General features: G+C 38.3%; 6 protein-coding genes across 6 annotated transcripts; all 6 read left to right on the top strand.

The window, feature by feature from the left end:
- The first annotated feature begins 49,816 nt into the window (after nucleotides 1–49,816).
- On the top strand, nucleotides 49,817–92,861 carry LOC108696900 (gamma-crystallin-2). The gene is made up of 3 exons (XM_041584594.1): nucleotides 49,817–49,981; nucleotides 91,151–91,393; nucleotides 92,575–92,861. The coding sequence occupies exons 1-3, from the start codon at nucleotides 49,817–49,819 to the stop codon at nucleotides 92,848–92,850; spliced, it is 684 nt and encodes a 227-aa protein (XP_041440528.1). The 3' UTR covers nucleotides 92,851–92,861.
- A 4,846-nt stretch (nucleotides 92,862–97,707) lies between these two features.
- LOC108695452 (gamma-crystallin-2) lies at nucleotides 97,708–99,605 on the top strand. Its single transcript, XM_041585894.1, has 3 exons — nucleotides 97,708–97,760; nucleotides 98,659–98,901; nucleotides 99,262–99,605. Exons 1-3 carry the CDS (start codon nucleotides 97,752–97,754, stop codon nucleotides 99,535–99,537), a joined length of 528 nt encoding a protein of 175 aa, XP_041441828.1. The 5' UTR covers nucleotides 97,708–97,751; the 3' UTR covers nucleotides 99,538–99,605.
- A 4,812-nt stretch (nucleotides 99,606–104,417) lies between these two features.
- Nucleotides 104,418–108,531, top strand: LOC108695447 (gamma-crystallin-2). The gene is made up of 4 exons (XM_018223967.2): nucleotides 104,418–104,469; nucleotides 106,350–106,489; nucleotides 107,639–107,881; nucleotides 108,252–108,531. The coding sequence occupies exons 1-4, from the start codon at nucleotides 104,418–104,420 to the stop codon at nucleotides 108,525–108,527; spliced, it is 711 nt and encodes a 236-aa protein (XP_018079456.1). The 3' UTR covers nucleotides 108,528–108,531.
- A 6,503-nt stretch (nucleotides 108,532–115,034) lies between these two features.
- LOC108696894 (gamma-crystallin-2-like) lies at nucleotides 115,035–117,741 on the top strand. Its single transcript, XM_018226596.2, has 3 exons — nucleotides 115,035–115,115; nucleotides 116,810–117,052; nucleotides 117,391–117,741. The coding sequence occupies exons 1-3, from the start codon at nucleotides 115,107–115,109 to the stop codon at nucleotides 117,664–117,666; spliced, it is 528 nt and encodes a 175-aa protein (XP_018082085.1). The 5' UTR covers nucleotides 115,035–115,106; the 3' UTR covers nucleotides 117,667–117,741.
- A 13,868-nt stretch (nucleotides 117,742–131,609) lies between these two features.
- LOC108696887 (gamma-crystallin-2) lies at nucleotides 131,610–133,375 on the top strand. Its single transcript, XM_018226583.1, has 3 exons — nucleotides 131,610–131,708; nucleotides 132,510–132,752; nucleotides 133,040–133,375. The coding sequence occupies exons 1-3, from the start codon at nucleotides 131,700–131,702 to the stop codon at nucleotides 133,313–133,315; spliced, it is 528 nt and encodes a 175-aa protein (XP_018082072.1). The 5' UTR covers nucleotides 131,610–131,699; the 3' UTR covers nucleotides 133,316–133,375.
- A 5,379-nt stretch (nucleotides 133,376–138,754) lies between these two features.
- LOC495995 (uncharacterized) lies at nucleotides 138,755–141,223 on the top strand. Its single transcript, NM_001095262.1, is given in 3 exon segments — nucleotides 138,755–138,966; nucleotides 139,960–140,202; nucleotides 140,879–141,223. Coding segments are annotated over 3 exon segments (528 nt in total). The 5' UTR covers nucleotides 138,755–138,957; the 3' UTR covers nucleotides 141,155–141,223.
- The last annotated feature ends 2,956 nt before the right edge of the window (nucleotides 141,224–144,179 follow it).

The raw sequence follows: 144,179 nt of genomic DNA, 5'->3' as shown, positions 1-144,179 counted from the left end.
TAAAAGCTACCGAAGTCAATGTTAGCCTATGGGGAAGGTCCCCATAGACTTTCCAAGTTTTTTCTGATAGAAGGATAATCCTTCGATCGATGGATTAAAATCCTTCGAATCCTTCAATCGTTTGATCGAACGAATTGCGCAAAATCCTTCAACTTCGATATTCGAAGTCGAAGGATTTTAATTCGCCAGTCGAATATCGAGGGTTAATTAACCCTCGATATTCGACCCTTAATACATCTGCCCCTTAGCGTTGTCTGAGTGAATTGCGAGCATAGCGATGGGTGCGAAGTGGTCGCTGATGACTTTACACTGTTTAGTGAATCTGCCCCTATGCATCTAAGCAATAATACCTCCTGTAAAGTTTCTTTTATTCAAAAAACTCCATTCAACCACCATATATATCCAACATTATGTCCCCATATGTCTCTGGGTGTTTTACCAGAATGTTGTCTACCCCCACACTGAATCTTCAACCATGTGCCTCTGAAAGCCATTCTCTTTGCTCCTACATCAATATCCTGCCTCATCCACCAAAATGCTAGTGATTACAACACTAATGCTCAACCTTTACAAATATCCCTCACAAACATTTCCTCCATTACATGGATGGGTTCACAGTTATCAATGGCTTCCAGGAGATACAGATAGAAGGAGGCCAGGAAATCTAGGGTTAATACATATAATACAGAAACATGCACTACACATTATTATAAACTATAAAATGATTATAAAAATATTTGTAGTGTATAATCGACTCATAAACAATGGGATTCTATACAATAACAAATAGCAAATTTCATGTGTAGATTTTTTTCAGACCTGCAGAAAACAGCACAGTGTCACAATGTATTAAAAAAAGGTTTTTTATTGTCTCCTGACTTAAACCACATTTAATCTTCAGCAATTGTTTTAACACCATGGAAACTGCTGTCTTCTTCCAGGAATGATGGATGTCGATACAGTCACTGAGCAGAAGCTGCAGAAGCCATTTTTCAGAATTTCCATACAAAAGTCTAGGTTTCATATGCACAATCAGGCATAATAAAGGACTCTGATGTCCTTGCAAATACAATGCTTTCATATTTTCTCAACAAGATACCTTGGATTTAGCTCTATGTTGGTAAGAAATAGAAATACAGCAAAATTAAAAATAGGATATTAAAAGTAATTTCTTCATCTAGGTTACAACAATGTAATTAATTATATTACTAATTGTCATCCTCATTGAAGATGATTGAAACAACATGATACTCATTTGTGTGCAAATTTTTATTCTGTTACAAGTCTATTCTTTACGAGTTTTTTCGTAAATAAGGTAGAACTCAATTAAAAAAGCCTGACCGAGGAAAAGAAGGTGTGCACACTCTGGCACATTTTTTTCTCAACTTAAAAAATGTGTAAATTAACCTCTGTGTCAATGATTGGTGATTAGCACTGATTAGGGATTGTTCTTGAGATTTATGACAGATTTGTCGATCAGTCTTTCGCCATTCAAGTTTTTATTCCCCAATCATGATGTTTTTAAAATTTCACAATTAATTATCTCAGATCATTGCAGGACTTTCAAGATTTCCTCAAACTCGACTTTAATGGATTTTTTATCTCTCTAACTCGTTTGAAATACAATTGAAATCAATGTAATTGATATTTGGGTTTTCTCTTATTTTCATGAAATCTCAAGTTTTCTCAATTAATGGGAGACATTACCATTTGATTTGAAACTCTTCAAATGTGTAGACACTTTATGGAATGATGGGAAAATGCCAACAACACAATTATTTACTTTTTTTTCTCTGTTTCAGCATGGAGTTTGACAATATTTCTAGCTGGACACCAGGGTGCTCCTTTGACTGATACCTGTCTGCTACATTCTATGGATTATAGATTCAGCAGGATCTTAACTCAAGTTGTAAGGGTGCTACTGACACGTTCTTTGAGAATCTTTCCTTCTTATCAACCAAGGTTGAACAACATGAAGCAGGGTTTAATCCATTGGCATTTTCCAAACTGCCAGGGGGCCATTAACTTCTGTTCAACTGATACAGCCTTGAAATGGATAGTTACAAATGGACACATTCCATCAGTGTCCAGGTGGTGTGGGTTTCCCACCAAGGGACCATGAGTGTCTGCTCAGACTTCTCCAAAAGTATGTCTACAACCTCATCAGTCAATAAAAAACATTATTGTGAAGAAAGGGGGCATAGGAGAGGAGAAAGTAATGTTAAAATGGAACAGGCAGAGAATGAACTTGTAACCATATGTAAAGCAAGTATATTAGCAGAGAAGCAGACACAGCTGAAGCAAGAGGCATATTGTAGCAAGGTGTAGAACATGTAGAAGTCAGGGGAAAATAGCACATTTAGGAAGAGCTCTGCTATATCGTTAAGAAACTAAGGGGGATACATAAAACAGAGGCAAACAAACATGCTAAGAAAAGTATTCAGCCAGTCATCTCATTTTTTTGTATGTTTGCATGTATAAGCAAATCATTGTTGGGCTTGGATATCACTGTTACTTTGAAAGCAACTGCCCCAGCTTCAATGTGTTTATATTGAAAAATGATGGGCTGATTCCATAAGAGGTTTTAATGTATCAGATTGCAGGATAAGATCCAGTGTGACTAAACATGAGCTGATATTGCATTATTTTCAGTGCATCAAAACACTTTCCTGAAAGCCTTCACTTACTTGGATGTGTCATTTAGTAACTGGATCAGAAAAGTCTTCTGATAAAAGGGTCTTGTAGCTGTTTTCAAAGTGAGGAAATAACAGGTTTCATAGTAATGAGACTGCTGTTCAGCCAGGTTTATATTATTCAGCTTGACTGTTTTAATAGCATATATAAAAAAGTGCCCTATATACAGCAGAATAATATAGCATTTGGTAAATTTTGCTCTTTGGAAATGTGTATTCCTTGATAACTCTAGGCTATAACTGTGCCTGTAGCAAATAATTTTTGTTGGAGACTAAATTCCATATACTAACATTTTCTTTTCCAAAGTAAGCCATAAATAGTATTAAAAAGGTTAAAAGGAAAAAAAGGGCTTCACATTTTCAGTACTTGCTTGACTGGTTTCTAGAGCCCTAAGACAAGCAGGTAATGGTACCATGGTAAAACTGTCAAAACAAAAGAGCATCAAATAGCTATCAGGTAAGCAAATTGCAAATGATAATAGGCAGCTGCTGCAGTCATCTAATTCACAGAAGATGATGTGTAAGAACTCAATAATAAGAACAAGTATTAAATGATTTATTTTTAGCTTTTTTCCCAATAAGATACAGATCTATCTCACCTGTTGACCTTTTTAAAAATCAGGGCACACACCAGTGAAAATGACAGTAAGATTTCAGATATTTGTATGTGTGTAAATATTACTTTCATAACAATTATGCCAAAAACAATAAAAAGACTGATGCATGAAATAATATTCCCCTGGCTACCAGGGCTGGAACTAGGGGAAGGCAGAAGAGGCAACTGCCTTGGACGCAAAGCTTGGGGGGGCCTGGCGCGTACCTCACATGCAGCCTACCCCTAGTCTGGCAATTGTTACCTCAATGAAAAGTCGATGCGCTCTCTGAAGTAAAGTGCTTTGCGTACAATGGCTCTCGGCTCTACTTGGTTGCGCACGGTTACGCACACGCGTACTTGATTGCGCACGGTTACGCACGCGCGTACTTGATTGCGCATGGTTACGCACGTACTTGATTGCGCATGGTTACGCACGTACTTGATTGCGCACGGTTACGCACACGTGTTTTTGATTGCGCATGGTTACGCACGCCCGAACTTGGATGCGCACTGCTGTTGGGGGCCGAAATGGCCGGCCGGGTTGCCTAGAGTGCCCGGCGCTGCTGGCTACACAGCTTCAGTATTTATGTACAGTGACATATGTGTTCTTTTTTTAGCAACACTTAGAGGCTTGGTGCATTTCAGGGTTTTTTCTGAGTTCATGGGAGCTGTAATAAATGATGGTAAGACTCTTGACTCTTTACTGGTGCGTCTGCTTTTTTTGAGTGACATGCCTTTGCTGCAATCAACCTATTAATTTGGTCTGATGGGGAAATGCACAACGGAAACCTTTTGTAAAGGCATGACATTTATTTCAAGGATCCCAATAAAATACTGATTAATCCCCTTTCAATGGCAGGACCTTACAACTCAGAAAGACCCACTGGCCCAGACTTTTTTCTTGTCCCAAGATCCTGAGGGACAAGCCAGAATATCCTTTTTTTACAGTTATGTTATGAGTCTGGTGCAGAAGTAGGTCCCAGTAGGTGTAGAGTGTTAGAAGTTTTGTATTAGCTCACACTAGGAGTGAGAGGCAGGATCAGGGTAATTAGTAGGTCAGCAAGAGACTCCAATGAGGGGGCTAATAAGGTAAGTACACAGTAGTGACAAGGCTGCCAGTATAGGAAATCAAGCAGTTAGGCTAGGGATAGAGAGATCCTTGGATAGTGCTGCCACTGTGAGTTTCACCTAGCTCTGGGAACTGTTTTACCAAGGCAATGAGTATTGCCTCTGGGGTGCTGTAAACACTACAGCTGAAAGTTAAGAGTACCATCCATGGGATGAAAGTGTTTGAAGTAACTGTGAAGGTGTTTGTGCCATTGGATCAACGCCAGCCAAAGAACATTGCAAAGCTATTCCATTAATAAAGGGTTTTCATTTGTTTTAAGAACCAATTGCTACCAAATTATTAGTGAAATCATGTTTTATGCATGTATCCAGTGTGATTAACCCTTCTTCCAACAGTACAGGTAGGCCCGCCTGAGATGAAGGAGAAGTCCATGTAATCCATGTGCTACCAGAAATTGTAGTTCGCCTGGCCAGAATTAAAGTGGACCTGTCACCCAGACACAAAAATCTGTATAATAAAAGTCCTGTTCAAATTAAACATGAAATTCAATTTCTATTTTTTATTAAAGCATTCATAGCTGTTGTAAGTTCATTTAAAAATCTCAACTGTCAATCAAATATTGTCTGCCCCTCCTCTATGCCAGTGGCATAGAGGCGGGGCAGACAATTACTTTCACTTTCCATTCAGCACTTCCTAGATGTCACTGCTCTCCACACATTCCCCTGTTCTCTTTACCATTTAATTGTGTAGCCAGGGCATGGGGATGGACATCGGGTCCCCCATTCTGGTGCACAAACAAGATTCTGAGATGATACAAGGCTTGTCTTAATAACAGTGTCCACAAAATGGCTGCTGCCTGCTAGCTATAATTTTGAAATCCCAGACTGAAGGAAGCAAGATTCAAATAATTTATATAGTATAATTAAAGTTTATTTTGCTTGACTAATGTGATAAAATAGGATTTTGAATAATTTTTTTGGGTGACGGGTCCCCTTTAAGGAAATTCATCTGGGGTGATTCAGAGCATTACATGCCACATTTCCTAAATAGTGTTATTGGTTGTATTCATTTTTTTCACATCTTTTATCTCAGCTCCTCAGTGAAACTAAAAGTCACAACAATAAGGATATATTATTCTCTAAGCAGTAATAAGCACTGAGATCACTAAAGTTTATTTTTTATACATGTAGAAGCAGAGTTTATACTCTTTCCATTTTTTAAATTTGCATTTAGCAGCAAAGGGTTAAATGTGAACAATCCCAAAATCAATGCCCGGGTGAAACACAAATGGCATAAAATCATGTGACATGCAATGCTTTTTCCAAAAATTAAGTAGGAAAAGGTGACCTTGATAGAACAGAAGTCAGAATATTTTGCTTTGGTATTTTCAGGAGTGAAACAAACTCTGACAGATAGGCATACCAAAGCTCTAGCAGATTTGTAACAATTTCAGGCATAACTTTGGGTGGCTGAATGGAATGTGTTACGCCACAGAAATTACTGCTGTATACTTAACATTTAAATTTATTGGCTGACAAACACTTTTTTGTACCATCTGCTGCACAATGTTAAACCTCCTGTAACTAAAGATGTCAAAGCCCAGGAGGATTTGCATTAACTCAAATTCATTTGATATTATTGAACATAATTGCACATGCAATGTTCAACATAATATTATTTAGCAGATGTACAAATAATAGAATACTCATTCTAAATAAACCACATGTGGCAAGCTATTCACTGCTGAGTGTGGTTTCAAAGCAGCAATGATTCCGCAATGCTGCATACATCAGATGTGCTAAAACAAATGAGGTGTCTTTAGTGGGAGTTGCTCCTCACATTAATGGAATATGAAATGTTCAGGGATTAACAGTACCATGCGGTATTCTGTTGTATCAAAGCTAAAGTGAAGAAAAACAATGATAGCGTAATCATTTATTATCCTGGAGATTTCACCTTATATAGTGAAACATTCTAATTCATTATGCACAGGGCACCAGCTTTTACCCTTCTTGTTGGCATCTTTTCCCAGCAACTTCTGGGGCTCACTGCAGTTCACTGAAACATGTATAGTAATTAAATGAACTAATCCCTACAATTACAGAGCACTGTAGTGGCCAAAAACTATATTTTAAAAATACTACTGTAGTTCCCATGCAGAACCACCTCACTAATGTAGTTATGGAATGAAATAATCTGGGCAAATTTGCACCAAACAGTATTGAAGTATACCAATCAGTTTTTGTAGCTACAGCTGACTGAAAAAAGCTTTTCGCTGATTGGTTGCTGTGGGTTACTACCAACGTGGCCAATGTTGACCTGGTTTGCCCATGTGCAGTAACCAATAGGAGTCAATTGATCCCCAGGTATCAATTACCTGTCACCTAGTAGCAAATAACTTGTTTTGCTATGGGTTCCTTGGAATCTGGCCAAGACAGTTTGTATTTATATCAATATAATGTGCATGGAACAGAGAGAAAGCAGGAAACTCCATATCAGGCAGGTTTTACCACTGTTATTTACATAGAATGTAATGCTGTGCTGTTATTAAAAGTGCTTTATTATTCTTTAGTATGGCTCTGCTCTGCAATTTTTTGTTTAGCAATACAGCTGCAGGATAAATTGATAATATTTTCATAAAAGCAAATTCCTAAAATAAAAAAAGATATGTGTGACTAGAGATAGCAAAGTTGTTTCCGAAATCCATTTTCTATAATGCAGGGCATGTTCATAGATAAGAAAACTTATAAACAAAAATGTGATAGTTTTGAGCAATGTTTATTAAATATGGACTATCATACAAAGCCAAGATAAAGTTCCAGCATGCATGCCTTTCCTTTTACTGAGCTTAAAGGGAAATTATTGCTGAAATAAAAAATAAAAGCCCCAGCCCTTAACTATCCAAGTCTGTTTGTCTGAAACAATGTGCTCTGCAAAATACTTAGGGGTCCGTTTACTAAAGTGCGTTAAAAATATTCGCACAATATATAGACAGAATTTTCGCCAAATATGTTATCGCCAGTTTACTAACCTGCGGTAAATATAAATTTGCGAATTTTCTTGCGCAAGAATAATTGTTCGCCAGTTATCGCATTTGCTGAACATAACGCTACGTACACATTAACGCATGGTTTACTAAACAGCGAAATGTGCTAAAGACAAAATTAACGCCAGAATATTCGCAAACTTTTACCGCCACATATGAAGTGGCGTAAAAGTATTTTTTTCTGCCAGAAAATTCTCAAGGGGCAGGAAATATCCCATAATAATGTTTTTTTTTACCCATCATTCTTTGCTGACAGGAGAGAGATCTGTAGCTATTGCTGACAGGATGTTTTGGCTTCTGCTTCTATCTGGTGCAACAGCAGCAGTTTCAGCTCAGAGTCGTATTATTGGCAGTGGCATCACAGTCCAAGGATTCGTCAGCCTCTACACTTTTTGGTTTCATTGGGATTGGCTACATTAAACTGTGCATTTCTATGAAGCAAAGAGATTGACTGGTATCATTTCCTATGATTCTATTGGCAGAAGAGTTTATATGATGCAGACATGTTTGATTGGTATTACTCTGGTGATGTTGTTGGATGGTATAATCATCAGTCAATAAAGTTTATAAGTTTTGAAGATGCATTTCTGGCCATAAATGTCACAGTAAAAATTGCCATAATAACCGCCATAAAACAAGACTATTTTATAGCATAAATATTCGCAAAAACGTAATTTTTCGCCAGAAAATTCGCAACTCGCTAAAATTACCGCTAACGTAAGCTGGTTCCTTAACGTAGTTACCGCAAGTGATCGCAATGACTTCTGAGCGCATCGCTGTTTAGTAAACTTAGTCGCTGCGAATAATCTGGCGTAAAAATATTCTCAGCGATAACATGCGGAAACTTAAAGTCAGATTTACCGCACTTTAGTAAACGGACCCCTTATATTCTCCATCAGTGCTGTAAATCCTATCTACCTAAAAAGACTCACTTTCTGTCAGTCTGTGACATCAACATTTCTATCTAAAATTACTGGTCACAATTCTGACTAATCTCAATGGCTGATGTTGCAGGGATATAGAGAAAACAAGACAGAATATTTAATGAATAAGAGAAATAAAAAATCAATTGTCTCAGATTCCTACCTGAATTTGTAAAGTGTGGTTCGTGCAGAGATTAAAATAAACCTGACCTTCCAGGTGATAACTAGTGATGTGTGGGTTGACTGGAAGCCCACGGTGTCCCACGAGTTGACATCATTTGGGTGGGTTTGGGTTGAAATTTGGCCCACCAATGCTGGTTAGGGTTGGGTCAGACTGGGCAAGTACACTCTTCCACTGCCCCTGAAGATTCCCTGTCTTGGAAGCAGAGATGCACTCAGAAGTAACGCACAGACCAAGAAAACGTTGGTACTGGTTGGGTGTGGATCCTACATGTAAACGTTTAAGGTTAAGGTTTTGTGGGTTAGGGCTGGGTGTGGGTTGAATTTTCCTGACCTGCAAATCTATAGTGGTGACACCCATAAATAATTTGTGAACATGCATAAGTGAAGTCACTTACCAATTATAAGTAGTGTATGTGAACGTAGCTACCATGTAGTAAAGGATATTGTATTGATATAGTTTGTCTTTAAACAATGAATATTAAGGCAAAAAGGGGCAAATTTAATAACAAATGTTTGAATAGTGCAAAAATGTCAATCCACCATTGTTATGCTCTTTGCACACTCCCTTCCTGCTCCTTCCTCTGCTTTGGCAGGAGGAATGTAAGCCTCCAGTTCTCTTCCCATTCAGTCACGCAAGTTAGGGGTAGCGGCAGACATGCTACAGGGCACGGATGGCCATGTGTTCCCATTCTACATCTTGTGCTGGATTTTTTTATCCAGCCTTTGGTGCAGAAACCAGCCAGACCAGGGAGGGAAGAGCTCCCTGAATGAACACTAAGGGACATGATATTGTGATTGTTAGTGCACTTCCACTACTGCCCTAGGTCTTGGTAAATGACCAGTTGTGAGGTTTCAGCGCGCACGCCAAGATGAACGCCGACGCAGACGCATGTACGTCATCTTACGTTGCGCACCGAAACGGACGCGGGCGCAAAAACGCCTGCTAACGTGAACGTGCGCGGCGTGATTAAGCAGGACGCAGGCGTCATTACGATTGGCGCCAAAATACCTCTTTAAAAGGACGCTCAAGGAAAGGCTCTGTGCTTGTTGATAAAATAACCTGCTCATGTACCTTTTGGAACCCTGACTAATTGATTCTGGTTTTGACTTCGGCTTTGGATATCGACTTACGACTGAACTCCGCCTGCATCTGACCCCAGACTGTTTATCCGTTACGACTGAACTCTGCCTGCATTCGACCTCGGCCTGCTTTCCCGATTACGACTGAACTCCGCCTGCACCGACCCCGGCTTGCCTTCCGACTACTCTTCTGCCTACTCCATCTGATTACTATTGTCTGCCACAGCTTGTGATTCTTCTGATGGTCCTCATCTCCTCACATCTGGACTCTGGACAGGTGAGGCCTGACACCAGTATATATTTTACACCAGCTTGTCCAAATATATATTGTATGGAAATCGCATTACTGATACACACAAACATCTTTCTGTGCTTTAAACCAGCTTTATAATAACTACAAAATGGTGTTCAAGATTCATGCTTTGTACCTTTTATATTCATACACTTTTACAGCTACAGTACCAAGATCCAAACCTCATAAATGGCTTTAGCCCGAGCAGCTAAACAGAACATTTCTTGAGCAGTAATTGTCTGTACTCTCTAGCAATGTATTTTACATAATTGTTTTTAATTTTATTTCCGGCACATGTTGTACACTAACCACACTTTAAAACAAGACTGTGTTCTGCTTACAAAACTATGGCAACTCACTGGGGCAAATTCACTATTTTTGCCAACAACCGCTTTGCACACTCTGCGCCACTTAGCCAGGTGAAAATTTGTTATCACTACGCTAATTCACTAAAATGTTGCAAAGTTGTTTCCTGGGTGCCGAACGCTGGTGACTTTTCACTAGCATTACTTCGGCAGTGCGAGCATTTCAAATCGAAATTACGCTAGTGATTGTTTCTGCTAAGAGAAACTTCGTAAGTCCTCTTATGCTTAGGTCAATTTGAATAGGGCGGGTACATTAAAGTCGTATGGACGTCTTTATAAAGATGTTGGTGCAAATGCTTGAAGTGGCCACTTTTTATTACAAATGTCCAAGGAACCTGAACAAAGACATAAGAGATCTTTAATGCCCTACACTTGAGCCCACCCTAAAACAAATGTTCCATGCCCCTCAAATGTCTGGGGAAAAATGTTAACACAAAAAAGTTTATTAGTTAGGACTTTTACAGGCAATCCCACTTAAAAAAAGTCGCCAGCGTTGTTTACTTGTCCTTTTACTGTGGTGTAAAATGATCTTTACTTTTAAAACAATCTATATACTATGTTGTCGTTTTAATGGCGGGAAGGGTTGCATGCCATTGTATGTTTAACTGCCATGTTAACAGGACTACAAAAAAAAGACAGCAAAAGAGTGGAATTTTATTTATACTTCAACAGAATAACAAATGTGATACTGTACTGTAGCATATTAGCCTTACACTAAAAACCCCATATCCATAATATTTTTGACTTGCCAACCCATAAACAGGTGATAAATTGAATGTGTGTCATATGCAAATCAGTGGCAAGTGAATAAAAAGCACACGGTTTGCAATAATGGCAATACTTCAGTACATCAACATTTTGGATCTATTAACCCTCTAACCCTCAGGCTGATATCAGAGCTACTCATTTACACTCACATAATTAATCTTTCATTTAGAGGGTTATTTACTAAAACTCAAATTTTTCTGGTCGGGCTTTTTGGGGCAAAAACGTTTTATGTGGAAGAAAAAAATTTAGAATTTTTCAAGATTTAGTAAACCCCGATGCTGCAAAAAGCCCAGATCCGAAAATCCACCATCTCAGACCTGTCAAGGTCATGTATAAGTCAATGGGAGATGTCCCTATCCCAATTTGAAGAAGTTATGGTTTGAGCAGGGTTTAGCCCAATAATCCAAAAAATGCAAGGGTTTTCAGGAGAAAAGTAAAAAAAATGTACGATTCAGAATTTTTAAAATTTTTTTACCGATCCGATTTGAGTTATTTTATTAATAAATAAGGCAAAATCTGGAATGGGAGTTGGGTTGAGCTTTTTTTTATTGAAACAATGAGATAAAATCAAGTTTTAGTAAATAACCCCCTTAATCTGACCAATCATAAAATAAATGCATTTTGTTTATAACGCCAAGAGATGCTCATACAGGCTGTTTTGTTTATTAGTAAATACGTTTGAATGTGAATGTACAGGTAATGAGACACAAACATAGCATAAACTGAGATTTGTTGCTTCTGCAAGGTAAAGATGCACTTTCTTTTTTTATTTCTATGTTTTAAAAAAGGAAAAACCAATATGTTTTGCTCGTTAAAGTTCAGAACTGGACATGGAAGAGTTGCTGTTGCTAAAATCATCTGAAATCTCTGTTTATGCATACCCTGCAACTTTTTAATGTGTTATTGTCCATATACAACTTTTTTTTTTATTATTTTGAAATTACACTGGCCATCAGCAGATGGCAGTTGCAGGGATTAATCCCCAGGCAGATGACCACTCTAATTTGTCTTGAATTTTATTCACTCTATCTGGCTTGAACTCTAATCTGTCTTGAATTTTATCCATTCCTGGGTGCTGGGGATTTAACACATTTTGGGGCCACAGTCCCTGGGCCAATTTGTTTCTTTCAGCAGTCCCCAGCATGCAAATAAAGCCATAGGGATAAAATGCATTAAAAGTCACAAAGAGAAAAATAAATTGCACAAATAAGAATAACATTTCTAATTGTTAATTAATATGCTGTTTTTGTGAATCTTAATTCTGCTTTTGCATACTTTTAGGGCATACTTGAAGGTGGTGTAACAATCTTACGGAGGAAACATAACTTTTTCAGTAAGACATTTCATTATAAAACTGCACACTGGCATAAACAAGAGGACTATGTACAGGCCTCCACTACAAGGCGGCCTGGGTTTACCTAATTTATTGTTGTACTATAAGGCTGCGAGGATCTCCCAGACCACAAAATGGCATCTACCGCCTCATGAGAATAGATGGGTCCAGTTAGAGACACTTTTAGCACATCCCACGGACCTGTCATTTTATTTATGGGCAGATAAAACACAAATTAGAGTCTGTCCCCGTGATTAGCTCTGTGCTGCAACACACCATTAGGACATGGCATGACAGCCGAGGGAAATTCCAACCGGCCGGATCTCATAGTATCCTCGCTCCGTTACACAATAACCCGCTTTTTCTCCCTGGCTATGCTACTCCGGCGTTTCAATGGTGGAAAGCAAATGGCATCAATAGGATACAAGATATGTTACTGACTATGGGTATTAAATCATTTCAGTATTTACAATTTGTAAAATCTATGCCAGAGAGCGAAACTTATAGATATTCACAGTTACTGCACTTCATTCGTTCTGTTGACCCCTCCTTCAAGTCTAGACCTCCAACTCTGTTGGAAACCTGCTCTCAACGAGCTGGGAAACTGCAAGGTACTATTTCTTTACTATATAAATATTTAGTCTCCACAGATGTGGAAAAGCCCCTTAAATATATGCTAGATTGGGAGAAAGATTTGGGGCGTTCTATATCTCAACAAGAATGGTCACTAATCTGGAATACTGTTTCCAAAATATCCCCTAATACTGCCATTAAAGAATCTACATATAAAGTACTGATGCGTTGGCACCTCACACCGGCAAGGAAACATCGCTTTGATCCTTCCGCTCCCGATTCTTGCTTCAGGGGCTGTACAGCAGTTGGGGATTATCTACATATCTGGTGGACATGTCCTGTGGCAAAGCAATATTGGGCAGAGGTTTATAGCTTACTCGAGCGAGTATTTCATACACGTATAGTCCCTGAGGCCACTACGACTCTTTTAGCCTGCCCATCCAAAGTCCTCATGAAGCTCCAGAATACCTTGATGGGTCAAATCTTAGCTGCCGCACTAACCAATTTAGCGAAACACTGGCTACAGCACACTATAGATGTTCATACCGTAATTGAAAAAATTACCGTAATTGAAAAAATTACCGTAATTGAAAAAATTACACAGAATCTGTTGTATTTAACGGCTTTATTAGCAGACAGGGTGGAGAAACATACACAAATTTGGGCCCCATTGAATGTGTTTCTACAACTTTGAGTGAGACAATACTTTTGATGTATGTTGTACTGATGTGAACCAGTTGAAATGTTCTGTACTGAAAATGATATTTGCATTATTCTCTGTCTATGCATCTAATTTTGAAAAATAAAAGAGATTATAAAAAAAAAAAAAACTTGCACACTGGCACCAACTATAAGATTTTATTAAATTATCTACATTTATACTGGCATTATGTTCTGGGGCATTAAACAATGATTTCTCTGCATTCATAATGGCTATATGTTTTGGGACAATGAACATTAAGTTTGTTGTACATTTCTACTTCTATGGTCTTATGGGGCATTACACATGAAATTTGCATTTATACTGGATATATGTTCTGGGGCATTTAGGTTGAGGTTGCTCTGCATTTATACTGGCATATTGTTCTAAGACATTAAACATGAAGGTTGCACTACTGCACTACTTTTATACTAGCTTTATTAAATATACCCCCTACTAACCCTTTTTTACTCAAGCTCTTTTAGCTGGGTTTATGTAAAAATTGTGCTTTACACCTGAACTGAACTTCAAAAGAAATATATATGCTGTGTTGACATACTACTCCAAGGCAGCATTTGCTTTTTCAAATTTTTTTAAATATTACTCTAATGTGCACCCACAAGTGTATGGTAGGGATGTTGGCGAATGTTGAGAAAAATGGCAGCACAGCACTCTTCACTGAGTAAAACCTTAGCAAATGGATTCACTGTGGGAGCATATTGCACTCTCCAGTAAATCCAGCTTTCCTTTTTTTTAAGGTGTGTTTGTGCAATTTACAGGACCATTAGTACAGGGACAAAGCTTTAGGGGTTGCAGTCATCCCAGAGAACTGTTAATATGATTTCTCACAATAGATTTTACATACAATGCCTCATGCAAGTAGATGAAGAATGCAATATACTGTATAGAGGGTATGATATTAAAATGGTGCTGATTAGTAAAGTACCTGTATTTACTATAATTCAGTATATTATTTTTTCTGTTAAAGTGTTTACCCTGTTGTCACCACAAAAACAAAAATGTCTGCAATTTACTATTTTTTACTGTAATTTACCAACCTGCTAGTTTTCCTAGTCTCATAAATATATTTTCCTAGTCATAAATATTCCATAGACTACCGTCTTATGAAAAATAACATCACATAAATGGAAAAATAAACATTTCAGGAGAAACTTATTCCTTATAAAACAAATATATGGTCCACCTTTAAGTAACTATATATATATATATATATATATATATATATATATATATATATATATATATATATATATATGGAAGTGACGTCACACCGTCTCACCCAACTACAGGGAAATCACAAAGGGAAACATACCCGCCTGCAGGATCCATTCATAGGAGTACTCAACTTGGGATACTTCGGTACTCAATGTTCGTCTTGTGAGTATGAATTTTAGCTAAAGGTGGTGGCAATTGCTTGGAGGTGAAGAAATAACTGCATGTAATCCACCACAAACAGAAATTTTAAAGGGGAAGTACACCTGAAAAAAATATTATCCAGCACCGGGTGCTTTCGCAATATTCTAACTTGCTGCACAATTTTTTGGTTTCTGCTTTCTCTGTTGACATAGGCGCTGATCTACATACAATTTTCTGGATACTTTTGGATGCAGCTGAGAGACTGTGGGAAGATCAGCAAGAGAGTAAAACTAAAGGACTGACTTTTTTCCTAAAAAATAACTTTCTTTTAATTGGATATACAGTATACAACATAACTAATGTACATGCAAGCGTCTTCTTACTTAGAGATGTGGATTTTGCTTTCTGCTGCATCACAGTCCCTTATCTATTGTATTGTAATCCTTCACATCCTTAAGAAATGACATTTTGAAATATCCATAACCACAAAAAGACTTTGCTAGCAGCTATTATATTGATCAGAGACACTGGGTCATTTCTTGTCAATGATATCTCTACTTCTCTTAATATGCGTTAAGCCTGCATATATTAAATCAAATTAATTGATATGTAACAGAAGTGAAGGGTGCACGAATATGATGGTTTTACCATTTGCAATTGCATTTTATAGAGCAAATGAATGGTGAAATAGGATATTATGTTAAATGACAGAATTGACTGGAAAACATAGTAGCTTGGTAACCTTCTGCAATTATATTCTGCATATGTTACATTTTGTTAATTGTGACTTTTGCCCTAGACAGCTGTGTTCAACGGTGTCCTAATGAGACCTGTATAGTTTGAGTACCTACCACCGCCAGCAATGTGATATATTTTGAGTTCTTAGATGAGTATATTTCTAGGCATGGTTCTAAATACCTCCTCTACAGTAACACTGAAGTTCCATGCAAGAGTCTAATTTAAAATGACATGCCTAATGGAAATTTCCCCAAGTGTACTAAATGGTGGATTACTTCATTTACTTTGAGCCTGCAAAGGTGAAGAGGCCTCTGAATGCAATCGTAAAATTACAAGGGAAAATACAGTCCCGTCTATGGGGTCATACCATACGTTGTTTTTCCATTCATTTGTTTAATTGATATTGACAATAGGTTAATGCAGTTTACAGATGCAACCAGATGGAACCTCAAAGGCAAATAATAGGGCTATGCCTAAACAGCAAATGGTAGCTCAGCAAGATAAGGGTGATACTTAAATGTTTCAGAGATCAGCCTATACCAGCATCTGCTGTTATGCATGTATAACAATAAATGTACAGATTGCAAGAACTTTGTGCTCATAACTTCTAACTTCCTTCCCATGTAATCATCTGTTAGAGTGTGAATATTACTGTCACTTTCTAACCAGCTTAGATCAAGCTTAGGATATACTGTATGAGATCTTTTTAACATATGTATGTATGTGTATATATATATATAGTCTTACATATGCTGATTATTCCATTGGTATAAGTAGAGACTCACTCTAGTTATATCTTATTCTAGTAGTGAGTCAACGGTATGGTAAATAGCAAGAACAGTTCTCCAGAATTGTTACCTGGCATGATTCCCCCAGGCAAACCACAAACCCCCTTTCCCCTGAGTAGGAACTTCAGTTAGGGCATCTGGGGAAGGGGCAATTCCCTTTGAGTCACTAACCTGAGGACTGGTACCCTGGGGCTGGAAACATAACATTTATTGTAATTGTGTTTGTATGTACTACAAAGATATATACTGTGTATTAACCACAACTACCTTTCTTGGACAGCAATAATAATGCAATAATAATAATAATGCATATGATTTCAGGAAACAATGGCACCCTATGATACTGAGTACTGTAGAGAGTGTGTTTGATGATTTGTTTGGAAAACCAGTGTAGCATGTGGTCAGAGCAGCAAGTAAGCCCCAATACAAGAATTACCTAAACATATTTGGGTTTTATTAATTTTATTTCAGTGTCTTAAATTTATATACCTGAAAAATGGAATTCAGAAACAGCATCTGGCTGCTTGATCTTAAATAATTATATCTGTTCCCCTTACTCTAGATATCTGCAGTGCTCAGATAAATTATTATTAGGCTTCAAAGTAGGATCTGGCAAAATATGTAACTTTATATAAATCTTTAAGTTGGACATGCATTTTTTATCTACTAATATGGCTGTACATAGGGAAATATAAGCTTACCTAGGAACTTTCTAAATAAGCTGACCACAACTTCTATAAATAAAAAAACAGCCTAACATTAATATGGCATGACACAGCACCACATATTAAGAGAAGATGAGCAAATATTTTTAGTAGGACTAATATCTGATAATAGGACTAATATAGAGAATTTTACTTACCTACTTGACGTAAATTCCTTTTCTTCTAGTCCCGACATGTCAGTACACATGGGCATTGCCCCTCCCAGACCTGGAGGTAGGACCTATAACATAGCCAATCAAAATGAATCATGACCTATAAGACCACATGACTTCCTCCTCACCACAGTTATACTTTTGCCATAGCAGTACAGTAACCAAAATAAATAATTGGGATGGGAAACCCTGTACTGACATGTCGGGACTAGAAGAAAAGGAATTTACGTCAAGTAGGTAAGTAAAATTCTCTATTTCTTCTACGTCCCTCCATGTCAGTACACATGGGATCTACCAAGCCATGCACCGAAAACAAGGGGTGGGAATAACCAACATAATGCAAAAACCAAACTGATGCTAAGGAGGCCCTGAGAAAAGGCCAGCATCACATCCATCCAACAGGGGAGCTGATAAAATGTATATCTCCTGAAAAGGGTAGATAAAAGGCACAAGAACATGTCCTAGGACATGGTAAACGATTAACAAGAGCTACAAAATCAACCACAAAATTACAGAGACCGGTACTTGAGGATCAAGCATTGCAGATTAAGAATAAACATATTCTGTTTAAAAAGGTTCCCTCAGTGACTAGAGGGATACCTGCAATATGGTTATCTGACAAAACCCCACCTTGGGAAGAACAAAAATCCTGCAACTGTTAAAACAAAAAAAGTGCCTTAGGACAAAACCAGAATGATGGCAATAGCCTTCTCAGAACTAAAACACCCTAGAAACCACCAGGAAATCAATTAGATCAGAAACTAAACACAACTTGAATGCATCTATCACCAGTGCTGGAGAAACACACGATCCTCAGCAATAGCAAGTGGCCCTAAAAAGACTTGGCCCACATTAGCCTGGTCCTGCATCTTAATGGAAGCAGCTCAAACCAGTGCTGACCGGAGTCACCTCTACACCAGAGATCAGTCCAAGATCCACTAACTCCAGGCTAATAATACCTAATGAAGACTTAACTAAATGAACACCAACTCTGGGTTATCATAAATCAGCATATCATTGTAACCATTGTAGAGCCATGCTGGTACAGCCCAGTAGCTCCACCAACCACCAAATCTAAACTGGGTATACAACAGCACAAGGATAAGCTGCTGAACCAACCAATGTGACTTAAAGCCATCTACCAGTAAGCTATGCTGTTGCCCCAGCCAACTGCTACACAAGCAAGCAATGGGACCCAAGCCAATTACAGTTCTAGAAAACACCCACAAAAGCAGAGGCCACTACAGCTCAAGCTGCACAATGCTACAGTTTATGCAAAAACTGAACCAAACCTGTGACCATACATAGAAGCTACTGAACCAGCCAACAGCTGGGATCACAATCCAAAATCAGGCATGCCAGAAGCTTATAGAAAATATTTTCAAATGGAGGGCACTCTAGTATAAGATATATACAATATAGTTAGCATATGGGTGCAAACAAAGCCCTTACAAGGCCCCCATATAAGGCCAAACACAGAACAATGTTAACCAAAAAGGGCCTGCACACCAAATAAACAGCAAGACCAGGTGGTATTTGAATAGTCATATTTAGATATATTTAAAAAGAAAAGAATGTACATACATAATACAGGGCAAAAAAAATATGTCAAAAGATATCACAAGAGATCAATTATACATACCACTTAAATATGGTCAAACAGCAATAGGAGCTTATAGCCTACAAAAACTGGTACCAACCAGCAATGATGCACAATCCACTGGCAGAGAGCCAGCCACCATACATGCAACCAGTGGTGGACCAGCCAGCTATTATGTATTCCAACATAGATGTGCAAGGCCATTGTCACACTAGCAGGCCAAGATGCCCGTCAGCTGAAGTGTTTGCAAAAAACCAGAGTGGAATTCGAATACACAAGCAATAGTAAATAAGCCAGCTATTGTTAATGCCACCCTTAGGGACAAGGTAACCAACTGCACTGGCACCTGACACAAAAGTCAATTTCCATACATGCAACAACGGAGCACGTCAGTTGTTGACTTGCAAAACCCTGGTCCACAAGCCAGCCTTATTGATAACAAGCAGTGGCATACAAGACCAAAAACAATGCATGTAAGGCAGAAGAAAAGGTTAGCTGTAAGCCAACATATGAACAACATCAGCTGCTGAATACCAATCAGCAACAAAATTAGCTATGGGCTGTGAAACTCAGAGCAAACACCAGCTGATGGTACAACCCATGCTAGATCCAACCAAATAGTCAATCATGCCTACTGCTGGTGTAACCAGAACCATACCTGCAAGGATTGCAGACAAGACAAAACCAATGGCTGTTGTCCTGCCAAGGATTGCCGCAAGGCAAACAGACATGCCCACCAAGGGCCACAGCAAGAATAGTAACCATGCCTATCAGCCGCCACAGCCTGGCTGGTGACCTATGCACCATAGGTCACAGCCAAGACTGGCAGCCACAAGCCCACAAGGACTATAATAAAAACTAGCGGCCACCTTAGCCAGGGGCCACAGAAAAGGCCAACAGCCCAAGAACCCTGGTAAAAGGCAAGCAAGCACCTAAGTTAAGGGCCATGAGAACAGGCCCGCAGCCATAATAACCCAGGTAAAAGGACAACCAAACAAATGTGCCAAGGGTAAAAGACCACATGAGCCAAAGGCTCATGCAACAGGCCAGCAGAACAAGGGCCCTTGTAAAAGGCCAGCAGACCCAGGAGCCGAGGACCATGGTAAAAAGCCATGGACCAAAACAAGGGCTCTAACCCAAGCCAAGGGCCATAATGAAAGCCAGAGGCCACACAAAGGGCCATAGACTACAAGTTGGCTTCAAGCATGTTAAGGTGCCAATAGACATAACAGTAAGTGCCCTTTAATCTACCAACAATTAAAGAAGGGAAACCTACAGTCACAAAAACTCAGTAGATGTAGTATAACTACAACTGAGCTCCCAACAAAAGCCACCAGATGGGAATAGAATATCTAAGAGAAGGCCTACATCACACAAAAAGACACCATATAACTCGGAACACTGCCTGTTAAGTGTGGAAACATCATAGGAAAAAATGGGGTACAATGCTGCTACAGCCGAACAAACCCCTAGCCGGTCCTGGAAATACCAGGTGTAATAAGAGCACACTTGCCTACTGTGTCTGCGCAGAGAACTCGGGCTCACAAACCTAAGACCTCAGATGACAACTATACAAGAAGTCAGAGGAATACAGGCACCTAACCAGATAATATGCGCTAGACAGTAGGAATAATCCAGACAGATCCTTGGTGGCAGACTGCTTCTAAGGAGCAGACTCAGGGGCGTAACTAAAGAGGAAGCAGACCCTGCGGCTGCAGGTGGGCCCAAAAGGTATAGGGACCCATGAGGCCCAAATAAAGAGCAATTTCAATACGTATTGGTAAAAAAGCACAACCTCTGGATATGTTAGGGGCCCTAAAATGAATTTGCTGTGGGGCCCAATGACATCAGGTTACAGCACTGAGCAGACTCAATGTAAGGAAGGGGCTACCATACTGCTTCAGCAGTGCAGGCCTCCAGCCAACCCTGCAAGCAACCAGTGTAATAAAAGGCAAATATAACCTCTGTGTCTGCACAGAGGACAATAGAAACAACAGTAGCAAACTGAGGAGTATCTGCACATTACCTGATAGCAATGAAAAGTCTGCAGGTTGGAAACTTCAGATATTACACGGATAGCTTTCAGCTGAGGGACATAATTAGCTTATTAACATGCAGACTTAGTACCTTGTGTAACTGCATTTTGCTCAGAGGACTCCAGCTCACAACATACAACTTCATATAATATAAGAAGGAACACAGGCAGCTTACCAGATAGCTCAGACTTGTCAGCAGGAATATCCAGTCCAGTGGAACACTGCTTGTTAAGAGCAGACTCATAAGAAAGGAAGGAGGTGCCATACTGCTTGAGCACATGAGCCAATATAACCACTGTGTCAGCCAAGAGGATGCAGGTTCACCCATACAAAACTTAAAATATTAAACAGCAATAGCAAAGGGGCCAAAGGAACACCTGCACCTTACCAGATAGTGACTAGTTAGCTTGATGGAAACTCCAGCCAAAGCCCTGATAGCTTTCAGCTGAGGGACATATTAAGCATATTAACATGCAGACTTCCCAGTGAAATTAATGTTTCAAATACACAATGGAAACTGAGAAATCAAAATCTCTGGATTCAGGTACCTCACTGCTTAGGCAGAGGGATTCACCAGCCAGTACTTAAAGTGTAGCAAGAGCCAATACTGTATTTTGCACAGAGGACGCCAGCTCACAACATAAGACTTCAGATAATACAAGAAGTCAGGGGAACACAGGCACCTTACCAGATAGCTCAGGCTTGTCAGCAGGAATATCCAGGTGGAACACTGCTTGTTAAGAGGAGACTCATAAGAAGGAAGGAGGTGCCATATTGCTTGACCAGTGCAACCTCTAGCCCTTCCTGGAGGTGCCTTAGTAACATGAGCCAATATAACTTCTGTGTCTGCACAGAGGATGCAGGTTCACTCATACAAGGCTTAAAATATAAAAGCAATAGCAACGGGGCGAAGGCACACCTGCACCTTATCAGATAGTGACTAATTAGCTGGATGGAAACTCCAGCCAAAGCCCCAATAGCTCTCAGCTGAGGGACATAATTAGCCAATTAGCATGCAGACTTCCCAGTGCACTACACACAGCAGATAATGAAGAATCATACTCACCAGCTTCAGGCAGTTATAACTAGCCCATATGCATACCCACGGCCCTTTTGCAGAAGTTCTGTAGAGTTCTGTAAAGTCTCACATAACTCAAAAGAAAAGGGGAGTCCAAAAAGCTTACAGGTAACAATGTGGGAAGTCCACACCTGTGTCTGTTCCCAAAAAAGCACTAGATTGAATCTTGTGCCTCGCTGGGCATATAGCAGGGGGGCTGTTTAGCACAGGGCTAGGACCATGGGTATGCCCACACCTGCACTTCTTCCCAATAAGCGATAATTTACAGATTATGCGTCTTGAGGCATCAGGTAAATTCTTCTCCATTACCTGGGAATCATCCCTCTGTGTCCACACAGAGGTAAAAAATAAGCAAAAATACATAAATAAATAAATAAAAATACAGAAGAAAAAACAAAAGGCTCACAGGTAATAATGTGGGAAGCCCACAACTGTGTCTCTTCCCAAAAAGCACTAGATTGAATCTTGTGCCTCGCTGGGCATATAGCAGGGGGGCTATTTTAGCACAGTTCTAGGACCATGGATATGCCCACACCTGCATTTCCTCCCAACAAGCGATAATTTACAGATTATGCGTCTTGAGGCATCAGGTAAAATCTTCTCCATTACCTGGGAATCATCCCTCTGTGTCTACACAGAGGTAAAAAATAAATAAATAAATAAACAAAAAGAAAATACAAAAGAAAAACAAAAAACAAAAACTGTGTTTGATTTCTCTCAAAATTCAACAAAAAATAAAAAGTGAGGAGGGAGATCCTACCTCCCTGTCCAGTAGGACAAAAAATAACTGTGGTGAGGAGGAAGTCATGTGGTCTTATAGGTCATGATTCATTTTGATTGGCTATGTTATAGGTCCTACCTCCAGGTCTGGGAGGGGCAATGCCCATGTGTACTGACATGGAGGGACGTAGAAGAAATCTAAATCGTTCTAAATAGCAGAATTCTAATGAATTTGTGAATCATTTCCCCTGTGTTTTGCAGTAGTTCCAAATAAATTGAAAGGCCCCTAGTTGACATTTATACAGTTTGTAAAAAGGAAAATTATTCTTATTATTTTAAAGCAAAACTGATTCTTTGGGCTCCAGTAAGGTCATAGGCTGTTATATGTGTGCATTCAATTGAGATACCTGACAGCTTTTTATTAATGCCTTAGGTTTAAAAGAGAGAATATTACACTGCAGTGTGGTAATACACGGTGATATTTACTTTACATCAAATTTAAGAATAACATGTGAGTGGCCTTAGGATAGTACAAAAGAGTTACTTTAATGCCTGAGCATACTGCATGTGTGGTATGTATAGGTATCTACAGGGCAGTTTCTCCAGACCAATCCTACTAGACCGCAACTGATTTATTAAGCTTGCAAATTGAACTTGCAGGAGCCTAAAGAGATACTGAAAAGTTTATATGAGAAACTATTGGAGCTAGGAATAAAGGACCACAATTTTCTTTGTACAAAATTGCCAGTAGCTACTCCCAGCCCAGCAAGTCCCAATTTTCATACAGGGATCAGGACTGGAAGCAGTGTAATAACTGTATAAGCTGAAGTACAAACATAAATAGTACCCCAGCCTACCGAAGGATCCCGCTGCTTTCAATCCAGAATGAGTGACAGAACTGGCTCTCTGCTCCCATGCACCTGAGCTATTTCAGAGTATTAGATGTGGTTAGTACTGCTGAGCTGGTGATGGCTTGAGGGTAAATTTGCAGAAAAAGAAGAGTGTTCCTTCATTTCTAATATACTGACTATGATTTATATAGGATCACATCAGTATCACTTTAGTAAGGCATCAATAGATCTGCTACTGAGAGCTCCTGAAGCTTCTTTTACTTCCACTCAGAGTCACTTGCTCAGCTAATTTGTGTGGATGGCCAAATGAGACACATTATAGTTTTGAAGAATAAAAAAAATCTGCTTTTGCTTGTGGCTTTTTGGTTCATAGTATAAATAGTATACTGTATATAGCTAGCTTCACTAGACACAGTAAAGCCTGTCCCCACATATCAGAGTTAGAGACACCCTGTAATTAAAAAAATTAAAAGAAAAACAAAACTCTGTTTCAAAGAAAACAGTCTGCTGGGTTTATGATAGAAATAACTGATGTCAATTCAATCATATAATATTACATTATTACATTAATATAATATTCATTTAATATTACATTAAATGCCAAGATCTACCGTCATGGCAATTTAAAATATAAAAAAAAATCCAGTTTGGTAGCTCTTTAAGGCCATTCATGGAGCTACATAGCCATTATGACAGGTGATATTTTCTGCAAAATGTGCCTCAAAAATAGATGTATCAAAAAAAAATAATGGTATTGTAATAAAGTATTAATTATAGAAGGATAATATGCAGAAGCGGGCCAAGCTGGCCAGGCACCCGAGGTAACCTGGCCGGACACCTCCCCCCCTCTCACACACTTGTGATTGTCCACACACAGATGAGCAAATATTTTTAGTAGGACTAATATCTGATAATAGGACTAATATCTAAATAGTGCTAAATTGCAGAATTCTAATGAATTTGTGAATCATTTCCCCTGTGTTTTGCAGTGGTTCCAAATAGATTATCAGTTGAAAGACCCCTAGTTGACATTTATATAGTTTGTAAAAAGAATAATTATTCTTATTCTTTTAAAGCAAAACTGATCCTTTGGGCTCCAGTAAGGTCATAGGCTGTTATATGTGTGCATTCACTTGAGATACCTGACAACTTTTGAGAGGGGCCAGACACCTCGCCCCCTCTCACACGCTTGTGCTTGTTTACGCAATGAACTCACATACACACTGGCTCAGTTGTGTGGTGTCATGTGGGGAGAGCAAATTAAATTTTTTGGATGTTGGGAAGAGGGCCCGGACTATATGTATGTAGGTGGAAGAAGTATGTGCCTGGCTCCCGCTCTACCTTTGAGCCCTAGGCATGTGCCTCTTCAGCCTACCTACCCCTAGTTCTAGCCCTAGTAATATGGTATGGTAAGGAGGAAAATGTTTGAAAGATTGAATTGAGCATGCTCTGTTTTTATTAGAAGAAAGGTGCCTTGACAGAGCAAAGATGGAGCAGGCAGGAAGTGAAGGGGGATCAAGTGCATAGGTCAGGATAAGTGGAAAGAAGAAAGGGAAGTAGGTCATAAGAGGATGTGAGGTAGGTAGACAAAATGGGAAGAATTGGTGGGAAGAAGGAAGTAATACCCCCTTTTTTTACCTGTGGTGGTAGGAGCAGCATGGTACTAACCTGCCCTTGAGATAAAGTTAGGGTGAGTTTAGATGGTATTCCAATAGTTGCCGCTAGCGGTGGAATGCTTGCTAGGCATGGGGGCTCTGACCCACTGTTTTGGCACGAGTGCCAATGGTGGATTTAAGCTCTTTGGACAAGGATCCCAGGAGTATAGTGTTCATACTTGCCCTCCCAATGCTGCTGCATGGCATGGATGGAGTCTTTTGAGGTAGACCCGTAGCTTACCGAAGAATGAATAAATAAATAAATGAACAAGGTTAAAATAAAAAAAATCGAAAAAATAGGCTTTTTGTTTCACTTTTTAAGGTAAAAACAAACAAATGGGCTTACTGGATAAAATGTAGAAATATGCAATAACAACATATTTATTATAATGTTTAATATGTGTTTGTGATTGGTTTGCTTGCTTCATTTTTTCCTTTACTCTGAAAGATTATAAATACTACACAAGGTTAATATGAACAACCTTACAAAGAAAGCAGTACTGTAGATTGAGATCTTTTTAGCTCGGGGGTAACAACATGATTTTTTTGCAGTGTGGCTGAAAACTCTTTTTTTTCCGAAGTATTAATCTAATTGAAAACACTTTTAATCTTGAGCAGGTTTTATAACCTTATTCCTTATATAATTATAAAAGGAAAATCACAAAAGAACAGCTCCTGGTTTCTCTCAGTTATGCAGCATAAAAATATAAATTTAACATGCGCCTGCATTTCTGATACATTACTACGACACAGTGAGGGGTACAGTAACAGAGAGAGATGATAATGATCTAGAAAAAGCACATATTTTATACAGATCTGTTTCGCTGTGCAGTCTTTATTGCAACCAGTTTTGTCTTCATTCAGAAATGCGTGTTCTGAGGTCCACAATCATTTCTATCATCATTTCCGCTTGAATTAACAAATTTTGTGTTGACAAAGTGGCTTCCGTTGTTTGTGCTGATGGAATAAATGGATTTGCAGAACTGTGTACTGGGAGTTGTTAAATATAATGCCTATGTAAGAGATGTATAACAGAAAAAAAAGAGGATGTTTGGAAATTGCAAAGTGTCTCCAGCTCCCTTAAGATTTAGATCCAGTCTACCAGTCTTGACGTATCTGCCTGTCCTGTCCAGTTCACACTAGCCAAAAAAAGTTTACCTTTATAACTGCTATTTCTATTGATATTTGATCACTTATGAAACCTTTGATTCTTCTAAATCAGCTTCACGTTCCAGCCCAAACTCTGCAGCAACAATTAACTATGTTCATATAATTACAAAAGCAGCTGCAAGTGGGCCACTCTAAAATTGACATAAATGTTTCACTAACTGATGCTCTTCATTAAAGGTAGTTGCGTCATGATTCTTGCACTGCTGTATAGTTGTGCCAAGCTCCATTGCACCCATCCTACTTCTTCTGCTGAATTTTGTGTAATTGACGCAGTGGAACTTTGGAGCTGCCGTCATTCTGAACATGGCAGGTTGCACCAAAAGAATCACACACAAACAATAATTTTAATGTTGAGTGCAACCAATTCACTACCACTCTGATGCATAATTGTGTTTGTTTGGATACATCGATAACACTGAAATTATAGTAAAAAAACTAATTATGGGTATAAAACTTGGCAAGTTGATTTATGCAAGTGCACACTGCACTGTAAATGACTCATATTGACTGTCATCACTGAGCAAATCTGTTAGGGCCAGATTATTGGAACCAAGAGGTCTGATTTGGCCTGATTTGGCCCATTACCTGGTCAAGCAAGCAGATCAGTGGCGGAACTACCGGGGGAGCAGGGGGTGCGAGCAGGCCAGGGCCCGCACCTCCTCAGGGCCCCCGGCAGCTCACGCGCAACTGACAAATGCGGCCAAATGTGGCCGTACGGAGGGGGCGTAGCCCGGCTGCACGTCACACACCAGGGCCCGCCCCCCTCTAGTGACGGTACTGAAGCATACTTCTTTTTTGCATTATTTCATTAATAACTGTTTTTCCTGCAAGTTCAGGTTTTCCTGAAATGTATGTGACATTTAGTCCTGCTTCAGGGTTTTTAATCTAAATGTGTTCATCTGCTCTGAATAATCTTTCTTGTTGTAGAAACAATATTGTTTGTTCGATGGCAATATCAACAAATATATAACAGAATATACAGATATTTCCTAAGAATACATACACAAACTGAATAGGGATCTATTTATTTAGTGAGAAAGAAAACTGTGGAATGGAGTGTCAGTCACTTGGCTTATGCAAGTCAGAATGTCTGGGAAGGAATATAGTGTTTTTGCAGAGGTTTGTTTTTCTAATATATACTGGCCAGCATAGGTCAGCCTCTCCCCATGTCTAATGGGGTGGGCACAAATCCCACCCTGTAGCAGAGTAAATACTACACACTGACCTGCTGAGCCTGAAAGCCTGGCTGGTCAGTCTACAGGGAGCTCTGACTGAGACAGACGTAGGGGCAAATTCATTAACCAGCGACGGCTTCGCTCACAGTGCAACACTTCGCCAGGCGTAGACAATGCTAATTCACTAAAATCCAAAGTTGCATCCAGGGCGCAGAACGCTGGCGAAGTTGCGCTAGCGTTACTGCACCAAGCGAAGTGAAGTTGTGCTAGCGTTGGCTAATTTGCATACGGCGGGAAATTAAAGTTCATTGGACAAATATGTTGCAGCAAATACATTACACTACACAAGCCCAGGGAAGCTTAATAAAAGAAAATAGAGTTGTTATAATGCCCTACACATGAGCCCAGTGTATAATTCATGTGCCATATGTTAGGAAATGAAGGGGGGAAGCCGGTTACCCCAAAAAAATTTACGATATTTTTCAGCCGATCAAGGAAAAGACGCTAGCGTTTTTTTTTCAACTATTTTTTGAGGAACTCCTATCTACTCTATTGCACCTCGTCTTGTCTGAGGTGGCGAAGACAAGTCTGGCGCAAGAGGTAACGTTCAGTAAAATCCGCATCTTAGTAAATTTGTGTAGTTACTTCCATTTGCCAGAGTGCAAATTTGCCAGGCGTTAGGGCGTGAAGTACCACTAGAGTCTATCTCCTTCGCTAGCGAAGTTACGCCAGCAACCGCTAGTAAATCGGCGAAGTACCGAAATTACGTCACGCTGACAAATGCCTGCATTAGTCACTTTGCCCTTTAGTAAATTTTCCCCATAGAGAGGTGTCTATGAACCCAATATACAGAAGTCTATGTGCCTGTATATACACAGTTGCCTGCACAGATGTCTAATGTTGCTGCCATTGTGTTGCCAATGAACTGTTATTGCTTCTGAATGCTATTTTTTGTTCTGATCTGTTTATGGAAGAAAACTACCTTTGTTTTTCAACCTGTTGCATCTGGCTGAAATAAAAGCTGTTTATCTGCTGTCCTGACACTTACTCTATGTGTTATTAATTTTGATATTCCTAGTTATACGCAAGTGAGTTTTCAAAAGATATAATAAATCCTGCAATTCACAAAACAAAAAAAACAAAGTTTAAGTTGTAGTTGGCTTTTAGAAGGCGTTAGAATTGATGTGCATGAGATAAGGGCCAGAACTAGGGGTAAGCAGAAGAGGCAGCTGCCTAACCCTAGCTGGGTTCGCCCAACCCTCCATCACTCTCTCCTCCCTCCTGTCATCCTCCCATCTGTCACATTCTCCTTCCTCCCCTCCGACCACATTCCCCACCCTCCCCTCCATCACCTTCTTCTCCTCTCTGTCGCTCTCACCTTCGTCGCAGTAGGCAAGTGGGGGGGGGGGGGTTGGGGTGGTCGTCCTGTTTTGAGATAATTGTCATCCAAATAGCTGGACATGGTCTGGATAAAATGGAGGTGTCACCTATAGTAATGTACATTAAAAAAGCAAAACATGGCTTACCATTTCAATTTGGTTTTATTTAACTGTTTATTTTCCCTTTTGTTCCTATGTTGACTTTATTGCAGGTTTTTTACTTGCATGAAGTTTTTTGTGGACGTACAAATGTGTGTTTTGGTCCTGGGAAATAATAATCATCGGTTGCATAATTTATTAATGCAGTTCTCAAATTCTGCTACCAGTCACACACTTGTCATGCAGGAGGCCACTTCTGGAGTAGCTGAGCTGACACATACCTGAAAAATGAATATGCTGATTTTTGATTTTCTCATAGCAAAATTAGGCTATTTATACTGACATGTCTTTTTCTTAATGTGTTTCCCAAACTAGTACATTATTATTAAGAATATGAATATTACTGTCTTTTTTAATAAAAATGTCAGAGAGCTTTCAGATTCCTGTGCATCCTCCTATTCTCCATAAGCAGTTGAGACCTTGATAGATAGACCCTTCAGATGTGCCAGCTGGTACCAGTGTTACAGATACATGTCTTGAAGCTCTTTCTGGTTAATTGGTTTATGGCCTTAATTTTTCTTAGTCTTCACTGCTGGCAGTGACTAACATATTCATCACACAACATTTTGCAGCCTTCGTAGTGCAAACTCTTTTCACATCACGTCTCTGAGAATGGTATTTTTGATTGTGCTGACATTAGCTCTATAAAGCCTGAATATTTTACAACTCCAGCTCAAACAAATGGCATGATTCATTACTGCGTAAGTTTAAATTGTTGCTTTGAGAGAGAACTTCCATAATCATTTGTATATTTACCTATCTAAGCAAGAAGTGATATATACTGTTTTGACTGCATTTCCTGAATAAGCAATACGGATTCTGTCTGAATAAAGTTTTCTTTCTATTAATCCTTTTCTGTCACATATCCTTGATATTTATTGCCATAAATGTAAGGTTAATGCATCCTTGCTGGCAAACAGGCGTTTTGCTGTGTTCCAACTGGGAAATTAACAATGTGATTGGTGTTCAAATTTACTGACAGTTGCTAAAGAAAATAGATGAAAATAGTATCTGGCAAATTGTCCACTTTTTACTTGGGTCATCTTTGTACTATGTAACTACTTTTTGTCAATGCAATCCTATATTATAGCCAGTGTAAAAAATGTCAGAGTTTGCTGACGTGCTGATAAATGACAGAACAGATAATATATATAAAGTTGCTAGTATCTAATGAAGTCTGTGGAGAATCAACTCTTTTTGTATGATAATCCTCTTGCTTAAAGGGCACCTAATATTGTAATGCTTCACCGATGGGTGGAGAATGATTTACATAATGAAAAATGGTGGAAGCAATAGCAAACCATATTCCAGATTGTTGAAGCAAAATGCATCCATTCTCAAATTAACCCAAGACATAGTTTGAGTTGTACTATTTTAATTTGAGGTAAATAAATAGATATGCTGAACACCAAGTCTTCCCTCCCAGTGGACTTTGGAATATTACTTTTCATTTTGGCAATAGTTCCTGTTAGTGATGGGCGAAAAATTCACGAAACGGCAACGGCGTCTCGTTTTTGACGTCGGCGCCCATTTTTTCTTTGACGCCGGCGAAAATTTTTTTTGACGCCGGCGAATTTTTTTGGGGGAATTTTCACGGGTGTTTCGCAAATTTATTCTCTAGCGGCGAATTGCGCAAATTTGCCGCAAATTCGTGCCTGCCGAATAAATTCGCCCATCACTAGTTCCTATTTACGCCTACCCTCTCTCTCCAACCATTTCCCCTCAACCTTTTCATGAAGATATCTGTATGTGTCCATTATCATATTGCTCTATTAAATTATATGGTAAAAGACTTAATCATTTGTGCCCACTAGTACCTACAGGGCCCTTGTGCAGTTCTGATAGTTGGCCTCCTTTGCACAGAATCTCAATTGTCTGCATATATATGCATATACAAGCCTTAACTGAGGAACTTCAATTAATATAATAAATACATAATAACAATAATAAAACATAATAAGGGAAGAATGTGTCATACGTACCGTGATCTTCCTTTCCTAGATAAACTCCATGTCAGTACTCATCGGGATAGCCCCTCCCCACTGCTCCCATCAGAAGGACCCTCCCCAAATCTTTTAAAAGCTAACCACACCCACCTAACGGCGTCTTTGTAACAAACTTCTAAAATTACCGGAAAAGGGCAGGCCATACTGACATGGAGTTCATCTAAGAAAGGAAGATCACGGTAAGTATGACAATCTTCCCTTTTCCTTTGTCGAACTCCATGTCAGTACTCCTCGGGATGTAGCAAGCTACGATTTTTCCAATGGAAGGGAGTAGGCTTTAAGAAAAATCTGTAATCAGGAATGGAATAACACTGACTAGATAGCCCACAATCATGCAACTTCTATAAGTTAATGTAGAGACTTCAGGTGAAACCCCAGAATAAGTTTACAAGGCTAAAAATAGTCCTATAGTATAGACTCTATACTACAGAGAGAGGGAGAGAGAGAGGTGTTAGCCCACTGTCAGAGTGAGGGAAAAAGTCAGTTCAATAACATAACTGAGAGAGAGGCAAGTTTAAATACTTACTCTACTACTCGCCATAAAGCATCCCATCACATGTATGCCTAGTTTCAGTGCAAATTGTAAGGTACCTGTCAGAAACACTTGGTAGGGGTAAGAACTCAAAACAGACCCTTTGTAGGTATGACCTATTTAGAATATTACAACAAGCGCAGGGCATACAATGCACAATGAGGCACACGAGGCATGTACCATAAACACCTGCATATCGGAATGCCTAGCAGTCAGAACAGAAACAACAGAAACAGTTTAAAGAACAGGGACAAGGGCACCTGAGAAATACATTTGGTTAGAGTTTCCTACATCTATCCTGTCCCTGAGAGAGACTCAACTAACAGTGAAAACACTGGTACTTACCCCCCTTATGCAGAAGATAGTCCCAGTGAAAACCAGAGCAACTACTGTACCTATGAAATGGAACCCTTGTTGGATAACAGAACATAGTCTTGTGAGAGGTATAACTGGTTACCCCTAAAGTTTCCAGATCCAAAAATAAAATAACCCCAGTGATGCTGAAGGGTCTTCATCCTGCATGCAAGGAACATATCTATATGTGGAAATCAACTATCCTACATAAATGAACTTCAGCAATGAAGTTGACCTTAAGACTGGAGAGGCCATATTGATGTTACAGTTAAGTGTCAGAAGGGCCTGTAATCCACCAGACTACAGCCATAATGGGTCAGATGTATCAGGAGTGGCTGAGCCTCACAAGGAAGGTATACTTCTATAGAACGTCAATGTGAAATCCAAAAAACAAGCAAGACTGATAGGAGTGTCATATCTAGAATGTTACCTGGACAGAGAGCACTGTGACTATGTACTATAGACACACAATGCTCAGCCACTGTAAATGGGAGTATAGAAAACAATGTGTCAGACAAAACAGACATAAACACATCCAAACATCCTGTTGGGAACTAGGCAAACTTGCAGCACAGATGAATTAAAATCTCCTCAATTTATCCACGAAAATGAAATCCATAAGGCTAGCAGATGTAGGAGATTGCACTATCCTGCAATAACTGCAAGCGTCTCAGGTAAGGGAAGACTATGATTCTCTTCAAGATAGTCTGAGACATTATATCTTGAGGCAATAGTAACGGTAAAAACCACACAAGGATTTAACCGTGAGGAGGCAGGTTCCTATACTGCCGGTGGCTCAAAAGGGAAAGAATAAGCATTTCTTGGATGCTTCCATCATCTGCTGTCTAAATTAGTTACCTATCTGGTATGGACGAACAGCTAGCCCTGTATCCTAAAACTGAAGAAAAAAAACAGACCCAAAATAAGTCTGCCTTCTGTACACAGAGCAGAAACCTAGCCATTAAGCCACAATGATGCTCTGCTTTCCCGGCAGTATAACCAAAAGACTCCTATCCTGGACCAATCATATTTGTACAAATATATATATCTATATATATTTGAACAAAGGTCATCTCTATTGTCTAATAGACACAATGCTTGCTGAAGGACTCCTATAATATGAAAACTGTGGTCTGAAAATAAACCTTAGGCATGCCTTATTTAGGGCAATATCTAAAAACTCCCAGTGACCTGATGTCTGTATGTACACTGTCTCTATACGCATCATACCCTACAAATGACATCAATATGACGGATGAAATGACCCATATGTAAAACGTTATATCATGACACTAAGCTTATTAGTAGTAAGTGTCAATGCATAACCCTGTGTAGAAGCCACACCCTCTAGCTTGTAGGAGAACCCACCCAACTAAGGGTAAAAAAATTTCAATAGATGTATTCCTTCTTCTTCTTCCTTATCTCTGTCACATTTAGAACCTGCAATCATGTATTATATATATATATATATATATATATATATATATATATATATATATATACACACACACACACACACACACACACACACACACACACATATACACAAATATATATTTATATATATTTATATATATATATATATATATACACACATATATATACACACACATATATATACACACCATTTATTAAGCATTCATAAGGTTTTAGCTTTCTTAGGTTAAGTATATATTCTTCAGGTGACTGTAGATATCCAAACTATATTAGAGCAAAACATAAAATGATCCATTAGAATCCACATACAGGGAGTGGAGTCATGGTGCTAGCATGTGTTGAACAGTGTGCTTTATCATAGTAGATTATTACATATGCCTCTTCAGGACCCTGAGATACTGGTTCTGGCAGAGCACAATGACCAACTCCAGAGCCCCAGCAATGGATAGTAAATTAAACTGCACATTTGACTGGAATAAGAAGCAAATTGCTTGGCCATCCATTCATGCAGACAGTGAATTGCAACACAAGGCTGCTGAATCTGGGAAAACTTATATTCAAGGGCCATAAACACCTTGTTTAATGTATAATACATACCTGCTGTTTATTGCTAACCAAGCAATCCTTATGACAGATGGGTTTTACAAATTTCTGCTGTGTATATCAAGACAACATGTAAACGTACCTACCACAGGGAGAAACATTGCCATGTAACAAATGAAATTCCCCGCTTAATTGATTAAGCCATTACTTATCACAGGAGTATTGCATTTGCATAATAAGACATTCAGATGTAGGTATCCATGTCAGTAATCATCGTTATTAGTCCCCAATATACCAAAGATACAATCACAGCAACATGTAATCCATAGTTTAGATTAGCTACTGCTTAGAGCAAGCATATATCAGGACCTAGCAGCCAGCCACCCAGTGATCTACATGCATTAAGGCTACCAGGTGAGCAATAGCCAGAACATATCATTCTGCAGAACAAAATAGGAGCACACTGCCTGCCAGACCACTTATCTGTATTCATTAGGACTACTGATCTCAGGTATGCAAATAGCCAGAACTCGCCACACTGCAGGTCAGCATAGGATCATGTTAAATTCCAGCCCACTTGCTTATATCCATTAGGGCTACTGGATTAAGGTGAGCCATTAGCCAGACTCAGCATACAATACAGGCAGTGCTTGAATTGGGAACAAAAAGGTGAAGCCATGGTGTGTGTCATGTGAAGCCCCTCCCACAGAAGAAAGCTACACCTATTAAAAATATTTTTCAAGAGGCCATGCCCCCTTTTGTGGCCACGCCCTCACTAAATCAGGAATTAAATCAGGATTAAATCAGGACTAAATCAGGTCATGTATAAATACCCCCAGAACCCATATAATGGTGGCACAGAGGCAATTTCATGTATAAATACCCCAGAACTCATAAAAGATTAGTAGAATGATACTGAGTCCCCAACAAAACACTGGAGGAGTGAAATACAGAATTGTCCCCTACAAAGTAACCCCTCACCCATCTCTCTTGTGTGGATGGATCCGCCAACTGCAGTGGTACATCACACCCTGCCTGTGTGGCTCAGGGTGAGGGATACAGGGTGGGGTGACCAGACTATGCTTATATGACGCGCAGGCGCGTTTCAGGCATCAACGCCGCCTGAGGCGGCGTTCGCAATGCCGCCCCCAGGCTTACCATAAGATCTCCGACGGGATATCCGGCGAGGGGCGCATTGCTAGCGCAGAGTGCGAAATATCGCTCTCAGCGCTAGAAAATAACCGGAAATTCGGCTCTTAAAGTTACCAGGAGCCGCTTTTTGCCGCCCCTGGTAACTTCTGGGGAGCTGCCGCCTGAGGCAAGGTACTCACCTTGCCTCATGGCAGAAACGCCCCTGATGACGCGGGAGGAGGCATATGCCGGTGGGCGGGGCTGGGGAGAGTGAGGCGGAGGGAGAGTTGCTATGGGATTACTCTCTGTAGTCAGTCTCACTAAAACAATAAAATCTCTGCCGATCTGTAGTAGTAGTTTTGTTAAAACTTTTCTACGTACATAGTCACCAGCTTTATGCTTTTCAATTGCTGAAATTTAACTTAGCATGCATAAGTTTGGTGATGACAAACATCTTCATTAAAAGTAAAGATTTGTAGGACTGTTGCTGCTTCAGCATATTCCGCTGGGGTTACTAGCAGGGCTCTGTGGCAAAATAGAGGAACTGATGGCTGAAGGGTCAGCATGAAGCAGTGCGCATCTACCTCACTCCAACCGCCGCCACCGCCTTTGCAAGAAAGTGCAAGTGAACTGGGCGGAGCTCCCGGGCCCGACCACCAATAGCGTACAGAGCTGCAGGAAGGAAGGTGGTACATTGCAGTACACCATGTTTCATACCACACAGGCAGACAGGCCTCACAAGCTTACACTTGTACAATAGCAACACTTACCTGAGCCTCCTGGACCAGCATTCTAGTCTGCTGAGTTAAAGAGTGGGCGGGACCATCTCCATTTGCTATAGCTGGGAGTTGCACTGGAATCACCTTATTATACTCAGCTGGTGTCTGCATAGACAGAGGAATCACCTGATTGCAATCAGCAGGGGTGTAGGGGCAACATACACCACTCCCACTGGACACCTTTTGGGCAGGCCGATGTCACATAGATGGGGGGACAACCACTTGTTACCAAATGCTCTGACAGCAATAAGGAAGGCAAACAGAAAGGAGTACCAAACAATGCACACCAGTGCCTTACCTGATCCAGGAGCTGAAGCACAGAATACTCCACGATATGAGATAATGTGCTGGGGAACAAAAAGGTCCCATGGACCAAACCCCTGTCAATAGGATGCCTAATGCTTTCCCAAGGCGAAAAATAAAATTTTGCTTCCAATGGGAGCAAAAGCAAAAAAAAAGAAGGTCAGAAAAAGAGACCGGCAGGTGGGTGTGGTTGGCCTTTTAAAGGTTTGGGGAGGGTTCTTCTGATGGGAGCAGGGGGGAGGGGCTATCACAATGAGTACTGACATGGAGTTCAACAAAGGAAAATTGATTACTGATACACTAATTAATACATTAATTACTTAAACAACATACTGTGCACAGTACCTGTCCCACAAAGCCGCTGGTTTTTACTGAGTACAATAGAAATGATGCTACAGTCTCAAAGAGATCAATAAAAAAAATATAAATAGAGTATATATGCCATTTCATCTTTAAAAAGCTAAAACAGAACAGCTAGGTGATATTTCACATACAGTACTATACATATTTCTTTTACAGCATGACTACTTGCTGCCATATTTCACACTGAAGATCTACCAGCTTTTCATGTTTATGGTAGTGTTTAGCTTTGCAGTTTCAGTGGGTACTTAAATAAGATGTCAGATTTCGGGTTGCTTGACCATTTTTTCTATGTAAATTCATTTCCATTAAAAATTCGGTCCTGCTTTTGTTTTTATTTCTGCTTAAATCAAAGAGGAAGAAACACACTTCAGGACAAATGAAAATTTGCTTGGAACTGAGAATATGTGGATAATATTTCTAGTCCCTTCTTACTGCTGACTTTCACATACTAGCCTTTCTCAGGAGCTAATAGATAAGATATATTAATAAGTAACAAAACTGCAAGAACAGCAATGTTTAACGCAATGTTTTGGACAAGTTTTCGGGAATAGGCTTTCCAGTCCCACTACAATATCCATCAGAGCAAGGTTTGTAAGTGTTCATACAGACAGGCATGCTCATTATCAGCAGCAAAATCTACATCAACTTGAGTGTTGAGAGTTCATTATCGTATAAATATACAGCATCATTACACAATGTGGTGCATTTATTATCACTGCAAGTATATACCCAGAAGCTACTCAGTGTGGCAAGGTCACTATAAGTTTATGGACAGATAAGAAGAATTTGTCTAACAGAAGTTGCGGTACCTCTGGAGCATTATTAACTCAATGTATTTCTTTGAAGTAACCACTGCTGCATTTTAAATAAAGCTTGTTCCTGACATGGTTCATGGTTTTTTGGTCCTAATTCTTGGGAATATAGTCCTTGATGAAAGGCAGAGGAGTCACACAGCAGCCTTTTTTTTAAGCAAATATTTTTATTTTATTTCCAGTTATACATTTGCCGTAAAGTCTGGGCCGCATGGCCACTGCAATGTTGAGCATAATCATAGACATACGGTAACAGAAAATGTAAAAATCACAACTGATAAAGAAAAGTAAAAATAAGAAAAAGAAAAGCTGGTGAATATGTAAATCATTGCACAGGTGTTTCACGCAGCAGCTTTTAACTCCAACTAAACTCCTAAACTAAACTAAATAAACTAAATAAACTAAACTAGGAAAGCACTCATTCTGTTAGGTGTCTAAGGAGAAAATATAATTAAAAAATCATGAATGGAAAAAAATTTGCATTTTGCAATGCAAAATTCTAAATTTCATGCCCAATATTATTGCATACTATAACTTTTTAAGACTTGCTTAAAGAAGTCATTTTTGTGGCATTTAACACACTTTGTGTGTAACATTCAATGCAAAATGCTTTGGTTTTAAATGTATTCGTAAATGTAACTGACAGCAGTGTTTACCTCTCGGTTCTCTGGGGTTGAATCTTAAATAGAAGTCAGTTCTCCTTCAGTTTTGAAATGGCTTGCAACATTGAGGCACATTTACTTAAGTGCAAATTATCACTTCGGGAAACTTCGCCATACTTTGCGCAACTACGGTAGATGTTATTTTGTGACGAATATGCGTATTTATCAAAATGCAGAATGTTGCCTCGTCATGACAACACTGATGTACATTCGGCAGTGATAATTTGTCAGCCTGAATGTTTCTTATCAAATCTTCTCTAGTGTTACTTACTTCCTAGCGAAACTCCGTTAACATATTCACACTTACTGTATAACGATTATATTTATGTATTTATTTGTGATGGTGAAATTGCTGAAAGTGGCCACTTCTTATTAAAAATGTTACCTGGCAAAATAGACTTATGCGAAAAGGGTAACGAATAGAAAATATCACACTTTGATAAATTTGTGGATTAACAATCAATTACCTGAGAGAAAATTTACCTCGTGAAACAGCAGGAAAGTCTTCTTGCGCTGAGTTTTTCGCTAGCAAATTGTGTCATTAGCCTTTTAGCAAATAAGCAATGTCCCTGCGAATTGTAATTTTGCTGCATTTTTGCTGAAAAATACGCTTTGGGCTTTAGTAAATATGTGCCATTGTTGCAGGAGTCAGAGACATAATGAGAATGTAAACAGCCAGACAAGTACTGATTTTAACTTTAAAATTCTCAAAAATGTTGAATTCATGTACATTGGAAAGCTGCTTAGAATTATGTCTTATTTTGCTCTACAAAACAATGTCTGTGGAGGACCCCTTAAATGGTAATTTAGTCACCAAGCTTCAAAGAAATGCAATGGTTCCAATGAATTGAATCAGGCAGATGTTGATTGATGTTTAGGATTACATGACTGTGGGTGTGAATTGTTGTGAAACCAACTGGATAAAGATGTCAAAGCAGCATTGTAGGTTGCTGACAGGCGTTGTAACAGGTTGTTTAGGAACGGTTGTTTTAAACTGACATGTATGGCCTCATTTATACTTCTCTCCAACCATTTGTCTTCTCAGTCCAAAATATCTACCTGGGGGTTCCATGACCTGTATAAAAGCACTCGGCCTTGTGCTTTTTTATGGTCATGGAACGTATTGGTAACTTAGGATATATTTTACAATAGGAGGTACTTTATTCACTACATATACAAAGCACATGATTAGATTTGTATGTATATTATGTTTGAGAAAGGGACGTGAGTCCTGAAAATGTCACATGTATTTTTGTATGCTGATTTTAATGTTTTCAATACATATTGACTTTTGCATATTCAAGGAGTACTGGTGACTTTTGTTTTATTTATATATATATATATATAAATAATCTAATCTTATATATCTTGTAAATCCTTTCTGCTACTGTTCACATTGTTGATGCTTGATGCTTTTCCCCTGCCTCCCAAGCTACTGTTAATCACATATATTCAGAACCGAAATGAACATGGGTTTCACTGTGGAATGTGTTCCAGTATGAAGGGCAAGAAATGTCCCAGTGCTGAAATTGACTTTGCATAATGTAAATATTGCTTAAATATTAGGGATGCACCGAATACAGGATTCAGTTTGGGATTCGGCCAGGATTCGGAATATTTCAGCATGATTCGGATTCGGCCAAATCCTTTTGCCCAGCCGAACCGAATCCAAATTCTAATTTGCATATGCAAATTAGGGACGGGGAGGGAAATTGCGTGACTTTTTGTCAGAAAACAAGGAAGTAAAAACTGTTTTCCCCTTCCCACCCTTAATTTGCATATGCAAATTAGGGTTCTGATTGGTTCGGTATTAGACCGAATCTTTAGCGTAGGATTCGGGGGTTCGGTCGAATCCAAAATAGTGGATTCGGTGCATCCCTATTAATATCTGATTATCTGACATAAGTGCTTCATCATCATGCCTCTTTAGCAAATTGCAATAAATCAAAAAATTACAATTAACCCCAAACCTATATTAACTGGGACAAAACTCTGCATCTGCGATATCCTGCGCACTTTTTAAACCTTTATTTAGAAACTAAAAACAATATTTTAAAGAGACAATTACTACTAATAGGCAACACCTATTCAATCTAAAAGAAAGTGGGATGAAGCCACTAAACACAGATATCCCATTTATCTAATTTAACACAGAAAACTGCGTCACAACATCCCATCTAATTAAAGAGTTCACCATTGTGAACAATGGTGCTTTGGTATGCCAATGAAAAGGTTAAATGCATTAAATGAGTTAAGATGACTTTAGATAACACAGTTTCTTCAATTAACCCCGAGTCATGACACATTTAACACACAAATCCAAGTGGCTTCATCTGTATTTGGAGCAAATTTTCTTCAGGGGGCTAATACTATTGTAGGAATATTTGTAAAGGACTGAGTTGGTTAGTCTCCCCATGTATAAATCTTCACACTCTTCACTACAATGAACAGCATATAACATAATTCTTAGCTTGTGCTTAGTTGTTGGATATTTTTGATATATCAGCTTCTGTCTCAGGGTGGCTTCGTTTATAAATAAAGATACATTTTCTGTAAGCGTGACATCAATCTGTATACTAGTTTCCAATTGGCTTCCACTGCCAACACAGATAGAGTGGCAGGGATCCACTTTGAGTTAAACAGGATAGGAGCTGGGTAGGCAAGAGGAACCTGAGCACAGAACACTTGATAAAAAAGTAAATTAAAAAAAAATAATTTACTGAAATCCGAATTTATCGAATTTTGTTATTAAACAACGCTCGACCAAAGACCCATCCACAATTTTGCCTTATTTATCATTAAATAACTTGATAAAATCTGGGGGAAACACGATAAAATCAAGAGAAATCCCACATTTTATTTATTTTTCTCTCTCTAATCGCTAGATTGTTTTGGGGGTTATTGGATTATCGGGCTAAACCCAATGCAAACCACAATATCTTCAAATTGGGATAGTGACTCCCAATATTCTCCCATTGACGTATACATGATCTTGACAGGTTAGAGATGCCGGATTTTTGGATTCAGTCTTTTTGCAGCATCGGGGTATAATAAATATTTAGTAAATAATCCCCGTAACGTATACTGCTAAGAATCTTATTTTGAGGGATGTGATCCAGTGTCGGACTAGGACAACAGGGGCCCACCCAAAAACCTTTGACCAGGGGCCCACCAATTAATCTTAGACAAGGGGCCCACTCTCAGTACTATTTTTCTTACTCTCCTCACTTAACCTCTATTCTCCTAGTCTCTTTTTTTGCATACTATACTCTGTTTTCCCTCTATTTAGCCTCTCTGTTCTCATAGAAATAGGGAATGGCCATGAATTAGGCCAAATATTTAGCAGCATGAGGGCCCCCTGACACCTGGGCCCACCGGGACTTTTCCTGTTATCCCGGTGGGCCAGTCCGACACTGATGTGATCAGACTTCATACTGGGTTGCCTTTTCATCACTTGTAAAACTTGAGTTGATGTACGTGTCCATTGTTTGAATGTGTAGAGAGTTAAAAGGTATACCTGGATTCTATGGCAGCTTTGGTCTACTTTCAGTAAATAGAAGCCCCTATTTTAAAAGGACCTCACCCCTTTATATTGAATGAGCAAACAGGGAAGGGAAGTGTGCACTAGAATGACTCTCATAGTCAAGAGATAAGGCCATTAGCACCTAATGCTCTCAAATGATGCTGTGATGTCCCTAACATTTATGTTACACAGCATCTGAGGAGATTTCATTTGTCAGTTCAGTGGTGTTTCATTCTTGTTATTAGAGCCTCCTTCAGAAAGTGTTAAGCTCCCATTTCAGGACTTTTGAGCCGACAGCTAACATAAAATTAATCATTACTCTCAAGAACAAGCAATCTTTTTTTTTTTTTTTCAGGGGCAGCAGAGGCAAAGTAATTTATGGTAATGAAAATGCAACTGTTGTATTTGCAGCAATACAGTTCATTTTATGCTCTCAGCACACAGATCTTTGGCGACAATAATCTATTCGTCATTCATGTGCTGGCGAATCCTTACAATTCAAATATTCCTCTTTTATTAACATGCTCAAGGACCTACTTTTTCAATCTCATGAACACATAGCCGTATTCATTTAGCAATGATTGATATTATAACATTAACTAAATTATATGGACCTTATTTCAGCCTTGAATAATGGCATAACCTATATTATGTTGAATTAGATAATGAGAACCAAATATATTTCTTGATTGCACATGAAGCAGAAGGCATCCCAAAGCTGACAAACTGAAAATCCAAATTAAAAGAAAAAAGATCCTTATAGAGAAAATGTTTTTATATTCTATCTTGTATTTATTGTATTTCTGAAATACTTTATTATATATCTGAAATCCATTAGCCATGTAGAATAAAATAGTTAACTAGTATAACATTCTGAGATTCTAATATAGGTGATAAACTGAACAAGTTGTTCATAGCAATCAATCTGATATTTTCCATCATTTTGTAACTTCTAATAGACTGGGAAAGTTACAAGGACTGTTACATGTCAGTAAAATAGCTCTCAATTCAGCTTTTTTCAATCACTTTTTCTGCAGGAATGTACTTTAATATCTTATTTTTATATGTAACCTCCAGTCCAGAAGCAGTCTATTTCTGTGTTAAGACAAACCTGCTAAATATAATACAGTCCTTGAGTCCTTGAGTTACATACAGGCTATTACAGTGACATACTGTGGTTTGCTTGGCCTTTATTAGCATTTAGCTTTAATAAACCACCTAATATAAATACTGTGTTAAGACAAACCTCTGTCTAAGTTGCATTTAACAAGTAAATGTATATGTTTCAACTTACAAATTCAACTTGAGAACAAACCTACAGACCCTATCTCGTATGTAACCTATGGATTGCCTGTAATTAAAAGAATGGTTTTAGTATGTTATAGAATGGCTCATTTTAAGTAACTTTCCAATTAGTCTTCATTTTTTCTCTTTTAAGGTTTTTAATTATTTTCCTTCTTTCTCTGACGCTTTCCAGCTTTCAAATGGGGGTCACTGACTCTGAAAGGCTACAAATTTATAGTTATTGCTACTTTATATTACCAAGCGTTCTATTCAGGCCTTCTCCTGTTCACATTTCAATCTATTTATTTCAATAAACTGGGGGCAAATACAGTTACATATATATTTATAAAGAATCAAAATGTTTGCATTGAGGTAAGGTTTGGTTTGGAATCTAATCTGCCCTGGCAAAAGATTACTAGTTGTTAGTAATTAAAGAAGCACAAGATATTGAATGGATATTGCCAATGCATTGCAAAAAATATGGAATTGTGGGCCAGTACTCATGTAGTAATGGGTTGTTTATTTGTAAAAGTGATTGGAGTTACACTTTTGTTTCTAGTTCTTTTTCTTTAATATCACACTGTCACTGGAAGATCACCTTCAAAAATACTAACCCATCCACCAATAAGACCGTGGATGCAAATACAGCCAGGGCTTTGAGAGCAACACATTTTCTATTCACATACTCTTGAGCTCTCATAAATATGTCCCTAAGAGTTTGTAAGGAATGTTCCGTCACACCAGAGGGTGCTCTAGCAGCAAGGACGTGACGGAGTTGTTGTGCGTGAGTTCTGACGCCGGAGCATGATCACATTCACATATGTGCACGATTTTAGGCAGACGCGTGTACGCATGCCGAACAGTCGCTCGGGGCATGCGCACTGCCTTTGAAGGGGAAGTAAAGTCTAAAATAGAATAAGGCTAGAAATGCTGTATTTTGTATGCTAAACATAAACAGGAATTTACTGCACCACAAGCCTAATTAAACAAATGATGTATGCTTTCAAAGTTGGCCACAGGGGGTCACCATCTTGTAACTTTGTTAAACATCTTTGCAAGACCAAGACTGTGCACATGCTCAGTGTGGTCTGGGCTGCTTAGGGATCGTCATAAATTATCAAAACAGCATAAGTCAAATAATATCTGCCAGAAGCCGATACAAGACTGATTAATAATCACAATAGACAGACTGCAATGGGTCCTGTGTTGTCATGTAATCTAATGTGGATTTTATAGGTTTTGTATAGTTTAATACAAACTTTCTCCAATTCTACAGAACCAGTGGCTGCAGCAAAATAATCCTCCAAATAGAATCCCAGTTTATCTGTTTAAATCTGGCTCCATGATCTTTATCCCTGCAGCTGTAGTTGGAAACATTAAAAGGGATGTAAAGGCAAAAATAAAATTCAATAGAAATCTCTACAGAGAAACAAACAAAGCTGCTTGAGTTCTGCATGGCTGGGAAGTAAGGTGGGGGCTCCCCCTGCTGTTCATAAGTATGATTGTTTCCCTGCAGAGCAGTTAGGGACCGTCTGACAATTCCTATCCACAACAGTAAATGAAGGGAGAATTTCACTGCATACAGTCAGGTTTCTTATAAAAACTGTACGAATTTTTTAATTAAAGTATATTGGAGATAGGTTTCTTTTTCATTAAAGAAAGTTAATATGGGATTTTATTTTTTTGCCTTTACATGCCCTTTAAATAGACACAAAGGCCTACAGATGTTTGCAAACTATAGGAGAGGCTTTACACGTGTCTCGCAACTCCTTGGAGAACAAATATCTATTCATTGATTCTGAAAAAAATATTCTTTCCATAATTAAAGAAAATTAGTGGTTTTCTTTGCAAATGTTACTGTAGCTGAAAGTTGTTTTTCCATGGATTCTGACTGTTTAACCAGTGTAGCTGAAGTCAGTTCTTTTCCAGGACTGTTGGCCGGCTGCTTCTGCTACATTGTTTCAATAGACAGAACCAGCAGTGAAGCGAATATAAGAAGCCAGACAGATACTGCTTTCAATGTTGCTTTCTCCTTTAAGCTCTCCCTTGTACATAGATGTTTTAATTTAAATACGTTTTGGAAGAACTATAATAACAAGCCAGCTCCAGGTCTAATAGCCAGTAGCAGCCACTCAGCAGGCAGAATTTACTGCTTTGCTTCTTGAAAGAAAACAAATAATTGATTTACATGGGTTAATAAATTAATACTAAGCACCACTGATAAGGGTTTAGCATACAAGCTAGTATCCAAAAGGAGTGCAGTGCATACCTGTTTTACTGGGCAAACTTCACTGTACAGTTTCTGCCCCATAAAGTCACTAACATCAACTTAATTAAAAAGACAGGGATCCTATTCAGGTTTCATTTATTGCTTCCCTTTAGCCATGCAAATAAAAGTCAATAAGAACTGATTACAACAGCAAGAGACTGCAAATCCATTTAGCTATTATGTTTATACCACCAACAACTCATTTACCTAAGTAAGAGCATAATTGACAGACCACACAGAGAGATGTAACAGTATGTGAAGATTCGTGAAATACAATGTCAGGGACAATGCCTCTAATTATCTGAGATGATTATATAGTATTACATCCTTAGATATGGCCAATTTACTCAAAGCTTTGTAACTACAAAGCAGATAGGTCTGAAAATGATGCCATCTGTCCTGTATTGCAAAGTAACAATAAGAGCTGCTTTTTATTGCAACATATTATTATTTAAAATACTGCCTTTAATTATGCAAAGAGACTTTAATAACAGAATTTCACATCAGACTGGCAGTATTTATAAAAACAGAACCATAATTCTTTAAAACATATAACATCGCAGACAAGGTTTTATTCTATTGATTTGGGAGAAAATGTAGATTCAAAGTAACAAACCATACACTGTACACCCCATACAAAAGGTCCTAGGACATACAGGCATTTTAATATTGTTTTACCTGTGGTATTTGTGTCCTCTGCTGTCATCTCCAATTCTTATATTCTTTTTCATATTAATTATATAAGCAGGGGTGTCCGTTGCATAACCTCCTTCATATAATCTGTATTGGACTGTTCAACAGACATATACCCCCACAAAACAATCCATCAACAATAATACATATAAAGAACATAAATGGTTAAAAACAAAGCCCAAAGTAGCATGTTTGTATCTAATCGTTAATAATAAGTTACACATAAATTACAAAATATTGCTACTATGTAAAACTTTTGAGCAGATAAGTTTGATCTATTAAATATATCTGAGGCTGTCAGCTGCTCTAAAAGGCTAAATATATAGTGATTTGTACACTTCCTCAATAATTTTAATCCATTGGATTAACCCATTGTGGGCTGCTACATTAATTTATTAGTATGGCCCTCCCCACGCCCTAAAAAAATGTGTTAAAGTGGAGACACTACTTACTTATTATTAGAGATTAACAAAAAAGCTTAAAACAAAAATAAAAATGTTATAAAGTAACTTTATTTAGTATGGTGGTCGTTGGGGTGATTGATATAATTTTGTTTTTTATAGGTTCCACATTGTGATATGCTATATAGAGATTATGATATATGGGTTAAATTCACTTATGGTGTTCTGGTTTTGACGTATAGAGATGCAACTGGCCTCACTTATTTATATATTTTTCCATCCGTCAGATTGAAGTTCTGTTAATAAATGATTATTTTATTTTATAAGTCCTGAGAGTGCGGATTCTTCGTGAAGTATGATGTAAATATTGATGTTTCTGCATCCAGGCATACAAATTGATTTTGTTGAGAGTGCTGGATTATATATATATATATATATATATATATATATATATATATATATATATATATATATATATATATATATATATATATAAATATTTAAAGATCCTTTTGGGAGATTTCTGGTGCCTCTGTTTGCTTACATGCTGACACGCTAAGGCAGGGATCCCCAACCAGTAGCTCGTGAGCAACATGTTTCTCTCCAACCCCTTGGATGTTGCTCCCAGTGGCCTCAAAGGAGGAGCTTATTTTTTAATTCCTGGCTTGGAGGCAAGGTTTGGTTGTATAAAAACCAGGTGCACTGCAAAACAGAGCCTCAGTATAGGTTGACAATCCACATAGGGGCTACCAAATGGCCCATCACAGCACTTATTTGGCACCCCAAGAACATTTTTCATGCTTGTGTTGCTCTCCAACTCCTTTTAATTCTGAATGTTGCTCACGGGTTCAAAAGGTTGGGGATCCCTGCGCTAAGGTATAGGCCTGTAGCTATCCTACTTCCTCAATCAGGTTATGTAACATAGGGTATTGTTCTCATACTGATTGTTTCTATTGCAGACAGATAAGTCTGGAAAGAGAAAGAGGAAAACAAAACACCTTGTATGTTCTGAGTGTCCCCAAGTAAAGAAGGGGAAGTGAATATATTTATGATTTTTTCTTGGTCCCAGGACAGATGGCAGATTCAGACTTATCATAGATATAAAGTATCTGAATCAATTTATTGTAATGGAAAAGGTAGGAAGGAAACCATAAGATCAGCAATAGGAATTCTTTAGAAAGAAGATCTGATGGTTATCTTGGATCTGACACATATGTGCATGTTCCGATACAGCAGAAACTTTCTTCCATTATCGGTTGTTCTGAAGGAGGAAGTTCTTCATCTCCAATTCAGATCTCTTCCATTCGGGATTACTTTGGCTCCAATGATTTTTACAAAACTAATCAGGATTTTGGCAACCTTTTTAAGACAACAGGGAGTTTTTCTGATTCCCTATCTAGACGACTGGCTGATCAAGGCTTCATCGACAACTTAAGTGATCGATCATATGAATCTGACAATGAAAGTGTTAAAGATGCATGGCTGGATAATAAACAAAGAAAAATCAAATCGTCAGCCTTCAAATTCAGTCACCTTTCTTGGTCTCCAGCTGGACACTTGCCAAATGAAAGTGCTACTTCCAGACGACAAGGTTCGGTCACGCAAAGCTGCAGTGAAATCCCTATTTCTCTTGACGTCAGTGACTATTTGTAGGGCAATGAGAGTCCTGGGACTCATGACATCATCTCTGGAAGCAGTCCCTTGGGCCAGAGCTCACATGAGGTCACTTCAAGAAATAATTCTCAGGAATTGGGACAGAAATCTTCAAACTTTGCACAAGTATTTTTATGTGAACCTTCAATTGAAGAGAGATCTGAAGTAGTGGTTGTCCAATCACAATCTAACTCGGGGGGAAATCTTTTCAGACACCAGAGTATCTTTTGTTAATGACGAATGCATCAGTATCAGGTTGGGGTGCTCACCTTGGTGAGTAGGTCGCCAAGGAAAATGGTCTTATTGGGAAAGCATTCAATCTTCCAATTTCAGAGAATTGAGCGCAGTCGTCTGGCACTTCAAAGAGCAAGCTCAGAAATCATCAAGTCCTTGTTGAATCAGACAACGCCACAGTTTTATACATAAACCACCAAGGGGGCACAAGAGCACCCCTATTGATGAGAGAATGCAGGAAACTGATGTTTTGGGCCGAGTTTAGGAGGTGTAAAGAATGTTTTAGTGGACAGACTCAGCAGACAATCTCTGAATCAGAGTGAGTGGGAGCTCAATACTCAAGTGTTCCAAGAGATCGTGCAGAAATGGGGCTATCCATCTATAGATTTGATAGCATCCAGGACAAACGGGAAGGTTCATCAATTTTGCTGCCTAGCAAAGTCAGGAAGCCTGAATTACCTGGATGCAATGACAATTCCTTGGAATGATTCCAAGGATGTTTCAGCAAATAAAGAAGGACAGAGCAGTAGTAATATTTACAGATCTAATTGACCTGAGCAAGGGGGTTTTCTGGAAACTGCCGATAAGACCAGATTTTCTTCTACAAGACCAAATGCTTCACTAGAATCCACACAGGTTGGAATTTGATAGGGACAGTTTGAGTGTTCAAGGACTTTCAGAGGAGGTGGTCAATACCCTCCTGAACTCATAAAAATCAACTTCTAGAATGTATAGTTGAGTGGAGGGTTTTCCAAAGATGGGCTCTGGAGAAGAAACTTCTTCCCAAAAAATGTTAAATTCCAGATATTCTAAAGTTTCTGCAACATGGGTTTGATGAGGAACTTAAACCAAACACCTCGAAAGTACATGTCTCGGCTATTTCAGCTATGCTTTCAGTAAATGTGGCAAATAATCCTCCAATAAAAACATTTCTTAAGGCAGTATCAAGACTGAGGCCCAGGATCAAGGAGGTTTTAGCTCCATGGGACTTAAACCTGGTATATTTGTCGCTTGGTGCAAGACCATTTGAGCCTGTACAAGACATCAGTCTTAAACACTTGGTCTGGAAAATAGCTTTTCTTATTGCTATTACCTCAGCAAGAAGAGCGGGTGAACTGCAATCATTGGCGGTTGAACCTCTATACACTCAAATTTTCCACAACAAAGTTATATTAAAAACTTTACAATTTTTCCGTCCTAAGGTTGCTTCATCCCTTGTCTTTTAGGTGTAGAAAGACAGCTGAGTTTTGCCCTGTAGGGAAAACCCTGCTATGTGTAGTAGACTATAATCTAGTAGAATGGCCCAGTTTATGTAGCCTGAACACCATTCATTTATGTTCCAGAACTGAAAATCTCTCCCCATTTAGACTGAGAGACAAATTACAGCGAGCTAAACTTCTCCCAGCCACTACTAAAGGGTTAATAGTTTCTTGCTTTCCTTGCTGCTAAAGATTCTTATGATCAAAAATAAGGATGCCTTTGGTATCATAAATCTGCTAGAAAAATGGAAATGTACAATACTGCTCCCATGAATAAAATAAAGCAGATGTAGGGGAACAACAACAACAAAAACAAAGCAAGACCAAAGAGCTCCACTTTGTGATGTGAAGAGCGATGGACTTTTCTGCTAGATTTCAGTGCATGAAAGATAAGGAGGCACTTACTGCACAGTCAGCTGTCATTGCTTCTTGTCTGCGTCTGCAAGAAAATCACAGAGCCAGTCTAAGTTACTGGGAAAGAGAAAATATTATGTTGTGCTTGGAAAGTGACACCTTTCATGTACCATACTGCAAAACTAACATGAGGTCGAACTACTTAACTTATCCTCATCGTTCAATAAATTCAATTTGTGTCACTGTGTTTTCTGGAACCCTCTTTCTGTGTGTGTATGTGTGTGTATATATATATATATATATATATATATATATATATATATATATATATATATATATATATATATATATATATATATATATATAGTTTTTTTTAATCCTTTTTTCTCTTATCATGATTTCTCTTTTTGGTTACCTGTCTTGAGCCTATCACAAAAGACAAAAAAAAGTAGAGCAACTGGTGTAAGCTGAACTAGCAAGTCAGAAGCTCTGATGAAAATCCATCACAGCCACAGACAAAACAAACTGCAACTCACATGTAATAACTTTATCCATAGCTGATCCTCACTAAAGACATGGGAGATTTGATGTTTATTGTATAAGTATGTAAGGAGAAGAATGCGTGGAACATTTTGTGACCAAAAGCCATTTCTTCATAAGCAATAGCGTCACCCATATACATTAGATATTATACAAAAAATTCCTTAACTACTGTACATATTTAACATTAACTCTTTGGTTTCTATGTCACGAGAACCCCAGCATGCAGATGAATACAGGTCACAAAAGCACCAATATTTACAACTATTTACAACAATCGCCTACTTAGCATTAACCATTTATAACCCATACAAAAATTAAAATCATTAGTGTCTACACCACAGGACACTTCCAGGGGAATGTAATAAAAGTCGCAAAGTGCAAAACAATTTGCACCAATAAGAGTAAAAATCCACATCTCGCACTGTAATATTGTTCCTTAAACTGTTGCGAATTTTAATTGCGCATTGAGAATTATAATTGCGCACTCATAAGAAGTGCTTGAAGGTGTCGTAATCTTTTGGAGCAAACATAACGACTTTTTCAGTAAGAAGTTTTATTACATTGACTGCGCATTGGCGCAAACTATAAAATTCGCAAACGGTCTTTCACTGTCGGAAGTGGTCGCTAAACAGTTTCCGGGCTCGCAAAAGCTATATTAAATTCGCACAAAGCAAAATTTGTTCGCGCAAAGGCATAACTTTTCGCATTGCGAATAGTTTTTCCGTTAGCGATTTTTATTACATTCCCCCGTTCATGTCATCACAATTTACAGCAGTGTCAGACAAGGATGCCAGGGGCCCATCAGAAAACCTTAGACTGTGGGCCCTCTTTTCAAACTATTATTCCTTCTCTCCTCACTCAACCTCTTTATTCTCCTAAACTTTTATATCTACTTACGCTTCCATTAATACACATTTTTTTCCCATAAAAAAATAGGGAATGGCCATGAAATAGGCTAAATGATTAGAAGCAAGAGGCCCACTGACACCTGGGCCCACCGGGAGTTTTCCTGGTACCCCGGTGGGCCAGTCCGACGCTGTGTTAATCCATGCGATTTGTCAATATTAATGGTAAAAACTGACATGCAACAATCGGCTATTGCAATAAGAAATACTGTAAATATATATCCAATGGATTAGTGGAAGAGTATATTTGCCGAGAACTTCCCACACCAGTCAATTGAACTGAAGAAGCTGCTTGGATGAGTAGTGAAACGTCTTCAATAATTACCCAGCAAGTCCAGTTGTTTTTGAATTACTTATATTAGATATACTCAAAGAAAAAAATGCATGCACACAAGGGGTAGGCAACAGCCTAGGGTGCAATAACTGGGGGGGGGCACTTTACGGGGGGGGGGAATTTACATTTTTTTTTCAGTATTAAAATGTAGTCCCATGGCTGGCCTTTAGTATTAAAGGATAATTTTTAAAAATCACATGCCCCCAAGGGCACCAAAACCCTCTTTGTGAGTGTGACTTCCAATTCTCTGAGACGCGATGGCGCGCATGCGCATTGGACTGCAACGCAAGTCACTACAAAGAGGAATCTGGCAGAGACAGGACCTGGCTGCAGACTGTGCGCGTCTAGAGGGACTCGGGAGCAGTAACTCGGCGCTGAAGACTGTCACTCTGTACTGCTGACTGCCTGTCTGGGGCCCTGCTGGCTGCTGTAGTAACTTCCTACCTTCCTTGAAGTCGCTTGCTGGGCTGCTGCTGGCACAGATACAGAGATCATGGGGGCTCTTCGGGCATTGGCACTTCGCTTGGCACATAGGTAGTATAGATGAGGGGGCTGCCTTGGGGTTGGGGGCCATGATGGGCTGGCGCCTGGCAGGCTGCTGGTACTGTGGGGGGGCTGCCTTGGGGGCCATGATGGGCTAGCTGCTGGTACTGTGGGGGGAAATGCTTAAATAGGAGGGGGGGCGCTGATTGGAACCGTTGCCTAGGGTGTCAAACTTTCTTGGCCCAGCTCTGCATGCACAGAACCTCACATCAAAGCATTTAATTGTGCAAATTCACCATAATGTATCAACAAATATATCAATAAACAATTTCATAGCATAATACACCACATGGCTGTGTCTCCCCCCCCCCGTCTGCATACCTTGTGTCAGCCACTCCCTCCTGACGCGTTTCATGCCATTGGGCGCTTTCATCAGATGGCGCGAAACACAGCCATGTGGTGTATTATGCTATGAAATTGTTTATTGATATATTTGTTGATACATTGTGGTGAATTTGCACAATTAAATGCTTCAATGTGAGGTGCTGTGCATGCATTTTTTTCTTTGAGTATATAAATACATGGACCTATGCACAGTGCTTAACAATTGACAACAATTAACCCATACAAACAATTGACTTATATTAGATATACCATGACCTGGATGAATGAAAATCTTCATAGTCATAAATTAAATTGACACTGAAAGTGTGAATTTTCCACCACAGTTTGCCTGACTGCCCAGGTGTAGTTTCACAACACAGCTCCATATTTACTAAACATCACAAGTTCCCTTTTTTAAGAGAAATGTGGTGAATTTTCTCCTGGCATAAATTCTCTGTGAAAATTCGCCAGTATATTTCCCCATACAATAGTAGTTGGGATAATTCTCGAGAGAATTTTTTGCCAGAGAATTTTCACCATGGAGAAAAGTAGGGCAATGTACAGTAGATTGCAATTTAAAAGTGGCTGCTCTATCTTTATAATGGGAGTTCGCCATTCTGAACCTGGCAAAGTAACTTTGGCGAAAAGGATACCGTTTGCACTTCGATAAAGTATCAGGTTTTCTCTGGGGAATTTTCACTGTTTAAAACTTCTCTAGCGCTAAGTTTTTTCGCTATCAAATTGTCCTCTTCATCTTTTAGTAAATTAGCCAAATTTGAAACCCCCACAATTCGCTCTTTAGTAAATATGCCCCAAAGAGGTCCAGGTGCACCACCCTTAGCATTCAGCTAACAGTGAACCCAACCATGATGTGGAGCAGGCACTTAACCAGCAATCTTCCATAACAGGTATGTACAAAAACAAGTAGATTTGTACAAGCGATAGAGATATGCTTTATATATATATATATATATATATATATATATATATATATATATATATATATATACTGTATACCTATATACCAAAGGTATTCACTCTTTATACTAAGGCACAATCCTTGCGAAGAGAATAGGACTTATACAGACAGGAGATAACCATAAATGTTACGGTTTAAATGTATGAGAATACTGTACATTTAAAATGATGGCATGACAATGGCAACATTGATAATTCATTTAAATTTTATTTCTTTATACTCAAAGGTTTGCACTAAATGCTAAAATGCAAAAACATACTTGTTGTGACTTTATTTGTGGTGTTTATATGGTTGTTGTGGAAAGCTTGCTGTTTAGTTGAAGGGGCAATTTTGTGCAAGTAGAAATTAGAAATGCCAAAGGGAATTAAATCATAGTCTGCACTGCTAACAACTCAGAAATGCTCCCAGATTCACAATAACCTTTTCTGCAGTGTTATATGCCAAATAAAGTACCTCAGTTTAACCAGTGATCCATCTAAAAATTCAGAACCATACAATGCTTAAGTAATGTTATCCTGAAATCAATGTTACTTCAGGAAAATGAATGTTTATGGCCATTATGTGGCAGCCGAGTCATTTTGCAATATAGATGTACAGATAATTGTATTGGTGTTTAATAGAGTGCTGCGCTGCAGTTGGGGATGCTCATTTCCTTTAGCGGCTGATAATGAAGTATCGTAATTGTGTACTATAAAATGCAGTCAAAGCAATGGTCTTGGGAATCTGCTGGTCTAGCGATATCTTTACTGTCTGTGTGTCTGATATAAACCTACAAGATCAGTGCATTTATATGAACATCGAATGAGATAAGATACATTTTTTCCCACTTTAATTTTGAAATTAAAAATAAACTTACTTAGCAACTGCCAGTATATTTATTTATGTCCTAGGTCTTTTTATGTGTCTTCCTTATAATACAATAATAAAGGTATGGCATCCATTATGTGGCAGTTGCTAAGTAAGTTTGTTTTTTATATTATATATATAATTAAAGTGGAAAAAACACTTATCTCATTCGCTCTGGATTATGGGAAGGCCATCTCCCATACACTCTATTTCAATCAAATGGTTCAGGAAGAAAGTACCTTGATCTCAGATACAATATAATGAATCCTTATTGGATTCAAAACAATTCTGTTGGGTTTAATTAATGTTCAGATGATTTTTCAGGAGGCATGGAGACCCAAATAACAGAGAGACCCTTTAGCCGGAAAGCCCCAGGTCCTGAGAATTCTGGATAACTGGTCACATACCCGTATACATTGACAATACCTTGGAGGTGTAACAATATAGGTAAGCAAAATTATAAATTGAAAGCTGAATAGAATTGCTGATACTCTTGCCTTATTAGTGGATCCTAACTTGCCAAAGTAGTTCTGGGATGTGTGAGTTGTTATAGAAAGTACTGAACAAGAGAAGCACTTATGAACTAGCACAGAGGGGAAGGGAACTAAATGGTTAGTAGTAGATCATCTACTGCAAGTAAAGTGGTCTGGAGTGGTTCAGATTCCCCATATAGAACACCTTGTTGGCATTCTGTTTAAGAGATTGGATAACCGGTAGCTCAATCTCACCTGAGCCTGCAGCTTTCTTTTTAGGGATGTAGCGAACTGTTCGCCGGCGAACTAGTTCGCGCGAACTTCGACTGTTCGCGTCCGCCGCAAGTTCGCGAACGTCGCGCGACGTTCGCCAATAGGCGTTCGCGTCAAAATCGTTCGACCATTCGATCGCTAAAATTGAACGATTTTCGTTCGATTCGAACGTAAATCGTTCGATCGAACGATTAAAATCCTTCGATCGTTTGAATCGAACGATTTTCGGATGTTCGAAGTTCACGAACAGTTCGCGAACTGTTCGCATTTTTTGCCGGTGTTCGCGAACACATACTCGGCGGTTCGCTACATCCCTATTTCTTTTAGAAAGAGGGGAAACTGCACACAGACACCATGCTTCTCTTGCTTTAATACATATCTTAACACCTAGATGTTTTGAGATCTGCTATCACAATCCCTGAAATCATCCATTAAAGAGAACCAGAAGCGTTATTATTTATTTATCTATTTTATGCTGCCCAACACCATCATTTAATGCCATTATTTTTCACCATTTCAAATCTGGCAAAACCAATCAATGTCAATGTAAAAAATTCAGGTGCCAAGAAAATTCCAGCTTAAGAAGTGGTATAAGAAACAGTAAATGCAAGCAATGTTTTTGCACAGCATTTTTTAAGAGCTGGAATTTACGGTGGGGTTCAGGTAAACTCATGACACAGGTTTATAAATACATTGGATTAGATAGCAATGCCTGGCTCTCAGTCAAGGATATGCAGAATTTGAATAGGCCTAAATTTGATAGGCCTAGATAATAAAAAGAGTTTAAAAAGGTAGTATAATATGGACTACAGATATGGGATCCATTATCCCAAACCTGTTATCCAGAGAGCTCCAAATTACAGGAGGGCCATCTCCCATAAGGCGCAGATTCACTAACTGGCGAAAATTCGTCATGGGTGCCGAATGCTGGCGACTTTTCAGTTCAAAGTGAAGATGCGCTAATGTTCATTTCTGCCTAGTGCAAATTCACTAGAGGTCCAGCGCTCAGATTAATTTGCATATGGCGGGAAATTTAAAAGTTGAATGGACGTCTTTATGTTATATGGTGCAGCAAATACATTAGATTTCCACTGTTCATTACACATGTCCAGGGAACCTTAATAAAAACATTTGAGTTGTTATAATGCCCTACACATAAGCCCACTGTATAGTTAATGTTCCATATGTTAGATAATGTATGGGGGAAACCGGTTACCAAAAAAAAAATTTTATGGACTTTTACAGGCCAACACTCTGAAAAAAGGAAAAGACGCCAGTGTTTTTTGAACTTCGATGCTTTTTCCACTAAAGAATATGATGTAAGTAAAGTTCTATGCACTTTGCCTGGTCTGAGCTGGCGAAGCCAAGTCTGGCGAAAGAGGTTACGTTCAATAAAATCCATATTTTAGTGAATTTCCGGAGTAACGTCCATTCGCCATGGCGAATTGTCGCCTGGCGATAGAGTGCGAATGAGTGCTAACACCTATCTTTAATATTTACTACAGGTATGGGATCCATTATCCCAAACCTGTTATCCAGAGAGCTCCAAATAACAGGAGGGCCATCTCCCAAAGATTCACTAAGCGACTTTATTTTATGCAAATAATTCTGATTTTAATTCCGTTTTTCCTTTTTCTATGTAATAATAAAACAGTATGTTGTACTTGATCCCAATTAAGAAATAATTAATCCTTATTGATGGCAAAACGATTATATTGGGTTTAATTAGTGCATAAATGATTTATTAGTAGACTTATGGTATGGAGATCCAAATTACAGAAAGACGCCTTATCTGGAAAACCGCAGGTCCCAAGCATTTTGGATAACAGGTCCAATACTTATATGTATATCTAAAATTAAAAAGTCATTTTTTAAAGGACACATTTTTCCTATATTAATTTAAGAAGTTTTTATCCTAATGTGGTTTTACCTGTCATATGAATTAAGTTTAATTGTATTATCTGTTTACAGAAGTCTATTTACTAAAGGTTGAGTTGTGTTTTACCCGAAAAATTTAAGTTTTTTTCACTAAAAACTCTAAACTAATTTTTTTTCAAAAAAATAATGAATTTAAAAAAAAATTGTTTTTTATTTTCCTCCAAAAATTTGTGTCCAAAAAACCTGTACCAGAAAAAAAAATCAAGGTTTAGTAAATAACCCCTGATATCTTTGGTCTTTGGAAGATAAGGCCTTCATTTTTCAATGTTGACGCTATTGTAAGTTTTATATTTTTCATTATTTTAGATTGTTAAAAATAATTTGATATTCTGAAGATTTTGAAATACCTGAACAATAAATTAATGAAAAATCTACAGGAACTTTATACTGTATAAGCTGTTCCAGTAAACTGGAATTTGAGTTCCACAGGAAAAAGCAGCCGTACAGTCTTCCTTCTCTAGATTTTTTATACAATACATAAAAGAATTATTATAAACCCAGTGAATGGACCATGAAGTAATAGGATGTAATTCATTGTAACCAAACACCATTCAACTAACTTCAAGGAAACTTTTTTTCTCCATCACAAGCTGACTCCATCCGTGACAAGCTAATTATGATCATCCACCTTGGCTTTTTTAAACAAATGTTGCGTTTTAATTTTTTTCCATTCATACAGCAGCTGCTGCAAGAATACCTCATTTGCATATAGATTAAAAATTACCTTAAAATCCATTTACACCCTGATGAGTAAAGACAATGCAAAAAACTCTGATATATTGCTACTATCCAAACAACATACAAGTCACTGTCTTAGAGTGAAGTCATTTTTAGTGGCTGTGTCATTCTGTAGTAGCTTCATTAAAGTTAATCCTCTCAAAGCAAGAACAGTCATTTGGCTTTCTTTAGGGTCAGGGCACAAGCTCAGATTCGGGGAGATTAGTCACCTGGCGACAAGTCTCCTCTTCTTCAGGGTGACTAATCTCCCCAAACTGTCTCCCGCCGGCTAGAATGTAAATTGCTAACGGGATGGCACTCGGAGCGATTCGTTTTCCGAAGTTGCCTCACAAGGAAACTTCGGTCAACTTCCGAAAATGAAGCGATCCGAGTGCCATCCCGCCTGCGATTTACCTTCTAGCCGGCGGGAGGCAGTTCGGGGAGATTACTCGCGGGGTGAGTAATCTCCCGGAATCTGACCCTGAAGGACCATAACCATCAAGAGATTGATGTTCTTCATGTACATTTAGGAGCCCATTCACTAAGTTCGAAGGAAAGGAATAGAGGAAAAATAGTTAGAATTTCGAATGTTTTTTTTTTGGCTATTTCGACCATCGAATTGGCTACTTCGACCTTTGACTACGACCTTCGACTTCGAATCGAACGATTCGAACTAAAAATCGTTCAACTATTCGACTATTCGATAATCGAAGTACTGTCTCTTTAAAAATTTCTTCAACCCCCTAGTTCACCACCTAAAACCTACCGAGGCCAATGTTAGCCTATGGGGAAGGTCCCCATAGGCTTGCTTACAATTTTTTGATCGAAGGATAATCCTTCGATCGATAGATTAAAATCCTTCGAATCGTTCGAAACGAATTGCGCAAAATCCTTCGTCTTCGATATTCGAAGTCGAAGGATTTTAATTCGGCAGTCTAATATTGAGGGTTAATTGACCCTCAATATTCGACCCTTGATACATCTGCCCCTTAAAGATGCAATCAGGTAATTGCTTTTCTTTGACCAGTAGGTCCCAACAGGGGGTAGATAAACAATAGCATATAAATTGAGACACATAATGGCCTATTTATCAATATCCTATATAATCAGTTTTTTTCAGTATTTAATTGTTTTTGAAACCACAACTAAACTCACTTTCTCTAAAACCATGAACGTCATGAAATGTATTAAAAGATCCAAATTTAAAAAACACAATTTAAAACACACAAATACCTATAAACGTCTAAAAATGTGAGTTTTTCGGACAATTCATAGTGGAAAAAAAATGCGAAGACCCCTAAAAGCCTAAATTGATTAAAAATGGTCCAACAGGATAAGTGCAACTCACTTTGACTTCTATAGGATGGAATTTTGTATTAGAGTCTTTTACATAGTTACATAGTTAAATCAGGTTGAAAAAAGACAAAGTCCATCAAGTTCAACCCCTCAAAATGAAAACCCAACATCCATACACACAGCCCTCCCTACTTTCACATAAATTATATATACCCATATCTATACCCATATCTATAGTGATGGGCGAATTTGCGCCGAAAAATTCACAAATTTCCCGTGAAATTCACGAAACGGGGAAAAATCAGCGAAACGGCACTGGCGTCAGTTTTTCTGACGCTGGCGTCCATTTTTGACGCTGGCGTCCGTGTTTTGGACACCGGCGACATTTTTTTTTTTTTATGCCGGCCGTCTCTGCACTCTCTCCAGCTCATTTATATCCCTCTTAAGGACAGGAGTCCAAAACTGCACTGCATACTCCAGATGAGGCCTCACCAGGGACCTATAAAGAGGCATAATTATGTTTTCATCCCTTGAGTTAATGTCCTTTTTTATGCAAGACAGAACTTTATTTGCTTTAGTAGCCACAGAATGACACTACCCAGAATTAGACAACTTGTTATCTACAAAAAACCCTAGATCCTTCTCATTTAAGGAAACTCCCAACACACTCGAGGTGAATTTTCAAATGAAAAAAAAATTTAATTTCAAGCTATCTTTTGTGTACTTCGACTAGGCAATAGTCCAAATTAGATTTGAATTTGTAAAAAATTTGAAAATTCGAATATCGTAATTTATCATGTACTGTCTCTTTAAAATTTCGACTTAGACCATTCGCCATCTAAAATCTGCTGAATTGCTGTTTTAGCCTATGGGGAACCCCCTAGAACCTATCTGGAGTCAATTGGTGGACTTTGAAAAATCAAAGGTTTTTTGGGGAAAAACTTTGAATCAAATTTGATCGAATGCCCTATTCCTTCTATTCGAATGATTCGAATTCGGCTGAGTATGGAAATATTCCATCCGAAATGGACCTATTCAACCAAAAAATAACCGACTTATTTTTGGTTGGTCTTTTTGAATTTCGAAGTTTTTTGAATTTCGAAATTTGACCCTTGATAAATATGCCCCTTAGTGTATAACTTGCATTTATATTATTTTTGCCAAAGTGCATAACCTTGCATTTATCAACATTGAACATCATTTTCCAGTTTGCTGCCCAGTTTCCCAACTTAGACAAATCACTCTGCAAAGTGGCAGCATCCTCCATGGAACCTATAGTTCTGCACAATTTAGTATCATCTGCAAAAATAGAAACAGTACTTTCAATGCCCACCTCCAGGTCATTAATAAACAAGTTGAAAAGCAAAGGACCTAGTACAGAGCCCTGCGGTACTCCACCAACAACACTGGTCCAATTAGAAAATGTTCCATTTACCACCACTCTTTGTAGTCTATCTTTTAGCCAGTTCTCTATCCAGGTACAAATACTATGTTCCAGGGTAACATTCCTTAATTTAACCAGTAACCTTTAGTGTGGCACTGTATCAAATGCTTTAGCAAAGTCTAAGTAAATCACATCCACTGCCATCCCAGAATCGAGGTCTCTACTTACCTTCTCATAAAAAGAAATTAAGTTAGTTAGTGGAAGCTGGGTTTTCATTTGGAGGGGTTGAACTTGATGGACTTTGTCTTTTTTCAACCCAATTTAACTATGTAACTATGTGTGCCAAGTAAATGGTACCAAATCCAAAATTTATAGTATAGAATGCCTGGGTAGATGATGCCCATTAGCTGTGGGCTTGGGAGTATTGTCTGTATTGCTGACTTCACTAAAAGCTAACCTTTAAGTGATTGATCTTAGTTCATTCTAAAAGCTAACCTAGGCTGAACTCTATTTACACTGAACTTTCTGTGTGTGTTCCTAATGCTGTAGTCGACTATGCCATTTATGCAGTTAAATAGAATACAAACAAACAAACATGTTCCTTCTATAAGCATCTAAAAAGGTTACTCAGCAGACCAACTCTCATGCATGTGTATAAGGCAAAATAAGATGGTGGCCTGATGCATTGCCAAATTGGAGAATGCCTCAAGTTTATTATATTTAAAAGATAAAGTAGTGTTCTGTCTGGGGTCAATTTTGTGCTGTGTTTTGCACATAATAATCCTTGCTATTACCCCACTGTGGTATGTGCCATTGGGTAATCCTAAATAGAAAATTGCCATTTTAATTACTAAGGCTGCCCCTGGGACAATACAATTCACAGTGCACACAAACAAACCAAGGGCACACATCTTTTACACCCACATTTAATGCCGCTCTTCTACAGTAAGAGCTGCATTATTTCTGGTCAGGTGATCTCTGAGTCAGAACACACACAGACCATCACAAAATGGTGGCTCAAAGTAAAAGATGGAAATGAGTAATATTTACTTTTAAACATGTATATACTACAGTTTGGTAAGATTCTTTAATATGTTACCTAATATTATATAAACTGTCTGTTTGTTAAGCATTCATTCTGGGGGTTTAACGTCAAGATGAAGACAATATGAAACTAAACAGTAAAATTGAATAATAAATTCTATACATTATCACAACTGATAAAACAATGTATTTGTTGACAGTCCTTCCTTTGAGAGGGTCTAATTGTAGACTGCATTCTGTGTATTCAGTTAGATTAAACAAAATCTACAGAAGAAGAGGTGCTTTTAAGAATTACAGCATATAAATACCTCCTTGAAGAAGCCGCACTCACAGGACTTGTGAATCAGCAAAAGTTGAGTCCATCACTAATGTTTCAGCTGTTGCACCAGCAACAATTATAAAAATGACCTATATTATTACTGTATATACTATTTTTATAATAGTTTGTGACTTTGAGAAAGGCTGGTGCGAGTGACGATTGTGTGTTTATTTCTAGGCTGTAACTGAAAACAAGACTAAGAATTGTTTTATACTGCTGAAAAAACCCTTTCACATTTCCCATAGTAATCTATGCATAAAGCACATGTGTCAGTGTATGTGAGTGGAGAACTGCTTATCACAGCTACTTGTGCTTTAGGCAATGCACTTCCAATAGGCAACTATGGGCTGCAGAGTTTTGACAACTACAACTACTTAGAGGCAATCAAAAAACCTGTGCTATTATCCTAACCCTCAGTTATACTGTCATGGGAACAAAAAACATTTTCAAAATGAATCAGTTAATAGTGCTGCTCCAGCAGAATTCTGCACTGAAATCCATTTCTCAAAAGAGCAAACAGATTTTTTTATATTCAATTTTGAAATCTGACATGGGACTAGACATTTTGTCAATTTCCCAGCTGCCCCTGGTCATGTGACTTGTGCCTGCACATTAGGAGAGAAATGCTTTCTGGCAGGCTGTTGTTTTTCCTTCTCAATGTAACTGAATGTGTCTCAGTGGGACATGGGTTTTTACTATTGAGTGCTGTTCTTAGATCTACCAGGCAGCTGTTATCTTGTGTTAGGGACCTGCTATCTGGTTACCTTCCCATTGTTCTTTTGTTTGGCTGCTGGGGGGGAAAAGGGAGGGGGGTGATATCCCTCCAACCAGGGGCGATCCTGGCCCCTCTTGCTGCCTGAGGCAGCAGCAGTTGCTGCTGCCCCCCCTCCCCCGGAAATTCGCTCTTAAAGTACCAGGAGCAGCATTTTTGCTGCCCCTGGTACCTAGTGGGGTGCTGCCGCCTGAGGCGACAGCCTTAACTCGCCTCATTGGCGAAGCACCCCTGCCTCCAACTTGCAGTACTGCAGTAAAGAATGATTGAAGTTTATCAGAGCACAAGTCACATGACTTGGGGCATCTGGGAAATTGACAATATGTCTAGCCCCATGTCAGATTTCAAAATTGAATATAAAAAAATCTGTTTGCTCTTTTAAGAAATGGATTTCAGTGCAGAATTCTGCTAGAGCAGCACTATTAACTGATTCATTTTGAAAAAAATGTTTTTTCCCATGACAGTATCCCTTTAATAAATAAATATATATATATATATATATAAATAAAAGTCCAGAGAAAGCACTCACGGCATTGACCATCAGATATATTTCAAAGTATACTTATTCGTGCATGGTGCAAAAAGGACCCAATAGGGACCGAAACGTTGGGCATTGATACTATGCAACAATAAAAGATTACGTTTTTTACACAAAAGGGAGTGCTGGTCTGGAAACTATTGTTTATTTTTATATATATATATATATATATATATATATATATATATATATATATATATATATATATAGTGAATAAAGTACCCCTGTTGTAAAATATAAGGATATTATAAGTTACCAAGGAGTTCCATGACCAAGGCCGAAAAGCACAAAGCCAAGGCCGAATGATTTTATACAGGTCATGGAACTCTAAAGTGACTTCTAATATCCTCTTATACAGGGGGTACTTTATTTATTATAATACACCACATTTCTTATGACAGAATCACTAAGCTCCGATTATAACCGAAGACATCACTAAGCACCATTTAAAAGGATATCATTTACAGGATATTCATAGCTCTAGAGAGAGAGAAATAGACATCAAAATAATATTGTGAATCTTAACAACTGATACTTCAGTTGAAGATCCACTGTTTGATTATCTTTGCTCCTTTTATCCATGTGCATAGACATACAAGGTTTCTCCCCTATCTTTCCTGTTCTTCTTATTCCTTGCAAAAATAGAGAGATTCCATTTATTATGAAGAACAGATGGATTAGCAGGAGTTGAGTGTGCTAAATGAATACCTGACATTCTACATGTTAAGTATGCATTGTCAGAAGCAGGAGATTTATTATTTTAGTGTCTAATTAACATGCTGTATGTATATATATATATATATATATATATATATATATATATATATATATATATATATATATATATATATATATATATAAAATATCAAAACAGGGGGGTTGTGGGAGCACTCTAAAGGCTTTAAAGTATATATAAGTATAATAAATGCTATTGCATATGTACCCAAAACAGGGGTTATTTTGTTACAAAGTTATGATCATAAAATTGATAAGCCACCATACCACGTCAAGGTAAACCCCGAATGGCGGTCCCTAACTTGTTTTATATTTTATGTGCATTTTAGCATTACCTGTAATCAATGTCCGTTGAACGCTGTTTTTTCACTAAGGGCTAAATCCTCCCCAGCCAGCAATCAGGTTTTTAAAGGAGAGATATTCCCAAAACAAACGCCCAATTTTAAAAGCATAGGATCACCACTAGTTTAAAGGGGGGGTATGGGGAGGATTTAGCCCTCAGTGAAAAAACAGCGTTCAACGGACATTGATTACAGGTAATGCTAAAATGCACATAAAATATAAAACAAGTTAGGGACCGCCATTCGGGGTTTACCTTGACGTGGTATGGTGGCTTATCAATTTTATGATCATAACTTTGTAACAAAATAACCCCTGTTTTGGGTACATATGCAATAGCATTTATTATACTTATATATATATATACTTTAAAGCCTTTAGAGTGCTCCCACAACCCCCCTGTTTTGATATTGTATATTTAGCCAGGAGCTGTGGCATAGCTTCAGTGGTTGTAGCACCCCGTACCCCCCCTTTAAACTAGTGGTGATCCTTTGCTTTTAAAATTGGGCGTTTGTTTTGGGAATATCTCTCCTTTAAAAGCCTGATTGCTGGCTGGGGAGGATTTAGCCCTCAGTGAAAAAACAGCGTTCAACGGACATTGATTACAGGTAATGCTAAAATGCACATAAAATATAAAACAAGTTAGGGACCGCCATTCGGGGTTTACCTTGACGTGGTATGGTGGCTTATCAATTTTATGATCATAACTTTGTAACAAAATAACCCCTGTTTTGGGTACATATGCAATAGCATTTATTATACTTATATATATATATATACTTTAAAGCCTTTAGAGTGCTCCCACAACCCCCCTGTTTTGATATTATATATATATATATATATATATATATATATATATATATATATATATTATATATATATATATATATATATATATATAGAAAATCCAAAAATGAGGATGCACACAGGTGTTCCATCAAAAAGTTAAAAAACTTACATTTTATTTAGTACATTTAAAAAAGCAGGTCGACGTTTCGGTCTGTATCTAAGACCATTTTCAAGACCATGTTTATGGTCTTGAAAATGGTCTTAGATACAGACCGAAACGTCGACCTGCTTTTTTAAATGTACTAAATAAAATGTAAGTTTTTTAACTTTTTGATGGAACACCTGTGTGCATCCTCATTTTTGGATTTTCTACATATTGCTGCTTGGGGTAGCACCAATGCAGTATCTTTAAATCAGATAGAGGCAGACTATGATGGCTTCTAACATTTTATTTCTACTAATATTTCCTTGAAAAAGCAGTCCAGTATCCTATGTATTTTGTTCCTTATTGGGCCCACAAATATGCGTTGACATCACGAATTAAATGCTTATTGATCATATTTTCGATTTTTGGACCCAATATGATCATGAGGTAATCCTGTCTTTATTAAGTCCTTTATAAGTAGGCTTGACAACTTAACAATGGCTAAATCGTTTATACCTTCCCAATCAGTTTTGAACCAAATATGATCCTGCAAAAACATATGAAAACAGCAAAAGGCAAAGACAAAAAATAGTTTGCTTTAGCAAACAAAAGACTACTCATCTCATGGAAGTGGTGTCTTTCACTAAAGTAAAAAAAAAAATAGACACTTTGGATTGTAAACTCTTGCTAGTAGGGACCTCCAATCCCATTTCATTCTGTAACACTTGTTTGTTAAACTATGGTAAGGCCTCTCTTTGTTTGTTATAAATGTAATTAAAGTGATGCATTACCTGCTATATAAATTGATGATGAATAGACATATCAGATACCAGGTATATCCCATTTGAGTTCCAAAAAAACATATTTGATATTTGTGATTGTGGACACTTCATTTTAAAACCTTCTGTATCTTGAAATATGATTAGAACCCACCCAGATCAGAACACAATGATGGTGGCCATTAGTGATGTGAGGGTTGACAAAAATTCGCCTCTACCAATCCACACGCAAACCAGTCCAGAACTTCTATTTAAAGGCCCTGTCCAACGCTCCCATCTCTGATATCACAAAAGGAGGTGGAGCAGAGCAGGCACATGCCTATAAATAGACGCTGGTGGGAGAAGAAGCTGGCACAGGAAGGCCATAGGTGGGAGAGTTGAAGGAAGAGAGACCTCCAAACTGTGTGAGGAAGTTGGACCGAACCTGTCTGACCGGTGGGTAAAACCATGGGTGGATCAGGCCAGCCTGCACATCACTAATGACAATATTATACAGAGAAAAAGGACAATAAACAACAAAGCGCTGTTTTACACCTACCACCTTCAGAAGACAAATGCAGAGTTCAAGACAGTAATAACAGGGTATGTCAAGTGTGTGGAGGCAAATTTCTGAATATTACGACACAATTTGTTTCAAAATTCAATGCCCCCCCCAAAAAAATCATGATTAAAACGGAATGTGTTTTTGTCAAAATATAATGAAATTAAATCATAAAATACCATTTAAAAATCAAACAAAATGATAAAAAATAAAAAGAGGAAGTGACAAAAGATAAAATGACTTTAGAAACATTATTTTGCTCTCTTTTTCTCAGACTGAGATTCCATTTTATGAACTCACATTATATTAGATGAATACTGTTATGCAAAATTTTCACCAGTTTCTCTCTGTGTAGAAGAATCCCTTAACCATGGGGGACTATGTTATGCTAGAACAAAGCAGAGGACAAAGTAACCGCAGAAAAAGAATGAAGGTTGTCATAGTGACACAAGAATTTAGGTGCTACATTTAAGAGCTTCTACATTATTATGACCTGCTGTGTTGAAATACTTCCCACAGATTCCAGATTTTGTCATAGCCAGCACATACATATTCAAGTAAATATTTTAGAGGTTATTTTGTCCGAAATACAAACTGGTAACACTGGGGGCCCCAGAGACATATCTGCATCACTATCTCTTTTATGGACCATACAATTACTCATCAAAATTGAATTCAACAACATAAATGAATGTAACCCCATATGGGCTAGGATGGACCTTGTCTGGCTAGGAAACAGGCAGTGTACCGGGGACATTTGACCCTCTCTCCACAGGATTGGCTTTGTTACATGAAAGGGTGAAGGAATGGTGTTGTGCAACTATACCTCACTTGCGCTGCTTGACTAAATAAAAGATTCGGGGGCCGATTTACTAACCGGCAAATTTTCGCCTGCGCCCGTTTCGCACCCATTGCATCATTTCGCCAGGTGAAAATGCGCTCAGACTATGCCAATTCACTAAGATGCAGAGTTTTGTCCTAGGTGCCAAACGCTGGCAACTTTTCTCTACATAATACTTTGAAGTTTATCACATACATGTCAGGCATTTCAGAGCTAGCACCTTGTGACATCCCTGTGGGATAGCGTACCACATGGATAGATGCACCTTCAGGATCTCTGTACCATGACTTGGATTCCACACATTAGATCTGGTTAATCATTAACCCTAAATCCCTATTAGGCTGTGATCCCTACACTACAGGCCAGTCCTGCTTGAGGGGGGATCTACCCCCTTGTTATCCCTCCTAGTTGGAGCACAGGCTGCTCTTGATAGCTAGTTCTATCTGCCTCACTTTCCTAGAAAGTGCTCTTACAGAGAACTACACTGTTCTGACAGCACTTCATTCATGGAGTCCCTGCATCCCCATTTTCACCAACGGCCTCACCAAACTTGGGGCCTTCCATTTACTGGGCCTAATGCTCCAGGCTTCCAGTGCATCAAGTATCTCCTGAAGTGGCAGGAACTTATCATCAGCCTCTGGTCCAATGATATACTATACACATTATACTAATAAGCAAGAGTAGATGGGGTTTTGGCCAGCAACTAAAGAACAAGGAAGTGTAGGCATTTAAAGCCATAGGGAAGCATTAACACTATGGGTCCCTACATGAAATTCGAAACTTTTGTGATACTTGAAAAATGGTTTCATTAAAAGATGAAATTCCGCACTCCTGGGATTTCTTTTAAAAAATGAATACTTTTATTATTTCATCACGGTAGAGAATCAATGTTCTGGTAGTAGTAGAGAACAGCACTCCATTTCTTTTGTTAACCCAGGTGCACGGTAAAGGAATCCATAAACAAAAGAAGACCAGCAACACTGGGATTTTTCATGAATAGCTTATTATAATATGTGTAAAGGACATGATGTTTCGGTCCCAAATGGGACCTTTCTCGAGGCAAACATATCCACAATAGTACATAACTCATATACACCCCTCCTCAATGTGCACAGGAAGTGACCTACTACCTACTGCTATGTCAAATTTAAAGTGAACAGTGCAATAAATATTGACTAAAACCTAGTCACTATAAATATAAGCATAATCACAAATATCTAATAAAAATCCATGTGATTAAGATTATAAAAATCAGTTGTGTATCTTATTAGTGTCTAGTGCTCGCATAAAAGTTACTATAATTCAACAATTACGGGTCTAAATTAATACAATTAATATGTCCCCAAAAAGATCAGTCATATATATACAGTATATATATATATCTCTATGGGGCCTCCCTATAACCCTCCAGAATATCATACTAACTAGTGATGGGCGAATTTATTCGCCAGGCGCGAATTCGCGGCGAATTTGCACGATTCGCCGCCAGCGAATAAATTCGCAAAACTCCCGCGAAAATTCGCGGAGAAAATTCGCTGGCGTCAAAATTTTTTTTTCGAAAAACGGGCGCCGGCGTCAAAACCGGGCGCCGGCGTCGGAAAAACGGGCGCTGGCGTCAAAAACGGGCGCCGGCGTCAAAAACGAGACGCCGGCGCCGTTTCGCGAATTTTTCGACGTTTCGCAAATTTCGCGCGAAATTCGCGAATTTTTCGGCGAAGCGAAACGGCGCAAATTCGCCCATCACTAATACTAACATGTATAAGGTAATATTGAAGGTCCATATATCCCTGCAACAAAGTAATGGTAAGAAGCAGTTAAATTGTAAATGGGCATTTAGGCCTCTGGGTGCCACACAGTCTAATTCGTATGTCCAAAATGTTTCCCTCTGTAACAATAAACGGTCGATATTGCCTCCTCTGGGTGAATTCGGTATATGGTCTATAGGCATGCACTTAAAGGAAGAAATGGAATGTTTTACCTGTAGCCAATGTTGAGCCACCGGTTGTTTTGATATATCCTGTTTTGGTTCAGTCTGTGTATTTTTTTTAGGTTTGGGTTCCAAAGCAGCCCTGATGGAGGCCCGGTGCATACTGATACGCTCCTTTAGATGTCTGCATGTTTTTCCGCAGTACAACAGTCCACACGGACATTTAATAATATAAACAACAAACAAGGGAAAGTTGTGCTCACCACTCATTTTTAAAACCATCAGGTGGGGGTGCAATGAGGCTGTGACCACAAAATACATATAGTCAAACACAAGAGTCCTCTGCACTCAACCCATTATCAATATATTTAAGACAGAGACATTTTGTGCATACTGCTACTGAAAAATGCCTTACCCTTTAAACAAAACAGGGATTGTTCATCCATATATTGCAATATATTTAAGCTGGCCAACTACGTCAAAGTCATCCCATATCTGGCCAGTCCTACGCTTAATTTTCATCTGATTCATTAAGAATTCTATTGCTTCATTATACATTTTACAAAGGGACTTTACCTACAACTTACTAGCTGCTTTCAAAGTAAAACTCCCAAACTTGGCTGCCCTTTTATTAGACACCAGTGGGATCACCTGACTATAGTTGGAGGGGGTGGGAGCTACAACATGGAGCTGGTCACTGCTCCTGTATAAACTATAACAAACAAGGGAAAGTTGTGCTCACCACTAATTTTTAAAACCATTAGGCGGGGGTGCAATGAGGCTGTGACCACAAAATACATATAGTCAAATTCAAGAGTCCTCTGCGCTCAGGTGATCCCACTGGTGTCTGTAGTACAGTATGCTAATATTATCATGTCTTTTATAGTTAATTAAATAATATTTTTGATTAGTGATACATTATTTGGTGGGGTCACTGTAAAACCGATGCTAAATTGTAGATTCCATTTACAAGTATAGGATCGGATATCCAGGAACCCATTATCAGGAAAGTTCTGAGTTAAGGAAAGGTCATCTCCCACAGACTCCGTTTTAATCAAATAATTTACATTTTTAAAAATGATTTCCTTTTTTCTCTGTAATAATAGAACAGTACCTTGGACTTGATCCACATTAATATTAATCCTTATTGGTGGCAAAATATTCCTAATGGGTTTAATCAGACTTAATATACATTACAGAAAAAGAGATCCTTTATCCAGAAAGCACCAGGTCCCAAGCATTCTGGACAACATGTCCCATACCTGTAGTAAATGTAAAGTTAATGCACAGATGAGAGCACTAAAATGCTATCAACATGGACTGACATGGCTCCAAGCAAGTACCAAGAAAACAGCTATTTTTATCTGACCCTCTTGACACCAAAAAAGTTACCTTGAGAAAAAAATGCCCACGTTCCATTTCTATTCATTTCATCAAGGCCCTTATGAGGTTAGAAAAGGAAAATAGGATAACATCTCACAAATGGAAATCAGTTTAACTTCAAATTGCTATTACAATATTACACAAGCAGCATGCTTCACTGCTGTGGGTTTTTATAATGGGCACATTCTGAAGAGAAGCCTGCACTTTAAAGCTGCTACAGATATAATGGCACCACTCCAGTCTGAGCAGGTTGACCGGGATGATAACTTTGTCAGCTTAATATAGTTCTAGTGTCAAGGGATTTATGCATGGATGTAACTGGCGTCATATGTGGGCATTAAATGCAATTTGACATGGACTTTGCCCAACTATGAAGTGTAAAATGGTAAATAGATAAATAGCTGCTTAATGGGAAGTGAAATGCAGTGACTAGCGCACAAATAAAAAATAATCTTTAATGCAGGTGTTGGCTTTTGAATTATAAATCTGTGTCAGACAAATATCAACGATATTGTAATTTCTCATCTGTGCAAATTAATGTTGTGTCTGACATACAACTAAAACATTAAAAATAATCCAAAGTGAAAGCCCTGATGGCCTGAAGCAGACAAATGTATTTGCTGAAGAGATTTAATGAAGGACAGGGAAGTAAACAGTTCAGGCCCCACAGCTGCCTGCAGATGAATTGACAAATCCCCAGTAAAGGCTATTATTTAACGCTTTGGAAGAGTGGATTAAGAGAAGCTGTTTGTTAACACACCAGCAATCTGGCTCTGCATTTTCCACCATCTGAGCAATGATTATGAAAGATCACATGGATAAGAGACAGAGACGAACAACAAAATATTGTACAAAAACAGCTCATGCATATGAATGGCCTAGACAGAGTCTGCATTAGATAAAATATGGTGTGATTCATCTGAAGGCTGACTGGTGTGTTCCCCTCTATTTTGTCATTCAGTAGTAAAAATACACAGCTTATCATGCTTTTTTTGTTTCTTTTTTTCACATGTGATGCAATGGAATCCAATAGGTAATGCCTTTGTAAAGCATCTTGCATGACATGCAAGCCTCATGCTTGATGAGAATCCATTTTTTTTTTCAGAGCAGAAATATGTTTTACAACTAGCTATAATGCTAGCCCGGAGATCAATATGCCTTATATACATAGTAACACATTCATCAATATAGGTACACCCAACCTCAGCAAATTCACCATATCCTTATGTAAGGACCTATAGGATATCCTATCCCTATAGAGTTAATTCCCTACCTTTTGTATGTAGTTCTCTTTTCCCTTGTTATTGGGCCAAGCCCTTGTAACTGGTAAAGTGTAGCACCCATACCTATTGGACAAAGAGTGTAATGACACTCCCCTGCCACATTGCTATATAGTGTTGTGCAGGGAGTGGCCTCTTCCTCTTTGGCTCCTGGTGCTGCTGCTAGGTGAATCCCCATTGAGCCTGGGATCACCATAGGCCGCAGTAAGCATTTACCCCAGAGGGACCTGACACCTTTGGTGCTAAGTCGGGGACCAGGTAACCCCGTGAACGAGGAACAGCTAATATAGTAAGATCTTGTTATAGACTCTCTAGGAGAGTGAGACAGAGAGGTGTAGCAGAAAGAGCAGTTGTCGCTCCAACGAGGGTGTAGGAGGAAGTAGCTTCCCACAAGGCCTGTTTGCCTTTAGAGCAGGGGACTCAGTTGATAGGCATCTAGGTTAGCAAAGGACTACCTGTACCCTACCTGATCGATCCCGATCCCCTCACTGGCAACGTCGGTTAAACTGGGAATTGATGTACACCTATCTGCAATATCCTTTGGGAGTCGCATCTGTCTGACTGTGAGCCTTGTATTGTCCAAAGTGATTCCATCTGCTGTGTCCTATACATCTTTGTAAGTAAACCTGTGGTCATTCCTGGCGTCCATTATTCTATTTTTACACTTATATGCCTGTGAGTTGTAGTTCAACTACAGTTTAAAGGGGAAGCTTCCATTTGGCGAAGGCTCTGCCCTGGGTGAGGAGTCGCAATGTAACCCATGCTCACTACTTAGCTGGTCACCCTTAACTCCTAATTGGCAGAATAGGCCAAGAAAGCGTTACACTTATTTATTGCTTCAATTAGAATTAATTAATTAATACACACACACACACACACACACACACACACACACACACACACACACACACACACACACACACACACACACACACACACACACACACACACACACACACACACACACACACACACACACACACACACACACACACACACACACACACACACACACACACACACACACACACACACACACACACACACACACACACACACACACACACACACACACACACACACACACACACACGGGCCTTTGTTAACAATATCCTACAGGTTTGTAGGAAACGTAAATCAAATTCTATTTGTTGTAGTGATTGCAAATAAATGTTAGCAATATTTACATCTCCTTCTGAGTGAATTACTGTTCCCAGTAATAGTTCTAGAAACTACCCATGCACACATTGAACAGTGTACATACTTACTAATCATTTTCTATGGAAGCCTGAGCCATTCAAGCAGCTAAAGTACCCTCTTAAGACATTATTCATGGCCAAAATAACATGGTTTATCTATAATGTATTGTAGTTTATGTACAATAGAGGGCAAAGCTGGTCACCATCCAGCAATCAATTACGTAAAATGTTACCATTCAAATTTCCCCACTTCAGATGCAGATGACCAGAATCATATTCTATCTCTGTTTCAAGGAAAAGAGCTTTCAAAAATAACACAATAAGAAAAGTGTACGATCAAGATACAAACATTTCCAATGAGAAAAAGATAAACAAACCTTTTGAGAGAATTAACTACCTATAAGCACAGCCTTTTAAACTTTCTTCCTTTCAGAGCATAATTCTGAAAATATAAATTATGTCCTTGGAGGGGCTTGTTTACTAAGAACATACTGTACAACTACTGTTTTACTTTTTGTGAAAAAGTTTATAATGACTACAAAGTCTAATGCTTGTTGTTGAGGAGAACCATTTGGTACAAATACTGGTATTCCAGTAGATCACTACTGGTCCTGAGTCACCCACATTGAGTTTGACAGGTACATCGTCATTTATTTAACGGATAATTGTACACATGTGACAATATAGACCATCAACAAAAATTATTTTAAAATATGCAGACTTGGGTCATTGTTTTTTTCATAAGAATAAACCTGTAGCAAGGTGACTCACATTGATGTTTTCATATCACTCTCTTACCAGGTGGAGGGGTAATAAGTCAGTAGGGGGGTGGCATCCATACAATTTGTATATAGGTGATATAGTCATATTATTCTACATACTGTATGCCATTCAGAGTGATACTTAGAGGGCAAATTCACTAAGCGCAATGAATTCGCTAGCGTTGGGCATTTTCATTACTTCACAAATTCACTAACGGATGCTGGTGTAACTTCGCTAGTGTTACTTCGCACCCTTACGCCTGGCGAATTTGCGCAACGGACGTAACTACACAAATTCACTAACGTGCGCATTGTTCTGAATGCTACCTTTTATGCCAGACTTCCTTCGCCACCTCAGACCAGGCGAAGCGCAATAGAGTAGATAGGGATTGCTTCAAAAAAAGTTTAAAAAATTTCGAAGTCCCAAAAAACGCTGGCGTTTTTTCTTTATTATGGGTGATAGGCTGAAAAAGATCGAAAACATTTTTGGGGCTCCCCTCCTTCCCCCCTACATTTCCTAACTCATGGCAACTTAACTATACAGTGGGCACATGTGTAGGGCAAAATAAATATTTTATTTGATGTTTTGAAGGTTTCCCAGGCTTGGGCAGTGCTGCTACGAATACTTCCATTGAAATTTGAATTTGCGCCGTATGCAAATTAAGCATCGCTAGCGTAACTTCACTTTGCTTGGCGAATCAACGCTAGCGCAACTTCGCAACCTTACGCTACCCCTGAGCGCAACGTCAGATTTTAGTGAATTTGCGGAGCGCTGGTGAAAATACGCCTGGCGAAGTGCGGCGAAGCGGACGCAACTACGATTCTTAGTGAATGTCCCACTTAGTGTGATACTTAGAGAGTGATTTTTAGATATTTACTAATCAGTTCATGTGGGTTTACGTAATACATTGCATGTTTTATTTATCAAAGTGCTGTGTCAAGAGCCAAAAATGACTCTAAAATAAGCAATTTAGGAAAACCATGGGACTTCTAGGGCCCAATTATTAAACCTTGATTTTTCTGGTCAAGGTTTTTAGAGGTAAACTCGAATTTTTCATGAAAAAAAAAAATGTCATCTCAAACCTATCTAGGTAATGTAGAAGTCAATGGCAGATATCCCTAAAGTTGTTTCCTGACATTGTGATCTGCACTGGATAATTCAAAAAAATTTGAGTTTTTGGTTGATAATCCGAAAAAGTTGATTTTTCACAGAGAAAACTCGATAAAATGACTCCAAGTTCGATTTTTGCCCTGATGTTCTGTTGCTCCATTATTGTGAAAAATTTTTTTGATAAATGAGTTAAAATCGTGGAAGGCAGTTTGGTCGAATTTTTTTCATTAAAAAAATTTGATTAATTTCAGTTTTTGTAAATGTGCCCCAAGTGGTGTAAAATGTTTGTTTATACATGAAATAGTCAAAGGCAAAATATATTCGTGTTTCTGTAGCTCACATGGTTCAAAATATAATGGCAGTCATATAAAAATCTGATGTGTAAACTACATGGAAGATTTGCCTCCCAAAGTGACACTTTGGAAGGGTGTGCAGCATGCTTCGTCCAACAAGATAAAATATGATGGTGAAAATACATTGAGGGGGGAAAAACTTGATAAAATTGAGCGAAAACCTGAATTGTATTATTTTTTCAGACTTTCTCTCGAATTGCTTATTTTCTTCAGGTTATTGCCCAAAAAAACCCAGTGCACACCTACATGACCTCCACAGGTTTGAGGTGGCAGATTTACAGATTCTGGCTTTTTGTAGCATTCGGGTATAATAAATCTCGAAAAATGTATTTTTTTTCCACAAATATAGAGTTTTTCCCCAAAAAGCCAGACCAGAAAAATTCGAGTTTTAGTAAATAACCCCCTAAATGTTGTATGTAGATGCATGAACAAACTCCCCTCACCTCACACCTGATTCATCACGTCCTAGATTCAACTGTGAATGCTCCTGCAATCTCAGTGTTGGGGAACTAACACAAGATGATCTGAAGACAGAGGAAGATGGCACCTTTGAACTTAGATGTGCAATTTTGCAGATTTATGGAGGGTTGGCACACAGGGGAAAGTTTCCACAGAATAGATGTTGCAGAGCGGGAGCTTGGGGGGCAGTGTAAAGGAAGTGAAGGGTGTTCTAAGGTTTAGTTCTCCTTTAAGCAGCCAAAAAGGTAAAAAAAAAGACGACTGATGAGGCAATATATTTTAAACCAGTTGCAAAAGGTGTTGTGGGCTGTTGTCCACATGAGAAATGTCAAGAGTCATTGATCATTTTGATTAGAGTGCTAATGACCTTGATAGGGTGACAACCTAGAAGAACTGTGCGTTCATTAAAAAAATGGAACCAATGACTAAGTTAATTCCTGTTTTCAAAGTGTAAAGCTTTTTTATGAGTTTAAATTGCCAGATATTTTTTCTCTACAATTTACAATGTCCTTTCAAGGAGTGTTCACCAATGATTCCTTATTTTTTACTTATTTTACAGTTTTTTTTTTTTATTTGCCTTTTTCCTATTCTGCTTTTTATTCAGGGTCACTGACCCCAGATATAGTTACATTTTATTACCTGGCTTTCAGTTCAGGCTCTCTTCTATTCATCTTCCAATTTCTCATTCAAACCTCTGTCTGGCTGAAAAAGAGATAGCTGCTGACATTCCAAACCGGAGAGCTGCTGAACAAAAGCTAAATTATTCAAAAACCTCAATAAAAATAATAAATCACTGTCTCAGAATATCACCATCTCCATCATATTAAAAGTTAATTTAAAGGTGTACTACCACTTTAACTGCTGACAATCATGTTCTTCAAGTTTGGGGGCTGTCATTTTTAAATGTGGTTCAAGAGCTTGTGTATTATTCACATCTGATCTATGCCATGCACATGTACTGACAAGACAGGGCACGGAAAGATCAAAGAATTCCTGCAGGGAGGGGGTTAAACAACTCAAGAAAAATCGCCACCAACAATTTGTTTAGTTTTCCTTTTAAAATAAATGCAGGTCCTTCAATAAAAATAACCAAGACCAGAAGACAAGTCAAGCATTTTTTATTTACATCATGGCCTTGTTTTTCTTTCCCATTAATTCAAACAAATGCACTATATCAATAAATGTTCCATTTTATGTCTGGAAGACGGCATGCTTTTAATGTTTGCCCAAGCAAAACTTGTCATGCTACAGTGAACCCAATTTAACATGAGAATTGAAGCTCCGAAGCCATCAGTCTGAGCCTAGTAAAAAATCCTTCAATCATTGGTAATTCAAATAGATACTGCCTTAGGGAACTAGTCACAAATGACTTGCTGACCCATGAGTATCATCTGTGTCTATGTGAAAAAGAAGATCTGAACCTTCTCCATGCTGTAATGGTATACCTAAATTATTTTTTATATATATAAATATCGATACAAGTATAACATCTTGGCATCTGGGGTTTTATAGATAAGAAATCTTTCTGTAATTTGGAACACCATACCTTAAGCCTACTAAAAAATAAATTAAACATTAAATTAACCCAATAGGATTGTTTTACCACCATTATGGAATAATGATATTGTTGTTATGATTAAGTACAAGGTGCTGTTATAGTATTACAGAGAAAAAAGGAAATCAGGGGGGTGAAGTTGTGGGAATTGTGGGACTAGAGAGAATAAATTATGCTGCTTGGGCTCATAGTGAGGGGCAGCTGTGAGACAGCATAGATAACACTGCTGCAGAGGCTTATCAAGTATAACAGATTTAGTAATGAACAGTTTAATCTTACTTTCTAGATGTGGTTGATACAGTGCAAGGCATGTATTGGGCTGGAGAATGGTAATTCCACCGTAAAGGGGGCTAATAAGGCAGCTGCAGGAGTGATAGATTAAATCTGCAGTAAGGGTCTGATGGGAACAGCTCCTGAGAGCCTGTAGAATAGTTAGTTCTGTTGTGTAATCCTGCTATACACAGCAGATTTTATCAGATGGATTGCTGGAGATAAACCTAATCAAGTATTAAACTAATAGAAGCCTGTGGCAATTCTATCTGCCTGACAGGCCAGATAGAAAACGGGGGTGTCTTACTGTTGCTGCAGTGGGAAATACAGTGAAAGTTGGGGTCAAACCTGTCAGTCTGGAAGGATAAAAGTAGCAGGGATTAAATGGGGTAAATCCTGCTGCATTTAACTGCAGGTGAATTGTCCACGGTAGCATTTTTTGGGATAAGTGTTTAAAAAAATAAGTGTAACTAGCCTTGAAGTGCTTACACAACTCTCTTTTTTACATTTTTGTATTATAGCAGAGTTATTCTGCCAGAAGTCTCGCAGTTATGCTGCAGACCAAGCTTCCATGTGGTTGTAGCTCCCACACACCCTTCCCTGTAAATGGTGGTCCCATGCCTTTAAAATGGGTGTTGATCTGGGCAGTCTCTCTCTCTTAAAATTCGCAAGCGGGGGAGGATTAAGCCTGTGGAACCAATGCTGTGGTCTTGGCAATAGGGATGCACCGAATCCAGGAATCGGTTCGAGATTCGCCCAGGATTTGGCCTTTTTCAGCAGGATTCGGATTCGGCCAATCCTTCTGCCCAGCCGAACTGAATCCTAATTTGCATATGCAAATTAGGGGCGGGAGGGAAATTGTGTGACTTTTTGTCAGAAAACAAGGAAGTGAAAAATGTTTTCCCCTTCTCACCCCTAATTTGCATATGCAAATTAGGGTTCGGATTTGGTTCAGTATTCGACCGAATCTTTTGTGAAGGATTCGGGGGTTCGGCCGAATCCAAAACAGTGGATTCGGTGCATCCCTACTTGGCAATCTCTCTCTTCTAAAAGCTAATTGTGGAGGAGGACTAAGTCACCTGATTGAAACCAATGCTCAGGTCAGGAGACACTTATCCCAAGAAATGCTGCCATGCAGGGAGGTGCCAGCCTATGAAAAATATGACCAGAGGTAAATAGTTAGGGACCACCATATGGGGTTTACCTTGACGTGGCATGGTGGCTTACCACTTTTATGATCATAACTTTGTAACTAAAACCCTGTTTTTATAAAAACATTCACTTGCTTAGTTACTAGATTACTTATAAGACAGGGGACCAGGGAATGTGCATTGATCATCCCCCCTCTTTTCTGTTTGCTTGTAGTTAATTTTGCGAAATCAGTAGGACTTTCATTGTATTTAAACATATTTTTACTTAGCCTTGGAGTGCTCCCACAACCTCCCTCTTTTGCATTTTTGATAGGGTAACAGGTTGGAGTTACATAGTTACATAGTTAAATCGGGCTGAAAAAAGACAAAGTCCATCAAATTCAACCTCTCCAAATGAAAACTCAGCATCTATACACACACCCTCCCTACTTTCACATACATTCTATATACCCATATCTATACTAACTATAGAGTTTAGTATCACAATAGCCTTTGATACTATGGGGCAAATTCACTAACCACTTTAAATTCACCAGTGACGGCTTCGCTCACATCGCAACACTTCACCAGGCGTAGATTCGCCAGGACAACGCTATTTCACTAAAATCCGAAGTTGTGTCCAGGGCGCCAAACTCTGGCGAAGTTGCACTAGCATTACTGCGCCAAGCAAAGTTTCGATAGCGTTGGCTAATTTGCATACGGCGGTAAGTTAAAGTTGAATGGACGTATATGTTGCAGCAAATACATTACACTACACAAGCCCAGGGAACCTTAATAAAATGAAATAGAGTTGTTATATTGCCCTACACATATATCATTTTCAATGGCAATGTTGTTTCAGAATTGATGATCTCAATTCTGCCTGAACATACTTTCATTGACATTAAACATTTTCTGAGCTATGATGGATACTAGACATTTTTTTCACCTTTATCTGTGTTTTCAAGATGTTTTAACCACCTACAGTATGTGCATAACACTGTTCCCTTTGTGAATACAAGGTGGTTTATGTAACCACTTTGATCATAATACTGGGGGGTATTTTTCCCTGATCTAAACTGATCATTGATAAGTGATCTGATTAATATGTACTTAAAAAATCAAAGCAAATGACAGATAAGGCGGATCGATTCGTTTTCCGAAGTCGCCAAAGTTGCCTCACGAGAAAACTTCAGATGACTTCGGAAAATCGATCCATATGCCACCCCACCGGAGATTCACATTCTTGCTGATGGGAAGGCATTTCGGGGGAAATTAGTCGCCTGAAGAAGAGGAGATGGGCGACTAATCTCCCCGAATCTGTCACTACCCTTAAAATAAACTTGGAACAGAAAACTCCTCTGGAATTTTCTGCCAGTTATATCTATACTGAATATTATTCTGCCTTATTTATACTAGCAAGATATGCCTTATTTTTTTTACATGAAGTGCTCATGCCCGATGTACGGCATTATTTTCTTTATATTAATTTCTGACGTTGTTATGCAGAAAGAAATTTCAGTATCATTAATATAACCTTATTTGAGAGACAAATGAATAAAGAAGAGGGTGTAGTGTTGATGGGAGGAAATATGCTCTTTTTACCTGCATGCTGTACAGTATGTACAAAAATGGGGCATCTTTTTAACCAGTGTTTTCGAGCACACAATATGATATTCCAAAGAAAAAAAATCAATAAAGCTTGCATGGAGAGATGGCAGTATCCAATCCAATTCAATCTCTCAGGCACTTTAATGACCTAAAGCATCAGCTCTCAGAGCTGTCCACAGGCCTGACCAGCAGAGCATGTATTCTTGATAACAAGAGAACAGCACAAATGGAACAGTCAGCAGTATGTTACCAGCTATGCTTCTCCAAAGTATTGATATCCACAAAACATGTAGTCTTTGTAAACTCTAAGAGCTCATAACAGTACCCTGGGACCTAAATAATTATGTAGAAGAGCATGTAAACTGACATGTCTAAACACAGGATGAACTTTTTATTTTCAGTATTCCCAATGGAAAATGTAAGACTTTAAAAGCAAGAAACAACAGGGCTCCAAAATGTATTAAAGGCCATGAATGAACAATTTACAATTTTTGGGGAATAGAAAAATAAGTACCAAATGTTGACAGAAAAAAGTAAAACAATATAACTTTAAAAAATTTCTTTCAAATACAGTATGTGGCAGTCTTATTGGCTACAAGATTGCCACTCCAATGTTTGATAGTGATGCTAGAAGTTTTAGATGGGATTTCAACTCAAGAATGCTACTAATAACATTATCTCTTATGGAAGAACTCATTTTATTCTACTTATAACATGGAATGGTTTAAATAAAATGGAAGGAGCTTACCAAACACATGAGAAAATGTACAGTACATTTTATAGTTACATGCAGTTAATATACTGTATTTTCCATGTGGTGTTACAGCCTGAAAGTACAGGTTGTCTGTGCATTAAAATGTGCTTTGTTGCATGTTTTATTATGTGTCTAGAAAACTGCTCTCTTCTTCCATCAATCACCTTTATTCTTTTGCAAGGCCTGATGTGTCTGCACATTACCTGAACTGATCCTCTCATTAGTGACCATTATTCCATCCAAACATCCCATTATGTGAAGTGTACATCGGTCTTTACGCACTACGTTAGCTTAACTGACTGTAATAATTTGAGTGTGTTGACACAGTCAGAATTACAGGTGAAAAGACAAAATGACTAGTAGCTTGGAAACAATAAAGGGTACTTAATTCTAATCACCAATTCATTTTCTCCCATCATGAAGACAAGCAGATAAGCTAGCTGCCTAAAAGAGTTTGATTTGTGCATCCACATTGTCAGTTTTGAACTAATTATTGAGTCCTGGTCTTGAAGGCTTTGAATGTCATTTCTGCATGCATGGGCTTGACACTAGAAGAAATCTTTACAGGATGGAGTTTACAGAAACAAGAGAGAAAATGCAGGGAGGGGATCCGTCTTCTAAGTTATGAAAAGACACTTTACTTTGATACACTTCAGCTTCTTTGAAAAGTGCTCAATAAACAGTAACACCTAATATTGGCTCAAACGGATTATACAAATGCTAACACTTTCTTGACAGCAGTTATAATACATAAGACATTGCATTCCAACATAATAAGTATTCCCATCAGAAAGTATTTATTTTAAGGGACCATATTACCACTTACCTGTAAGTCGTGACTAAAAAAACATCTAAACCTTGCTTTTACCTCATTTTTTCCTGCAGTCACCTTTGTATGCAACCCTATCTGCTCTCCACTGAGTGACAAGTGTTTTATTAATGCTTGCCAGAATATTATAGGGAGAAAAGCTATTTTACTAAAATGTAAATTTACAAATGTGACAGGGTTCAATAGTTTGAGACCTTGTGTGACTTAGTTTTACTAAGTCTGTAGCAGTTTTATTTGCTATTTAATGATTTCTCATACTGTACTTTCGGAACCATTACTAAACTATTATAGACATATGCTATCTTAAGAACTTTATGTATTTGGTAATGAGAGCACTAAAATCTCATAGAGTATAGTTTCCCAATTTGGTAATTCAATTAAAGAAGCAGGTGTTCTTTCAGTGCCCATCCAATTCAATTAATAATATGTAAGCATATTTGCAAAGCAGGTTTTTTAGGTTTATTAAAGTACTACAAATCGAATTTATATGTATACAGTATTTAAATTTAGCCAAGAATGGAACAGATTTTAGAGGGGCAAATGTACATTTAGGTGTCTATTTATTATGCTGTGTAAAAAGTGAAGTGAAGCCTTACCGGTGATTTTTCCCAGACCAACCAATCAGCAATTAGATTTCAACAGGTAGAAAACAAAAGCAAAAATTTGATTGGTTTCTATGAGCAACATCACTGGTAATGTTTCTCTCCACATTTTTACACAGCATGATAAATAGACCCCATAATGTACAGCATTCATGTAAAAAGGGAAAAGTTATGACTATATGCATTGAATGCTTCAAAAAGGCATGTTTCATCTTTTACTGTACATAGGACCTGTTATCCAGAATGCTCTGGACCCCTCCCCCAGGTCTTTCTGTAGTTTTGATCGCAACACCTTAAAGGGATACTGTCATGGGTAAATAAAAAATTTTCAAAATGAATCAGTTAATATTGCTGCTCCAGAAGAATTCTGCACTGAAATCCATTTCTCAAAAGAGCAAACTGATTTTTTTATATTCAATTTTGAAATCTGACATGGGGCTAGACATTTTGTCAATTTCCCAGCTGCCCCAGTCATGTGACTTGTGCTCTGATAAACTTCAATCACTCTTTACTGCTGTACTGCAAGTTGGAGTGATATCACCCCCTCCCTTTCCCCCCAGCAGCCAAACAAAAGAACAATGGGAAGGTAACCAGATCAACAGAACAACACTCAATAGTACAACAGAACAACACTCAATAGTAAAAACCCATGTCCCACTGAGACACATTCAGTTACATTGAGAAGGAAAAACAGCAGCCTGCCAGAAAGCATTTCTCTCCTGAAGTGCAGGCACAAGTCACATGACCAGGGGCAGCTGGGAAATTGACAATATGTCTAGCCCCATGTCAGATTTCAAAATTGAATATAAAAAAATCTGTTTGCTCTTTTGAGAAATGGATTTCAGTGCAGATTTCTGCTGGAGTAGCACTATTAACTGATGTGTTTTGAAAAAAACATGTTTTCCCACGACAGGATCCCTTTAAGTCTACTAAATAAAATCATTTAAAAATGTAAACCAAATAGGATTGTTTTGCCTCCAATTAGGATTAATTATATTTTAGTTGGGATCAAGTACAAGCTACTGTTTTATTATAACAGAGAAAAATATATATATTTTTTTAAATTATTTGATTAAAATGGAGTCTACGGAAGATGGCCTTTACATAAGTCAAAGCTTTCTGGATAAGGGTTTCCAGGTTAACGGATCATATAACTGTACGTAAGAAGCAAATTATACATACATAAATATATTATGTGTATGTTGATATCTAAATGCTTTAAACATTTTGTAAGGAACCCTTATCATCTGCCATTAGGTTGTAATATAAGTTCCACTATTCAACGTAGTGTTTAAAATAAAAAGAGAATTGCAAAATATTTTATATTTATTTGGATGCTTTTAGCTGCCATTTGTATGGGGTGCACTGGGATTTTTAGCTAACCTAAACATTACATGATCCACCATATTTGTGTTCCAATGCTTTTGAGTATTGAAGATTCTCCACAAGTCTTTCACCTCTTTGTCCTTCATATGACGTGTGGATGGTGGATGTTTCTTCATGGCTCTGACAATGACCTTGGGTTTAGTGGAAAAGTAAATGATAAAGTAAATATGCCTTTACAGCTTTAGCTTTTCCTTAGTGAACTGCAAAAGCAACCATCTGAAAATAGTTTTTACACTTCTAATATCCATTTGAAAACACTTTGTGTATGAATCAGCGAGCCAGAAAATCCATGTTTTTCTTCAGAAGTCAAGGGATTTGCAATAGGTGTGAACAAAATACAAGTTCAGTGTTTATATACAACACCTCTTGCAATTTATAAACCATACTAACCAAACAGCAGCTCAGTTGCATACAGTACTTTGTGTTGACCAAAGTGTTTTTGTGTAGCATATTGCAAATAAAACATTGAGGGATCCAAATTATCAGACCAACATACTTTACTTAAAAAGTCCTTTGACCTTGACCTTTGACTGTATTTTACTTAGTGTTTATTTTACACTGTAGACCTACATCAAAAAACAAATCACATTTAATTCTCATTAACTGTATTTAAAACTCTATTGGGGGAATATAATAAAGAATAAAGATTTGTTGTTATTACATTAACTGCGCATTGGAGCAAACTATAACATTTGCAAACTTTCTTCCACTGTAAGAAGAGACCGAGTTTGCAAAAACTATATCAAATTCTCGCAAAAGAAAATTTGTTCTCGCCAAGGCTAGAATTTTTCACATTGCGAATAGTTTTTCTGTTACCGAATTTTATTACATTCCCCCATATCTGTTTATCTGAATGTAAAGGTTTATGCAATTAACCACTTTTAATCATGTTCATCCATTAAAAGCTACAGTATCTTCAAAACTTTCTGTGTACTGTTTAAGAAAACATTCTGCTGCATATTTGCAGGATTAAAATAATTCATTATGTAAGAGTTTCGTATCAAAAGGGTTTGGAACAAAAATCAAATGAATTTATAATAAACAGCTTGACAAATGGGCTGGCCATTCCAAAACATTGCTGGTGTTTCAGTCAGTAAAGAGCTGACCTATATAAAGTACTTCACTGCTACATACCTAGCTCATAGCATGCTGTGGTTTTGTGGTGGACTCATCTGTTTAGGGAATAAATGGGTTCCAATTGCTCTACAAAAAAATCATTACTATGGTTAATATTGGTCATTGTAAAATATATTTCTCTTTTTGCCTAAGTGCCCTATCAGATCTTAATTTGTTAGCTCGTTTCTACATAATGAGCAAATCCAAGACAATGGGATTTGTGCTTCGCTGAACTATGACATTAAAGATTTTTCTTGGTTTAAGAAAGATTACACCTTAACTTTATTTTATTAAATCCAGTAGAATATCTAAAGAAGAAAAGTTCAGTTTATTATCAAATATTAATGGAAGTGAGTGGAGAGGGAGACATGGATAAACAGAGGGAAAGTTCTTTGGATTCTGCATTTATTTGTACAAATTTGTTATTTGTATACAATACTGCCTAACTAAGTTAAAGGAAAGTCCTAACCTAAGGGCAACTATAAAATGCAAAAGCGACAGTATATTGAACATTTGCATATAGAACATTTTGTCAGATAAGTTATCCTTTATCGTGAGCTCACCATGTATAGATATTGTCTGGTATGATTACAATCCGATTTTACATGGTTAGCCATTTAACAAAAATATGACTGAATGATATCACAATACACTCACTGTTTATTCTTGCTGTGTATTTCTGTTTTGGTTAGATAACTAGTCTTCAAGGGGACTAGCTGTCATTTTCATCAATTCAGAAAGCCAGTTTGTTTACTTTAGTTGTAGTAATGACAATGGTTTAATGGTTCTAAAAACTGAGTGCTGAATACTGCACTGATTAATTGGCACTGTAGCTTGTTTATTTTGGATTACTTAGGGTGTATAGAGGCAAATATTAAATTCTCTTTAAAAACAACAAACAAACTCTAACTGCTAGGGCCTTCAAAATTTGAATTTGTGAAATTTTCATATATTCTTCTACTTTAAATAAACTCACATTTTAGCTTAGTTATTAAAAAATCTGAATGAAAAAACTCAAATAAAACCTCAACTCAAAACGTCAAATTTGTAGTCTATTCATTATTTTTAATGGGTCTACAAAATCTCAAAAAATATGAGAAAATTTAGTTAAATAAACTGCATACATTTTGCCTAAGACAGCCCCAATTGACTTTTTGAGTTTCACATTAAACTTTTTTTCTGCTTTGTGCTTTTTGTGCTTCATAAATTACGAAAATTTTAATATTTTTGAAAATCATTAAAATTCATGATTTTTAGCGCACAATAATTTGCAGATCTGTGGTAAAGATAAAATGCATGACATAAATCTCCTAAGAGTGAGCTACATACTGTACATAGAGTGAGCACCTTTTATCCAGAATTCTTGGGACCTGGGGTTTTCCAGATAAGTAGTCTTTATGTAGTTTAGATCACCACACCTAGGGGCAGATTTATTAAGGGTCGAATTTCGAATTAGAAAAACTTCGAACTAGAAAAACTTCGAACTTCGAATTCAAAAAGACCAACCAAAATGAAATCAAAGGTTTTTAAGGCTGAATAGGTCAGTTTTCGTTCGAAAATGTCAGTTTTTGATTGAATGAGAATCATATGAAGTAAAGTAATAGCACAATCGAATCGTATGATTCAAACTTTTTCCCCAAAAAACTTTGTTTTTTCAAAGTCCACCAATTGACTCCAGATGGGTTCTAGGAGGTTCCCCATAGGCTAAAAGAGCAATTTGGCAGGTTTTAGGTGGCGAATGGTCAAAGTTGAATTTTTAAACAGACAGTACATGATAAATTTCAAAATTCGAATTTTGGTTTTTTCTTTCAAATTCGAATCGAATTTGTACTATTCCCTAGTCGAAGTACAAAAAATTAGCTTGAAATTCATTTTTTTTTTAAATTATAATTTTCACTTCTACCTTTGATAAATCTGCCCCTTATAGTCTAAGGTCTATTCTTACACTAAATACCACCAGCTCACACTTTCCAGCATCATCCACCCCATCCAGCAAGTATTATCCAGAGGGGCAAATTCACTAAGATCCGAAGTTGCGCCAGCGACAGCTTCGCCGCACTTCGCCAGGCGTAGTTTCACCAGCTCTACGAAAATTCACTAAAATATGAAGTTGCACTCAGGGAGCCGAAAGGTAACGAAGTTGCGCTAGCGTTAATTCGTCAAGCAAATCGAAATTACTCTAGCGATGCCTAATTTGCATACGGAGCCAAGTTAAAGTTGAATGGACGTATATGTAGCACCAAATACATTACACTACACAAGCCTGGGAAAGCTTCATAAAATAAAATAGAGTTGTTATTTTGCCCTATACATGTGCCCACTGTATAGTTTAGGTGCCATATGTTAGGAAATGTAGGGGGGAAGGAGGGTACCCCCAAAAAAATGTATGATCTTTTTCAGCCTATCACCCTTAAAAAAGGAAAAGACGCCAGTGTTTTTTGGGACTTAGAAAAAATTTAAACTTATTTTGAAGCAATCCCTATCTACTCTATTGAACTTCGCCTGGTCTGAGGTGGCGAAGGCAAGTTTGGTGCAAGAGGTAACGTTCAGTAAAATTCGCAAGTTAGTGAATTAGCGTAGTTATGTCCCTTCGCCATAGCGCAACTTCGCCTGGCGTAAGGGTGCGAAGTAGCGCTATAGTAGGTCCACTTCACTAGCATTTACGCCAACGCTCGTTAGCAAATCGGCGACGTAGCTAATTGACTTCAACTTGGGAATTTGTGCTAGCGTTAGCCCCTTCGCACTTTAGTGAATTTGCCCCAGAGAATCAGAAGCACATGGTGAATCCCCTAGGAACATCAATAGACCCCTTGCCAATAGAGGAACTACTGGGAAACAATTAACCTTCTTAACTATGGACAAGTCCAGTCCTATGCTGCATTAACCCTTTAGACAACTACTTATACCAAAGGGAACCTTATTTCATTACCCAATATTTTATTGAAAGTTGCACAGAAAAACAGATGGGTTTGTTTTAGGTTGAATGAAAATGTTCTTATGGTACCTGCATAGGCAACAAATGATATACCAGACAAAATCTCTCAATATAATAAAAATGTCCAGGTCAGACATAGGTCATTTTCTAAATACATACCTATATTTATAAAAATGTATGTCATTATGGCACTATTTACTATTGTCATTTTAGAAAGCTCACAAACCAAGGAACATGCAAAAAGTGAACATCTCAGTTAACAAACAAGACAAATTATGTTACTAAAAGAGGATGGGGCTGTAAAGTAAAGGCAGCAAAGCTGCAGAATACAACTTTAGCTGTGAAAGGGTTCAGCTTTCTGCTTGGCTGGGCTAGTAATTGAAGTAATTTTACTTATTATAACCGCTGTGATATTTCCCCATCTATTTTGCAGGTTGTCCTGTCTGGCGGTGTGTTAATCTCTCAACACAATCTTCATGCAACTAAATAATCTCCGTGTGTTCCTTTAGAAGAGGGCTGGAAATCAATCAAACTACATGTTAGTATTGATCAAACTGTCCAGTGCAGCCTAGTGCCTCTATGATATAACCTTGTTTGCTGAACGCACTTTTGCTACAATACAATAACAGCATAAACAATTAAAATTGACATCCCACTAACACACAATGAAACAAGTGAAAAGAAACAAGATTTAATTATAGTTCTGTTGACCTTGATGGGCTATACCCCCAGAGATACACGGCTGTCTGTAAAATGTGAAGAATAAATATCATTACAATGTCTGATTGTTAGACTATAGCGATTTCCCAGCACCAATGAAATTCAAAGTAAACGTGCAAAATGTGGCTATGAGTCTCAAGTGGATCAATTGACATGAGCAAGTGTCAGAAGAAATACTTGGTGGTTTCCAATGGATAAACCCGCCCTGGAAACATAAATACGTCTCCGTAAACAAGTCTTTGTGCACACTGAATTACTAACCAGCAACCAGTCACTACAAGCCTGCTGGCAAAGGGGTTTCATTTTTTGGTGCCCATAGGCCACTGTGCTCTACTTCCCCTCCCTTCCCCATCCTGTTACATTCTCACCATTTAAAGGTTCCCACCAGGGCCGAGCTTACTATTCGGGCACACCAAGGCCAGCTCCTCTCCCCATCTCCTTCTCCTCTCCCCGTCTCCTCCTCCTCCCCAGTTTCCTTCTGCTCCCCATACCCTCCCCGTCTCCTACCCACCCACTTCCTTTAGGTATGAACGTACGAACAGGCATACACAGAACTCGTCCGGCACTGGAGACATGCACCAAGTCTCCAGTGCTCGTATTTGAATGTAGCTGGGCGGCATGCCACCCCTGAAATTCTGCTGCCCTAGGCCCAGGCCTTTGTGGCCTTGCCACAAATCCAGGCTTAGTTCCCACATGCAGACATTTCCTATGCAGCAGCAGCAGGCCTGTCATGTCTAATATCTAGTCTTTTTAAGCCAAAAACTATAGTATATGGCCTCAACAAATCTGATAATGGAACAATAAGAAGGAATCCACCCACTGCCTGCTTTGATCCATGCCTCTCACACTTCATAAAATGAAGCCTTGATCCATGCCTCTCACACAAAACAAAGTGGTCCTGTGCCCACTTGGGTGATTTTGTTCAGCTTTATATTGATGGAAAATATTTGCTTATAACATCAACTTTATAACATCTGATGATTCCCCCAAAAAGAATAGGATATACAGAGCTATAAAGAGAAATTTGTCCCAACAATAATTGATTAGCAGAGGACAAAAAGTCAAAATCTGTATGGACCCTTCATTTGTGCACAGGGGGCACTTCTTAAGGTATGGTTTCAATGGAATCAGGGGCACCACACCATTATTCCTCATTCACCAAATTTTACAGTTGGCATCATGAATTCAGGCAGCTAGTGATCACATGGCATCTGCTAGACCTAGACTTTTCAGGTTATATGAAACCAATGGTTACTCTTCCATACTTCTGGTGGCTACATATGGGCAGATTTGGTCAGTTTCTACCATTCTGTCATCCATCATGGCACCTAGGATGGATACGTTTTGACAAACTGTCTTGTCCAACCTGAATTTTTATGCCAATTTTAAGCATGTGGTAGAGCACCTGCATATGTGGAAGTGTGAAAAGCTGCAGTTCCTTCCAATTCCATTAAGATCTGCTCGGTCAAAATATAAGTATGAATAATATTCCAAATATTGGAATGAATGGAGAGCCCTAAAGTTAGCCTGTGTACAGCCATATTATGACAGTGAATGAACTGGGAACGATAAATTGATGTTTACAGAAAGTGGTGGAACACAAGTGTCAGTATGCATAGAGAAACTGTCACAGACCAGCAGGGAAGTGAAACAATAAATGCAAAAGGTCTGTACATTTTCCTTACTAGACAAAAAATATATGTATGTAGCAATCCAGGACATATATAAAGGCTGTCTCTTCACATACTACAACTGTGCTGAAACTTCCAACCATTCAAAATGGGAAAGGTAAGGCAAGTGTGTAAATTATCATAAATTCCTTAATGATCTTAAAGAAATTTGATTTAAAGCTTTGCCTTCTACTTACATTGTAGCACGAATAAAGTAATCATAGGTGTAGAAAAACTGAGGTGAAAGATTTTTGTAAAAAGTTTTAGATGAAAGGTTGTAAATCATACTTTAAATGCAAGGAAAAAGTAATCAGATTTTTCTATTAGTGTCATTTTGAGTTAATGGGGATTTATATAACTTTTGCAATTGATTTTTAATTATTTATGGTTTTTGAATTTATTTCCTTTTTATGTCTCTCTTGAACTTGGTTGGATCTTTATTTATTAAGCTTGTATCTTTCTTAGCTTCTTTTCGTTTGTTATCACATCTCTGGTCTGCTTTTTCCAAATTCAAAACAGAATCTCACTGAAATACTAATGATATATTGATTCAAATATAACCCTTTTTAAAGAAGAACCTTATATAGTTTCTCAACAATTGATGTCACTCACATGTCCCAGTCCAACTGTTAAAAAAGGACTATTTTAAATATCAATGCTTCTATCAGTTTTCAAATATTTCACCATTAATGTGTTGATACTAAAAATGAAGTTTGTGTTCCCATATTGTGCTGTAGAATATTAGTATCTTAGAAATACTTCAACATTATTTCAAAATGCTCAACAAAATAATGTACTCTGGGGAGATGGATTAACTGCTAGTGTATGTATTGCTAAATTAAGTTGTATGTGCAGTCTAGCTTTTAATAAATAACATCTTTCATCAGATCTTCTTCTACGAGGACAGGAACTTCCAAGGTCGCTGCTATGACTGCAGCACAGAATGTTCTGACTTGTCCTTTTACTTTAATCGCTGCAACTCTATCAGGGTGGAGAATGGAAACTGGATCCTATATGAGCACCCCAGTTACAGGGGACACCAGTATTATCTCTGGAAAGGAGAATATCCAGACTTTCAGAGATGGATGGGCTTCAATGACTACATCAAGTCCTGTCGCTTTATTCCCCATGTAAGTGGTTTTCCAATATGTCCTCAAAAAACCCTAGAACTGCAGTAATAGAGTGTATATTACCTTTATACAATTAAAACTCATATTAATAACTATATTAAATTAGCAGGCAGGACTAGTAGGCAGGATTCTGAGATTGACGCAGCAATTGAGATCACCACACCATAAATTCACCCCTGTCATCATCTCCCTGCCCTGATGTGTCACCACCCCGCCCCTGATACATCATTGGCCCACCTGGCAACATCACTACCCCGCGGAGTGAAGCATGGCCAAAGGTGGCAACCATAGCCAAAAGTTAGGCACCACCCCAGTCATTATAATCACTTACCTAATACCCTGAGCAGATGAAGTCTTTTGCTAAAAGCCTTGGGTACTTTACAGAGAGCACCATGGAGCAATCCTTTTCCTTCTTCTTCACACGGCTGTGAATGTACAGTTAAAAGCCAAACTTTAATTAAAAAAATAACCATGACCACTATATGGTATCTTGGAATAGTATTTTGGAATGCTTCACTCTAAACATTTAGGGGCCGATTCACTAAGCTCGAGTGAAGGATTCGAATGAAAAATACTTCGAATTTCGAAGTATTTTTTTGGTACTTCGACCATCGAATTGGTTAAATTAGTTCGAATTCGAACGAAATCGAACGAATTGAACGAAAAATCGTTCGACTATTCGACCATTCGATAGTCGAAGTACTTGCCCTTTAAAAAAAACTTCGACCCCCTACTTCGGCAGGTAAAACCTACCGAAGTCAATGTTAGCCTATGGGGAAGGTCCCCATAGGTTTGCTAATCTTTTTTTGATCGAAGGATTTTCCTTCGATCGTTGAAATAAAATCGTTCGAATCGTTCAATTCGAACGATTAAATCGTTCGATCGAACGAAAAATCCTTCGATCGATCGATCGCAGGATTAGCGCTAAATCCTTCGACTTCGATATTCGAAGTCGAAGGATTTCAATTCGAGGGTCGAATTTCGAAGTATTTTTAACTTCGAAATTCGACCCTTAGTGAATCTGCCCCTTATTGTTAATTACAATCTGAAGGGCCATGCAAAAGCACAGTGTAATAAAATCCTACAAATATTGAAAATATGCAGTAAGTATTGATCAGTGTCAGTGAATGCATATCGCAAAACAAATTCATTTGTAATTACACTTCTTTTCATTTTTAAAGCACCATGGTCAATATAAAATGAGAATCTATGAAAAAGGAGACTTCCAAGGGAAGATGATGGAGTTCTTAGATGACTGTCCCAATACTTATGATCGATTCCTTTTCCGTGACATTCACTCCTGCAATGTGTCTGATGGCCACTGGATGTTCTACGAGGAACCCAACTACAGGGGACGTCAGTACTACCTGAGACCTGGAGAATACAGGAGATTCAGTGACTGGGGAGCATCAAATGCCAGAATTGGCTCTTTTAGAAGAATTCATGATATGTTTTAATTAATTTGGGACATGTAACACTGCAACTACAGAAAAAAATCTCAATTAAAACTTTTAAATTAAAACATTTCTGTTTCTGTGCTGTAATTGCTATTTTATGGATGAGGATGATGATATCATGAGGATGATATCTAGATAGGACTGGGGTTAGTAGAAGTTTGGTCTGTAGAATCACATCAGAGGTGGTTAGATAGCTATAGTTAGCAAGGGCAGTTCTGGGCCCCAAATAAGAGAGATGTGTGATTAGTGTTAGTATCCCGGAAAATTGTGCACCAGATAGGGACTGAACGCTCAAGTGTTTGTTAATTAGGAACCTATGGGCTGTAGCATTTTGCATTGAAGCTTTTGCATTGTACGTGGACATGACAGAGAACTGGGGATGTATTAAACAAGGAGAAGGGCCTCCAATGTGTTTTTTTTATTCTGTTGTATGTAACTGAGAAGACACTATAGTTGGGGCACTTGTACTTGCTGTCCCCTGCATGAAGCCGATTTCAATAAACCCTGCCTGGTTAATTGTAGTGTGAGAAGTTACACAGCAAAGGCCTTCTTTCCAACTCCCATTACTCTGAGGGAAGACTACCATATACAGGTAGCAACTTTACATGCCTGTTCATCTCATATCTAAACCAGAGGTATTAATATGAAGTTGATCCTCCCTTTGCTGCTATAACATCATCTACTTTTGTTGGAAGACTTTCCAGTAGATGTTTCAAGATTTTTGAAATGCTTCTATTTAGCCACAAGAGCATTAGTAAGGTTGGGTACTCACGTTAAGGATTAGACCTGGCTCACAGTCAGCATTCCAGTTCATCCCACAAATTTAGTTGGGTTTTGTGCAGGCCAGTCAAGTTTTTGCACTCCTACCTCTCCAAATCAGTTCTGTTGTTTGCATGGGGACATTATTGTGCTGAAACAAGAAGGAACAAGTTAGAAAGCATTATGCAATTGTCAAGAATGTCATTAAATTCTATAACATTAAGGTTTGGTTTTAATGAAACCAATGAATACCAATGCAAATATAACACAATAAACCTCTCCTGTAAATAATAAACATATGGAAAATGTCTAATTCAGCAAAAAAAAATTATAGCAATTAGGGAATAAAATGGACATTCTTACATTTCAATAAATTCTAATAATAAATTACAGTTATCCAAAGCTACAGGTGTTGTGACTCCTAGATTCCTACCTTTCTTACTTTTGTTTTATCGTTTATTTTTTTATAGATCTGGGTCAAAAAATATGGTTAATCTAAAGGTGGCCACACACTGACCATAGAGGTTGATAGTGTACAGTAGCTCATACATGGCGGCAAATTTACTAAAGGGCAAAGTGGCTAACGCTAGCGAAAATTCACCAGTGTGACGTAATTTTGCCACTTCGCCGATTTACTAACGTGTGCTGGCAAATTTGCTAGCGAAGTAGACATACTCTAGTGCTACTACGCAAGCTTATGACAGCCGAAGTTGCGCTATGGCTAAGGGACGTAACTATGTTAATTCACTAACTTGCGCATTTTACTGAACGTTACCTCTTGCGCCAGACTAGCCTTTGCCACCTCAGACCAGGCGAAGTGCAATAGAGTAGATAGGTCCCAAAAAACACTGGTATCTTTTACTTTTTTAAGGGTGGTAGGCTGAAAAAGATCGTGATTTTTTTTGTTTTGGGGGTACCCTCCTTCCCCCCCTACATTTCCTAACATATGGCACCAAAACTATACAGTGGGCACATGTATAGGGCAAAATAACAAATTTATTTTATCTTTTGAAGCTTTCCCAGGCTTGTGTAGTGTAATGTATTTGCTGCTACATATACGTCCATTGTACTTTAACTTGGCGACGTATGCAAATTAGGCATCGCTAGTGTAACTTCACTTTGCTTGACAAATTAACCCTGGCGCAACTTTGCTACCTTTCGCCTCCCTGGGCACAACTTCAGATTTTAGTGAATTTGAGCAGCCTTAGCGAAACTTCGCCTGGCGAAGTGCGGGGAAGCCGTCGCTAGCGCATTTTCGGTGCTTAGTGAATTTGCCCCATGGTATGACTAGATTTTTGTTGTTCCAATTACTCAGGCTAACTGACAGAAACTAACCAACAGCAAGAAATAATAAAATAATTAGGTCAAAAAACGTTTAAATCTGCTTCAAATAATCCAAGTTGAAAAGCCAGGAAGAGTAAAACACTGTGAAATTTTTGATTTAAAGGAATAGTTCAGTGTGAAAATAAAAACTGTATAAATAGATAGGCTGTGCAAAATAAAAAATGTTTCTAATATTGTTAGTTAGCCAAAAATGTAATATATTAAGGCTGGAGTGAACAGATGTCTAATAAAACAGCCAGAATCCAACTTCCTGCTTTTCAGCTCTATAACTCTGAGTTAGTCAGCGACTTGAAGGGGGGCCACATGGTACATTTCTGTTCAGTGAGTTTGTAATTGATCCTCAGCATTCAGCTCAGATTCAAAAGCAACAGATATGACCCATGTGGCCCCCCTCAAGTCTCTGATTGGTCACTGCCTGGTAGCCAGGGTAACCAGTCAGTGTAAACCAAGAGAGCTGAAAAGCAGGAAGTAGTGTTCAGACTGACATGTTATACGTCAAATCACTCCAGCCTTTATATATTACATTTTGGCTAACTAACTATATTAGAAACATGTTTTATTTTGCACAGCCTATCTATTTACCCAGTTTTTATTTTTACACTGAACAATTCCTTTAAGTAGTCATATTTGATTCTTTTCTTTGGGGATGTTTTGGGACAGTGCAATTTATAATGCAAATGTCATCTATGGGGACTGACCTAAATAGTTCAAATCTTTATGCACGTTACTACATTTTGGTCAGTAAGGCAGAATCTGAACCAAGTGTTATCTCATATTTGTGCATTAACTAACGTATTTATAATACACAAGAGCCATGAATATCCTGTAAATTATATCCTTATTAATGGTGCTTAGTGATGTTGATTCTTCACATGACAGTACCCCCTGTTGTAAAATATGAGGATATTTGAAGTGCCATGACTTGTATAGCACAAAACAAAAACTGTGGTACTGTGTTAGCCAGTAGCAAAAATAACGAATAAAAAAAACAAACAAATACAAAAAGTATTGTAGAAGTGATACCTATATTGGCTAACAAAAAAAATACATTGCTAGCTTTCAGAGAACCCTTCGTCAGGCAAGATCTATGAATTCAAATGTATGGAGTTATTTAATATATTAAGGTCCAGGTCATGGCTCATTCTTCCGCCTTTAACAACCACCTTTTGATTCAAGAGGAGACCTCCACTACTTGGGTGCCGCCAGGTCTTAACGTGAGTGGGGAGGAAGTTCTCTGCAGGCAAGGGAACCGAATGTGAAAGCTGAAATAGAGAACTAGGAGCGTGGTCAGAAACAGGCTGGGTCAATACCAATCAGGGAACAGATTCAAGGGATGAGAGAGTAGTCAAGGTCACAAGCCGAGTCAAACACACCAAAAAGAAGTACAACACAGGATCCGAGAGAATAGTCAAAAACACAGGCGAAGATCAGGACAGGCAGGGTCAGGAACAGAATAACACACTTGAAAATCGCACACAGGTACTATGAGAATAGACCTTACGTTGGGCAATGCACAAAGTCCACCTGCACCTTGAATTTTGCTCCGGCTGCACCGAATAAATCCGATAAACCCAGAGCGTGTGAACCTGGAAGAGAGAGGACCCGGCCCACAGCCTGGCTGCAGAGAAGAAAGGGAATACAGCGGGTGACCCTGCTATGGGTGCAACGGGTACCCCCATTGCACCCCCACTAGACCACCAGGGTGAGTTCTTACAGCCTTAATTTTGGGTCAGGTTTCATGTCACACTATGTGACCTGACTGAATCCAGACCCCTGGACTATTTACAACCCACCCTAATTCATTTTATTATCTCTATATTTGATCTCTATCTATCTGTATCTTTCTAATATCCAATATTGCCCATGAATACCTTTCACTGATCTAACAATGTATATGTTGTGCCTTTCCAGTTTTCATTTGTATTTTGCTTGACGAAGGGGCCTTGGTATTCCAAAAGCTTGCAATGTATTCTTATTATTAGCCAATATAGGAATCACTTCTACAATACTTTTTCTATTTGTTTGCTTTTTTCTATTTGTTATCATGCTTCGGCCTTGTGTTTTTATACATGTCAAGTAACCATATTGCATTCTGTCCTGGCACCTGGGGGGGACAGAATGAAAGGACAGATTGAAAACTATTAGTGATGGACGAATTTGCGCCGTTTCGATTAGCCGGAAAATGTGCAAATTTTGCGCGAAATACACAAAACGGAGAAAATTCATCGAAACCGCGCCGGCATCTCGTTTTTTTGGCAAAAATGCGCAGGTGTCCATTTTTTGACGCCAGCAAATTTTTGCAGCCGTTTGGTGAATCGCGCAAATTCGCCGCGAATTTGCGCCTGCCGAATAAATTCACCCATCACTAAAAACTATCCTTTTTAATATGAAAATTTCTTCTACTAATTTTTAACATGTGGTAGGGCTCCAGCAGATGCAAGAATTATAAAAGATGCAGTTTCTGTTCAGATCTATTTGGTTGGAATATTATCCTGCTTGATGGCCAAATCACCCACAATTGCACTGTTCGAAAAGCCCAAAGGACAGCTTACTGTAAAGCAACAGTACAATAGTGAATGGAATGCTATTTAGAGAAAGTAATGGAACACAGGTTCCAGTAAGCACAGACAAACAACTATCACAGAACAGCAAGAAAAAAACAATAAATGACAAAAGCTCTTTACATTTTTCTTTACTAGACAAAAAAATATATGTATGCAGTCAGCAGCAATCCAGCACATATATAAAGGTTCCCTCTTCACACCCTATAACTGTGCTGAAACTTCCATCCATTCAAAATGGGAAAAGTAAGTAAAAGGTGTTCAATATCATAACATTCCCTAATGATTTAGTTCAAATCTTTTCCTATAGTACGAGTAGAATAATCATAGTTGTATAATACAACTGAGGTGAACAATTTCATTTTTGTATAAGGTTTAAGATAAAAGAATGTCAACCATATATTAAGATCAAATAAATACAGTATGTACATGCAACTAATCAGATGTTATTATAAGTGTTAAAAAAGTTTCCGTTCAAATCGCTATCATTGCATTTCTGATTGATTTTAACAATGTTATAGAGCTACCAGTTATTACTCCCATCTATTATGCATGAAATACTTCTTGGAAAATGAAAGCATTTATATATTTGCATGTCTATTTTGCCTCTCTTGGATGCAGTGTATCAACAGCTTTCTCCTTACTAGAATAACTGAATACCAGGAAGCAGTTTACTATTAGATTAGATTTTGTTTATATTTTATATTTGGTTTTTTACATATTTTCTTATTTTATCAAGTCTCCATCTCTTCCATCTTACTTCACTTTGAAGTTCAAACCAGCATCTCCTTCACAATTTCAAATTCTACCAAAAATATATTTTTTTTAAAATCTGGACACCGAGGTCCCTTCTTCAGTATTCTTCTTTACTATTAACTAACAAAAAACCTCAGTATACAGAACGTTTTTATTCCCCCAAATGTAAGAGGTTTACTGAATATGTGACCATTAACAAGTTGATGCCAAGAAATATATTTTGTTACCATATTGCACTATAGTAGAGTTGTTCAATAGAGAGAAACACTTCATATTTCCAAATGTATGCACTGTATAATGTTTTATGCCTCGTTTACTAACAACAAATATATTGTTTAATTAATTCTTACCTCCAATGTTAATTTTAAAAAGCAATATCTTCCTGTAGATTTTCTTCTATGAGGAAAGGAACTTCCAAGGCCGCTGCTATGAGTGCAGCTCAGAATGTTCTGACCTGTCCTCTTACTTCAATCGCTGCAACTCTATTAGGGTGGAGAATGGCAACTGGATCCTGTATGAGCAGCCCAGTTACAGGGGACACCAGTATTATCTCTGGAAAGGAGAATATCCAGACTTTCAGAGATGGATGGGCTTCAATGACTACATCAGGTCCTGTCGCTTTATTCCCCAAGTAAGTGTTTTTAAATCTTTCTTCAAACCACCCTAGGTTGCAACAGTAGAAATAAATATTGCTGCTTCTATTGCAATTGTATTAATAATAATTAAATACTAACATATTAATATCTAACATTGCCATAGTACATAGTGTAGGAAAACCATGAACAACATGGTATCTTGGCACATGTTATAGTAAATTTTGATGCCAAACACAGTTAGATCATATTTACTTAACACTATCATTAAGGATAGATCTAAAAATCTCAGTGTAAAATAAAAACCTTAGAAATGTCAGCAATACACAGTAAATATTGTTCAGTGTCAGTGTTATCCCACAATATGTTTGTAATTGCACTTCTTTTCATTTTTAAAGCACCATGGCCAATATAAATTGAGAATTTATGAAAGAGGAGACTTCCAAGGAAAGATGATGGAGTTCTCTGATGACTGCCCCAATACTTATGATCGATTCAGTTTCCGTGACATTCACTCCTGCAATGTGTCTGATGGCCACTGGATGTTCTATGAGGAACCCAACTACAGGGGGCGTCAGTACTACCTGAGACCTGGAGAATACAGGAGATTCAGTGACTGGGGAGCCTCAACTGCCAGAATTGGCTCTTTTAGAAGAGTTCATCATATGTTATAACTCATTTGGGACATGTAACAATACAACTACAGGAAGTTTAACTTTCAATAAAAAAAATTAAATTCTGATTTATGTGTTTTAACTGCTTTTATAAACTGCATTTCTTTTCCTTTAAAATTTGTTTCAATTCCCAAAAAAAATCCAAAAATACTTTCACCACCACTTACACTGCACATATATGATCCATGTTGAATACAGGAAAGCCCCATAACTCTTTGGTGACTGCAAAGAGCTGTGGTTATGGGTGCAAGATAGATATCTTATAGGGGAAAGGGATCATAGCAACCATGAGCAACATTTCCAGAAATCTCTCTTAATGTTAGTAAATATGCTCCTGAGTTTGTGCAGGAACAGCAAACCATAGCAACCAAACAGCAGGTAGAATGAACTGTGCCTTTTATTACATATAGGATAAGTTTATTTCTAAAGTCTACCTTTATACCACTCCATTTGATGCTTGGCATTGCACATGGGGATTTAATATTTGATTGCCTATAATTTCCCATTTTCATTCCTGTGCTGTCATTGTTTCCAAAGACTTTTTGGAGGTCAACAGTTAGTATTCCAAACGAGAACGTAATTTTAAAAGAATCTGACAGCTTTTTTTCTCACTGAAATTCATATTGATTATTGTATGTAGACGCATGAATAAAATAAACCATCTGACTTATTCTGATCAGATTTTAGATTTCAGCAGGGGGGCTGATTTTGTAGGCAAACTCTCATGCTGTTGTATAACAAGATTTTTTTCTAGTAGAGAATTTTTGGTGAATTTTGAATTTGAAAGTTAGGATTTTCTGTCTATTCCTTGTCAAAGGAATATATGAAGGTTCATTTACTATGTCACACACAATGTGCAAAGTGCATAAAAAAGCCATAATTGCCCATATTTGCACTCTACCTACTTTGTGAATCTTTGTCAACATAGCCACAAATGCAGCTCATAGGTGTCACGGTTGGCACCCTAAATCCAGAACCAATGCATAGCACCTTGGTCTCGGCTCGTGCTTCTTAAATTGCGAAAAGGCTCCCCGCACGTGCCCTAAGGAACCAGCGCTGAGGTAGCCGGATGGCGCGGCAGGCGTCCCAGAAAGAGAGTCTTGCACCCCAGACCAAAACTGTTTAACAGAAGAATTGACAGAGGGTACAGGGGACAATGAACCAGAAAAAGAAAAAGCTTTGGGATGTAAACCATTAATAATAAAGAATGGAGATTCACCAGTGGAAGAATGAGTTGCATTATTGTAAGCAAATTCTGCCCAGGGTAATAGTTCAGCCCATGAGGACTAGTTACCAGACACATAGCACCTTAGAAATTGTTCAAGGGATTGATTAACCCTTTCAGTTTGACCATTTGTTTGAGGATGATATGCGGTAGAAAATGACAATGCGATTCCAACTAAAGAGCAGAATGCTCGCCAAAGTTTTGAAACAAACTGTACCCTCTATCAGAAACAATATTGACCGGAAACCCATGTAACTTAAAAATATTAGAAATGAATGACTCAGCCAAGGTTTTGGCAGAAGGGAGGTGTGGGAGGGAAATGAAATGTCTCATTTTGCTGAACCTATCCACCACCACCCAAATCACAGTTTTCCCCTGAGAAGGGGGAAGATCAACAATGAAATCCGTCGAAAGATGGGACCATGGTTTGTCAGGAATAGGTAGTGGCCTTAACAATCCCTGCGACAAATTCCTAGAGAATTTTGACCTCTGACAGACAGGTCAAGAATTAACAAAATTTTTAGCATCTTGCTTAAAGGAAGGCCACCATACATTGCGAGATAAAAGGGACATTGTTTTAGAGATGCCCGTATGTCTCGCCATTTTAGAAATGTGGGCTTCACCCAGAACCTGTTCCCTAAACTCCACAGGTGCAAAAAACCTCCCGGGGGGAGTTTCTACAGGGGCAGAAGATTGAACTGGGGATAATAGTGTGGCAAGGTCTGATCACAGAGCTGCCACAATTAATTCACTTGGAATGATGGGAATGCACTCACTGGATCAGATGAGTTGGATTCGAAACTTCTAGAGAGTGCATCCACCTTAGTGCTTTTAGAACCAGGTCTAAATGTAAGAGAAAAATTAAACCGGGTACAAACAAAGCCCATCTGGCCTGTCTAGGATTCAATGGCCTAGGAGACTCAATATACAGCAGGTTTTTATGGTCAGTAAAGACCGTTATCATATGCTTAGCCACCTCCAACAGGTGTCGCCATTCCTCAAAGGCCCATTTGATAGCCAACAATTCTCTGTTTCCGATATCATAATTAGCCTCAGCAGGTGAAAATTTTTGGATATTGGATGCCTTTGGGAAAGGACTGCCCCTGCCCCAACCTCTGAGGCATCTACCTTGAAAAAGACAGGAAGAGTGGTGTCAGGGTGATGAAGAATGGGGGCAGACACAAATTCTTTTTTGAGGAATTCAAATGCTTGAATAGCCTCGGGGGGCCATATGCTCGGATCTGCACCTTTTTTTGTTAGATCAGTGATAGGAGCCACTATGAGGGAGAAGTTCTTAATGAATTGACAATAATAGTTGGCGAACCCTAAGAACCTTTGGGTTGCACGCAAGGAAAGAGGTTGGGCCCAGTCCAGTACAGTTTTAACTTTCCCAGGATCCATTTCTAGACCCTTACTGGAGATGTTGAACCCCAAAAATTGAACAGAAGAAACCTCAAAGATGCACTTCTCAAGTTTTGCGAAAAGATTATTTTTTCTTAACCTGAGTAATACTTCCCATACATGTTTTTTTTTTTTATAAAAACATTTTTATTCGAGCAATAGTCCGGTGTGATGTTACCATCTCAAAGAATTTACACTTGTTCTGTACAGTTCAAGAAGGTTTACAATGCAGAAGTACATACTAACAGTGCGATAAGGCATTGACAGATAGATCATATAGTACATATATAGTTGTTACTGGCAAATTCTATTTTGTACATTCCGAGTTGCCATCACGATAGATATATAACGAGATGTAGACGTAAATGCAGGTTATACAGTCATATGAACGGTCTTTTCAATTTGTGTAAAACTTATTAACATATATAACACATTAACCTTTTGTTTTTATAACCAATATAGTAGTGATAATCAATTCACTTTCTCTTTGTCTATTTTCAGGTCTCATTTTGTCTACAATGCTGCGGTGCCGGAGGCCTAAGCTATACGTTGTACACTTTCAGTTACAAGTTAATAGGAGGGTCTCCCCTCACAGTTCTTGTGGTATACCATTCTGTATATTGGAAGCATTCATGTAACTTCACCTTTACTGTTTGTGGGATAACCTCAATAAACGTCTCCCAAGTATCAAAAAATCTTTGAACTATTGTGTTTTTGTTGAGAGACGTTTCTACCCAGTCTATGTAAAAGACTCTGACTAGTTTTTCCAGAAAGAGTTTGATAGTAGGAGGGGTAGGAGATATCCAAACTTGCAGTATCGTTTTCTTTGCCACTGCCGTAATAATCAGTAGAAGCCTTTTCGCACCCCGCGTGATTTTGGTGTGGATATTCAGAGTTATGCCCCAAAGTGCCCAGGCTGCTGACAGTGGGATATAATTGACCAAATGTCTCGTTGCATAGTCTCGTACCTGGTTCCAGAACCTTCGTATAAATGGACATGCCCACAGACAATGTATGAGGTTGGCCCTGGTTTGTCCACATTTCGGGCAATCACTGCTCTCCCTCCTACTCATTTTGAAAAGTATTTCTGGAGTCAGATAAGTTCTGTGCAACAGGTTGAGAAACATTTCCCTGTAGATACTTGAGGGTAAGGTATACCATGATTGTTTGTACATTCTAAATACGTCCATTGTCAATTCTGGAATATCTATCGTCCATTGTTTGGGTCCTGCAGGTAGGCTGTCATAGTCAATGTTGTCCTGTAAGAATTTATAGTTTTGTGAGATAGCTCCTCTAGTAGAGTTGGTTCTTAAGAGAAGTTTGTCTAAAGAATTATCCCAATCTTTGTCTGTTAAGAGTCTAATGGTCCTACTGGTATACATCTGAGCTAGTAGGAAGGCAAATATGTTGTGCCGAGCAAAGGGAAATTTGGTTTGAAATTGTATAAGCGTTGAAGGTTTACGGGTGCTAATTTCAGTCAGTTGGCGGCCATACATGTTTTTGATGGTCACTCAGGTTAGAGGAAAAAATTTAAATATCGTCACGATAGACCACTACGAATAAACCCAGCAGGTCCCGGAAGATGTCATTGACTAATTCCGGAACACTGCGGGGGCGTTACAAAGACCAAATGGCATTACCAGATATTTGTAGTGGCCATCCCTGGTGTTAAAGGTCGTTTTCCACTCATCCCCTTCCCTGATACGGATGAGGTTATATGCACCTCTAAGATCAAGCTTGGAATAAATATTGGCATTTTTAACCTGATCAAATCATTCGGAAATCAGAGGAAGGGGTAACAACAAAAAGAAACCCACAACGGCAGGGGGAAACTGAGGTATAATTTGCATGCCTCCTGGAATACAAAAAATTGGTCCTATCCCCACTAAATTTCTCGGGAAAGAGATTTTGGGTTCATGGGGTTTTTGACCCATCCCGGCAGGAGAACCCACAGGAACGGACACAGGAGTAGTGACTACTGGACTCAGTGACTGTTGTGAAGTGTCCAGTCGTCGAGTCAAATTATGGAAGCCTTGCATAAAATAATCCTGCTTCTGTTCGTGATCCTCCAAGCCCTGTAACAGAGTGGTAAGGAGCGGCAGCAGCGGCGTGACCTTCTTCATCCATAGTGGCCCATTATAATGTCACGGTTGGCACCCTAAATCCAGAACCGATGCCAAGTACCCTGGTCTCGGCTCGTGCTTCTGCCTGTAGCAGCCGCCTTTGGCCTCGAGAGGAGCGCTTAGCTACTCAGATGCCGCCAGGTCTTATAACAAGAAGTGCAAGGCTGGCGTCATCACGCCACGGTACATAAGCGTCCCCTCTCCATGTAAATTGTGTGTCATCAGAGGCAGCAGGAGATGAAGACAACTTCAGGGTTTTGTCCTTATCACCTGCTCTAAGGCAGGCGATAAGGAAAGTACTAACATTGCTCTCTGCAGGGATGGATTTCAAGTTGCCTGCACACCTAGGCCTCTAACCACTCGCAAGCTGCCTGCACCACCCCTCAAACCAGACCCCCCCAAATTGCACTCCATCTGCTCAAAATCCTCACACCAACCTGCTTCTCACGTCAGCTTCTTTGTAATTTCTTTCCCATCGGCTCTGCCTCTCTTGACGTGGCTAGCGGGCGTCCTACCCACAAATCCAGGCCTGAACCTCTGCATGGGGTACCATTTTTAAAATACCGCTAATCCAATAGTGTCTCTAATAAGACTGATAGGCAGATATTTTTGCCTTTTTCCTACTGGTTGAACTTTTCGTCGATTCTAAAACTTTGATATTCTGTTGTTTGCATGGGGACATTATTGTGCTGAAACAAGAAGGAACTTCACACAAAATGATCCACAAGTTAGAAAGCATTATGCAATTGTCAAGAATGTCATTATATTCTATAACATTAAGGTTTGGTTTCAATGAAACCAAGGGATCCAAATGCAAATATAACACAATAAACTTCTCCTGTAAATAATAAACATATGGAAAATGCCTAATTCAGAAAAAAAACTATAGCAATTAGGGAATAAAATGGACATTCTTACATTTCAATAAATTCTAATAATAAATTACAGTTGTCCAAAGCTACATGGTGTTGTGACTCCTAGATTCCTACCTTTCTTCCTTTTGGTTTATTGTTTATAGTTTAATAAATCTGGGTCAAAAAATATGGTTAATCTAAAGGTGGCCACACACTGACCATAGAGGTCGATAGTGTACAGTAGTTCATACATGGTATGACTACATTTCTGTTGTTCCAATTACTCAGGCTAACTGACCAAAACTTACCAACAGCAAGAAATAATAAAAGAAATAGACCAAAAAACTTTAAAATCTGCTTCAAATAGTTCAAGTTGAAAAGCTAGGAAAAGTTAAAAAAATTTTTTATTTTAAGTAGTCATATTTGATTCTTTTCTTTGGGGATGTTTTGGGACAGAGCAATTTATGATGCAAATGTCATCTATGGGGACTAACCTAAATGGTACAAATTTGTATGCACATTACTACATTTTGGTCAGTAAGGCAGAATCTGAACCATGTTTTATCTCTTATTTGTGTATGTATGTATGTATATATATTTTTATTTGTAAAGCGCTCCTCGAGGGCAAAGCACTGTACATCAAAACAATAAATTAGTAGTAACAAACCCATTGCACTCCCACTAGACCACCAGGGTGAGTTCTTACAGCCTTAATTTAGGGTCAGGTTTTATGTCACACTATGTGACCTGACTGAATCCAGACCCCTGGACTATTTACAACCCATCCTAATTCATTATATTATCTCTACAATTTATCTCTATCTATCTGTATCTTCCTAATGCATTGCTCATGAATACCTTTCACTGATCTAACAGTGTATATGCTGTGCCTTTCCAACTTTCATTTGTATTTTGCCTGACAAGGGGCCTTGGTATTCCAAAAGCTTGCAATGTATTCGTATTGTTAGCCAATATAGGAATCACTTCTACGTACTTTTTGTATTTGTTTGCTTTTTTGTACTTTGTACTTTTTGTATTTGTTATCATGACTTGTATAAAAACATTCGGGCCCTGGCCTTGTATTTTTATATGGTCATGGAACCGTATAACCATACTGCATTCTGTCCTGGCACCTAGGGGGGGACAGATTGAAAGGACAGATTGAAAACTATCCTTTTTAATATGAAAATTTCTTCTAGTAATTTTTAGCATGTGGTAGGGATCCAGCAGATGCAAGAATTATAAAAGAAGCAGTTTCTGTTCATATCTACTTGGTTGGAATATTATCCTGCTTGATGGCCAAATTACCCACAATTGCACTGTTTGAAGAGCCCAAAGGACAGCCTACTGTATGTAAAGCAACAGTACAATAGTGAATGGAATGCTATTTAGAGAAAGTAATGGAACACAGGTGCCAGTAAGCACAGACAAACAACTGTCACAGAACAGCAAGAAAAAAACAATAAATGACAAAAGCTCTTTACATTTTTCTTTACTAGACAAAAAAATATATGTATGCAGTCAGCAGCAATCCAGCACATATATAAAGGTTCCCTCTTCACACCCTATAACTGTGCTGAAACTTCCATCCATTCAAAATGGGAAAAGTAAGTAAACGGTGTTAAATATCATAACATTCCCTGAAATCTTTTCCTATAGCACGAGTAGAATAATCATAGGTGTGTGATACCGCTGAGGTGAAAGATTTCATTTTTGTGTAAGGTTTAAGATAAAAGAATGTAAACCATATATTAAGATCAAATAAATACAGTATGTACATGCAACTAATCAGATGTTATTATAAGTGTTAAAAAAGTTTCAGTTTAAATCTCTATCATTGCATTTCTGATTGATTATAACAGTGTTATAGAGCTACCAGTTATTACTCCCATCTATTATGCATGTAATACTTTTTGGAAAATGAAAGCATTTATATATTTGCATGTCTATTTTGCCTCTCTTGGATGCAGTGTATCAACAGTTTTCTCCTTACTAGAATAACTGAATACCAGGAAGCAGTTTACTATTAGATTATATTTTGCTTATATTTTATATTAGGTTTTTTACATATTTTCTTATTTTATCAAGTCTCCATCTCTTCAATTTTACTTCACTTTGAATTTCAAAACAGCATCTCCTTCAAAATTTCAAATTCTACCAAAAATATTTTTTAAAAAAAAAAAAATCATAACACTAAGGTCCCTTCTTTAGTATTCTGCTATACTTTAAACTAACAACAAACCTCAGTATACAGAACGTTTTATTCCCCTAAATGTAAGAGGTTTACTGAATATGTGACCATTAACAAGTTGATGCCAAGAAATATATTTTGTTACCATATTGCACTATAGTAGAGTTGTTCTATATGAGAGAAACACTTCATATTTCCAAATTTATGCACGGTATAATGTTTTATACCTCATTAACTACCAATAAATATATTGTTTAATTAAGTCTTACCTCCAATGTTAATTTTAAAAAGCAATATCTTCCTGTAGATCTTCTTCTACGAGGAAAGGAACTTCCAAGGCCGCTGCTATGAGTGCAGCTCAGAATGTTCTGACCTGTCCTCTTACTTCAATCGCTGCAACTCTATCAGGGTGGAAAATGGCAACTGGATCCTGTATGAGCAGCCCAGTTACAGAGGACACCAGTATTATCTGTGGAAAGGAGAATATCCAGACTTTCAGAGATGGATGGGCTACAATGACTACATCAAGTCCTGTCGCTTTATTCCCCAAGTACGTGTTTTTAAATCTTTCTTCAAACCACCCTAGGTTGCAACAGTAGGAATAAATATTGCTGCTTCAGTAGGAATAAATATTGCTGCAATTTTATTAACAATAATTAAATACTAACATATTTATATCTAACATTGCCATAGTACATAGTGTAGGAAAACCATGAACAACATGGTATCTTGGTACATGTTATAGTAAATTTTCATGCCAAACACTGTTAGATTTACTTAACAATATTATTAAGGATAGATCTAAAAATTTCAGTGCAAAATAAAAACCTTAGAAATGTCAGCAATACACAGTAAATATTGTTTAGTGTCAGTGTTATCCCACAACATGTTTGTAATTAAACTTCCTTTCATTTTTAAAGCACCATGGCCAATATAAATTGAGAATTTATGAAAGAGGAGACTTCCAAGGAAAGATGATGGAGTTCTCTGATGACTGCCCCAATACTTATGATCGATTCAGTTTCCGTGACATTCACTCCTGCAATGTGTCTGATGGCCACTGGATGTTCTATGAGGAACCCAACTATAGGGGGCGTCAGTACTACCTGAGACCTGGAGAATACAGGAGATTCAGTGACTGGGGAGCCTCAAGTGCCAGAATTGGATCTTTTAGAAGAGTTCATCATATGTTATAACTCATTTGGGACATGTAGCAATAAAACTACAGGAAGTTTAATTTTCAATAAAAAAAATTAAATTCTGATTCATGTGTTTTAACTGCTTTTATAAACTGCATTTCTTTTCCTTTTAAATTTGTTTAAATTCCCCAAAAAAAAATAGTTTCACCACCACTAACATTGCACATATATGATCCATGTTGCATACAGAAAAGCCCCACAACTCTTTGGTGACCGCAAAGAATTGTGGTTACGGGTGCAAGATAGATATCTTATAGGGGAAAGGGATCATAGCAACCATGAGCAACATCTCCAGAAATCTCTCCAGATATTTATCTCCAATGTTACTGAACTGTTCACCTGTTTAAATGTAAACATCTTAGTTGTTAGGGGTTACTGCTACTTGGCAAACTTGGTGCCTTTTATTACATATAGGGTAAGTTTATTTCTAAAGTCTACCTTTATACCACTCCATTTGATGCTTGGCATTGCACATGGCAATGTAATATTTGATTGCCTATAATTTCCCATTTTCATTCCTGTGCTGTCATTGCTTCCAAAGACTTTTTGGAGGTCAACAGTTAGCATTCCAAATGAGAACGTAATTTTAAAAGAATCTGACAGTTTTTTTTCTCACTGAAATTCATATTGATTATCGGATGTAGACGCATGAATAAAATGAACCATCTGACTTATTCTGATCAGATTTTAGATTTCAGCAGGGGGGCGGATTTTGTAGGCAAACTCTCATGCTGTTGTATAACAAGATTTTTTTCTAGTAGAGATAAAATCTGAGGCACAAAATCTAATCACAATCTTCCATGTAGTTTAGTCTTGAAACAATACTGAGCAACCACAGCATTTGCCACACAGTGGTAAATTTTGAATTTGAAAGTTAGGTTTTTCTGTCTATTCCTTGTCAAAGGGAATATATGAAGGTTCATTTACTATGCTCTAAGGAAGATGATAAGGAAAGTGACATTGCTCTCTGCAGGGATGGATTTCAAGTTGCCTGCACGCCTAGGCCCCTAACCACTCGCAAGCTGCCTGCACCACCCCTCAAACCCGACCCCCCAAATTGCACTCCATCTGCTCACAGTCCTTATACCAACATGCTTCTGTAGTCAGCTTCTTTGTAATTTCTTTCCCGTCTGCTCTGCTTCTTTTGATGTGGCTAGCGGGCGTCCTACCCACAAATCCAGGCCTGGCTCTCTGCATGGGGTATCATTTTTAAAATACCGCTAACCCAATAGTGTCTCTTATAAGACTACTGGTTGAACTTTTCCTCAATTCTAAAACTTTTATAGATATTCTGAAAACTTTTCTTGAAATTCTGAACAATTTCTATTCCTTTTCTACAGAACTAAATAAATTATAGTGATCTCATTCATTTACCAAAGAATGTCCATACTTGTTTTTTTGCCATAAAGTGTTCAGTGGGCTCCAAATTAATTCCAGGTAAAATCTTTTAATAATATATTTTAAATATAATTATTTAAATATAATTTTTCGGTGCTTGGAAAATTTAGGGCAGTAAAAGACTATGATACATTTCTGCAGCACATATTTTTTAGAGTTTTTCTAAAATTGTCAATGTGGTATAATTGATTTGACCGCTCTAATTGGTCATATTCCATTCTTTTTTGTTGGCTGAGCTATAAAACCCTAGCAATTCTAAGTCATTGAAAAAACAACAAGCAATGTATCATACAATAGGGAGAGTGGCCAGAATGGTACAAATCTTTTTCCACATAGCTACTAATTGGTAACACACAAAATATTTGTTAAATCAATAATATCAAACAATTTATATATTTTTCTACAAGCTAATTTATATATGTATAATACACAAGAGCATGACTATTCTGTGAATTATACAGGTCATGTATAAATTTTAGTAGGGGGTACATTCAGAGCCTGGCCAGACCCGACAGGCGCCCTAGGCAACTTTCCCGACCCAGTGCCGACTGAGCGCGTGCATGTGCGAACTGTTACGTCTACGCACATGCGCGAGTTGACACGCGCACACATCACCTCACATCACATGCACGCATGCGCGGAAGCACTAATTGCCATGTGCAGAAGTGCAATAACACAGGGAAAGATGCAACCTGACAATGGGGTAGGCGCCCTAGGCACGTGCCTACTCTGCCTACCCCTTGGCCCGGCCCTGGGTACATTATTCATTACAATCTACAGGTAGGCATTGGAATCCTCAAACACTGCTCCTGACCTGCATTCACCTGCTACAATGGCCCTATAAGTGTGGGTGGGAGAGGCTAGAGTCCTGCATTGGGAACTCATAGAATACCCACAAAATGGTCAGGTTTTGGGCATAAATTTGTGATTACCTGATTGTGTGTATAGTCCGCAGGTAACTTATCTGGGTACCCGATTACATTGCAGGATTGGACCCTCCTGCCCACCCCTGTGGTAAAAATCCTTGTCCTGCCTAGTGAAATATATAACGCTGTTACATCATTTCCAGTTACCAGTGGCATTACTTCCTGTTTTGAGGGTGCCACGTCGGGAGATAATTAAGCTATTTGGGGATCAGGTAGCGTGTCTGGTTAGCTGAGCATAATAGGTTGGAGGCGTGAGTCGGCTAGTAGGTCATTGGGTTCCAGTCGGGCATGGGTCTGCCCCATTGGCCTTAAGATTGTTGGTTGCCTAATTATTTCCACAGCTCTGTTCCTATGCACATGTCTCTGTCACAGTAATTAATTTTCTTCCTCAAGCCTTTCTCTGTTTTCTGCCCCTGCCCTGTCTCCGTGTTCTGCGATTCTGGCCCCTGCCTGTGGATTCTAGCAAATGCAAGAGGAACTGCCATAAGATGCCATAGATGGTCACTATTTATTGGGCCTGTGGAGGGGGCTGTTTGGGCCTCTGTGTACTTGGAATGCCTATTTCATATCCCAGTCCAGACCTGGTTCTGGGATATGTCCCTATCTTCATGTTCTGCCCCTGCCTGTTGCAACCTCTATCTCTTTGTGTTTGACCTGCGATATTTCAATATTCCTCTCTTTGCTTCCACTCCTTTTCACTCGACGGGTAGGGGTGCAGTGGTCATGGAACTCTTCAGTGACCTTATAACTTTATATATTTTACAGTAGGAGTTTCATTATTCCCTCTCTTTTAATAATGTTGAGCATCAGTATTTCCAAGTCAGTAGTTTCAGGGTGGTAGCTATTCTATACTGTAGCTGCATCAGCCTGGAATTGGTCAGGTCATTTTGTCCTGTCCTGAAAAATTATTCTGCCAAAAGTAAGCATATGGTTGTGAGATGCAGTTTTATCTCTGCAATATTAAAATGTACTTGATACTGATATTATGCTGCCAAATTACACAATATTGGACTGTTTGGAGAGCTCTAAGGTCTAAGGCCTATGTATACAGCCATGTTTCAGTAGTTCATGAACTGGAAATGTAGGGTGGTGTAAAATGCTGGAAAACAGATGCCAAAAGGTGACACAAGCTCTTTACATTTTCCTTGCTACACAAAAAATATATGTATACAGGCAGCAGCAATCCAGGATATGTATAAAGGCTGCCTCTTCACACCATATAACTGTGCTGAAACTTCCATCCATTCAAAATGGGAAAGGTAAGTAAAAGGTGAAAATTATCATTACATTTCCCAATGATGTTAAAGAAATGTACTAAACCTTGGCTTCTACTTACATCATTGTACAAGTAGAGCAATATCGGGTATGTATATCAATAAAGGTGAAAGATTTAATTATTGTTTTTTTAAGATTAAAATATTAATCAATGTTAAAATATTTCAAGCCTAAATAAAAATGACAATTAATCATATGTTATTATTCAGGCAGATTTATCAAAGTCTGAGTTTGTGAAAATAAAATAAGCGAGTGCCGAAAAAATTTAACAAAACTCACCAAACTTTTTTCTCGAATACGAGAAAAATTTGCACATTGTTGTTAATCAAATTTTCATTCATTTTCAATGAGGTTGAAAAATATCCCAGGATGTGTTTCTTGGTAGAAAAAGTGCAAGAACAAGCGCACTCAATGAAAACAGTTTATTTTTTTATTTTTTAAAAAAGTTGCACAAAATAATTTTGCACGCTGAACCGAACACAATAAGTTGAGGAAATATTAAGTCAAAGTGTGGAATTTCTTCCTCCTGAAATACAAAGTAGCAATAATTTTAACTGCCCAAAATCTCATTCCAAAACCAAAGGTGGTAATATGAAAGTTGATCCTCCCTCTATAATCACTTTTCACCACATGATGGAGATTGTTAGTTTTAGGGTTGAGGTCAAGGATTGTATACCTTTGATTGCTTATTTAAAAACATCTCTATAAATAATTCCTAAACTGACATTACTTCTGGTGACCGTTTGGAATGCAGCAGTTAGCATTCTGAGGACATCTTTATAAAAGACAGTCTGGATGCATTTGGTTAAAATGTGTCTGGATATGTTTGTCAATATAGTGTACATTTGCAACCACTTGTGGCACAAGAAAGAATTACTTCATGATACAAAACCAAAACACTTCCAATACATTTCTTTTCCAGTTTGTACATGTGAAAAACACATCTTTTGAATGCCTAATTCAGCCATAAGATATTGGGAATAAAGGGGCAGTTAAAGGTTTTTGAATCATACATTAAATTTGGATAAAAGTCACAATTCCAAATTTTCTTGTTCCTCAATATTTTTTCAGATCTACGTAAAAAAACTTGTTTAATCCAAAACATAGTAAACACAAGAAAACTAAGGGAACAAATGCAAAGCAGGACCATGCACGAGCACTTATTCTCCTATATTGTGTACCATAATAAAATATCCAGAACCTGAAACTTGTGTTACCCTGAGCAGAGGATTACCATGACCTTATTTGAGGGCTAAATTACACAAGAGATGTTTGTATTCACATGTTATAATCACAATCAAAACACACAGCAATCCAAAAGGAAAACTGCATAATAAAGTACCATCCACCAGGATAAAGTCTGATGGAGTCTAAAATACTTTTTTACTCACTGTAATACATTGACTTTTACATGTACAGTAGATGCACAAATACACAGTCTACCTTTATCTTAACAGATTTTAAATTACAGAATAAGAATCAGATTTTGGAGGATCCCACAAAATTGAGAGCTGTTGTACAACAAAATGTTGTGGGTCACCACAACATCTGATCAACATAACCCACATCATTTAGCCTTGAAGCAAAATTAATAAACTACAATTGTTACATCATTTAGTTGAATCAAAACTGTATGTACTATTGGAAGGAAGCTAATTTTCATGTTGGTAAATTGGACATTCATAAGTCATCATTTTCTGTCTGTTTCTGATCAAAATGGAGTTATACTGTTTTATAATGCAATTCTTCACAGCATCATAAATAAATATTGCCATTTGTCTTGATGCATTAAAAATATCTATAACCCCATAGTATCTTTTTAAAGAAGACTGAGGGGAAGATTCTTCCAGCTGGTTAAAAGTACTTCTCTACTTCCGTCATTCTTTTCAATTAAAAATGCCCAAACATACTACAATTTAGTGTATAACTTGCATTTATGTTATTTCTATCAAAGTGAATAACCTTAAACATACAATGATTTCCCCTCAGTTTGCTGCTCTAATATAGCCAAATCACTCTGCAATTTAATAGGCACAATTAAGTATCATCAGCAGATACAGATACCTAAAATGTTCACTTCAAGATCATTAATAAAGAAGTTAAAACGTTAAAAGTGGCAAGGACAGTTCCTTGTGGTACACCGCTAATAACAGTTATACAAGTAATAAACCTAGTAGTAAAAAACTTTGAGCATATACACTGCCACCCTAGGTCTCTGTTGTTAAAAACCATCCTGGCAAACTGATAGAGATTTGTCCAATGCCTTATTTCCACTTCTAACTGCTTTCTTAGCAGTGATGTCAAACTAACAGGTCTACAATTCTCAGGCTGAGAGTGGGATCCCTTTTTGAATAGTACCGCCACATTGGCAAATCATAAATCTCTCTGAACCAATCCAGACCTCAAAGAATCCAGAAAAAAATAAGTAAAGAGGTTTGGCAATTACAAATCTTTTTTAATACCCTGGGATTAATACCATCCAGTTCTGGACCCTTGTTTACCTTCACATGTTCTAGTCTCTTTTGAATTTCTTTCTTCTTTTTCCCTCTGATGGGTTTTTTCTATTTTGTTGTAAGGTTTGTATGTAATGTTGCACCCACTACTACAATGATATTTCTAATGAACTCTTGTATTAAATGTAAATAAACATAACTTGAACTTGAGATCTACTTGTTTGAAAAAAAAAATAGCCAAATGACACATTATTGAACTGTTGGGCAAACCCTGAGGTCAGCCTGCGTACAGACATGTTACAATAGTGAATGATCTGCTGTTTAGAGAAAGTGATGGAATACAGGTCCCAGTAAGCACATTGTTACAAAACAGCAAGAAAAAAAACAATGAATTACAAAAGGTCTTTACATATTTCTTTACTAGACAAAAAAACTGCATGTCTGCAGTCAGCAGCAATCCAGGACATATATAAAGACTGCTACATCACATCCTATTACTGTGCTGAAACTGCCATTCGTTTAAAATGGGAAAGGTAAGTAAAATATAATACATTTCCTAATGATGTTAAAGAAAATTTATTTAAGCCTTTGGTTACTGCTTACATTATGCTGCAAGTAGAGTGTATCAAACGCCTTTATCTTTACTAGGATAAAGATTTCATTATTGTGTGGGCTTTAAGATTGAAGGATGCAAATCATATTTTAAGCCCACATTAAAATTGCAGTTAATCAGATTTAATTATTAGTGTTAAACAGAGCCCTTGCAACCCTTAAAACGCAATATACTTGCATTTAACATTATGCTTTTAAATCTATTACACATATTACACATATTCCAATTAATTTAATATAGATCTTGTTCATGATGTATAGTATAGCTGATCAAATATTGGATTATATTTTGCTTATAATTATTGTGTATCTTGTCTCTGTCCTGTCTTTTCCAATCTCTCATGTAGAAACACATACAATCAATTCTCTTGTAGAAATAATTCAAAATCACTTAAAAGGGATGTATAGTCATTTTTAAAAATGTATGTATAGATTCTTACATAGAGTAACCAGATACTCACCATACCATATGTCAGGTTTGCATACTCAGAAAAGAAAACTTTTGTCTTAGACACGAGTGGTATCACAAAAAAATCTTTTTACTGTTTAAAAAATCAATTTGCCAGTTACAACAATGTTTACAACAAGAACATCAGCATATATAACAATGATATACATAGCACCCAATGGTGTGTACAAGGCAGAAAGAAAACAACAAGGAACGGATACACCTGCAAAAAATGGCAGGTGTATCTGCTTTCTTCTGTTATCTGCCTTGTGATTTTACTTGGGCCCTATGTATATCATTGTTATACATACTGATGTTCTTGTTGTAAACATTGTTGTAACTGCCAAATAGATTTTTTAAACAGTAAAAAGATTTTTTTTGTGATACCACCCGTGTCTTTACCCAGCCCCACTGAATATTATTTTCATTAAATTTAATGAGTTTATGGCAAAAATATTTTTTGTTTTGTATTGCCACATTGCAGTGTACTTCATACATACTGTAACAAATATACTGTACATACTGTAGTTGTTCTATATCAGTATCTTTCAAAATCTTAACAAAATAATGTATGCTGTATATTGCTTTATACCTATGGTTACTTAGAATTAACTGCCAGGATATGTTTTATCTGTAAAATAGCTTTTACTAAACTTAACAACCAGAAACAGATTGACTATTATTATATTTATTATAATTTGTTTATATTTCATATTTAAGTTCTAGTTTTTTTTTGTGTTAATCGCATCTCTGTTCTATGGTTTCCAGTTTTTTTATATATATATATAAGTAACTCAGTACAACTACACTGGGGTCCCTTCTTCATTTGTAATATTATAAGCCTTTTCAACTCAAAACCTCAGTATACAGAAAGTTTACATATTTTCACTAAAAGTTAGAGATTTACTTTTTCTGTCAAAGAAAACATTTTACATCAATGCTTCTATTAGTTATTGAGCATCTGACAATTTATTAACAGAGATGCCACCAAATGTATTTTGTTAAATTGTACTTTAGTATACTGTAGGTGTATAATTATCTTCACAGCTAAATACAGTATGTGCACTGGATATTGTTTATCCCTACAGTATGGTAACATTCATGACCAAAATATGCACTTAATTTTTATCTGTAATATAGTTTTTAATAAGCAATGTCTTCTTTCAGATCTTCTTCTACGAGGAAAGGAACTTCCAAGGCCGCTGCTATGAGTGCAGCTCAGAATGTTCTGACCTGTCTTCTTACTTCAATCGCTGCAACTCTATCAGGGTGGAGAATGGCAACTGGATCCTGTATGAGCAGCCCAGTTACAGGGGACACCAGTATTATCTCTGGAAAGGAGAATATCCAGACTTTCAGAGATGGATGGGCTTCAATGACTACATCAGGTCCTGCCGCTTTATTCCCAATGTAAGTGCTTTAAAAAATGGTTCCATAAAGCCTTTGAACTGCTTTTGCTACAAATTTAATAATAACTATCCCATATTAGCGTATTAATATCTAACAATGACATAATAAATAAAGTAGAATCAGAAAACCATCAACATGGTAGCTTGCTACATTTTTTCTAAATAATGATTGTAGATACTGCTGGAAGATATTGTTTTGATGCACATATTAAGAAAAGACCACACAAAAGCACAGTGTAAAAAATCTTACAAATGTTAGAAATAAATATTGTTTCGTGTCAGTGATTGCTTATCACACAACAGATGTATTTGTAATTACATTTATTTTCATTTTTACAGCACAATGGTCAATATAAAATGAGAATCTATGAAAGAGGAGACTTCCAAGGGCAGATGATGGAGTTCTCTGATGACTGCCCCAATACTTATGATCGATTCCGTTTCCATGACATTCACTCCTGCAATGTGTCTGATGGCCACTGGATGTTCTATGAGGAACCCAACTATAGGGGGCGTCAGTACTACCTGAGACCTGGAGAATACAGGAGATTCAGTGACTGGGGAGCCTCAAGTGCCAAAATTGGATCTTTCAGAAGAGTTCATCATATGTTTTAAATCATTTGTGACCTATAACACAGCAATTATAGTTATTTATGTTTTCAAATAAAATAACTATTACATTTAAACATCCCTAATTTATGTGCTTTAACTGCTATTTTATGGCTTTTTCAGCCTCTCTTTTGGTTCCTCAGACATATTTTTACTGTCTCCCACAATTCCATTTGTGGATATATGTTGTTTAAAGGCAGTGCTTACCTACTAAAATTAACTATGTTGCAGATAAGGATGGACTGATACCTAGTTCACAAAAGGTGCAGCATCTCAGTCCAGTGCAAGTCTGGTATTTTTCTTCTGATGGCCTCATTGGGAAAAAATTTACAACATAAATAGCTAAGAACCACCAAACATATTGTAGATGTTTATGAGTAGACCAATACATGTATTTATTAAAGGTGTATGTATTCAGGGGTCAAAGCTGGAATAATATTTACAACAATATCTAAACATATAAGAATTTTTGTTATATTACATTTGATATTATTAAGGGGATGATTTACCGTACTAAAACTGGAATTTATCAAATTTTTTAGTTGACCTATTTTTCTTAAAAAAACTCATTACAAAATTGAGCGTTAATTCGTATCATACAACTGATGCTCCAAAAACTCACTTATATCAAATTTTCGCTGCAAAAACACAATTTTTTTGGATTATCGGACGAAAACCCTTACTTTTTCTGATTTTCCAGTGTAGATCCCGATGTCAAGAAACAACTTCAAGGACATCTACCATTGATTTCTACATGACCTCGACAAGTTTAAGTTAGTGTATTTCAGCAGCTTTAGGGTATGCTAATTTGAGGTTTTTTAAGTGTGTATTCACTTAGGCTTTTTATAACTATTATAAATATATTTTGTTACAGCTTTTACTCAAGATCAAAATGTACAAATATATAACTGAAGTGTGGCATACACAAAAGTCATTATACTTTGTAACAAGTTATTTTTCATTCAATAAGGGGCCCGTTTATTAAACCTCAATTTTTTTTCTGGTTGATGTTTTTAAGGGTAAAACTCAAAATTTTCATTGAAAAAAACTATTTTAGAGATTTTTCCTACACCAAAGCTGCTAAAAATCTGAATTTTTTGCAAAAAAAAACGTGTTTTTTTTTCTCTAAAACTCTAAATAAAATTCCTCTTTCCTAGCTTATCCAAAAATGGTATTTGTTCTTGCCTATATATTATGGAAATCTGATAAAAGGAGTACACTAATTAAATCTAGCTACCATAACTATTGGGGTCCAAATTAGCACCCCCTGCACACAGCATATAAATCATCGATGTATCGCTAACAACGTCTGCAGAACAGTACATCTGGATTTAAGAATGTTTAAACACATCCATCAAAAGATTTGCATAGGATGGGACGACAAACAAAAAAACAAAACTATTCATAAACGGGAGACAAATTCTGCTTCTGCGCATCATCTAAAGTGTAATCTCTATCCAAATGGATGGGGACAATCTCCACACCCCCTCTATCATGTGGGATGGAATTGTAGAGGCTTCCTATATCCCAAGTTACCAACATAATATTATTTCATAACAATGTTTACATAAAGGTAAAGCATATTGTTTGGTAGGGGCACGCTCCAAAGTTAAAATAGAATGAAGTACATAGAACTTCCTCAATCTTCAGTTACTTACATCATATATTTTGAGTGGAAAAACTAAGTCCAAAAAATGCTGGCGTCTTTTCCTTTTTTCAGGGTGATAGGCTGCAAAAGTATTTTTTTTTTTTGTGTAACCAGTTTGCCCTATACATTTTATAACATATGGGAACATTATTTTACACTGGCCTTTTGTGTAGGGTATTGTAACAACTCAATTGACTTTATTAGGGTTCACTTGGCATGTGTAGTTATCAGTGTGTGAGGACTCATGAGCGCGCACGCCAAGACGGACGCCGGCGCAAATGCGCATGCGTCTTCGCGCGTCGCGCGACGAAATGGACGCGGGCGCAAAAACGCCCGCTAACGTGAACGTGCACGGCGTGATGACGCAGGACGCAGGTGTCATTACGTTTGGCGCCAAAATACCCCTTTAAAAGGGCGCTCAAGGAAAGGCTCTGTGCTTGTTGATAATTTAACCTGCTCCTGAACGTTTGGAAACTTTGACTCTTGATTCTGGTTTTGACTCGGCTTTGGATATCGACCTTCTCCCAGGAGCTCCTATTCCTTTTGGCAGGATTTATCCACTCTCTGAACCCGAACTTCAAACACTCAAGAAATACATTGATGAAAATCTGGAGAAGGGGTTCATCAGGTCTTCCACTTCACCCGCTGGGGCCGGAATTTTCTTTGTTGAAAAGAAGGACCACACATTAAGGCCGTGTATCGATTATAGAGATCTAAACAAGATCACAATCAAAAACCGTTATCCTTTACCACTCATTCCAGAGCTTTTTCAAAGGTTGGGTCAAGCCAAAATTTTTTCCAAATTAGATCTCAAGGGGGCTTATAATTTGATAAGGATACGCAAGGGAGATGAATGGAAGACAGCTTTTTGTTCCCGTTATGGCCATTTCGAATACACAGTTATGCCGTTTGGTCTTTGCAACGCCCCTGCTACTTTTCAGCATTTTGTAAATGATATTTTCCGTGATTTACTGGATCAATTCGTTATTGTGTACCTGGACGATATTTTGATTTTTTCTTCTTCTTTGGAACAACATCGTGAACATGTTAAAGAAGTTCTTCATCGTTTGAGAAAACATCATCTCTATGCAAAGGCCTCTAAATGTGAGTTCGAGAAATCTTCTATTGAATTTTTGGGATTTGTTGTCTCTGCTTCGGGATTTCGGATGGATGGAAGCAAAGTGGATGCAATTCTTAAATGGCCTCCTCCCAAGGATCGGAAGGGAGTTCAAAGATTTGTGGGCTTTGCCAATTTCTACAGAAAATTTATTAAAAAATTTTCCTCCATAATCAAACCAATCACAGACTTAACTAGTCTCAAGAGAAGATTCTGTTGGTCTCCTTGTACTCAGGAAGCATTTGAAAAGCTGAAAGATCTTTTCACCTCTGCTCCAATTCTTATTCATCCGGATCCCTCTAGGCCTTTTTTACTCGAAGTGGATGCTTCCGAAGATGCTGTGGGAGCAATTCTTTCCCAGAGAATAGGTGCTAAGGACATTGTCCATCCAGTTGCCTTCTTCTCAAAGAAGCTTAGTACTACTGAAAGGAATTATGGTGTGGGTGATCGAGAGCTACTAGCTATCAAGTATGCTTTAGAAGAATGGCGGCACTTATTGGAAGGAACACTGCATCCTATCTTAATTTTTACAGATCACAAGAATCTGGAGTACCTAAGATCAGCTAAACGACTAAATCCCCGTCAAGCCAGATGGGCTCTGTTCTTTTCTCGGTTCCAGTTCCAGATTACTTATAAGCCCAGTTCAAAGAATGTGAAAGCCGATGCCCTTTCACATCAATTTTCTGAAATAGAGACGACAATCTTTCCTACGACCATTCTTCATTCAAAGAATTTTTTACTGCTGCAGTCTTCTTTTCTCAAAGAGGTAGAAAAGATTCAGCAATCCATTGAAGACTACCCACATTCTAAGTCCTTACATATAAAAGATGGAACTCTGTTTTATGAACAACGAATTGTTGTGCCTTCTTCGCTTCGAGGTGAAGCTTTGAGACTTATGCATGATCATCCTTTGGCAGGTCACTCAGTGATCAGGAAAACTTTGGATCTGGTGAGGCGTTTTTTCTGGTGGCCATCTGTGGTGAAGGATTGCATTTCGTATGTACGCTCCTGTGAAAATTGTGCCAGATCAAAAACATCGCATCTTAAACCGATGGGACTCTTAAAACCATTACCACCACCTAAAGCACCGCGGAGTTCCATTTCAATGGACTTTATTGTGGAACTTCCTCCTTCTAGTAAGTTCAATACTATTTTTGTCGTGGTAGATCGGCTTACAAAATTGGCCCATTTTATACCACTTCCTCATCTTCCTTCAGCGTCTGAGACTGCAGATGTCTTCATCAAGGAGATAGTTCGTCTTCATGGTTTGCCCCGAGAGATTATTTCTGATAGAGGCACACAATTTTCCTCCAAATTCTGGTCTACACTTTATAAATCTCTGGGAATCTCTCTACTCAAATCCTCTGCTTATCATCCTCAGACCAATGGGCAGATGGAGAGAACGAATCAGACTTTGGAACAGTATATCCGGTCTTTTTCTACCTATTTACAGGATAATTGGGCCTCGATTCTTCCCCTGGCTGAATTTTCATATAACAATTCCATTCATTCTTCCACAAAACAGACACCCTTTTTCTCCAATTTTGGATTTCATCCTACGATGTTTCCCGGTATCTTGCCTGAAGTCTCGCTTCCTTCGGTCCAACACAGATTATCTTTTCTGAAGGAGAACGTTGAGGTGTTACAACAGTCAATTTGCAAGGCTCAACTCCAGTTTAAAGATTTTGCTGACCGAAAACGAGATGCAGATCCTGGGTTTCAAGTAGGCGAGAGGGTTTGGTTGGCTACCACAAACCTTCACCTTCCTCCTCCATCGAAGAAGCTGGCTCCTAAGTTTGTGGGTCCCTTTGTAATTAAGAGGTGTATTAATTCTGTTACGTTTGAACTAGAACTCCCAGGTTCTATGAAAATACACCCTGTATTCCATGCCTCCTTACTGAAGAGGTTCCATCCAAGTCCATTTCCCAATCAACATCAGGTTCCTGCTCCTCCTATCGTTTGCAAAGATGGGATTGAATTTGAAGTAGGACAAGTTTTGGATTCCCGGCTCCGTTGGGGGAAATTACAATACCTGATCAAGTGGATGGGGTTTCCAGATGAAGAGAATTCTTGGGAACCTGTTGGAAATGTCCACGCTCCAAGACTTATCAAAGCCTTTCACAAGAGTCATCCTGAAGAGCCTTACAAGGGTGTCCGGAGGCCACCCCTAAGGGGGGGGCAATGTGAGGACTCATCGCGCATGAGCGCGCACGCCAAGACGGACGCCGGTGCAAATGCGCATGCGTCTTCGCGCGTCGCGCGACGAAACGGACGCGGGCGCAAAAACGCCCGCTAATGTGAACATGCGCGGCGTGATGACGCAGGACGCAGGCGTCATTACGTTTGGCGCCAAAATACCCCTTTAAAAGGGCGCTCAAGGAAAGGCTCTGTGCTTGTTGATAATTTAAACTGCTCCTGAACATTTGGAAACTTTGACTCTTGATTCTGGTTTTGACTCGGCTTTGGATATCGACTTCGACTGAACTCCGCCTGCATTTGACCCCAGCCTGTTTATCCGTTACGACTGAACTCTGCCTGCATTCGACCTCGGCCTGCTTCCCGATTACAACTGAACTCCGCCTGCACCGACCCGGCCTGCCCCTCGACTATTCTTCTGCCTACTCCACCTGATTACTGTTGTCTGCTATATCTTGTGTCACTCCTGCTGGACCTCTTCTCCTCACATCTGGACTCTGGACAGGTGAGGCCTGACACAGTGTAAGTGTAATGTATTAGATGCAGCATGTAACAACAAGAGGGTCATTTAACTTTAAATTTCCCACCGTATGCAAATTAGCCTCTAGCAAAGTTGCGCTAGGCAGAATTGAACGCTAGCATTTCTTCCCTTTGATTTGCTCGCATTCTCCAGCGTCTGTCGGCCAGGACGAAATTTCGCATTTTAGTAAATTAGCGTTGTCCCAGCGAATTTTGATCTGGCGAAGTGTTACAATGGGAGCAAAGCCGTCGCTGGCAAATTTTTCTCGCTTAGTAAATTTACTCCATAGTTCCATTTTTGCATATACAGTATAGTCTGTGTTGCATATAGGAAAAGTCTGCATTTCTTTGATGAGCAGAAAGAGTTGCAACTATAATTGCAAAATAAAAAATCTCCAGATGCAATGTGTAACGTGTGCTTTTTGCCTGTTTTATCCACTTTCTACCTATAATGTAATTGTAAATGAGTCCATAGATGTGCAATCTATGTCTTAGATAGATGGACAGAAATAATGAAATGTGTAGTCTATTGTTTCTTTTTTGATGGCCATATTGGAAAATTATTTTCACACCCAAGTAGCAACCAAGTATGTTGGAGATGCTGTGAAGCAAACTAATAACTATTTCACAAGTAGTGAATTTCCTCAATGCAAGTCTGGTGTCTCTATTCAGTGGTCCACACTAGAAAATTCATTTTAAATAATAATTAAACAAGTAAATATCACTTCATAATGCTTTATGATATAATTTTTCGTTTCACTGTAAAATTATAAAGACTCAAACATTAGAGAGAGACTATTATGTTACTCATAATCTACTTTTAATGAAGCCCAAACATAAATCAATCAATAATTCAAGCATGGCATACACATAATTCACTATAGTTCATAACAATTTATTTTTCCTATAATTTGTTTTCATTGTAGAACTGTTGGTTTATAAGTGGGTATATACTTATAATTTACTATAGTTCATAGGAAGTTATGTTTCATTCATCAGTTTTCATTGTACTGCTGTTATAATGAGCTGTGGACATCACTGATAACAACAATATTATGGTACAGTGCACATGTTGCACGCCATTTTTTAGAAGAAATTGCACAAAGATAGAGTTTTACACACAAGACTACAAAATACTTCTTTCTTTCTGAATTACAAAGCAGCATTTATGCCACATGTTCAAAGGTTTGATAACACTGGACTGCCCAATATATCATTCGCAGGACATAGGTATTAATATTAGGCCAGTCCTCCCTTTTAAGCAGTAACACGCTCTAATCCTATGGCTTTCCACTAGGTGTTGAAAGATTGTTGGTGGGATTTGCTTCCATTCAGCCTTAAGAATGTTAAAATCAGCAATGTTAGAATTGGTCCTGGCTTACAGTCACCATGCCAATTCATCTTACATTGTGTTCAGTTAGTTTGAGGTCAGAGCTCTGGAAAGATCCGTTATGTTCCCATCTCTGGAAGCCAGTTTTAATTTGTGCATAGGAAGGGGGGGTGTTATTATGCTAAAACATAAGATGGTTTCCCCAAACTGTTGCCTCAAAATATGAAGCACTGTACAGTTGTATAGAATACCATTGTATGCTGTAAGGTTTGCTTTCATTGGAACCATAGGCCCTATCACAAACCATGGAAAACAGGTCAACACTAGTGATGGGCGAATCTGTCCCATTTGCTTCACCGAAAAATTTGCAAAACACAATGAAGTCAATGGGCATGAAAATAATTTTGATGTGCGTCAACAATTTTTATACTTGCAACTCTTTAGTCCTACTTCATTGAAGTCAATGGGCGTCGAATAATTGTGACGCGCAACAATTTTTGTTTTTTGTGGCTAATTTTCGTCTGCAAATTTTCAACGCAGTTTCACGAAAACATTTGTGGGCGGCAAAATGCATATTTGCAGCAAATCCATGCCTGGCGAATATAATCGCCCATCACTAGGACCATTATTCCTATGCCATCAGACTTTACAGTTGGAATTATGCATCCAGGCATATACCGTTCTCCCGGCACCTTCAGATATGTGGAATGCTATTTATAAGTAAACAAAATGCATTTTGAAAGCTCCAGAATCCAATAGTTTGGAGAGACTTTGTCAGGTTTGGGTGCTGATGAATGGAGCCTATATGCTGGATAACCCAGGTGATACACATTTACTGCAGGTTTAACAGCAAAAGCCATGTTATGATAAAGGAGTTTTTAATGGAGATGAATGAAATATCAATAACAGTATAAACTGAAAGATACAACCTGGGTAAAGGCAAAGCAAAGTCCAATAAACAGGCAGAGAAGGTCTGGGCAGGCGGCAGGCAAGCAAGGTCCAAAGAGAAGGCAAGGTCAAAGGCAGGCAGCGTTCAAGCAGAGTCGAGATAACAGGCCGAAGGTCAAACCAGGGAATCCACAGAGAAAGGAATCAGGAACCAGGTGGGAACAGGAATCAGGAGTCAAGGCAGGGAACACAGGAACCCCGCAGGGGACACAGGAGTCAGGAGTCAGGAATCAAGAGTCGCAAGTAAGGGGCTGGATCGGGCTCAGGAGCTCAGATAATCAAGCCAGGATCTTAGGGCAGGGACAGGCTTATAAAGGGTCATTAATTGGGAATAGAAGACATGTGGATAATGAGGCAGGGGAGAAAGAATATATTTCAAGTCTGTCCAGAGCAGTGTCTAACATGAGGACAGAGATCCTCCAGTGGCTCACCCTGGTAATGCAGAACCTCCCAACAACAAGGACCAGGGTTCGATTCCTGGCTGTTCCTGACATTACCCCCACCCAAAGGATCGACCTCAGGGCGATCCCAGGGTCAGGTGGGTACATGAGTTCAAAGAGAAAGTTCCTTTTAGAAAACTCTTGAAATTATGCAGTAGCTAGATTGTCCAAGCAAGCATTCAAACGTCTCTGATTCATATCATCGTCCACAGTCAAAGCCAGATAATTTAAAGTGGGACTGAGAAACCAATGGGAAAACTGTATGGATATGGACAGGAAAACAAAGTAAAAAATGAATATTCTTAAATAGACTTGAAACCAGTGGCAATAAATGAATCCAAATAAACTAGGAGCCAAATCAGAAGAGGAGTTGCCAGGGTCAGGAGCCAAAGAGGAGTTGCCGGGATCAGGAGCCAAAGAGGAGTTGCTGGGGTCAGGAGCCAAAGAGGAGTTGCCAGAGTCAGGAGCCGAAGAGGATTTGCCAGAGTCAGGAGCCGAAGAGGATTTGCCAGAGTCAGGAGCCGAAGAGGATTTGCCAAAGTCAGGAGCCGAAGAGGATTTGCCAAAGTCAGGAGCCGAAGAGGATTTGCCAGAGTCAGGAGCCAGGGGACCACCTGATGCCACTTCTGGAACCAGGGGACCACCTGATGCCACGTCTGGAACCGGGGGACCACCTGATGCCACTTCTGGAACCGGGGGACCACCTGATGCAGGAGTCCAAACAGGTAAGTTGCCAGGATCGGGAGCCAAATCAGAAGAGTCGCCAGGGTCGGAAGCCAAATCAGAAGAGTCGCCAGGGTCGGAAGCCAAATCAGAAGAGTCGCCAAAGTCAGCCAGCAGAGCAGAAGAATCAGCCAAGGCACCCATTACAGGTGGCGGACCAGCAGAGGCACCCATTACAGGTGGCGGACCAGCAGAGGCACCCATTACAGGTGGCGGACCAGCAGAGGCACCCATTACAGGTGGCGGACCAGCAGAGGCACCCATTACAGGTGGCGGACCAGCAGAGGCACCCATTACAGGTGGCGGACCAGCAGAGGCACCCATTACAGGTGGTGGCTTGCCCAGGACAACAGGAAGACCATCATGAACAGCAACAAGACTGGTAGACTCTGGAGCACCAGAACTATCAGATCCCATAGCAGGTACGGCAGGTCTAGAAGTGGATTTGTCCTTGGGCCCAGAGGCCACAGTACACAGGTCCTCACAGACTGAAGCCGGCAAGGCTGCTGGCTCGGAGGCTGGAAGCGGCAAGGCTGCTGGCTCGGAGGCTGGAAGCTGAAGTACTGGCACAGGAGCTGCAAACGGAACCACTGGCACAGGAGCTGCAGGCTGGAAGGCTGCAGGCACAGGAGCTGCAGGCTGGAAGGCTGCAGGCACAGGAGCTGCAGGCTGGAAGGCTGCAGGCACAGGAGCTGCAGGCACAGGAGCTGCAGGCTGGAAGGCTGCAGGCACAGGAGCTGCAGGCTGGAAGGCTGCAGGCACAGGAGCTGCAGGCTGGAAGGCTGCAGGCACAGGAGCTGCAGGCTGGAAGGCTGCAGGCACAGGAGCTGCAGGCTGGAAGGCTGCAGGCACAGGAGATGCAGGCTGGAAGGCTGCAGGCACGGGAGGCAGCTTTCGGGGAACCGGCACGGGAGGCAGCTTTCGGGGAACCGGCACGGGAGGCAGCTTTCGGGGAACCGGCACGGGAGGCAGCTTTCGGGGAACCGGCACGGGAGGCAGCTTTCGGGGAACCGGCACGGGAGGCAGCTTTCGGGGAACCGGCACGGGAGGCAGCTTTCGGGGAACCGGCTGGGAAGCCATCACTGGGACCGGCTGGGAAGCCATCACTGGAACCGGCTGGGCTGCTGGAACCGGCTGGGAAGCCATCACTGGAACCGGCTGGGCTGCTGGAACCGGCTGGGAAGCCATCACTGGAACCGGCTGGGCTGCTGGAACCGGCTGGGAAGCCATCACTGGAACCGGCTGGGCTGCTGGAACCGGCTGGGCTGCTGGAACCGGCTGGGCTGCTGGAACCGGCTGGGCTGCTGGCACAGAGCCTGGGATGGGAGAGAAGTTTGGCTGGGAAGCCGGCCGTGGTATATTAGAAAAAGAAATAAACTGTGGTTCAGGCCTGAGACCCAGGGAGGCTGATTTATGGAAAGCAACAGGCTTAGAAGCAGACTGGGAGATAACTGGAGAGTGCATTGCAGGCAGATACTGGGAGACTGACCGACCCTTAAATTTAGTGGTAAATGCAGTTTGAACTTCCTCGTCTGACTCCACATCTTCCCAGTCTTCATCATTACAGGCATCATAGTCATTCTTGTCATAAATATCCTCCCAATAACTTTCCTCTTCCTCATTCTCGTCATAGGGTATAACAGGTTGATAAATATTTTTGAGGCCAACAAGTTGGGAATATCTTGGCACTGGAGGGGTAAGTTGAAATGGCTTAACAAAGCCTTGAACGACAGGAGAACTTGAGGAGGAAAAAATGTCGGAAGGGACTGGCCATAAATCACCCGTGAAGGTTGTTTTCAAAAAAGAAAGAAATGTACAGGGGTCTTCCAAAAAGTGAGCTTCTTCATCAATGCAAGCCTCTGCCCACTCTTGTGCTTTACCCCCTAAGAGGAATATCATAACGAGTCTGCTCTTCATAGAGTCTGGAGTCTGCTTGACAAAAGGAATAGAGGCAAATTTCTTACATGCAAGTAGAAAGTCAGAAAAAGTTCCCTCTTCTCCTTCATATTTTTTAACTGATGAGAGCCACTGAGCAGAGAGTTGCGGTTCACCCTGTTCAGGTGATATAGAGGGGTTAACAGCAGGCTCCTTATTGTGTGGCTTGATTATACTGTCAGGTTTGGGTGCTGATGAATGGAGCCTATATGCTGGATAACCCAGGTGATACACATTTACTGCAGGTTTAACAGCAAAAGCCATGTTATGATAAAGGAGTTTTTAATGGAGATGAATGAAATATCAATAACAGTATAAACTGAAAGATACAACCTGGGTAAAGGCAAAGCAAAGTCCAATAAACAGGCAGAGAAGGTCTGGGCAGGCGGCAGGCAAGCAAGGTCCAAAGAGAAGGCAAGGTCAAAGGCAGGCAGCGTTCAAGCAGGGTCGAGATAACAGGCCGAAGGTCAAACCAGGGAATCCACAGAGAAAGGAATCAGGAACCAGGTGGGAACAGGAATCAGGAGTCAAGGCAGGGAACACAGGAACCCCGCAGGGGACACAGGAGTCAGGAGTCAGGAATCAAGAGTCGCAAGTAAGGGGCTGGATCGGGCTCAGGAGCTCAGATAATCAAGCCAGGATCTTAGGGCAGGGACAGGCTTATAAAGGGTCATTAATTGGGAATGGAAGACATGTGGATAATGAGGCAGGGGAGAAAGAATATATTTCAAGTCTGTCCAGAGCAGTGTCTAACATGAGGACAGAGATCCTCCAGTGGCTCACCCTGGTAATGCAGAACCTCCCAACAACAGGGACCAGGGTTCGATTCCTGGCTGTTCCTGACAGACTTTAAGTTGTTTTTATTGCCTTCCTGTGGATCAACTAGCTAGTTGAGCTTGATGGACGTGTGTCCTTTTTCAGCCTAACTTACTATGTTATACATATAAGAAATACATACAGCTACAAGATATAAGTCATTGGCACTGGTCATATACAGAGCCCAAACACAAGATACAGGTATGGGATCTGTTATCCAGAATGCTTGGGACCTGGGGTTATCCGGATAACGGATCTTTCCGTAATTTGGATCTTCATGCCATAAGCCTGCTAGAAAATCATGTAAACATTAAATGAACCCAATAGGCTGGTTTTGCTTCCAATAAGGATTAATTATATCTTAGTTTGGATCAAGTTCAATGTACTGTTTTATTATTACAGAGAAAAGGGTAATCATTTTAAAAAATGTGGGTTATTTGGATAAAATGAAGTCTATGGGAGAAGGGCATTCCGTAATTCGGAGCTTTCTGGATAACGGGTTTCCGGATAACGGATCCCATACCTGTATAGGTATAAAAAAAAAAGGTATAAACGGGCACACAAATAACTCCCCTTTCATCAGAAATGTGGTCAGTTTTTTTATTTGTGCAAATTCATTTGGGTTATCTTCACTACAAAATCAAAAGAAATGGGTGGTGCTGAATGTATACACTATTTGCTTAGACTTTTGCAAAGAGCAAGATAATAAACATCGTCTCAGAGTTGTCCTGCCAAAATAGATATCCTAACCAATCAGGTTAAAATTAAATTTTCCATAGCTGACAGCATCCGTATATTAAGTCAACAGCAGCCTTCACAGGATGTATATATTGGATGTCTAATTTGATTGTTTTTGCACAGTAAATTACGTTTAATGGCTCCAAATCATCTTAATAATGTGCAATAAACTTTTTATGGGTGCCGGCATATACTCCATTTGTAACATGTGCAAGCATAGGATCCATTATCTAGAAAACTCCGAATTATAGGAAGGTTATCTCCCTTACGGGGGAATGTAATAAAAATCGCTAACGGAAAAACTATTCGCAATGCGAAAAGTTATGCCTTTGCGCGAACAAATTTGGCTTTGTGCGAATTTAATATAGCTTTAGCGAGCCCGGAAACTGTTTAGCGACCACTTCCGACAGTGAAAGACCGTTTGCGAATTTTATAGTTTGCACCAATGCACAGTCAATGTAATAAAACTTCTTATTTAAAAAGTCGTTATGTTTGCTCCAAAAGATTACGACACCTTCAAGCACTTCTTATGAGTGCGCAATTAAAATTCGCAATGCGCAATTAAAATTCGCAATGCAATAACAGTTTAAGGAACAATATTACATTGCGAGATGTGGATTTTTAGTCTTATTGGTGCGAATTGTTTTGCTCTTTGCGACTTTTATTACATTCCCCTATTAGACTCTACTTTAATTAAATCATTCAAAACCTTCAAACATTTTAATTTTTCTCTGTAATAATAAAACAGTACCTTGTATTTGATCCAAACTAAGATAGAATTAATCTTTATTTGTTCCCTAAAATTCAGAACCTTCTTTATATCTTTTCTACCGAACTAAAACAAATCTAATTAACTAATTCTGTTAAAAGTATTTACCTACTTCAATTTGACTACAATTTGAGGGCAACTGCATATCAAACCCAAATGACTCACGATGATGCTGAAATTGTAGTGAAAAACACAGCATTTTTGGTAAAATATGTGAAGTGTGTCCAAATTGCACTATGACCATTTATGATAAATGGCTGTTATTTTCTGAAAGTGCTAATTTGGCAGAATTGAACAGCTGATTTTTACATACAGTATGGGTGTTAGAGATCATAAAACCCTACTGTGACGTGTACCCTGTGCCAGTAGCCAGGGATTATTTATGTTAATAGTTATACACACCTACCAATTCTGTAAATTCCCGAAAAAGTAACAGCCAATTTATAGTACAATATAATCCTTTCTTTGACAAATTTACCAATTTTGAGAATATGGCAAAGCATAGAGCACAAGCAGATGTAGTTTCGATTCAGATCTGCATGTTTGGACATTAGCAAAAATATTGGACTATTTGTAGAGCCCTTAGTTTTAAGCCATAAACCCTTTGTTTACAGCAATGGCACAATACTGAATTAACTGGAAATACTGGGTGGCTGTGTAGAGAAAGTGGTGGAACACTGGTGCCAGTAAGCTAGACAATTGTCACAGAACAGCAGGAAAAAAAACAATAAATAACAAAAGGTCTTTACATTTTCCTTACTGGACAAAACTGTATGTATACAGACAGCAGCAATCCAGTTAATATATAAAGGCTGCCTCTTCACATCCCATAACTGTGCTGAAACTTCCATCCACCCAAAATGGGAAAGGTAAGTAAAAGGTGTAAAATAGGGTAAAACTCTCTATGATGATAGAATGAGTAGCGTAAGCAGAGTAAAAGTTAGATTTTTTTAAGATTAAAGTAGGCAAATTATATTTTAAGATTGAATCAAATGTCATATAAAGTAAGTAAATTTTATTAGTGTTTAGAATTGTCATTTCAACCCATTATCTTGGCATTTCTCATAGATTTTAAAGGGAATAACAGTATTTAATACAGACCCCCCCCCCCCACACCAACACACACAAGTAATTACACCAGTTTTACTATGCTTTTATTAATATTTTGGCTATTACTTATGGTTCTTGAATAATTTCCCATGTTCTGCTTCTCTTGAACCTGATGCATTAACATCTACTGTATCTCTGTACTACAATCACTAACAACCAGAAACCACTTCAAATTATATATATTTATATTACATTTATTTCCACTATGTATTTTCCACTTTACATCTCTTTGAAGTTCAAAACACTCTCCTTGACAAATAAATAATGATCAGTTAATTCTAATACTACCCAAAATAATATTTGCTTTGCTAAATTTTTCCCTAAATGTAAGAGGTTTACAACTAATTTAGTCACTACCTCTATTTTCCCAGACCCACAAAAAGTATTTTGCATATCACTGCTTCTATCAGCTAATAAATATTTGGCAATTTCAATGCTACAAGAATGAATCTAGTTAAATTACTATTGCACTGTAGTATAGTTGTTCTGTATCACTGTACTCAGAGTAGTGTTAACTGCCAGTTCAAACGTAACTTTTAATAAGCAATATCTTCCTTCAGATCTTCTTCTACGAGGACAAGAACTTCCAAGGCCGCTGCTATGAGTGCAGCTCAGAATGTTCTGACCTGTCCTCTTACTTCAATCGCTGCAACTCTATCAGGGTGGAGAATGGCAACTGGATCCTGTATGAGCAGCCCAGTTACAGGGGGCACCAGTATTATCTGTGGAAAGGAGAATATCCAGACTTTCAGAGATGGATGGGCTTCAATGACTACATCAAGTCCTGTCGCTTTATTCCCCATGTAAGTTTTCAAATTAAAAAACCATAGGGTTGCAATAGTAGGAATGCATATTGCCTTTGTACTGCTTCTGTTGCAATTTTACTATTAGTATAAATATAAGTAATAAGTAAATACTAAATATTTAAATCTAACTTTTTGATTATATTGTCTTGACTCTACTATAAAGGACAGACCAGTGTAATAAAACTCTACAAATTTAAGCATATATTAAATATAATTAAACTTCAGTAGGTGCGTATTCTACAAAAAATACATGTGTAGTTATGCTTTTTTTCATTTGTTTAAAGCACCATGGTCAATATAAAATGAGAATCTATGAAAGAGGAGACTTCCAAGGGCAGATGATGGAGTTCTCTGATGACTGCCCCAATACTTATGATCGATTCCGTTTCCGTGACATTCACTCCTGCAATGTGTCTGAGGGCCACTGGATGTTCTACGAGGAACCCAACTACAGGGGACGTCAGTACTACCTGAGACCTGGAGAATACAGGAAATTCAGTGACTGGGGAGCCTCAAGTGCCAGAATTGGATCATTTAGAAGAGTTCATCATATGTTTTAATTAATAACACTGCCACTACTGAAAGTTCAATTCTCAATAAAAGTACATTTTAAATTAAAACATTTCTGATTTTTGTGCTGTAAATGCCTTTTTTGGAGTTTTTTCAACTGTTATTTAGGTTTTTCTAAAACAATTGCCAAGTGCTGATAATGCTTTTTGGGTTTTTTGGGGCAAACTGAAATTACATTTTTTGGGGTTTGTTGAAAACTCAAATTTTTCAAGATTTATTAAAGCAGGATGCAGCAAAAGGCCAGAATCCGAAAATCCACCATCTCAGACCAATCTTCATAGGTTGTGTATAACTCAATGACAGAGGTCCCTATCCTATTTTGCAGTTTCTGTCATTTGCGCTGGAATTAGGCCAAAAATAGGACCATTTTGGACTTTTTGGGCAAAAATCCAATCGAGCGATTCAGGAAAAGCCTCTGAAAAAATTGTACAATTTGGCTTTTTGCTCAATTATATCAAGTTTTTGCCCAAACTAATTAAATTGAGCTTTTTTAATAATAAATAATTGGGTATGGGAGTTTAGTTGTGGTTTTTTATTTAAATAATGAGATAAATTATGATTTTAGTAAATAACCCTCTAAAGAGTTGCAACAAGGACTGCAAAATAGAAACAGCAATGGGGGCCAGGTGCTTTTTGTGCCTATTTTTAGCATTTCATAACTTGTGATGTAATCATAAACTATAACTGGTATACATATGGTTATTGATTTTACTAGATTTTAACAGATGTAAGCCATATGGTGTTACATGTACAGACTATGTTTTAATAGTTTGCAACACGAAGGCGGTTATTTACTATGTCCAAATTTATCTCATTCATTTCTGAAATATTCCCCCACCAAATCCGCATGGGTTATTTGCCATTATTTATAAATACATTTTCCTGAAAATGTCCAGTTTGGGGAAAAAAACCTTAAAAAAACATCCAAAAATTTGAATAGTACAAATTTCTTCGGATTTTCTGCCTGAAAAATCAGATTTTTTGGATTTTTGCCCGAAAAACATGAAATCTTTAGATTTTTGTATGAACCCCAGCACAGATCAGGATATCTTCAGGACTTCTCCCATTAACTTATATACAACTTCAGCTGGTCTGAGAGGCCGGATTTTTGGATTCCATCCCGGGGTATAAAATAAATCCCACAGAATTTTTCAGGTTTTTGGCATTCGAACTTTAATAATAGGGATGCACCGAATCCACTATTTTGGATTCGGCTGAACATTCTTTACTTCCTTGTTTTGTGACAAAAAGTCACCAGATTTCCCTCCCCTTCGGACGTGCAGAAGGATTCAGCCGAATCTGAATCCTGCTGAAAAAGGCCAAATCCTGGCCGAATCCCGAACCAAACCTGGATTCGGTTCATCCCTATTTAAAAAATAACCCCGAAGTGTTCACAAAGCATGTTGCAGATGTATGAGGATGAACTGGAACCTAATTCACAGAAAGGTGCAGTATTACTGTAATAAAACCTATAACTGTATTTTATTATACTTTACTGTGATTTTTGTTGTTTCACTATAGAATAATATAGTTAGAAAAGGCTATTTTACATCAGAGACTATTACAAAAATATACATTAGTTTCTATTTGTAATCTTAAATGAATTATATTATGTTACAGTGTACATGTAAAAAAAAATAATTTTTGCACACACAAAACTATAAAATAATTAGAGAAAATATTGAAAGGAATTTAGGCAGAGCTTCCTTCTGAAATATAAAGGAGCAAGTACAATACATGGCCAAAAGTAAGTGACCTCACTATTCAAGTTCTCATTCCACTAAAGGTATTAATATGAAGTTGGTCCACCCTTTCCTGCTATAAAGCCTCTACTTTTCTGGGAGGTTTTCCACTAGAGCTCTGAAGAATGTTGGTGGTATTTTGAGATTTGCTTCCATTTAACCACAAGATCAGTGATGTTGAGCACTGAGTTTAGGGATTAAGCCTGGCTCAGAGTTAGTGATCCAGTTCATCTGTCAGGTCCATTTGGGTTAAGGTCAGGGTTCTCTGCAGACCAGTCAAGTTCTTCCACACCAATATCTGAAACCAGTTCTATTTTGTGCACGGGGTGGGGGCATTATTGTTCTGAAATGGGAAAAGCCTTCATCTAGCTGTTTCCATTAAGAAGAAAACACAGGACAATTGCCAAGAATGTCATTTTACACTGTAGTGTGTAGATTTTGATCTTAATGGAACCAGTCCTAGATTAAACCACAGATAAGAGCCCAAAACCACTATTTTTACTCCACCAAATTACAGATTGCATACACATCCAAGAAAGTAATGTTCTCCTGGCATCTGCTAAAACCAGATTTTCAGACAGACAGCCAGATGGTGAAATGCCATTTATCACTAAAAAAGATGCGTTTCCACTGCTTAAGAATCCATTAACAGTGACATTTTAGCATTGCACATGGTGATGATAGCTTTGTTTGCCTCTGACTACCAATAAAAAATGCCACTGTTCCAATAAATAGGGACATTACTCTCAGAGACAGTTTAGAACTCAACAGTAAGAAGCAAATTTATCAACATTTGAATTCAACTTTTTTATGGCAAAAATAATGAATTTAAGCTTGAGTTTCCACAAACACAAATTTTAAAGAAAACTTAAATACACTGATTATTGCATATAGAAGTTAATGGGAATTGTATTAACAGATTCCTAAGCTATTTTTCAAGTCAGTTTCAAGTTTTTCAAGTTTAAGTTTGAGACTTATTTGAAATTTGGCAGACTCATTGAAAATAAAAGGTTGAATTTGATTTTGTTTACAAGTAGTTGTTCATGTTTTATACAATCACATTTTTCAAGATTCAAGGTTTTTAATAAAGTACACATTTAATGTTTTTGAGTTTTTTCGATTCAAAAATTCCAGTTTTGAATAAATCAGCTTCTTGCTGTTCCATTTGAGGTCAAGTTGTTGCATACCATTGCAGCCCCTAGTGGCACAAGAACAAATTTCTTCATGAATACTTTCCCAATATCCATGCTATAAGTATTATTGATATATTTTTCTTAACAGCTTCTATCCCTAAGCATTGGTATATACACATGTAGGGACCACTAGGGTTAAATGTGTCCCTAGTTTAAAGATTTGCATATCCCCTGCTTCCTGACAACTTCCTGGAGGGAATAGTTGCACTGATTACTGCAAAAGCCTAATGGAGTTCTGCTTCCGCTGAATTACCTATTACCTGAAGCTCTGTATGAGTTATATGTGCCTCTCTGTATGCTGTTTCTATCTATAAGCTCTTTGTGAGTTTACCAGTTTCAGTGTGAGCTGTGTAGTATTTGTCATATTCTAAAACCTCATCTCCTGCATGAGTTAACCTGTGGTCATTGTCTCTGACAATAAACCATGTGTTTGTTTGCACCAAAGAACCTCCTGGCACCCAATTTTCTGTTTTTTGTGTACGGTAGCCTGTGTGTGTTGTAGTTCCACTACACCTTAAAGGGAGAGCTTCCACTTAGCGAACGCCCTGACCCTGTGTGTAAGTCGCAGTGTAACCCATGCTTATACCGTTAGCTGGACACTTTAACTAATTGTGGTCAATATTGCCCAAATAGGTGCTACACACACTACTTGGTTAGCACTATTGTTTAAAAATACAAAAAAAATGTATTACAGTTTGTACAAGTGCATTGTAAATATAACACAATAAACCCTCCTTTTGAAAAACAACCATACAGAAAATCACACCTTTGGAAAGTGTCATTTAACAATATGTAGGAAATATAGAAGGAAAGTTTACAACTAAATGCTTTATAATCATATATTACATTTCTGTAATACTACAGGGAAACAATCGGCCCAGAAAATAATTTTTGCAGGGGGGCCCAGGTCAGCAGGGTTAGGCCACTGGACAGAACAGACTGTGGTGGAAATAGAGATAGAACAGACAGGAACAACACAAAGCAGGCATAGAGACAGAAACAGGATGGAGTGGGACAGAACAGGCCAGCGTCAGACTGGGGGGCTCTGGGCCCATCGGGCTGCCACATCAGGGGCACCAACTCCCCTACAACACTCGCATGAGCCTCTAACCCCCCATCACCCACACATTCCCAACCCACATTCCGTCACCCGCACTGGCCCCAGACTCACCCTCTTCCACTCACATGGCCCTGCCACAGGGTTTTTTCCCCGTGTCCCACCGGCCCAGTCCAACCATAATAGCAACAACAATGCTGATGCTAATGCTCAGGCAAGGAAATTATGTGGAATAGGGAAAAGCCATCTCTACTTGGCTGACTCTAAATGACCAATAAGGCTGCTGGGTGTAATGGCCCAGTGGGTAAGGCATAGCAGCCAGTAATCAGCAGCTACCTGTCACACATAGCAACATAGTAATTTCAGTTGAAAACAACATGTCCATCAAGTTGAACCTTCTTGCCTAAATGTAATCTGCCTGCTAGTTGATCCAAAGGAAGGCAAATAAATCTATCTAAGGTTTTTTTTTTCTAAAACCTTTTTTATGCCTTTCCTATACAGCATTTGCCTACTTCCCTCATTGCTCTTTCGCTACCTTTAAGCAATCAAAAAACATGCTATCTTATGGGCCAAATACTTCAAGTCTGCTCAAAATGAACATGGAAAAAAAAGGTTTTCACATTTTGGAAAATTTAGGGGGTTGTAACCCTATTTAAGTCCAGTCTCCAGAACTAGCTCACCAAACACACAGCATTGCTTACATTAGACTCGGTCACTGACTACCCAGTACTAATGTATCTCATGAGAGAAACAGTTACAGCATTATTCATTTACAGTGCAATTTCACCATGATACTATTTAGTAGACCTACTTGGCAGGGATTGCACTCCACCCTGGGGATCTGGATCACCTCCGGAGGGAAACTCAGGGAAACACCTCAAGCTTCCCCTCCTTTCCACTGTGATCTCTTCACTAACAGGCAATATCTACCAATCCAGTGATAGAGCTTGGCACTGCTCTCTTTAGTTGACCTGCCTATCTTACAGTCCTAGAAAAAACTATTACTAGGGCTATAACCATTCCCTTACATTTAACTTATGTAAGTCCCTGAAAACAGCAAGCAATGTATGCTCACCTATAGAAGACTGGACAAAAGTGTACAAGTGTTTTTCTTGTTATTATTAATTTGTAAGTGGCATAAATAATAATATAAATGTTAAACAGATTTATAATTTTTACAAGCGGTTACTCATGTATGTATAATATGCTTTTTCACATTAAACATCAGTATTTCCTTATTAATGATCCAGATGATTGCTCTCTATGGAATCAATGGTGGTTAGTCTGTACAGCTTTTTCAGGACCCCAGCCTAAACACATTGCCAAATAACACAATATTATACAAAACACAATATTACAATGTTGCATTGATTGGGGAGCTCTAAGGTCAGCCTGTATAAAGCCATGTTACAATAGTGAATGAATTGCTGTTTAGAGAAAGTGGTAGAACACAGTTGCTAGCAAGCACAGATAAGCAACTGTCACAGCAGCAAGGGAAAAAAACAATACATGACAAAAGCTCTTTACATTTTCCTAACTAGACAAAAATATATATGTATTCAGGCAGCAGCAAACTGGGACATATATAAAGGTTGCCTCTTCATACCCTATAACTGTGCTGAAACTTCCATCCATTCAAAATGGGCAAGGTGAGTAAAGGCTGTAACAAATAATGTTCCCTAAATGTTGTTAAATAAATTAAATGTAAACTTTTGGCTTCTATTTACATTATAGAAATGGGATGAAGGATTATATTTTTTATGTAAATTTGGAGATTAAAGCAGTCAAACCTTATTTAAAGCTCAAATAAAATGTTCATGTAATTTATCAGATTTTATTATTATTATTATTATTATTATTAGTGGTAGTGTTCATTTCTCATACATTTCAATGAGAATAACAGTGAGATCCACCAGTCATTACAGTATTCTATAGTGCTTTAAATACTTTTTTGAAACTGTAAACTGTACTCTATGTAACTTTCAAACTAATTATTATTTATGGTTCTTGAATAATTTGCCTTGCTATGCCACTTTTGAACCTGGTGTATCAACAGCTCCCTCTTCATCATTCTGTTTTGTCTTTTCTGCTTTACTTCGACCTGACACTGGGTAGAAGTTTAAGAGCACTGAGCAGGGGTGATTCTGCCTCACAGCTACCCTAAGGCAGCCTACTCCATGCTCACATGTTTGAGCTCCTTCAGGGTTGATTAGAGGCTGCATCTGGGCGCTCTGCAGTAAAATAACTGAAATTCTGCTTTATAAGGAATTTCAGCCTTGAACGTTACCAGGAACGGATGACTAGGTGTCTCCCCCTCCTGCCCCTCATGAATACAGTGCTGTCAAATATAGGCAGTGCTGGATTAATGAGGGCAGCAATAGCTCTCTGTTTTTTTAAAACAAAATGATTTAATTCAAACATTATCCAAAAAATGAAGGCCATAATAATTCCAATTTTCAGTTTTAATCTTACAAATGTTTTAAACTAACAAATAATGTCAGTTCACAGAAACTTTGTATTTTTTTGCTAATGGTACACTGTATATTGCTTTATCCCTACGATGTTGGGTTAACTGTCAGCATATATATTCCCTACTCAAATTTAATCTGTAGCATAGTATTTAATAAGCAATATCTTCCCAGATCTTCTTTTACGAGGACAGGAACTTCCAAGGCCGCTGCTATGAGTGCAGCTCAGAATGTTCTGACCTGTCCTCTTACTTCAATCGCTGCAACTCTATCAGGGTGGAGAATGGAAACTGGATCCTGTATGAGCAGCCCAGTTACAGGGGACACCAGTATTATCTCTGGAAAGGAGAATATCCAGACTTTCAGAGATGGATGGGCTTCAATGAGTATATCAGGTCCTGTCGCTTTATTCCCCAGGTAAGTGTTTTCAATTTTTTTCCTCAAACCACCCAATAGTATGGGAGAATATTGCCTCTGCTGCCTCTGTTGCAGTTTTAATATCAGAAGTAATAATTGAAAAATAGCAAATTAAAGGAGAAGGAAAAACCCTCAAAGTAATACTGCTCTGAGTCCTGTCAAAAGAAACACTGCATTTCTTTCCTTCTATTGTGTACACTTGGGCTTCTGTATCAGACTTCCTGCCTTCAGCTTAAACCTCCTTGCCCCGGGCAAGAGCATGCTCAGTTTGCTCCTCTCCCCTACACACTCCCTTCCCTGCTGTAATCTGAGCCCAGAGCTATAAGTGAGCAGGGAGAGACTCAGGCAAGACATGATGTAACACCAAGCGAATACTGCAGCTCCTATCCTAAACAAACAGAGAGCTTCTAGAGCTTTTTACTAAGTTATGGTAAAACATTCTACATAATAAATATAGCATTCTAGCTTGCACTATTGCAGCTAATCATTGGCAATAAGATGCCTCCATAGCTTTCCTTCTCCTTTATTCTAACATTATAATAGTAAAGTACAGATCTTGCAAAATCACAGGGTAACAAAACCCTACAACTGTTAGAAATATATAGTAAATAGTGCTCTGTTTTATTGTGTGTTTATTTTATAATTGGCAATTATACTTATTTTAATTTGTTTAAAGCACCATGGTCAATATAAAATGAGAATCTATGAAAAAGGAGAGTTTCAAGGGCAGATGATGGAGTTCTCTGATGACTGCCCCAATACATATGATCGATTCCGTTTCCGTGACATTCACTCCTGCAATGTGTCTGATGGTCACTGGATGTTCTATGAGGAACCCAACTACAGGGGACGTCAGTACTACCTGAGACATGGAGAATACAGGAGATTCAGTGACTGGGGAGCATCAAGTGCCAGAATTGGATCCTTCCGAAGAGTCCATCATATGTTTTAATTAATTTGTAATATTTAACAGTGAAAATTTGGAAAATTTAAGTTCCAATAAAAATAACTTTTAAATTAAGACATTTTATGGTGTTTTTTAAAGGGATTCTGTTACGGGGAAACATGTTCAGTTATCAGTTTTTATCAGTTAATAGTGCTGCTCCAGCAGAATAGTGCACTGAAATCTGTTTTTCAAAAGAGCAAACAGATTTTTTTTATATTTAATTATGAAATCTGACATGAGGCTTTACATATTTCCCTGGTGCCCCAGTCATGTGACTTGTGCTCTAATAAACTTCAGTCACTGTTTACTGTTGCACTGTAAGTTGGAGTGATATCACCCTTCCTTTTCGCCCAGCAGCCCATCAGAAAAACAATTCGAATGTAACAAGACAACAGCTCCCTGACACAAGATAGCTCCCTGGTAGATATGAGAACAGCATTCAACAGTAAAAATCCAAGTCCCACTGTAACTCCTTCAGTTACATTGAGCTAAAGAAACAACTAAAAAATATATACTTGTTGGTTCAGGAATATCATTTTATATGGTAGAATGAATTATTTGCAGTATAAATAATGTAATTTAAACATAAAAATTACACCATAAAAACCATGACAGTATCCCTTTTACGCTTTGTATAGGTTTCTCCCATACTATTCCACACGTCTCCTACACAGATAATTCCAATCATGCATATGTTTTTTGTGTTGCTTACAGGAATGCCCTCAATGCTTTGCATTCAGTTTGATGAGTTTTATAAAAAAACATGCAACAGGCAGTGCTTCACAACTAACACCAACCATGTGGCAGATGTTTGAGCATGGTTAATGAAAAGTGCATTTGAGTTGATTGTGTTAGCCATACTGAAAACTATTTTACAACATAAATACAAAAGTCTCAACCAAGCATGGAGCAGCTGTATTGGGCAAGTCCAGTCAATTTTTTCACTCCCATCTCTGCAAACGACTTCTTCATTCACATTCATCAAACTGAACAGTTATGTCTCTGTGACCCCCCCCCCCCTTACCCCACAAGTCAGTAACTGACTAACAGTTTAGAAAGATGTAATAAAGGAAATTGTGTACTGGCTGTTACTTCAAACTCCACTTTATAGATTCCATTTTTTGCTAACTATATTGAAAACATTTATTGTTTTACATAGCCTTTCTATCTAGCCATTTATAAACTGAATAATTCCTTTAAAATATCAAGTTCATTTTTTTTAACAAAGACAGAAAAAAGCTCACAATGAACATCGCACAAGCTTCAGGTTCTGGATTGTATACTTCTTCAAGTACCCAGTCAATGTCCACTGACACCACCTCTACTTTTTGACATTGGAATGAACCCAGACTATTGTGGCAACCGTCTTAATTGAGGAAAAATGACAAATCCACAATTTAAAACAAGGAGTGTAAAAATTCAGTCCAAGGTCAGAACAAGTATGAAGTTTATAAAATTACTGCTAGTGAACAATCATCTGTATTGCCTTCATCATCTCATAACTTCTTGATGCACACAACACCTATCAAAATTCTACCTCCAGAACAAAGCATTGCTTCATTATTCCCCACTACTGTTTCAAAACATTCACTACAATTGTTTGAGAGACAATCTCTAGATGTTACAACTAAATCCATCACAAGTTCTCAAGAGACTGGTGGATCCTGTTCAAGAAGGGTTGGATGAATCATACCATCCATCAAATCAGAGTTTAGTAGAGATAGAAATGGAGGAAGAAGAGATTACTCTAATTGATACGACAATTGATTCTGAATTCAACATTTCCTCACAAATTAAAGATGTTATTTCCGAAAACAAATATTACGTTTTTGAATCCTGTCTGGACACACGTTTGATGGGATCTCGATGTTTAGGTGTAAAAACATGTCCAGCTGCAATAAATAAAAGGAGGCAGATTTATTTTAAACTCTAATAAATTCAATGTTCTTCTAAATTCGATTGGGGGGGTTATTTAATTAATAAATTGAATATCAAAAACTCGGACGAATTTTACCGACCCGAAAACTCGAATCATATTCAAAACAAATTCGACCAAACTTGATTTGAGATTTTTCTCTGAAAAAAACTCGAAAGTCAGGAAGGCTACAAACATCTTCAAATTGGTCACTGGACCTCTCCCATTGACTTATACATGAATTCGGGAGGTTTTAGGTGGCAAATAGTCAAATTTGAATTCTTAAAGGGCCAGAGTTTGTTAAATCTCAAAAATTTAATTTTTAAAAAAATTTGATTTCAGTTTGGATAATTCACTGGTCGAATTTGACAGTGCAGGCCATAAAAAAATTTGACTTTTCAATTTGACCCTTAATAAATCTGCCCCTAAGTATTGTATTTATACTTTGATTAAGTCCTCAAATAAAAAAATATTTTGCTTCAGTACTTTTGGGAAGAGAAACAATTAACAAAATAAGAGATAAAGGTGTTAATGCGCAGTTGATATGTACCGATTGCTATCTAGGTATAAGAAGTGTTATGAAAACAAATGACAAAAACATCATGCATCAGTTACACATGTGACACTTTGCAAAATCTGTTGGAACAAAGTGGCAATTTAAAGCAAAAAGAAGACCTATAGGGATCTTGCGCAGTGGGTTTCACCAATAAAAAACATCTCTGGTGGACAGCAAGAACATATGAAGGAAATAAGGATCTATTGAAGGAGAAATTGTCTCTTTTATACCATGTGATTGGTGTCCATGAATGGAAAACAGGTAAACTGTACCATAAATATGAACATGAGGAGTTGACTAATGATGTTGAAAAAAGACATTTAGGGATGAAAAAGGGTTCATTTGCCCGTCTTAAGCTAGGTGAAATTATGCAAAATATCTCTCATCTCTCCGAATTTTGTCATACCAGTGAAATTGAGTTATAACACTGCAACACCTTAAAATATTGTTCCAAGTGTAACCATTTCTTCCTGGATGGCATGATAGCTCGAACACAGTTGGCAGCTATAGACCACAACCGAAATGTTCAGGTCAATAGGCAAGGATTCACATGGTGGAAG

Source organism: Xenopus laevis, chromosome 1L (genome assembly GCF_017654675.1).
Source record: "Xenopus laevis strain J_2021 chromosome 1L, Xenopus_laevis_v10.1, whole genome shotgun sequence".
In the NCBI taxonomy this organism is placed as follows: domain Eukaryota; kingdom Metazoa; phylum Chordata; class Amphibia; order Anura; family Pipidae; genus Xenopus; species Xenopus laevis.
This window is presented reverse-complemented; position numbering and strand designations above follow the sequence as displayed.

What these genes read in the sequence shown, in the direction of transcription:
- LOC108696894 (XM_018226596.2), top strand. An exon ending in CCTGCCGCTTTATTCCCAAT is followed by an intron (nt 117,053 to 117,390) that starts GTAAGTGCTTTA and finishes TCATTTTTACAG; the next exon opens with CACAATGGTCAATATAAAAT.
- LOC108695452 (XM_041585894.1), top strand. An exon ending in CCTGTCGCTTTATTCCCCAA is followed by an intron (nt 98,902 to 99,261) that starts GTAAGTGTTTTT and finishes TCATTTTTAAAG; the next exon opens with CACCATGGCCAATATAAATT.
- LOC108695447 (XM_018223967.2), top strand. Translation starts at nt 104,418, where the DNA reads ATGCCGCCAGGTCTTATAACAAGAAGTGCAAGGCTGGCGTCATCACGC. An exon ending in GCTGGCGTCATCACGCCACG is followed by an intron (nt 104,470 to 106,349) that starts GTACATAAGCGT and finishes AGTAATTTTTAG; the next exon opens with CATGTGGTAGGGATCCAGCA. An exon ending in AGCCCAAAGGACAGCCTACT is followed by an intron (nt 106,490 to 107,638) that starts GTATGTAAAGCA and finishes ATCTTCCTGTAG; the next exon opens with ATCTTCTTCTACGAGGAAAG.
- LOC108696900 (XM_041584594.1), top strand. Translation starts at nt 49,817, where the DNA reads ATGGACTTTTCTGCTAGATTTCAGTGCATGAAAGATAAGGAGGCACTT. An exon ending in TGGAAAGTGACACCTTTCAT is followed by an intron (nt 49,982 to 91,150) that starts GTACCATACTGC and finishes ATCTTTCATCAG; the next exon opens with ATCTTCTTCTACGAGGACAG. An exon ending in CCTGTCGCTTTATTCCCCAT is followed by an intron (nt 91,394 to 92,574) that starts GTAAGTGGTTTT and finishes TCATTTTTAAAG; the next exon opens with CACCATGGTCAATATAAAAT.
- LOC108696887 (XM_018226583.1), top strand. An exon ending in CCTGTCGCTTTATTCCCCAT is followed by an intron (nt 132,753 to 133,039) that starts GTAAGTTTTCAA and finishes ATTTGTTTAAAG; the next exon opens with CACCATGGTCAATATAAAAT.